A 116,656-nucleotide genomic window follows, 5' to 3' on the forward strand; every position below is an offset into this window, starting at 1 on the left:
AATTCCTAAAAATTGGTGCTTAAATCCCAAAAATGGTATTTTTTACAATTTTACCCATAGGGTCCACATTTCCTTCGGGCTGGGAAATACTTTGGGTATAAATATGGAACACCTGAAGGCTTTGGCTGCTTTTGGATTTTGGAACGTGCTGTTCAAAGTTGAAATTTTTATAAAAAAAATAGGTAAAATTTTGAAATAGGTAACATTTTGAAGGGCGTAGGGGCAAACATATTCGAAAAATGTTACATGTTTTTTATACCAAAATCTTCTACGTAAAGATAACATAAAATTGTTACATGTTCCTAAAGAAAGTTTTTTTTTTCGCCCAAAAACAGGAAAAACTACAATTTTTTGAATTTTTATATTGAAAATCGTTTATTTTTGGATAATTGATATTGCTCTGAAATTTTTTTTATATTAATAGTAATTTAGTTGTCTAACTAACACAAACAATTCAAGTCCATTCAGTTAAAAATGCGGACTAAAGTATGGCAAAATTTTTAAATTTCAATTTTCAAATGCCTATAACTCGGAAATTATAAGAGATAAATATTACACACCTAGCCTAAGGCTGTCCAAACATATAAAAATCTTTGAAATAGAATGGGAAACAAATAAATTGTACGTGTTTAAAAATGTTACATGTCGAATGAACCCTACTTTAAGCCCCAATAGCGCCTCCCCTGGAGCCCATTTTAATAACATAAACTCGAAAACTTCTTGGCTACGCCCACGTCAATTTTTTTTACCGATCGGACGATTTAGAAATGCTAGACTTATTTCAAAAAATTTTGATTCTGCCTCAATGTGTTCTGTTATACAAAAACCTAATAATAAAAACAAATTAAAATATTAAATTTATTATATATATAAAAATAGTTGTTGAACAATATGTACATATCGCACATCCAGTTCAAAAGTGTCACAACACAAGATTTTAATTTTTCAGAAATCATAAAAAATTATATACCAATTGAAACATAATGTAAGACATAACTGTTTTTTTTAGCAACAGTTAACAACAATAAAATACACTGATATTTTTTTGTATAGATAAATTGGGCATAGTTTAACCATATAAAACCGAAAAATTAATTTTGAGTTGTGTCACTTTTGAACTTGATGTGCGATATGTACATATCCATACATATTTTTATTAATAACTCTACTCAAATATTCAAAGTTTGTCGCTTAGCTGGCTCGATGTTAAATTATATTTACAAAAACAAATTAAAAGTTCAGTTAGTCTGAAATGAATACTGCATAACTAAAAATATGTATTCAAATATGAAGCTTTGGTTAAAAAAATAATTAAATTTGATTGGGACCTATGTGCAATACATCAATTAAATTCAGACACATTTATGCAAAATAGTACTGAAAGGTTTTGACAAAAAGTGGAGGGCATTTGACCGATTTAATATTCTGTGTTGTCAACAGAGATATGTTCAATTCATACACATTTTGCAAAATCTGAGTTTTTCCCGAAATCTACTGATTTCAAATCGATGCCACCACTTCAGCTCTTAACAATTCACTACACATATAAGACTATGACAACCTAACTATCAACCTATCAATAATGCCAAATGTATTGCTCTCAACACTCTCTTTTAACGATTTTGTTGCACCATGTTTTTCTATTTCTCCAGCAACTTAATGAGTGACCAACGATGTCCAAATGACAATCAAATTAAGCAACAAATTGTAATTATAATGCCCGCACAAGGAAACACATCATATGGCGCTGTCTCAATATGCAGGCAGGCAAAAATACTGCTGATGTCATTAAACATGAACTGGACCATAGAGTGTTTGTGGTACAACCACAAGATGACAATACTGCAACAAACTTTTACAGCCACAGTGTCGATTGCTAACATTAATGGCCAGTTCTTTGTGTTACTTGGATTTAAGTTTCTTTGATATTGTCCATGGTTTTTTCCACAACATTATAAGCGAATTTCCACGAATGGACATACTAATCAACAATGTCGGTGTCATATGCGAGGCAACTTTACAATCGATGGCTTTGAACAGCACTTTCAAGTCAATTACACATCACATTGCTTGATGTCCCACCTGCTGATGGGTCATTTGCGAAAGTTGACAAATGGACGCATTATAAATGTGTCAGTCAGCTCACGCTCGAGCTGCAACTAAAATGGATTTTTGATGATCCACTAAATGTGGGCAGGCATGAAACTTTATTTGTCGATAGAGTTTCATGCCTGCCATGCTTTTTCACATTCAATGTTGGCTGTAGTTTTGGCAACATATTGACTGGCCTCAGAATTGGAGGCAGAATAAACGAAACTTATTTGTTAGAATAAACACATTTGTTATATACATTTTCATAAGAGAGAATTTACGAATTCTTACACTGTGTTTTGTAAAATTTTATAGGATTTACTAAAATAAACTTAAAATCTTACAAAGTGTTGTACATATTACATACATACATTCACGTACACTTTGTTATACCTACAAATATTACAAAGTTATTACAAAATTCATTATTAATAACTTTCAAAAATTGTGTGCTGAATAAAGCAAGGTTTTCAGTAAATTTAGTATCTGTATAGCAGTGCGTGTAAATTATTTAAATATTTGAATATAAAAAGAACTCCAATTTCAACAATGTGTATTGTAAGTAATTGAATTGTTAACAAGAAAAAATTTAAACAACTTTTCAGATTTAAATAAATTTTCTTTATTTTTGTTACTTTCTTTCACTCTACTTTTTTGCAACTTTTTCTTTTATGCAGAAACTTCAATCACCGTAAAGTGCTGTACACCTGGTTTAGTACGTGGCACCTCACATTTGAGTAAGTTTTTCTTATTATTTTTGTGTTTTTTTTTTTTGAATTTGTTTGTTCTTTTATTGTTACTAATGTTTTTATTGTTATTGTTACATTTGCATACAAGTATATTTTTATACCCTACCATCGTAGTGGATAGGGTATTAAGCTTAAAGTACAACGATCGACTCAGAATCATTACAAATCTCCTCCCAAAATAGGACTTTATAGGCCATAAATGTAAATAAAGCATTTATGGCCGATATACACAAATACACAAATAAGTTTTATATACAAATAAAGAATACCTAAGAATTTTAAGCGGATGGATTCATAATTGACCATAGCTCCCATGTAGGACCCTCTTCCGAAAATAACTTTAACGAGCATAAAACTATTAAAACCTTTGGGTAAGCTAAAAAAAATTCCACACAAACAACTTTAATATTGAAAGAAATCATGTGGCCAAATTTGATGGACATCGTTCAAGCTCCAATACAAGGCCCGGCCCACTTCCGGCAATCACTTTAACTAGCATGAATCTCAGAAAATATGTTGGTATGCTAATAAAATTTAACAGAATTTTATGGATATTTGCCTTTGGTGTCGATTCAGCTGGTTGGCAGGATTTCACATACGATCTCGCATGTTTCAGGTTATCGTAATTTTTCATCACAATTGATGATTCGGTGCAAAAACTATTTTTTTTATAGCGATCAAGCATCATTTTGGCCAAAAAAAATCGTCTTTCAAGGTCTCTCGTATGGTGCCCAATTTCCCTGCTTTTGAATGAATCCTGCTGCTCGCAAACTTTTTGAAATTGCTGCTTGAGTAGCTCTCAATGATTTTGTAAGTTTTTGTTGAGTTTTACAACAATTTGCATGTTTTTTTGACTGGCCTGGGCGGTATTTGTCTTCTGTGTCAAATTTTAAATTCCTTATTCTATAAATGGATGGTTGTAAGCTTGTTGACATATACATTTGAATCCCAACAACTTCATGAAAATAAACCCAATGGTGCACCAGGCGTTAAATTACACGATCTTGGGGCCAATTCTGAATACTGAAACGTGAGGATCTCAAGCAGTTCACGGCATGGCATATGGATCCATCCTGTCCACATCAATATCATCCAATTTAAATAAAAATAACTATGATATCATTTCGCAATATCAAGCATCTATTACGATTACCACAGTCTCATTTTCGAAGAAGTATTGGTCCAATGATGCCTCCAGCCCAAAATAGCCAGCAAACTGTGACACATTGTGGATCCATTAGTGAGTACTCTGAACCTGATAAGCGTCAATTTTAACGATTTAGTACTGGTTCACACTCGTAAAGTTTATTTGAGCAAGTCTTAAGTTTGTAGATGAGAGTGAAAAGATTTTCTTCCTCTCTTTTGTATAAACTCAAGAAGTGCTCAAGTAAACTTGACGTTTGTGACATTTCAACGGCTTGTTTTTGGACGACCAGGGTATTTAGCCTCACCTATCGATCTAATTTCAATTACTCTCTTCATAATTGATGAATTTTAATCTTGACAAAATTTTGGCTTTTTGCCACTTCAGGAGCTACTTGGAACGATTGGACCTAAAATCTGACTGTATAAAGACCTATAAGGACTTAAACTTGAAGCTAAAATCTAACTGTACAATGACCTTTAAATTAATCTGAATGAAATTAATGAAATCTGAAACTTTAAAGACCTACGATTGAAGCTAAAATCTGTCTGTATAAAGACCTACATTTGATGCTTAAATCTGACTATATAAAGACCAACGATTGAAGCTAAAATCTGACTCCATAAGGACCTTCAAATAAATCTAAACTCTGACTGCATAAAGACATACGATTGAAACGATTGAACATGAAATCTGAATCTATAAGGACCTTCAAATGAAGTCAAAATGTCTGAAAATGTCTCGCATTACAGCGACCCTACTGTTAACCGTTTATCGGTTAATCGATTAATTTTGGACGATTAACTGTTCGATTAACCGATTAATTTTTGTCGATCAACCGAAATTCCTTTTTTTTTTTTTGCACTTTAAACAATTTTTTTGTATTTATTTTTCCGTTTCAATTCTAATACAAATTAAAATTAGATATTTTTTGAACATCCAATAAACATGATTAGTGAGTATGTATGTATAACAACTGACATATTTAATTTTCATGTATTTGAAACTTTGTTTGTATTTACATGTATAGACGAAACTTTTTTTGAAATGAGTCTTTTATCATAACTAAACGAAACTATTAAATTAATCAAAATCTAAAACAATCCAAAAAGGAATATTCCTAATCACGCTTTTGATTTCTCCAACATATACAATCAGCGAGAGAGTTTTTTCCAAGTAATGTTTTATTAACTCTAATGAAAACAATCATTTAAAAGGAAAACATTTAAATTATATTCTTTTTATGAAAGATTATTTCTGAAGATCTCACTAAAACCCTAAAAAACTCACACATCGCTTATTTGCTGCAACAACGTCATAATTAAAAAAAAAAACCGTTTTGAGAAAAACGTCTTTGAATGTTTTATGGCATTTTACTATTTCTTAAATAAATTTCAACAAATCATGCGATTTCAGAAATATAAATAGTAGATATGAACATCTTTATAATCTGTATTTAACCCAAATTTGTACTTATCAAATATACGAGAAAATATGAATTTTAACCCAGATATGCCGACTGTACTACATGTAGTACATATAGTTTTTGTTTACAGGATTCGTCACATTTATCAAAATACCATTTTTTGTTGTTCACATACTTAGCACTCACCAATACCTCATGGGAGATTGTGTGGTCGCATTATTTTTTACTACTATTTTTGACTTATTGAATTTTTAATTTGTGATATTTTCATAATACCCATATTCGTTTGTACGGAAAGTAAAATTTTGTACATTTACAAGTGAATAAATACAATATTTTTTTTGGAATTTATATTTATGAAGAGTAGCTTGATTGTTATATGCATAAATGTTTCATTATTGCGTTTTAGTTTTGTTGTTGTGACCCCAATGTCCTATATATAGGACGACTTAAAAAAACACTTTTTTCAATAAATTTTTAAAAAACTATAATTGCACTGATTTTTAATTCTCATTTGCTTCCAAAATAATATAAAAGTACTTTTAAAATGATCAACCTCTAGCGATCGGCATATCTGGGTTAATTTTGATGTTTACAATAAAAAAACACTCTCACACAAAAAATAATTGAATTTTTTGAAAACTGATAAAACTATATGAAACGTATATTTTGTATTAATCAGTTCAAAAAACACGGATTTTGAGTTATGACGTTGTTGCAGCAAATAGGCGATATGTTTACAAAAATACCTTATTTGCTGTTTTTTATGTTTTTGTATACAACATTCGTTGTTGTATTTTCAATTTAAAATGAAAATAGAAATTATTCGGTTAATCGAATAATTTTAAATTAACCGATTTTTAATCGAATAAATCTAAACCTCGATTAATTATTTGCTTAATTAACCGATTAAACCAGAAACCCGATTAAGTGAATACCCTATCATTTACTATGTATAGGGTAACATATAGTCGGACTTGATGAACTATATTTTCTTACTTGTTATTTATACTTCATTTAAATTTTATTCATTCGCGTGAGCGCGTACATGCTAATATATAAAATTGGTATCGCCGTATCCTCGTAACAAATGCTGTGTTTGTTTAAGAACACGTACATTAAGGTGGACCTATTTGGCGGAACCAAAGTTTATTACATTTGAATATATGTAACTTTAGTTGGCGAGCCAAAAATTATGTTTCTAGGCTTTTCTCGTATTTCTTTCAAAGTAATAGCAAATTAATAGCTTTGTAAAAGATACGTTCTAATTCCAAATCAAGCTGAACAAAATTATAAAAATGTGTGTCATCAGAATAAAGTGAGTTACCAACTTGATACACCAAAAATATGCATTTTTTTTTTGTTTTTCGCGATCACTTCGTTTAGTATTTTAGATATGACCATTTTGGCTGACAATATTTCTGGACTCCAAGAGCTGATAAATGGACTGACAACTCGCAGCGAGAAGATTAAATTAAATTATTAGAGAAATCCAAATAAGCTTAGAAAACTTGTGTAACAAAATACAATTAAAAATAAAGGACATATACATACGTGGAAAAAGTGCAGAGCTTTATATATCTCGGCGTCACGATCAATGAGAAATAGAATGTTTCCAGCGAATTAAGATGCCGACTTGAAATGGCAAGAGATGCGTTTATCAAGTACAAAATTATTATGTAAAAAAATAAATAATAAATTATTCACTCTTTAAAAAAAAACGTATACACACTATTCCAGGACCAGCTATATCCTTGGTCCAATAAATTGTTATTTTTTTTTTAATCTCGTTAGCTTTTAAAAATATGCTTTTCATTCATTTACATCTGTTATTTCAAAATGAACACCGCAAAAAGGACGTGAAAAAATAATTAAAACTTTTCAAACAAATCCAATATGGACTTTCAAAAAAAAAATGCAAAAGAATTGAATGTTCACCGTTACACTCTTTCAAAAGCCATTAAACAGTATAAGGAAGACAAGAGCATTGGAATAAATCCTGGATCTGGAAGTACAAAAGGTCTAAAAGATATTGGTAAGGCAAATGAAGTCGAACAACTCTTTCGAAGAGCACCGAACATTTCTATCAGAAAAGCAGCTCGTAAAGTTAAAAACACCTGTTGTGTGAAGGATGATAAAACGACTGAATTTTGGAACGCATCATTGAATCATAAAAAAAATATAAATGAGAATTAATTTCGCTTTTTAACGGGCATTTTAAATATTAAAGCGTTTAAAGTTTTTATATTATTTTCTCTTTTTAAAACAGTTTTTTTTTTGCCAAGTTACATGGAGTTTTGAATCAACTAGACTAGTGAATTTAAACAATTCTAGTACATACACTCACACACAGGCAAAATTAACTTTGTTAACAAACTATTAACAGTATAACTCCACAGCGTATGAGTAACGAGAAACAAGTTAATAATTCATGTGTTACTTATACGCACCCATACGAATGCACAGTATCATTCATATAACAAGTAAGAAAGTATGGTCGGTCAAGCCCGACCATATAATACCCTACACCAAGTAAATGAGTAAAAATATTTTTCTTTTAAAATATCAATAATTTATATTTTTGAGTGATTTTCGGAAGTGGGCCTTATATGGGGGCTATGACCAATTATGGACCCATCACCATAAAATTAGGTCGTGTGATTTATGTCTATATTAAAGTTAACTATGTTGAATTTTGTGTGTATACCAACATTTTTAAGCGATTTATGCACGTTAAAGTGATTTTCGGAAGCGGGTCTATATGGAAGCTATGACTAATTATGTACCGAATTTTGTATATATAAAACTTATTTGGAGCGAAATTTGTGTAGATACATAGATAAATTAAACATTTATGACCGATAAAGTCCAATTTCGAGGGGACATTTGTATGGGGGCTTGGTGAAATAATGGACCGATTTCAGCCAGTTTCAATAGGCTTGGTCCTTGGGCCGAAAAAGTAATATGTACCAAATTTGATCGAAATATCTTCAAAATTGCGACCTGTACTCTGCGCACAAGGTTTACATGGACAGCCAGCCAGCCAACCAAACTCAGAAAGTGATTCTAAGTCTATCGGTATACTTTAAGGTGGGTGTTAGACTAATATTTTTGGGCGTTACAAACATGTGCACAAACGCATAATACCCTCCCCACTATGGTGGTGTAGGGTATAATTAACCAGGGTTTAACATGGAGAATGTAGATACTAGGGTATTCATTCGAGTAACAATCGTTCGATTAATTGAATAATTTTTTACGAATAATTATTCGAACAATTTCAAAAAATCACCATTTTCGAATAACGAATAATTCGAAGAATTGTATGTAGAATAATCGAATAAAACGAATAAAAGTACATATATATTTAAATATATTAAATTGCTTAAAATTTATTAGCTCGATTTGGTTGTGTTTTAAACACACAGGCAGAGGGACGGACATAGCTAGATCTTCTTAGAATCTTATACGGGTATGCGACAAATATTTCGATATGTTACAAACGGAATGACAAAACCAATACATGTTCATCTTTTTTGATGGTGGGTATAAAAATCGTGAACAAAATTTACTCAACTTTTAACAAAATTGTGTTTTTTTTTTTTGTCCATATACAAAAATTAAACTGTAAACTTTTGTAATTTAACATGTTCCCCCAATTATAAACAATGTAGTAGATATCCATATATAAATATATATGTATACTCGTAGTAGGGTGTGAGTGGGTTTGCTTATTTTGTTGTGTATATTTCTAGCACTTACACAAGAAAACTTTAGCTGTTAGAAAACTTATTGAAACAATAAATATTTGAACTAAAGTTGGCTAAATATGTCCGCCAAAAAAAAATGTACAAACTACAATAGAGATAAATACATCTTTGCTACTGTTAAAATGAAATTTGATATGAAATTATATTTCTGCTTAATTCAAAACTATAGTTTAAAATACTTAAAAATATGTTATATAAATAAATTATTTTTCAAAATTCAGAAACTAAGTACTTAGTTTAATTTTTCGTTCAATAGGTTCTTTCAGTTGAGTCGATTAGACAGATGAGAGAGAAAAATTTCAAAAAATAAAAGTGTGCTTTTAGCCCATTGTACAGCCTCCATGTAGCTACTCACCGAAAAAAACAAGTACTTAATGTGTCCACAACAACATTTCTAAAACTGCATAAAAATGAATCAAAATTATTAAGTGTTTTAAAACAACAGCAACTATAAGAGAAACAACAAAAAGGATGAACAAACAATTCATAACATAACACATCCATTAACATGCTCGCTCGCTTCCCACCGAAACCGGTTTTGTTAGGCCCAAATAGAACCGAACCGAAACTAATATTCGGCCAAATCCGATTTCGAAAATCTTAAACAGAAATGTTGTTTTTAGTAAACTGGATGCTTAGACATGTTACAATAAAATGTTTACTATATTCTATGGCCCATAATCATAGTCAAAAATAAATTACATTTTAAGAGAATTAAACTCGACTTTACTTAAGAGTGGACTTTAGGTCTATCATAGACAAGTTAAAGTATACTTCTGACGCTGAAGTCGACTCTAAATATAAAACTAGCTGAAGTTGTTTTTAACTCGTTTAACAACAGCATCAGCTGTTCTTCGCCGAGTAAAAAGTTCGTCACAAAGTAAAAAATGTTTAAGTTACAAGATATTGGTAGAGATTTTGCAATTATTGAACAGTTATCAATAAAATTAGTACCAAAATATCGTAATTATGATATTAATCTTATCTTTTCCATTTTTCCACAACAAACAACTTTATTTCTTTAGATGTCCCGGTTACTTTTATTGTTTACGTTTTTTGGATTTTTTTTTTAATTTTGAATGTCAGCTGTTCAACGTTGCCACTTGTCTGTTTTTTGTTGTATATTGTATGAAAACATTTTCTACATTTGCGGTGGCACCCAGTTAAAGTCGGTTCAATTTAAAACATACTTTAATTTTGACTATGGTTGCAAATTAATAAAAAGCTGGTATTTATTTTAAAGTTGTTTTTAAAAAGAACCGACATTAGTGTTTGACAATGATTATGGGCCTATGTCTCTCTTTATAAAAGTTTCGGTTTTTGTCCGAATAACGAATACTGCAATTAGGCCGATTTTTGGCCTTAACCGAAACCAAATATTAGGTCGGACTCTAATGAATGCATGTGTGTGTAAGAGTTTAACAACAAAACCATACATTGAATGAATGAATGTGTTTTCATATTTCCATAACAAATATTCTATTTTCATACACAACACCAAGAGCCATTGAAAAGATACATACATATTTTTGAAAGGGATACTGTTACAATTTTTAACAGTTCACAGCGGCAGTAAATACTTTACTGTAAAAAGATAGCTAAAAATTAAAAACTTGTTGTTTTAAAGACCATTTGAATAATGTTTAAGCTTGTTATTATAATTTGTGTTAATTGCTTTAAACGTATTAGTGCATTAGCAATTTATGAAATTTAATGAAAAAAATTCTCAGTTTATTTTAAATTATTTTTCTGATAATTATAATAGCTAAATACTAGGGTATTCAAATTATACGATTTTCGAATAAAACGAATAATTCGAATAAGAGATTTTAACTTGTTCGAATAATACGATCACACGTTTAAAATTAACCGAATTATTCGAATAATTTAAAGTTTTTTAAAGAAGTAATGAATGAAGTTTTGTTGTAGGTTTTTTTAATATTTTATTGTTAAAGAAAAACAAAAAATAATTTTAAAGTATTCATAAAAAACATTCGAAAACAAAATCCATCATTAAATTTTCATCAGAAATATTCTGATCAGATTCCCTCCCGAACAATCTACAAAACAATATGAGCTAGTTGGACATGATCCTGAAATTCAAGTACAATATGAACGTATTAAGATCTTTTTTATGACGTTCATTAATTCTGGCTTTAAAATGAGTAACTAATTCTTTAGTAAATGAATTATTACTTTTACTAATTTATTTATAACAAATTGTATTATACCTTCAAGCTTTATCAACGTTGCCGAATCATTGCTTAATCAAGCTTAATTACACAAATCTGTCCAAAGTTTGATGTGTCCGTCAGTGAACGTGGCTAATTTGAAGTCAGACAGTGCATGATTGACCTTTTATTCAACCTTTTTTTAATTAATAACAAATATTTTATTTCGTACCTTTTATTTTTATTAGGTCAAGTCCTAAATTAAACATTTTGAAAGACTTGTTTTTAGAATTGTAACTTCTTGAAGTATTATTTATATATTTATAGATCGTACCACTCATCTATAGTGGTAGAATGACTCCATTTATCTTTAGTTATTTGTCGAATTTCAGAAACAATACAATTTTTGTAAGTCATTATTAATTATTTAAATTTGGAATTATGAAACATTTTAAGCAATTTAATATATTTTTTAACAAATTTTTAAATAAATCAAACTTGGAATTCTTAATTGTAATATTAGACTTGATATGTATGTATATTATATTTTATATATAAACAAAATGCATTTTGATGGTCATTCATACAGAAATTATTATCAAATCCAACACTAGGTCAGATATCTTAATTTTATACAAAAAAATTTAATTTTTTAATGTGTTTTTATAATTACTGAAATGTTAACAAGATGGTTCAATTGACAGCTATATTTTTGACCATTCAATTTAAATACAAATGAATTTTCAGTAATTGCACTTTGAATGGAATTTTTCGCAACTTCTCACGGAAAAGGAGATAATTTTCTAGCATCTGGATAATTTGTAACGAGCGTCACGTAACGTGCGTAACAAAATGTTCTCTGCTTTTTATTAAAACGGCAAATGATTGTTCATGCAAATAAGTTATATTAGAATTCTCTTTCATTCATCTTTCTTTTAGGAATAAGATTTTGTGTGCTTTATTATGCCAAATTCGCTAAAATTACGAATAAACACTTCCACTTTTTGTAACGTGCGTCACATAATTTTGCGATCAATTATTTCGCAAGAAATGGCAATTAAAAGGAAATGTCTTATGCCATTTGGAATTGCACTTAAATCTCACTATAGCGTATAGTATACGTTGGAAGTATGTTATTTGAAAAACCAAAAAATGTTCATATTTAAATATGAAAACGTGTATGTACTTTTATTCGTTTTATTCGATTATTCTACATAAAATTGTTCGAATTATTCGTTATTCGAAAATGGTGATTTTGAAATTGTTCGAATAATTATTCGTAATAAATTATTCAATTAATCGAACGATCAGTACTCGAATGAATACCCTACTAAATATAATTAGGATATTATAAGAGATAAATAGCACATGCGAGCAATAGCACGTGTTTAAAAATTTTACATGTCTAAGGTACCCTACTTTGAGCCTCCATAGCGCCGCCCTTGGAGCATTTGTAGGGTTCATTTTAATAACATTAACTCCATTACTCCTTTTATCCCGATCGGACCAGCAGTTAAGAAATGCCAAATTTATTTCCAAAAAATTTTGATTCTGCCCCACTGTGCAGTGTTTAAAAGATGTCAATTTACCCCTTCTAGACCAACAGTATATTAAAGTGACATATCGTTTTCATGTAGAGTATAAGCACTTGAACCCGTCCCTATTATACAAAAACAAGTCCAATAACAGGTCCGCGAGAAATAAATTTTTGTGAAATACTTTTTTCGGTGAAAAAAAATCGTTTCTAAGAAATCTTTTTAAAGAAAACATACATATTGTTTTATATTTTTTTAGGGAAGAAAGCTTCTTTTTATAGCATTTTATTCTTTAGTGCTGGTTCACACACGTCAAGTTTACTGAAGCAAGTATTGAGTTTATAGAAGAGATAGGAAGAAAAAGAGGAAAATCTTTCCAATATCCTTGCGCAAGTAAACTTGACGTGTGTGAACCAGCACTAAGGAATATCTGAAAAAATATCTTTAAAAATACTGTTTCTTTCCTAAAAATTATAAAACAATCTGTAAGTTTTTTTTTTTTAAATAACTTTATTAGAAATTATTTTTCTCACCAAAAAGTGTATTACAAAAAAAGCTTTTCCTTACTTATTTCCATGAATGTCTTGTAGATTTACATGCTTTTTTGGATGAAAAAAACTTTTTTATGGAAATGTTGTTATTTTAAACAAAAAAAACTTTTTTAGGGTAATTATGACTGACTTCAAATATCTTGTAAAAAATTTTTTCCGATTTTTCGTTTTCCAAGAAAAGCCAGTTCAAAATTTCGAACAGTTAAGTTTACATATGTGATGTCCCGCATTTGCATGTAAATTAATTTAAAAAATCTCTATTTTTAGAAAAATTTTTTAATTTAATGTAATTGCAGAAATTTGACCCTAACAACGAAGGGGAGGGGGATGGACACGTTGGGATATAGTTTTTTATTAGCTAAAATATGTGACTTAACATTCATACCAAAATCTTTCAGTAATCGAACAGCGGAGCGAAATGGGTTAATTTGGAAAAAAGGCATTTGATGATAAACTTTTTTCTGTGAAAAATATGTTTTCATATAAAACTTTCAGACTATTTTGAATTTTTTTTAAAAAAAAAATTTCTTCTTAAATGGATTTAAGCTGTCATTATGAAAAAATATTTGTTTGTAAAAAAAATCTACATATGTATCGACCTGATATATTTATTTAGGGCAAAAGTATAAAATTATTTCCCATTTTTAGGGTGGCGTTTTACACTTTTTCATAATCAACAAACAGACCTTAACACTTTAGTAATCACATAAAAAATGCTAAATAATAAGGTTTGGTATTCAAAAGTGATCAAAATTAAAAAAAACTGAATTTAGAATTTATAAGCAAAAGAAACTAGAAAAAAATTCCTTAGAGGGTTTCTGACAACAGACTTATGTTTTTGACAATTATGTCTCGTCTCTATGTTAGATATGACTTCGATTAATTTTTACACTTAATTAACTTTTTTCATCCAATGAAAAAACAGATCGGTAAAAATAACTTAAGATTTCTTTAAATTTTTTAAATTGTATTACTATAATTGCTTCAGATGATGTAGCAGGCTAAATAAAGAATGACACAAACTCATTTAAAAATTTGATCATACGAGTATTTCCTCACTATTAAACTTCAAATGACTGTTTATTTATATAATTTAAAAAAAAAATAATGCAAAATTTTTGTAACAAAGACTTTGTTATTTTCAAATATCTGATCAAATATCTAGCTAACCCGGTGCGGTTCGCCACCCCAATTGGAAGACAGAAATAATACTATTAAGTCTTCCTTAGTGAATTAATACCAATTCAGCATAACATGTCTCTAGTTTCATGTTTATTGATTCATTGTATTGTGGATTCTAGCTCATTCGGAACGAATTATTAGAATAAAAAAGTAGCATAAAGACCCACATTTTGTATTCCTAATTAGCATCTATTATTATAGAAAATGCTAAAGAAATGTACCACTAAAGTTTCCTTTTGTGAATTCTAACTTATTTTGAAGAATGAAAAAGTACTCCTTAGTTTGAATTTGAAATTTGTATAGCATTTCCTATATTATCAAATTATCTCAAACCCGAAATAAAACCGAAACCAATCGGTTTTCTATTTTTTAAAACCGAAACCGCAGTTTTGAAATTTTTCGGTTTTTTGGAAACTCTAGTTACAATTAAGTATTTATCTATCTGTGGCATGTAAAAACACAGATTTATTGCCTACTTTGCTATGCTGTGTACAACGAGCATCGATAGTTGTTATAATTTACAATCATATTCTATACGTTTATTTTGTTATTTCTCTCGTTTTTTTGCTTAACTTAAATGCAACAATATAAACATAAACTTCAGAGTCTAATAAAGGACAGTTACCTCCTAAAATGAGTCAAAACTAATTTCGTTCAAATAACTTTATCAAGTGTTTGGTTGTTACTACTTTTGGCCCATATTCATTTCACCCTGATAATGTTATAAAATATTTGATTTTCTTGTGTTGTTTTGTTTTGTTTCCAAAATATTTTAGTAATAAATTTCGTTACAACACAACGAACGTACAAAATTTTTAACTTTGTGGTAATTAAATTTTGTGAAAAAAAAAACTTGCTAAACACATGTCGTAATATAAATGGATGTTTGCCAAAAACTTTGCCCAAACAACAACAGCATAATAAACAAAAATAAAAAACAAGTAGAGAGCTAAAATGGAAAACAAGTTGTAGGAAATGAAATGGTTTTCAACTACTTTAACACACTTTTATGCATTTGTTTAAGAGAAAACTGACACAAACTTGCAGATTTAAGAAGGGAATGTGGAATCAGTGAAAAATATGCAGGAAAGATGGTGCTACACAGATTTATACTTCCCAAAAGCGATAATTGAGGATTATATATCCTCAATTATTGCCAAGTTTGCCATTTCGTGTGTAACATTGAGACTCATATATGGTCAATTCACAAGGTCTCCTATCAGTCATACTGTCATAATGTCCTAATATTTTACAACTCTGCGGCTCGGCTTAACCGACTCTTAGACGTTCGGCGAAGTTCTCTGCTGGTTGGTTACGATAACACAATAATCATAGCATACATAGTGGTATTATTTTAGGGCATTTTTTGCTTGTGAAATATTAGGACATTATGACAATATGACATGATAGGAGGCCTTGTGAATTGACCAATAGTATATATAGTATATTTTTGATTCTTAGGAAATTCTAAGTCAATTGAACTATGTCCGTCTGTCTATGTAAAACACTACCCAACAAAATTACCAGGATTTTCAAAAAATATTTACCATTGTCCTAAGCAGTTTGATATTGAAAATCAGTACCAGAGTTATGAACTAAAATGTGAGACAGAATGATGGTGACTAGGGTTTTTATTCCGAGAATTCCCGGTACAAATTTCCCGGGAATTTTGCCAATTTTTCACTACCCGATTTCAGGGATTTTTAGTCGGGATTCCCTGGAATTAAAAACTGACGAAACTGCAAAGAAAACAATCTAGAACTCAATTTTTTTTTTTTTTAAAAAAGGAAAGAGTTTTTGTTTTTACAGTTTTTAGTTCATATCTCGGCAATAATAGACCGCTTATTATTATTATTATTTATATATTTGGGGTTTTTCGAATGAACATTTAAAAAAGCATTTGGAAAACTGCACGATCTAGAAATAAAGATGCCAAGATGGACCGATGCGAATAATTCCTGAAAATACTAGTAGAACAAAGGCCCCTACTTTGATGACGACACACCATTTGGTATTTTCAAGTATAGAATTGATTTTGGACATTTTGGTAACAATGACAGCTTTATAATGAGTGTGTTTCGCAGATGTTGTATTATAAAAATTCACCTTTGAATCCAATCATTTAGAAATTTTCGAGATCAACATAAATTTTATATCTTAACTCTGTTCAGTTAATTGTATTGAATTCATTCCTTTTACAAAAAGGCTTAAGAAGTTTTTTTCAATTCATTTTGAAAATGATTAAAAGCTAAATAAAACTGAATGAATAAAAAGTTTAACTTCAAAATTAATTCAATTTAAATGAAGCTTTTGAAGGAAGCTAAAGAATTAGATATTGGGAATGGATTTATGAAATGAAAGGCTGACATTTTTTTAATTACGGATTAAGATTTTAGTGAATTAAGCTCAATTTGAATTTATTAATACGAAGCTCTATATATAATGATTATAACACTAAGTTTTTATATGAAATTTTGTTATAATATTCATAGTTTACAGTATTATTATACATTTCGGGAATGTAGAGAAAAATTTTACCGATTCCCGGGAATCAAAAAAGTTCGGGAAATTAAAAACCCTAATGGTGACCTTTAAAAAAGTTGATATTTCCATATTTATTTTTTTTGTTTTTGCTTAAATGTATTTTAGATAATTGCACACTTTATTCTCATGATAAAAGGACACACCTTGATGAAAATATTAAGAATCGGTTCATGATTTCTCCTAGCCCTCATAAAAATTTCTTCCCGAAATACGGCTCAGTGGTACATAGAAGTTTATCAAATGGCAATATCCATCCGAATGCTCCAAAATCTTCGCCAGTTTTCTACACAACTTTTTTAAATCACAAATTTTAAATTTAATTCCCTCCCTTGAAAAACAAACTACAAAAAAATATAACTTAAACTAACTAATATTTCCCTACACAATGAGTCTGCCTGTATGTTTCAAAATTGCCTCGGAGTTTATGTGGTTTCACAGTGAATAAATGAATTTACACTCTCAAATACTCGCACAGTAGTTGATGTTGCGGCGGAAACCTAAAAATGAAAACTTTCATTTTAAGTATCCTGTTGAATTGCGCAAACAAATGAAGAAACAAACAGTAAATATATAAAAAAGGGAGTGAGTAAAAACTCAAACGGACATTGTAAGACATGTTTAGCCATGTTACTTTGTTGGTCTGGCGGCTGATTTAGAATTTTATTCTTAAATTGAGGGAAATAGAATTTCGTTCTTAGATTTCTTGTTTTCTATAAAGTTGTGGTGTGACTATGTAGGAAGTTTGCTTTGTATTTCTTGTACAAAACAGTTGTGTTCCATTTCCATCACAGAACTAATTATTTAGCTATGGACACTTCACATAAGGTTAAAAAGTTATAATCAGGGCAAGTTCTTCAAGCTTTTTGCTTGAAAAAATAAGTTTTTTATATTTGAGACCTTTTTATACAATTTTATACTGAAACTTTCATAAATACATATGCACATTGCACGCTTATAGTTTCTAATGTTATTTTTTTAATAATTTATAATAATCAAACTAGAGTTATGAAATTAGATGATACGCATGACTCTGAATGAGTACCTACAAATGGGGACTTGTAGGTACTTTTTTCCCAATAAAACAGCTTTTTGAATATTTTATAAGATTTTCTGCAGAAACATGAGTTTGGGATATGTTATCCTAAAGGAGTGATAGTTCACAAAGGGAAATACATAGTATATTTTCTTTCATCTAATGGTATATTTAATAATACCTGTGTTATCATTTGTAATAATATTTCCTAGCTATGAAGCTAAAAAAAACAACTAACTGCTAAAATAGCAAAAAGGGGTGGAGATAAATAAAGACGTGCAATTTACTTTCGCGAAGTCTAGCAACGCATATTATTTATATATGGGCAATTCAACGAGAATCTGTACCATTACTGAAAACATAAAAGCCCTTGAAACTTTTTTTCAAGATGATTTGAAGAGAAGAAGATAATAAAATGTTACTACATACATGAAATAATTTAGATCATATTACAATATTTTAAAGACAAAAATAATAGTTTAAACTGGTTATATTTAATTTTTTAATGTTTTAGGTATGTTTTAGGCTAAAATTGCGGCGAAAACTAGGCTCCCAATTAGCTTATAGTATGAAATGAATATGACTCTGATTGTTTTTTTGCTATTGTCAAATTTTTTATTGAAACCGAATGTATATTTTCTATTTACTTTTTTAGTTTTTGTATACATATATTTACAGAATATATGTATATTTTTTTATTATAAGAGAAAAATCTGTCACGTACGGTATGTCACGTACGATATTATATTTTATTTATTATAAAATCATCGAAAGATTGTTTTTATTTAAATATGACGGATTGTAAAGGAAAAATATTTCATTTAGTGTAAGAAATTAAAAGAAAACATAACGCCTATCACGATTCGAATATTTTCGCATATTTCTACATGTACCTAAAAATTAGTTCCGTTTTATGTCACGTACGATATACCCTTATTTCGCTCAATATTTTGGACAACAATATTTCGAAAGAACTTTTTATTATTTTAAAATATAGTATCCTCTGAATGGAACATAAAGACCAAATTATTTTTCAGTTACTCTTATTTTTGCAAAATCTATTCCACTCTATAGGCGTACAAATGTAACGTACGATGATATGGAATTGCCCATATTATTTTGTTTAATACAATTACGTACTACATATTCTCTATTCCACTGTTTTAATTTTAAACATCTTTTAAAACAAAAACGTTATATTTAAATTAACAAACCAATGTGAACAAACTTTAACAGATAGATGTCCGAAAACATATCGATTAAAAACCAAGTAAGAGGCTGTACCGAATTTACTTTTTATTAAATATTTTTAGGTAAACAAAAGTAAAAGTTTTTTTTATTTTTTTAAAATATAAATTTTAAATACTGTAAATAACGGTTATCTCATTTGAGGAGTTTTATTTTTTCCATCTTAAAATAGAAGTACTTTTAGGAGTTTTATTTTTCCCGTCAGAAAATAAAACTCTTTTCATTTAGTTTCTACTTTTTTCAGTATCATTCTTTATTGAGTCTATGTGATATAATGTTTATAGTAATTTATTTGTTTAAGAAAAAAAAAACAACAACAATTTGATAAAAGGAATCAAATAATAACAAACTAACATACCACTTCTTTTTATTTTAATGACAATTTATTCAATTGCAAGGCATGGTGCTTTACAAATTATAATTATCTGACCAGCGGCGAGCTTTAGGTGCCAATTTACATAAAATGAGTTTTATTTTCAGACAGGACAAATAAAACTCCTCAATTGAGTTTTTTTTTCAGACGGGAAAAATAAAACTCCTCAAATGAGTTTTTTATGACGGCTCTTAACTTTTTTAAGAGTTTTTTTTTTAAGAGTTCCATGCGATCTTTTATTTTTACATTGAATAATATCTGTTTTAGATGGATTTTTATTTTAAAAGTCTCAAAATAACTTTTATAAAATAACTTTTTTGATATCACGTATAAACGTTAGGGTCCCTGATTAAAAACAATTGACCCATTGTAGACCAAAAATAGGTCAAAAATCGAGGTTTTTTCCTCAGCCATTTGTCGATTTTCTCAATTTTAAATAGCAACTGAACCGCGTCTATAGCGGATATATTCATGTATGAATCATGTATATATATATTGATGTATGAATCATATATAATTTGTGGGGTCAGCAGTTCATTTCATCATTTCCTTGAAGTATTCTCCCTTAATTCTAATGCATAAATTACTGCAATCCAGTCTCTGCCAAATAAAAGTAGTGTTGTGCCATCACAAAACTTTTGTTCCCGTATGAAGCATTAACTCTGTTAATTAGGAAAATTAAGGTCTTTTGAATAAAATCTTCATTTGCAATTGCACTTGTTCTTAACTATTAATAATTTATATCATTTATACACATATATTTTTCAAATGCAAATCTAACTAAAAACAAAAATATTCTATGGATGAAACTAAAAAAGTAAAAGTTTGAAACAAAAAAAATATGCTAAAAATGAACTGCAACATGAATATATGCATCTTTGTGAATTGGATACCATAAGAAGAAGATGATGATGAAGTTGCTCTCGAAAACACATGCTGCAAATGCCATAATTACCACTTATAAAATGTTAGTTTTTTGTTTATTTTTTTTTATGATGAAAGATGAAACTTTTTGTTTTCTATTCATACCAGTATTCCTTGTTCATTCTCTAAAGAATATTATTTTTATTTTATTTTAATCTATTCTATTTCATTTTTTTAATAATACTATAAAGATGTTAACAAGTTTTCGGTTTTTCAAAAAAACACCATATAGGAGTATCTTTCTTTTCATACAAGTTGTTTGTATTTTTTAACATACATACATATATTTCGTATGTATGTTTTGTAGTTAAATTTGTAGTTTTTCCAAGGTTTGTTATAAGAACTTATGTTACAGTTCAAGGTCATTAAATGAATTGAATTTGAGGTTTTTTCTATTGTACCCTAAACTGTACACTCACAGTATTAGATGGTCATATTTCTACAAAAAAAAAGTACAACTAAATATTTAAAATTAAACAATTTTGTAAGCACAAGGATCTTAAACGAAATCATTTGTTTAATCCATTAAGAGCACAATATCAGATTCAGTTAATAACTGAGCCACCTCTATTAAATACATATGTGCAGTATTTCTATTTGAGTTCTTTTTTGCATTTTTGGAAGTTATTTTTTATTCTCTGCTGTTGTTTAGTAATTTGTAGGGCTTTCAATGAGTTTTCTGACAAACATTCACTCATTAACAAATTCTGTTTAATTTTTTTTTTAAATAATGATAATGCAAGAAAACATTTGCAATTTCTTGCATTTTTTTTTTGTTTTCTTTTGATAACACATAATTTCTATATCATTACCACACAATTCACAATATTGTGCACACTGTTTCCTTATCATAAAAGATAAACATGATTTAAAGTAAAAAGCAAAAAACAGTTTAGTTTTCTTCAGATTGCCATATTTTTATTTACAATCACAAGGTTATATTGTCATAATGTCCTAATATTTCACAATGGTTTAAAAATGTTGTTATTGCCTTTCAAGCAAAAACTTTCATAAAATAATACCACTCTGTATGCTATATTTATTGTGTTATCGTAACCAACCAGCAGAGACCTGCGCGGAACGACTAAGATTCGGTTAAGCCCAGCCGCAGAGTTGTCAAATATTAGGACATTATGCCAATATGACATTATAGGAGACCTTGGAAATTGACCAACTATGTATATCGTACATCGGATTGATATGGCTGAATGTCATCGAGGCAGTTGGGCAGAATCGAAATTTTTTGGAAATAAATCTGGCATTTCTAAACGGCTGGTCCGATCGGGATAAAATTTGTGTAGCCAAGGAGTATTCGAGTTTAAGTTATTTAAATGCGCCCTACAAATAATCCAGGGGCGGCGCTATTGGGGCTCAAAGTAGGGTTTATTCGACATGTAAAATTTTTAAACACGTGCCATTTTTTTGTTTCCCATCCGATTTCAAAGGTTTTCCATCCGATTTTTGGAAAGCGCTCGACTAGATCTTGAAAAAACATGCTTGCGTGTGCTATTTATCTCTTATAATTTTCTAAAAATTTAAATTTTAAAATTTTGCCATACCTTGGTCCGCTTTTTTAAAAATATAGGGCGCACTTTTGGACCGAATGGACTCGAATTTGTTTGTTAGTTAGACAACTAAATTACCAACAACATACAAAAGATTTCAGAGGAATGACAATTACGAATCCAAAAATAACAGATTTTCAATTTAAAAATTCAAAAAATAGTATATTTTTGCTGTTTTTGGAAAAAAAGGTGACATAACTCTTTTTTTATTAAAAAACAACTTTCTTTAAGAACATATAACAATTTTATGTTTTTCTATAAAGCTTCTTTGCGGAGAACATTTTGGTATAAAAAACATGTCCTATTTTTCGAACATGTCGGCCCTACGCCCTTTGGAAATTTACCTATTTTTTATAAAAATTTGAACTTTGGACCACATGTTCTAAAATCCCAAAGCTGGGATCAGAAAACGGAAAGCAGTTTTGGAAACCCTGATGTGTTTCCTATTTATCCCTAAAGTATTTTCCCAGACCCGAAGGAAATGTGGACCCTATAGACAAAATTGTAAAAAATACCATTTTTGGGATTTTCGCTCCAATTTTTTGGAATTGCGGGATTCCCTTTGATTTTTTGACAAGTTTTTTTACACCTTGTTATTTAGAATGAGAAACTTAAAAAACGCTGAAATTTTCATTGAGTTTCGTTAATAAATAAAGATTTTATTACATATTACATATTCATTGAGTTTCTAAAACTAAAATTTATATCAACATTTTAATAGGATTGCAAATATTAGGAACAATTTGATACATATTTTTTCCGAGCTATATTTTTATACCCTTCACCATGAGTGGCAAGGGTATATATAAGTTTGTCATTCCGTTTGTAATTTATACATTTTTCATTTGCGACCCCATAAAGTATATATATTCTGGATCGTTATAGATAGCGGAATCGATATAGCCATGTCCGTCTGTCCGTCTGTGTGTTGAAATCAACTTTCCGAAGCCCCCGAATAACTTACATACATGATTCATACGTCAATATCTCCGAAATTCTTCCGGCTTGGTCGCTATTTAAAATCGAGAAAATCGGTCCACAAATGGCTGAGATATAAGGAAAAAAACTAGGACAACCTCGATTTTTGACATATTTTTGACCTATATCTGGATTACTAAGTCATTAATATAGACAATATGGATATCCAATGATAGATATTTCAAAGACCTTTGCATCGACGTATATAAGACCATAGTAAGTTGGACATACAATGGGTCAAAATCGGAAATAAATATTTTTTAACCCGAATTTTTTTTCATCAAAAATTTTTTTGTCATAAATTCTTTTTCCAAAAAAAATTAATTAAAGAAATTTAAAAAAAAATTTTTGAAAAAACTTTTTTTAAAAAAATTTTGAAAAAACTTTTTTTTAAAAAAAAATTTTTTAAATTTGGTGAAGGGTATATAAGATTCGGCACAGCCTAATATAGCTCTCTTACTTGTTTTGTTTAAATAAGTTAATTTTTGGCATTACAAAAAAAATTTCAAGTCAATATCTCAATTAGATTCAAAATATGCCACTTTAAAGTTTTAAATGCTGTTGAAGCAGATACAGCCGTAAAAATGAAGCATTATTTGAGAATGTATTGGCCATAGACAACAACTAGATAGGTAACTGAGAGCCAAAAACCTAAGTCTGTTGTCAAAAACCTAATTTATGAAAATGTATTGCATGTATTTTGTTATTATATCACCCGTATGTGTGGAAAGAGAGTAATTTTTCAATATATATTACTCTCTCCTTCCGTTCTATGTGTTTATTCTATGGTATTCAATCCAAGGGTTGCGGGTTCAATTCCTGCCAGAGACTCTGGGTGTTTCTGCAGACAAGCAAAACGCTTCGCAGGTTGTGTTTGTTTTAAAAAAAAATAATTCGCTATAGCTGCTAAAGTGGTAGATAATGGTTATCATTTACACAATATTTTATTCCCAAATACCGAAATTCCTAAAACGGGGAAAATGTGTTCCAAAAACTGAGTTTTTTTTGTAGAAAAGTGCCTACTGTGACGTTATTTAACGTGTGATAGTAAAACTACTTAGTAGGTATTTAAAAAACATATGGAGTTATACAAATATGGAGCTTTTTCGTGGATCGGTGCTTTGCCTTTTTAGAATTTTTTACTCAAACCTATTTTTTTTTTAACTTGGCCAAGTTTGGATAGGACTGGGGGTGGTATGTCCGCTTAAGTGAGCCAATTTTTTCTTTACACGATATTGCATTAATTTAGAATTTTATGGCCAATATAGCTAATATTTTAAAAAAAAATTTTGACCCTCCGTACGCCCGCCATATCTAAAAAACCATAAAAAGATCGAGCAAAATAAATCAATACAACGTATTTTTTGTACACCATCTCAAGGACTATTTATATTCAAAATTTCAGCTCATTCGGATCATAAATGGATTTTTGACGATTTTTTTTAAAAAAAAATTGAGACCCGAGGTTACAAACTTTGAGGGGCTACGTACTGGCCCCATTAGAGCTAGGAAGCTGAACAAACGTAAATCAACTCAAAACATCTCAAACCATGTGAAATTTCGCAACAATATCTGCAATAGTTCCCAAGATACCGAATTATTTCCTAAAAAAAATGTTTTAACCACTGTGTGATGATGCATAAAATACAAACATTGAGAGTAGAGATAAAGTACAAATACGACTCTGAGACTTAGCGATTAGCGCGTTTAACTATAAACGAGAGGTATTTGACTATAAACAATTTATTTTTTTTTTCTCAAATGCTGAAGTATTTGTTCCATTGAATTTAATAGTGAAGTGTTATGTAGACTGTGCCAATCATATACCTGCAAGGACATCCCTGTGTTAAATTCACCAGTCAACAATTTTGCGGGTGGCTTGAAAATTCACTAGTAGTTGTTCTCTGTGTCTAAATAATTCGACGTGACGAAACTAGTTCAATGTACTGCAGAGAGTATTGACTGAAAGAAATATTACCCAGCAGTTAGGAGTCTGTCCTGAACTAGTGATTTCACCTAAAAAATCTTAACACACGTTTTTTATTAAAACTTTTACTCCAAGTATTATTTGATTATTTTTTTTTTTGATCAAGTTACCTTTGAAAAGTATGTCAGTTATAATGTTTAATGTCAATTATGTTCACTTGTTGTTAACCTGATAGGTCAAACAATCAAAGGTCTGCCATCAAACTGGTTCCAATGTTATTAAACAGTATTGGAAGATTTTGTCCGTTGATAGAAAAACTGTTTCAGGTAGAAGGAATGGTCCACATGATGTTTTTAAAAGCAATGAATAGAAACTATTTTCCCAACACATCCGGTACTAAAGCAGTCCGGCTAGCTCAGTACTCGGACTGAAACTCTGTTAAAATTTAGAGGCCAAATACAGAGTATGGAAATTGAAATCAAATTTAATAAAAAAATATACCTGCAGCATAATGGATGACGTATGGACATTTTTTTTCGCAGTTTCCAGGTCAATATTTTTATATTGCGGATGCTCGAGGGAATATTGTAGAAAGGTTTACGACCCAAAAGCAGACAATTTTCTCGTGTTCATAGTATGGCAAGCAATAGGCTGTAGCGACAAAAGAAGCCCAACATTTGTTACAAAAAGGACTCTATAAATACCGAAATTTACATCAAGGAATGTTTACAAAAAAGGATGCTATCATTCATAAGACTTCTTAATATGTCCATTTATTTTTGGCCTGATTTGGCATTCTGTCATTATGGTAAGCAAGGTCTTGAGTGGTACAAGAACAATAATGTGGTATTTGTACCAAGAGAGGCAAATCCTAGAAACTGCCCGGAGCTAAGGCCAGCGGAGATATTGGGCTCTTGTTAAAAAAGAATTGAAGAGCACAAAAAAAGAGTCCAAAAGTGTTGTAGAATACCAAATATTCCGAGTAATAAGCTAACTGGACTGCTTTCCTAACGGATGTGTTGGCAGCTCTTTTGAAAATGCTTTCTATTTATTGGCTTTAGAAACATCATGTGGACAATTCATTCTCCCTGAAACAGGTTTTTTATCAACGGACAAAATCACCTAATACTGTTTGTTTGGCTAACTTTTTGTAGGACCTTGTTGGGTTTTGTTGAAAATATGTATTTAATAATTTTAGTAGTCACTCATTTCAACCAGATTAACAACAAATGAAAATAATTGACATTAAACATAAAAACTGACATACTTTTTAAAGGTAACTAGATCAAACAAAAAAAAATCAAATAATACTTGGCTTAAAAGTTTTAAGGAAAAACGTGTTTTAAGGTTTTTTTATTTAACTCCTTATATGGTCTTTCTTAAATTTGTTTTGAAGTATGCATCGATTATTCCATGTTTAAAAATTACTGTTGCACGGTGTTATGCTTTGCAAATAAACTTATTTAATAATAGTAAGAATACTTAAACGAAAAAAAAGAACAACTAATATAACTTACCCAATTAGTGAAGTGAAAAATGACACAACTACGGAAAATGGTGTCAATTATGGCAATTTATATAGAAATGTAACTGAAAAAGAAGAAATTATTTATATAGAAAAATAAGTATTTGCAGCAAAGTATGTATGTATCTATGTATACAGTATCATTAACAACTTATAACTATGCACTACAAGTATTTTGTAATTCATATAGAAACAAGTAAAAACATAATATTATTTTCTTTTTTGCCATTATCTATCATTTTTATACCCTTCAGCTTCGTGAGAAGGGTATATATAAGTTTGTCATTCCGTTTGTAATTTCTACATTTTTCATTTCCGACCCTATAAAGTATATATATTCTGGATCCTTATAGATAGCGGAGTCGATTAAGCCATGTCCGTCTGTCTGTCTGTCTGTCTGTCTGTCTGTCTGTCTGTCTGTTGAAATCAATTTTCTGAAGGCCCCAGATATCTCCGGGATCCAAATCTTCAACAATTCTGTCAGACATACTTTCGAGAATTTTGCTATTTAAAATCAGCAAAATCCGTCCATAAATAACGGAGATATGAGCAAAAATCCGAGACAACCTCTGAAAATTTCATCAAAAAACACAATGTATTGCATGCTTTGACAAAAAAGCAACAAAACGTATGGTTGGATGTGCAGCTTTTCGTAGTTTGTTTTTTTTTTGTGTTTTGTTTCTTTTGGCGTTGTTGTTGTTTTTTATACAACTAAACTTTTTTTGGTTGTGTGTTGGTTTTTTTTGACAAAAAATCAACAAATCGTATGTTTGAATGTGCATGCTTTGCGTATTTTGTTTTTCTTTTGTGTGTTGTTTCTTTTGGCGTTGTTGTTTTTTATTCAATTAAACGTAAGTTTGGATGTGTGTTGGTTTCATTGCCTTGCGTATTTTGTTTTTGTTTTTTATTTCGGTGTTCTGTTTCGTTTGGCGTTGTTGTTGTTTTTTGTGTTCTTGATAAATTTAGGATGCTGTACGCTGAAAGTGGGCAATGTACATACATACCTATATACTAATTATAAAAAATAATAATGCATCCACAACAAAGGTGAAGGGTATATAAGATTCGGCATAGCCGAATATAGCACTCTTACTTGTTTTCCCTTATTTTCTAACGTACTTTAGTTATAATTATGCATTCATGGCATATTGACTTTTTTCTAGGAACAAACTTAATTCATACATACTCATACATAAAATCATACATAGACATTAGGGTACCAAAGGGATGTATGAGAAACATTTTATTTTTGGAGGTTTATTGTACCACCGTGCTACACTAGGGACGAAAGTTAATTTTGAAGTTTTCGGGAAAAATTTTAACTTTAATTGACAAAAATATATAATAGGTGATTCAAGTAGAGATACTTTTTTCAGTATCCTTTTTTTGACAGATCACGCGTGAGTCGTGTCATGCTATCATGTTATTTTTGTTTAGTATTGTTTGGCATTTCATAATGGAAAGACTTACGCCTGAACAACGTTTACAAATTGTTCAACTTTATTAAGAAATTTCACGTTCTGTGAGCAATGTGTTTCGTGCACTTCGCTTAATTTATGGTCAACATAATCGGCCTACTGAGCATACTATTCGCAACACCATCACCCATTTTGAGACCCAGCATTCATTATTGGATAATATTCGACAGAATAGACCACGTCCAGCACGCTGTGAAGTTTGTGGGCCGGTGGAATCATCGGTCCATATTTCTTTAAAAATGATGCCGGTGCGACCGCTATCGTGCCATGATAACCGACTATTTGATGCCAGAAATTGAAGCTCGTGATCTCGGCGACATTTGGTTTCAGCAAGACGGCGCCACTTCCCACACATCGCATCAATCAATGGATTTATTTTATTTTTTTTTTATTTCATATTTTATTTATTGTATCTTCACAAAGTAATGTGAACAATCAATAATTTGTTCAAATCTTAAATCTAAATATTATTTTTTGTTTACGTCCCACCACAGTTGGACGAAAAGTTATGTTTAATTTATAGATCCTATCATCAGCGCAGGTCTGTTGGATTCCTTCTTCTTAGTCGGATGTAGCCATTACTTCTCATTAATGTTCGTGCAAGTGGGTTTGGGTGAACTTCTAACTTTTTCAAATATGACTCCGCTTGTTTTTTTATTTCATTTTTCACCAGGGAGACACCTAGGTCCTTATGAATATTAATATTTCTCACATACCAAGGCGCTGCTGTTAACATTCGTAATATTTTATTTTGGAATCTTTGAATTTTTTCATTATTAGAAGCTGAGGCCGTGCCCCATAATTGAATTCCATAGCACCATATGGGTTTTATTATTGAGCTGTACAGCAAAAGTTTGCAATCTAAACTCAATCTCGAGTTTTTACCAATTAGCCAGTAAATGTGTAGTAATTTTAACTTAATTTGAGTCAATTTCGTATCTATATGCTTTTTCCAGGTAAGACGTCGGTCTAGATGCAGACCTAGATACATATTTAACTTCAGTTTGTTGAGGTATTATATGATTATTTATTAGGATTGGAGGGCACGATTCTCTACGCAATGTGAATGTAAGATGTATACATTTTTGCTCGTTTACTTTTATTATCCATTGTTTTAACCACCTTTCTATGTCGAGTATATGGTCTTGTAAAAGTACAGATGCTTCTTGGGGGTTTTCCTGAATGGCTAGTATAGCTGTGTCTGTTTGTAGGCATATCACAAGTATATAGCAAATATAGGAAGGGACCCAGTATACTTCCTTGGGGTACACCTGCTTCAATAGGCTGTGGTGAACTTATGAATGGATTTATTGCGAGAACACTTCGGTGAGCACATAATTTCACGTTTTGGGTCGGTCGATTGACCACCAAGATCGTGTGATATCATACCGTTAGACTTTTTCCTGTGGGGATATGTAAAGTCTAAAGTTTATGCGGACAAAACCCGCTTCGATTCAGGCCTTGGAGGAAAACATCACGCGTGTCATTCGACAGTTACCAGTCGAAATGCTCGAACGAGTCATCGAAAATTGGACTCAACGGATGGACCATCAGCGACACAGCAACGCCCATTATTTGATAGACATAATGTTCAAAAAATAAATGTCAAAGAATGTTCTTTCAAATGATAATAAACACTCCCCATTAAATTTGAATTTTCTGTGTGTTTTTCTTTAAAAAAGTAGGGAACCTCGAAATGGATCACGCTTTATTTATGCTCACCCCTTACTCAATAATTTCAAATATAATTTACCTAAAAGAATATTTTTTATTTTATTTAGTTCACTTAAGTATCACAACTCGATATTCCGAATATCTTGAGAAGAGTTTTGAGTTATTAATTTCATAATTTCGGGTTACTGGTCTCTAAGAGGGACCTTGAAAAGTATTCTGTATTATTATTTTTATACCCAACATCACTATAGTGGAGAGGGCTTATTTCAGAATCACTTTATGAGTCGATTTACAGATTTCAGTCTGGCTGACTGTTCAAGTAAACCTTGTGCACTAATTTAAACAATACTATTTAACACATAATTAGAATCGATGATTAAGCCAATATCGGATTATAAAAAATTTTAACTTAAATCTCACTGTTACAAGCCTAAGGGCTATTATTACAACTTGCCGTTATAGTTATAGGTAACTTTAAGCAATAGAAAAAGGTACCCTTAAAGGTAACTTTAACTATAACGGCAAGTTGTAATAATGGCCTAAGAGTAAACTGAAAAGGTTAAAAATACTTTGAAACAAATAACATTATTTTTAACCAGTTTATTCAACATATGGAAAAAACAAGCAAGAAAGTATTGTCTCGACTATATAATACCCTACACTGAGTAAATAAACAAAAATATTTTTCCTTTAAAATTTCAATAATTTATTTGCATGAGCGATTTTCGGAAGTGTGCCTTATATTGTAGCTATGAGCAATTTTGGACCGATAATCATTAGATTAGGTCGTGTGATTTATTTCTATAAAAACTTAATATTGTTAAATTAAGGACTGAAATCGAAAAAATCTTAACACACTTAAATGTTAATTAAAATGAAACCACTAAGCTTACAGTTTAGATTTATTTTTATTGGATTGAAATTATTATTACAATTTACAAAAAAATATATTAAGGGTCCTCATGTAAACGCTTAAAAACAATTTGCAAAAAAAAAAAAATATTAAAGTTTTTGTTGAATTTATTTGTATTTGACATTTTTATGAAATATAAATTTTCTGCATAAACTTGAACAAAATTAAAAAGGTGTGTTCATGATACACGTCGCGTTTAAATGAGTACCCTTATTATTTTTATAGTTCTAAGCAATATTGATGAATTTATGAACCTTTTCCGGAACCGCTTCCATTAAGGTTTTTATTGAGCTTTCTGTCACTTTGTTCTTAAAATCTACCACACTTTCGGTCACCTTTTTTGTGCTCTTCAATTCTCTTTTTACAAGATCCCAATATCTCTCCAGGCAGTTTGGAGGATTTGCCTCTCTTGATACAAATATCACATTATTGTTCTTGTACCACTCCAAACCTTGCTTACCATAATGACAGGATGCCAAATCAGGTCAAAAATAAGTGGACACATTAAGAAGTCTTAAGAATAGAAGCATCCTCTTTTGTAAACATTCCTTGATGTAAATTTCGGTATTTATAGAGGCCTTTGTAACAAATTTTTGGCTTCTTTTGCCACAACTGCATACAAAATTTTCTGCTTTTGGGTCCTAAACTATTCTACAACATTCCCTCAAGCATCGGCAACATAAAAATATTGACCCGGAAGCTGCGAAACATTTTCCAGAACATACGTTTCGGCATCCATTATGCAGCAGGTATATTATTTTATAAAATTTGACTTCAATTTCCGTGCTCTGTCTTTGGCTTCTAAATTTTTTAGCAGAGTTCCTGTCATTGGCTTTAACTTTTCGTACCAAATAGTCCGAGTACTGTTCTAACCGGACTGCTTTCCTACCGGATGTGTTGGGAGCTCTTTTGAAAATGATTTCTATTTATTGGCTTTACAAACATCATGTTCAACATGAACCAGGTTTTCTATCAACGGACAAAATCTCTCAATACTGTTTAATAACATTGGAATCAGTTTGACGGAAGCACTTTGATTGTTTGGCCAACTTTTTGTAGGACCAAGTTGGGTTTTGTTGAAAATATTTAATAACTTCAGTACTCAGTTTTTTCTCGTTACTCATTTTAATCTGCTTAACATGAAATAAACATGACATGCTGTACAAAGGCAACTTGATCAAAACAAAAAAATCAAATAATACTTGGGTTAAAAGTTTTAATGAAAAACGTGTGTCAAGGTTTTTTTGATCTCAGTCCTTATATTTGGATTCCAACATTTTTAGGAGATTTATACTCGTTAAATTGATTTTCGGATTTCAGCCAGTTTCTATAGGCTTTTTCATTAAAAATTGTGACCTGTACTATGCGCACAAGGTTTACATGGACTGCCAGTTAGACGGACGGAAGGATCGACATAGTTTAATCGACTCCGAAAGTGATTCAGAGTAGAACGACCTAGTTTATGGTGGTGTAGGTTATAAAAACAATAATTTTAAGCTAATTTTAGGTAAATATACAGAATTTGCCAATATTTGAAATTGGAACTCATTGCTGTACTTTAATTGATTTTGCTCTAATTTTCAGCATGTGAGTTATAGATCAATTGGCAAAATAAACTGACCAAATATGTTGAAACAAATTAAAGTTGACTTTTCATTGCAACCCTAATACGAATGTGTGTATAACAGAGATCCATAAATATGTGAATATATTAATAATAATTGTATTATAAATAGTTTTGGTTTTATTTCTATAGATGATGATGATGATACAGGATTATAAATATTATTTATATGTGAAACATACATGCATACACGAATACCCGGTGCGTATGATTTATAGTTATAAATATTCGTTCGTATTGCAACAAAATATTGCTCATACGCATGATGAACTTTTAAAATGAAAACTATATTAAAAACAGAAACTTCATAAATTTCTCACAATTTCAGTGTAATCAATTCAATTTCACAAGATAATTTCTGCACTTGTGGAAGCCAATACAACGGCATTATAAATGACAGTTTGTGGAATTAGAAATTTAAAAGAGAAACAATTATGAAAGTATAGTCGGTCAAGCCCGACCATATGATATCATAAATATAGTATATGATTATAAACAGTTTTCCATAGAATAATATATCCATAGAAGCGTTACTGAGAGGGAAAAAACCTAAGTCTGTTGTCAAAAACCTAAGTCGTGAGAATGTATTAGTACAAAGTTTTGAGAATGTGTTGGTGCCTTTTTAATTTTCACCAGACACACTGAGTTGTATAAACATGTTTAAATTAAAATTTATGTAAATTTGTATTCTGTAAATTTATGTAAATTCTGCCGCTTTTGTCGAGAAAACGAAATGTCCAATTGAAAAACCCATTTGTATTGGAGATAGGGTTTTTAATTTCCCGGACTTTTTTGATTCCCGAGAATCGTGGAATTTTTATCTACATCCCCGGGTACCTGGCTATTCCCGAAATATATAATGATACTGTAAATTAGGAATATTATAGCCAAATTTCATATAAAAACTTAGTGTTATAATTATTAAATATCAGAGCTTCGACTTAATTAATAAAATTTGAGCTTAATTCACTAAAATCTTAATACGTAATTTAAAAATGTCAGCCTTTCATTCCATAAATCTATTCCTAATATTTAATTTTTTAGATTCATTCCAAAGCCTTTGTTTAACCTGAATTAATTTTAAAGTTAATTAATAACGGAATTTATTCAAAATTTGAATTATTAAATTTTTGTTAAATCAAATCATTTACAAAATTAATTGAAAAAATTGTCTTAATCCTTTTTGTACTAGATTTTAATTGAAGAAAAATTTAATCAATTTCTGAAGCTATTTTGTTATGGATTTGAAGAAGAAATTTAAAGAAATTGGAATGATTCAATAAGAAATAAATTCTATAAATAATGAATTCTCTTTTTAAAATGTCATACGAAAAACCACAAATAAATAATAATAAGCGGTCTATTATTGCCAAGAGAGTGAAAAAAAACTGAGTTCTAACAGTTTTCTATGTTTTTTCGTCAGTTTTTAATTCCCGGGATTCCCGACTAAAAATCCAAGGAATCCGCTAGTGAAAAATTGGCAAAATTCCCGGGAAATTTGTACCGGGAATTCCCGGGATAAAACCCCTAATTGGAGGAGAGCAGATTGCCAGCTTCCGAAAAAACTTAGTTTTTCCAAATTCTGAAGATACCGATTTTCATAATCTTGTTCACCTAGATTTTGATTTGGAACCACAGTGCGTATGGGTATTTTGATGCTCTACGACTACTTTTCAATTGTTATGGTTTGCAGAGGGAGAAAAAAAAACAATTTTCAATAGGTAACAACCATAACCATTTTGACATATATACATGTAGTAGCATTTTAGTAGCATTACATTTTAAAATAAGTGCTTTTGTATATTTTACCGATTTTTATAGAAAACTGCATCTTTTGCTGAACCTTGCATAAATGTGAATATTACGTAGACTATAATTTCTTTTAAGAAATAAGTCCGTGACTTTTTGAATGAAACACAGGTTTTTGTTCAAAATAATATTTAAATTTTTGAGCTCTGTGCACTTTGTCCAATGTTTCTCCAATTTGTTTATGCCTTCAAAAAATAAGATTTATCGAGATCATCCAAATAGGTATTTGTTTGTGAGACTATGTCATCATCGTTGGACTCAAATCTCTTTCCGCGCACCCATTTCTTCAGGTTAGGAAACAATAAATAGTCACTGGGTGCTAAATCCGGAAAGTAGGGGGAATGAGGGAGCTATTCGTAGCCTAATTCATGAATTTTTGTCATGTATGTAATAGGGTGGACCTTAATAAACAAAAGTTGGATTGGATTGACCAGGCCCACCCTAGTTTTTGTGAACATTGGTAAAAAAAAAATCATCCTGCAAAAATTTTAGGTAAATCGATTGGGGTTTACAAAGTGAAAAATGCAATTTTTTCAGTTTTTGTAAAAATTTTGCCATTAAAAAATTACTTTTGCAATTTAATTTAAAAGAATAGAAATGTGTACGTAATTTTCGTTCTAATGAGACATAAAAAACAGAAATTGGTTAAAAAAATATTAAAGTTAAAGTGAGCCAATGCGGCATCCATCTTGCGGACAGCTTTCTCATACCCAAGTGATCATTCAAAATTGAAACCACTGAGCTATGTGAGATTCCTATAGCTTCCACAAGCCCTCACAAATTATCGACACAAAATGGCAAATAAATGAACTTACATTTAAATTTAATTGTCTAAGAATTTGCGCCAGTAAAACTACATTAAACCAACTCATCAATCACAATAAATCAACTGCGAAACTACCTGGAACGAATGAAACAAAATAAAATACCTGACTGACAAAATACTTAAATTAATCAGTTTAATTGTTTCTTTTTTATTTGGCAGCTAAATGGAAAACAAAATTAAATAAAACCTCTTTTGTTCGAAAGTTATTGTAATGTGCATATTAAGGTTGACCTAATCCTTTTATTTTCGATATTTCAAAAACGAAGGGCAGTTTTTTGTTAGGTTAGGATAAAAAAAAATGTTGAGAAAATTTTGAGCTCATTACTTTTGCAATTATATATAAATGAATGAAATGTGTACTTAATTGGCATTGTAATGAGATATAAAAGACAAAAATTGGTTAAAAAATGTTAAAGTTATTAAAAATTTCCCAGGCAAAATGTCTCAGGCCACTGGAACAAGAAATGTATGAACAAAATTAACATATTTTGATAAATATTAAAATAAAAGCTAATTTTTACTTAAAATATGTCCATATTTACTTGTATATGAGTTTTTGTCATCGTTGGATAACGTTAACCTATTTGCAGGTATGACAAAACAAATTAAATTTTTTAAACGGCAGTTTCAAAAATCCATTTTTAAAAGTTTAAAAATTTTGTTAAACAAATTTCAGAATTATTTGATCATCACATAGGGATTAATTGATAATATAATAGGGAATAAAAATATGTCCATACCTCCTAGAATTTTTCCGTACCTGTGACTTAAATTTTGCGATTTTCGGGAAAAATCTATATTTTTGGCCATATTTTGGCGAATGATGCCAATTTCCTTAATGTTATGAATTTAAAGTAAATCCTATACAGAATATTATAGGCCAGATAATTGTAAATATACTCTGACAGTTTTAGTAAATTCGGACAACGTTAACCCATTAAGTACGACAATTAAGTACACATTTCGATTATTTTATATTAAATTGCAAAAGTAATTATTTAATGGAACATTTTTTACAAAAACTGAAAAAATAGCATTTTTCCCCCTGTAAAAGTTCTCACGAAGTTTAACCCTCGTGCGGCATGCAAATTTTTAACCTATCGAGCTCAAACTTTTTTCAAAATTTGTATTATCCTAACCTAACACAAAACTGCGCTTCGTTTTTGAAACAGATGAGTTTTCAATTTTTCCATACATTGAAATTCCTCCTTAGTGCATATAAAATCTAGCAAACATTTAGAAGAGAAATTTACAAAAGTTAAGAAATATTATATAAAACCTTTATAAAATAGCAGAATAGAGAATAGACATAGAGCGGAAACTCTTCTTTCAAAGACCTAACTCAGTTGTCAGAAACCTAAGATGTGAGAATGTATCATAGCTGTAACTTGTGAATAAAATACAAAATATAAATATTTTTTATATAATTTTAGTTTTTGTTTCTAATTATAAATATTTATTTTCCAAATTATTTATTAGTTAAATAAAGTATTTGTCTAATTTATTAATAATATTTACAGTTAAATGTATCCATATTTATATATTTTAAAACCAATTAAATTATAAATATAATCATTTTATATTAGTTTAATTAAATTATATTGATATTTTTTTAGAAAATAGTAAAATTTTATATATTCAAATAAAACAAAATTTAAATTTATTTCATTTAGATACAAAAAAATCAACTAATTTCTTTGGAATATTTATTCAAACAAAACACAAAAAACTAAAATTATTCAAACAAAAAATGATTGAATAGAAATAATTCTAATAAAACTTTAGAAATATTTTTATTTCTCACAAATTGGAAACAAATAAATTTATTTTTCCAAAAATTACTGAATAGAAATAATTCTAATAAATGTTAAAGAATATTTTTATTTCACAATAATACTGATGTAAAATGTCTTCTGATTGCATTCTGAGTTGAAAAAGTTATTTTCAAAACGAATTACAAATTTTTTTCAGACCCTAATTCTCTGGTATCTAATATTCTATTTTTAAAAACTACTACTTAATCATTGATTATCACTAGAATATGAACACAGATTTATGGTTTCAATTGGAGGTTTATTATTAATTTAAATTGTGAAGAACAAAATTCATGAATTATTTTTGAAAACTGTTTTTAAAGTAACTAGTTGATCAAAATGATCGTCTGACATGGCATTACTCCTAGGGCTATTTATCGTTGAATTATTTTTGAGCATTGTTTTTTCATAGCAAACGAAGGATCTTTTTCATAATCATCGGATGAAAAATCTCATTTTCACACACAAAAATATTTTTTTATAAAATTGTTCAAAAATTTGTTGTTAAAATATTTGACTTTATTTTCACAAATAAAATTAATCAAAGAAAATTTCTATGAATAAAAGTGTTCTAAATTTTTTTGTTGAATATTTAAATATTTTTATTTTTTTTGGAGAAATAAAATTATTCAAAGAAAATTGCTTTGAATAAAATCTATCAACAAATTTTCGAATAAGTAAAATAATATTTCATTTATAACTAGTTGAATAAACTAAATTAATATTTAATTTTTACTATAAAAATATAATTTGAAAATAATTACATGTTTTCATATTGATTAAAATATTTTAAAATCTATTCATTATATATTGAATAAAATACAACTTATTGTTACTAAAATACAAATAATATTAGTATAATTTTATGAATGTTTATTCAAAACTTTTAAGTAAAATATATTAATATCGTATTCTATTTAAATCAAATAATATTTATTGCTTTATATTCTAAATAGATATATATTAATTAGTATCCTATTTTGAATAATATAGAATGATTTCAATATAAATTTATTTTTTCAAATATAACTAAAATTCAAAAATAATTAAGTTTTTGGAAATATTTTGAATAAAAATATTCACAATTTACAGCTATGGAATGTATGTATTAGGAGAAAAAACTATGTGAAGACAAAAACAACACTCGTATGTGTAATTATTTTGAGTAATTTTTTTTGTTTGAGTTTTTTCTGGTTTCCGCTCTATGTTTCTCTGTTATTTAAAAAATGTATAGTATTTAAAAAATTAAAAAAAAATAAGTTTTTAAAATGCAATACAAGTTTTCTTTATGAATCTTTTTTAATGAAATTTAATGAAAAACCTACCCACAAGCTAATTCTACTTTAAAAACAAAATGTATGAATGTTATTTTTTACTGGAATACATGTTTGCATGTATGTATATTAGAGTGCTCCAAGATTGTATGGACGAAAAAAACTTTCTAGGTACAGGCCGTCCCCCCCCCTCTAGAATTGTTCTATGTATTGTAGAAACACATTGTGTAAAATATTAGGATGATAGGATAATGTTAACTGGTGGCGCAACGACGCTGAAGTTTTGAGGTGCATTTACAAGGGGAAAATATGCAATTTTTTCAGTTTATATAAAAATTTTGCCATTAAATAATGACTTTTACAATTTAATTTAAAAGAATCGAAATGTGTACGTAATTGTCGTTATAATAAGATATAAAAGACAAAAATTGGTGAAAAAATGTTGAAGTTATTAAAAAATCGCCAGGCCATTAACGAGTCTCAGGCCACTAGAACAAGAAATTTATGAACAAAATTAACATATTTTGAGAAATATTAAAATAAAAGCTTATTTTTACTTAAAATATATCCATATTTACTTGTATATGAGTTTTTGTCCTCGTAGGATACCGTTAACCTATTCGCAGGTATGACCAAAAAAATTAAATTTTTTTAACGGCAGTTTCAAAACTCCAATTTCAAATTTTTAAAAATTTTGTTAAACAAATTTCAGAATTTGTTGATCATCACATGGGGATTTATTGACAACATAATAGGGAATAAAAATGTGAAAAAAGTATGTCAATACCTCCTATAGTTTTTCCGTACCTGCGATATAAATTTTGCGATTTTCGAGAAAAACTAATTTTTTGGCCATATTTTGGGGAATGACCAGAATTTCCTTACTGTAATGATTTTTAAGTAAAAGCTATTCAGAATAATATAGTCCAGGTAATTTTAAATATAGTCTGAAAGTTTTACTAAAATCGGAAAACTTTAACCCTTAAATCGTGAAGGTCAAAGGTCAATTTTTTCAATATTTGGAATTTCTCATGGAAAGATAGCGAAATATTATATATTTTTGGGCCGATTTTGATGAAACTTAAGAAAAATATAAAATGAAGTCTAGTATTCACAATAACAGTACAAAAATGGAAATTAACCCTTAAGAGTACTTGGGGTCAAAATGAATGGGTTTTTTCGTGATTTTAAAAGTTGACGGTCATTTGGACCCCAAGTACTATTAAGGGTTAATTTCCATTTTTGTACTGTTATTGTGAATACTAGACTTCATTTTATATTTTTCTTAAGTTTCATCAAAATCGGCCCAAAAATATATAATATTTCGCTATCTTTCCATGAGAAATTCCAAATATTGAAAAAATTGACCTTTAACCTTCACGATTTAAGGGTTAAAGTTTTCCGATTTTAGTAAAACTTTCAGACTATATTTAAAATTACCTGGACTATATTATTCTGAATAGCTTTTACTTAAAAATCATTACAGTAAGGAAATTCTGGTCATTCCCCAAAATATGGCCAAAAAATTAGTTTTTCTCGAAAATCGCAAAATGTATATCGCAGGTACGGAAAAACTATAGGAGGTATTGACATACTTTTTTCACATTTTTATTCCCTATTATGTTGTCAATAAATCCCCATGTGATGATCAAACAATTCTGAAATTTGTTTAACAAAATTTTTAAAAATTTGAAATTGGAGTTTTGAAACTGCCGTTAAAAAAATTTAATTTTTTTGGTCATACCTGCGAGTAGGTTAACGGTATCCTACGAGGACAAAAACTCATATACAAGTAAATATGGATATATTTTAAGTAAAAATAAGCTTTTATTTTAATATTTCACAAAATATGTTAATTTTGTTCATAAATTTCTTGTTCTAGTGGCCTGAGACACGTTAATGGCCTGGCGATTTTTTAATAACTTCAACATTTTTTCACCAATTTTTGTCTTTTATATCTTATTATAACGACAATTACGTACACATTTCGATTCTTTTAAATTAAATTGTAAAAGTCTTTATTTAATGGCAAAATTTTTATATAAACTGAAAAAATTGCATATTTTCCCCTTGTAAATGCACCTCAAAATTTCAGCGTCGTTGCGCCACCAGTTAACGTTATCCTATCATCCTAATATTTTACACAATGTGTTTCTACAATACATAGAACAATTCTAGAGGGGGGGACGGTCAAAATTCGCAATTTTATTTTTTTGGAGCACTCTAATGTATATCCCCTGTAAGTCAAAGTACATTAAAAACAATAATGTAAGATTTATTTAAACCCTTTAATGAGGTTGAATATTTTTCAAATTTCAAACAACAAACAAAAAATTAGTTTACAAAAAGCATTGAGGGTTGTCATATACATACATTAAGGTGGTTCTTATTTAGCTATTTTTGGATTTTTAATGCTCCCAAAGTCTAAAATTGCTTTCCGTCATCTAAAAACCAAATGCTGAACATTTGAGTAAAATCGAATAACGTTTAGAGTTTGGAAATTTTTTTTTAAGTTTTAGGTCAAAGTAGCAATATTTACTAAAAAAAATTAAAAATGAACGGTGATATTCAGAAAAAAAACTTATGTGCTGTTTTTCTATAGCGAACGAGTACTTTGAGTGGAAATTTAACATGTGTTTTGTTATTGTAACAAAAACAAAATACACGTAAAAAGTCCATTCAAAACGCTCATTCGCTATAGAAAAATAGCACATTATTGTCGATTTAAAATACAAATTTGTTAACAAACACTTTAGCTTTAAAAACCATGCATGCAATATATGAAAAAACGCAAACATTTTTTCAAATGGGGCAAGGTTTGTGGAACTTCTGAGGAGTAGGTACAATACAAAGGTGTTTTATATAAGTATTTGATATTGGTGTAAAGTTTAGGACTTGAAGATTGATATTTAAAAAAAAAAATAATAATATGGTGATTTTCCATAAAGAAAAATATAAAATTTTAACGCTTGAAGATATCATAACAAAATTTGGAACTAATATATGTATGTTGACTGAAATGTATGTCCTTAAATCAATGGCATTAAAATTGATAATATTTTATTCCTAAAACGAGGAAAATGTGTTCCAAAAACGGAGTTTTTTTTAGAAAAGTGCCTACTGTGACGTTGTTTATTGTGATAGTAAAATAACCTTGTAAGTAATTAAGAAACGTATAGGTTTTATATAAATTTAGAGCTTTTTCGAGGATTGGTGCTTTGACTTTTTTTAATTTTTTACTCAAACTTAATTTTTTTTTTTAATTGCCCAACTTTGGATTGTTCTGGGGTATATTGTGTCCGCTATAGTGAGCCAAATTTTACTTTACAAGATTTGGCATTAACTTTTCTTTCCGGATCATATAAAGAGTCTCGAAGAAAATTTTGTTCTACGAAAGAAACTGCTTTTTTGGGAAACTACTTTTTATATGTTCCAACTTTGGATGCGTCTAACTTTTTTTACGGACTAGATAACTGTTATCAAGTATTTTTTATTTAATTTAGAATTTTATCACCAATGTAGCTGATATTTTAAAAATAAATTTCATAAAAAGAGCGAGAAAATAAACAAAAAAAATAAATAAACCAAAATATCTCTTAAAACTATAACACATAAGCGTATTTTTTTGTAGATCTTATCAAGGACTATTTATATTTTAAATTTCAGGTCATTCGGACCATAAATGGATTTTTGGCGATTTTTTTAAAAAAATTTAGACCCGAGGTTACCAACTTTAAAGGACAACGCACTGCCACCCATTAACGCTAGGCAGCTGAACAAACGAAATCAACTCGGAAACACCTCAGCTCGTACCATGTGAAATTTCGTAACAATATCTCCAATATCACTATGCGCTATCTGTGGAAAGTCTGCAATAAGACCAGTTTTGTCGTTACTTTTTGAAATTGAAATTTCCAAAAAAAAATATTTTTTTGAAATAGAAATTTTGGATATTTAGTTTAACAATCTTTTTTTTTTACAAAATATGTTTTTTATGTCAATAGCGTTGGGCGTGGCAAAATTGATTTTGCCACGCACCACAGAGGGATGGCTTCATTACTTTTTTGTGCAAAAAATATAAGGAGTGGTCGTTAGAGTGTCCTTTAGAATTAAATGTTTGGAATGTTGAAACGGTACCCACTGAAAACTTTCGTAATGGCCTAAAATACCACCAAAAAAAGTTTTAGCTTGTTCTAAGAAAGACAACCCGTGCCGACTTTCGATTTAGTTTTGAGGTGCATTTACAAGGGGAAAAATGCATTTTTTTTCAGTTTTTTTAGAAATTTTGCCATTAAATAATTACTTTTGCAATTGAATTTAAAAGAATCGAAATGTGTACGTAATTGTCGTTCTACTAAGATATAAAAGACAAAAATTGGTTAAAAAATTTTAAAGTTATTAAAAAATGTGTCTCAGTCCACTAGAACAAGAAATGTAGGAACAAAATTAACATATTTTGAGAAATATTAAAACAAAAGTTTATTTTTACTTAGAATATATCCATATTTACTTGTATATGAGTTTTTATCTTTATAGAATACAGTTAACCTATTCGCAAGTATAACCAAAAAAAAATATTTTTTTAACGGCAGTTTCAAAACTACAATTTAAAATTTTTAAAAATTTAGTTAAATTAATTTCAGAATTTTTTGATCATCAGATTGGGATTTAATGAGAACATAATAGGGAATAAAAAAAAATAAAAAAATAATAAAACATTTCATCTTTTAACATTTCTCTACAAAACTGCATCATTTGATTTTTGAAATTCAGTGGTCGAAAAATAGGGTTTTTGACACAAAAATCCCTCTGTGCGCCCCTCCGTTCACAGGCCAAAATTCAAAAATCTGACTCCCGCTAGGCAATTATGAAAATTTCATCAAAATCGGTACAGCCGTTTTTGAGTCCATACGGAACATACACTTCCGTTTTTACATATATAGATTTTGTTTTGGTAATAATTTAGCAAACAACAATAAATTTCAATGAATTTATCAATAATATTTTAATTGAGAATTTATCACAATAAAACTAAAGACTATTACAATTAAATTTTGTATTCCTAAAAATAACTTTGTTGATTTCATTGGGTCATAAATATGATTACGTTGGGTCATAATAAATATATTGCACAATCATGTTTTTTCCTCTGCCTTAAACTCGAAATTTAAAATAAAATATGGAGGAGCCTCTAAAATAAAATGGTTTTGCTCAATTTTTAAGAACTAAGAGCCGCCCTAATACACATGTGCATATTCATATGAGTAAAAAAATGGATAAAACACACTTTTCGTATAAGCAAAAAAAAAAAAGTGATTTGTTTGCTTCACCTGAGTCTTAAACACACCACTAAGGATTATTTCCAGCACAATAGAAAAGTGAGATTAATTAAAATTTTAATATAAAACCTAGCAACTGCTTTAAAATATTAAGATAAATAATGAAAATACAGTAAATTTTATTATTCAGACTTCAAAGAATACATACGTCTATGGAAAAAGTAATTTAGACACTTAACATACTGAAAAGCATTTTCTGTTACGCTACATTCTGCCTGAGCCATATTCAGTTGTAACATACCTCCTGTACACATTCAATTGAAATCTAGACAATTTATGGAAGTTTATATTCGCAGAATATATTTAATAACTTAAGAACAAAATGTTATATTTGGATTTTTCTAAGTTTTTTTTTAGCATTATGGTTATAAATTTGAGATAATCCCTTGAAAAGTGAACTAAATTTCAAACATCATACGAGCACAAATGTTAAAAGGATGATGTGTATGATAAGCACGTCAACACTTGAACTGTTAAATAGAAAACAACTTCATATATGGTATATACAGCTATGTTGGAATTTAAATACCCTTCACCCAAAATTAAAGTTTACAAATTCCACTCGTCGTATGATTGATGACCATTTGCACACAACAGCATAGTTAAAAAAATATAAAATCCCAGCAGTTCTGGTTGACTGTCCCGAACTGGTGATTTTATCTATATATTATGGACAGAATTAGCAATCTGATTCGAAATTAGTTGATCCCACGTAGATTACTAAAAGACTGAAGGACAAAATGAAGGCCCATTTTAAAAAAAATTCAAAAAAGTTTTTGATTTCGGAAAAAAAATATTAAAAATTGTTTATTTTTTTTTTTAATATTTTTTTTCGAAAGATTGAAGAAAGAGCTATCTAAACTATTTGGGACACATTTTGCTAAGAACAATAGGTAATAAGTTACATGGATAAGAAAAAACACCTGCTTGACCAAAATGTCAAATTTTGACCCCCTCTAACTCGGAGAGTTCTCGACCGATCTTGTTCAAAAATTGTGTCTGAGTTACTATCCAATAAAACTAACCTTGGTGCAAGACATCGATTTAATTTATGTTTTTCCTTTAGAAAACATTCGGTATTCGGCCGGGTATTAGGCTGATTTTTGACTTAATCCGAAACCTATAAGAATACGAAGTTATATCGATATATAATTAAAAAAAAAATCTAAATATCTTTAGATTTAAACAAGAAATAGAACTTCATGTCAATTGCAATCATTGATGGTTGGTTGGGGGTACATTCTATGTGTTATTCATACATTCAAATTTTTTATCACAATAAAAAACCAAAATACAAACCCCCAAACAAGAAATGGAGAGCTGGATTGTTTGGGCACGTGACCAAGGCAACAATAATAAAAATAGAAATAATATTGAAACACCAAGAACTTGATTCGCTTTAGACATTTGTAATGAATTAAAAATATTTATGTTGTATTTCTGAAGGGCAACTTGAAAATTTATTTAACGTTTCCTGTTTTTCTACAATAGTAATTTAAAATTATTTTTACAGCTGTATATTTTCAACTTACACACACACTTACAACCACATGTGTGTCAGGGTAAGTGGGTGTGAAACATTACAAATATCCCAGCAGTTCTAGGAGAGTGTCCCGAATTAGTGATTTTAACTATCATTTAGGGTGACAGTCCAATAACCGAGTGCTTCCACAACTCTCCAATAGATTGCTTCTGGTGGTAAACGTTTAAATTGACTACACTCTAGGTTACATGGGATGTCAGTGTACTTAATTAAAAAGAATATAAACTGCGTGAGAATTGTATCAATGCAATTTGTATAAAACCAGTTTGAACGAAGTACTCACAAAAAAATACAGTACAAAATAAACGTTTAAAGTGACTACACTCTAGATTACTTACAGACACTTAAGTGACAATTGTCTTCACGATAGATTACATGGGATGTATAAAGTAACAAATTGACTTCTCTATGAACTACAAAGAACACAAATGTGTAAATGACCTAAAATATATAAATTGGAGTCAGTGGTCTGAAATTAGTGAAAATTATTGTTTATAAGGGATACATTGACCACTTGCGTAATTACTGGGATGTAACTGAATATTAGGGTAGTACAAAAAAAAATTCATTCATTTAATAATAACTTTTCTTAACATTGTTGTGCTTTGAAAGGCGTGGCGAATGGGATGTATATACATATTTCACAACATATTATACATACAGCAGCCCAATAAAGTCTACATACGGGAATTCTAATTAAATTTCTTTCATTGAAAGCTGTATTTGTAAGTTAAAAGTAATAAAATATACTAAAAAAAAATTAAAAGAACATCACTTAAGTAGGGCTTAACAACATTTAATATCACGTCCAAAATTCCCGTGATAATACCCTACCATGTTAATACCTAATACCCGACCATATAATACCCTACACAAAGTAAAAGGGCAAAAAACATTTTTCTTTTAAAATATCAATAATTTATATTCGTGACGGATTTTCGGAAGTGGGCCTAATGTGGGAGCTATGACCAATTATGGACCGATCACCATGAAATTAGGTCGTGTGATTTATGTCTATATGAAAGTTATTTATGTTGAATTTTGTGTGTATACCAACATTTTTAAGAGATTTGTGCACGTTAAAGTTATTTTTGGAAGCGGGTCTATATGGGAGCTATGACTAATTATGGACCGATCGTAACATAATTTGGTGATATGAATTTTGTATATATAAAACTTATTTGGAGCGAAATTTGTGTAGATACATAGATAAATTAAACATTTATGACCGATAAAGTCCAATTTCGAGGGGACATTTGTATGGGGGCTAGGTGAAATAATGGACCGATTTCAGCCAGTTTCAATAGGCTTGGTCCTTGGGGCGAAAAAGTAATATGTACCAAATTTGATTGAAATATCTTCAAAATTGCGACCTGTACTCTGCGCACAAGGTTTACATGGACAGCCAGCCAACCAGACGGACGGACATCGTTTAATCGACTCAGAAAGTGATTCTAAGTCGATCGGTATACTTTAAGGTGGGTGTTAGACTAATATTTTTGGGCGTTACAAACATCTGCACAAACGCATAATACCCTGCCCACTATGGTGGTGTAGGGTATAAATATATTTTATATTTTGCAGGTGGAACCCTTTCAGGCTGTTGTGTAGTGTAATTGATATGTTAAAAATAATAAAAAAAATTATATCTTTGGTTTTGTTAAAAAAAAATTTAAAAATTTGTTTTACTTTTGTTTGGAAAATGAGAGTGTCTCGCCTCTAAGTAAAATTGCCCATGTTGCAAAGTATAAGGATGTCTAATAATGTTTAGTTTCACATGAAGAAAACATATTGTGGCTTAATTCCTTTAAATAAACCATATTATTTTTATTGCAAATGAAGTGCTTTACAATTTGTAGAAACTCTTTATTTATCTAAATTTAAACAACAATTAAATAGTCACTCTCTTATAATACACACACTTATATTACACACTGGTAGGTAATACAGTTAATGTTAAGTCTAACAGCGCCTACAACACACTGAATCTCTGCTGTTGTCATTTATATACACAGTGCCATCTTGTAGTAGTTTCATTAATTATCTATTCGAAAACAATGAATGTTGCAAGCAGTTCCTATAATGATTTCATTTGGAACAAATTGTTGGTTGACCCACATTTTTGTGGTTCTACCGGATTGATTTTTCTAATTTTTAATACCAAATTATTTAGGACAATGGTAAAATATTTCCGTGTAAATCTTGTTGATTTTGGATGTTAGTGTGTTTTATAATTAGAAAAATTAGAAAATCTGAAAAAATCCTGCCATCTGGAAAAAAAAAAGGAAACTTTCATTTCATTTGGGAATGTGAACAATTAGTTGACTCCATAAAAACGGTCCGACCCTAATAATAAGATCTTAACTTTATAAAATTAAATTCAAATAAACAAGTTGAACATTTTTAAATAAAATTAAGTGTTTATTATGATGACACGTTTCATTTTCTTATAGATAATTAAAATACAATTTCTGTGCTCAAGTAAAATTTTGGTTACCTAGGATTTATCTTCAAATTAAGTGTGTCATAGAATTCAATAACCTGTAGGTTAAAGGACAAATATTTAGTCTTGCTAACGGCTGTAGCAATTTTAATGACTGTATATTGTACTCGGTTTTATAAGAGTATATTTACGTCTCACCAATTGTTACACACCGCTTTAGAAATTCTTTTGAATTTTGTTAAACATTTATTTGTTTGTCTGCCAAAAACAAGCATTACATAATAATATACTTTGTAACTGCTGCTACATATTGTATGCATTACTTTGAAATAGTTTAGTAATGACTGTCCTTTAATATGTTTTAAAAGTACTTGTTTATTGCTTAATAAATAAGTAATTTACATTCAACCCTTCTTCAGTCAAGTCAAGGCATTTTCCTGATAACCCTCGTTTTCCATTTACATTTAAAAAGCTTTATATTGTTCCTCACTTTACAAGCATTTACCACAAAGGAAATTATTATATTTTCTTTTGTTTTCAAATAAAAACCTCTTTCATCATTAATATACCTAAAAAACTAACTAAGTATACATTTATTTCAATTTCCCCCTGGCATTCAGTCGTTTTCAATATTCAACTAAAATACTTAAAGGAAAACATGATGCTTAAGATTTAGCAAACAAAAATGAAAAAAAAAATCTGTATTAATATTAAAGCACTTGTTGTCAGGACGATGAAAATGAGAAACTATTAATTTTATTTAAGAGACATAAAACTGGACTGAAACTAATGGTGGTTTACGGAAGTAAACCAGGGTCAGCACACTTGACAACCCACACAGAAAATCTGTAAAAAAAAAATTAAAAAAACTTGAAAAAACTCGTAAATTCCCAGCACATTAATCTTTAAGTACTTGCTTGAAATAAAGGTCTATGTTGACAGTAAAAAAGCAAAACGTTTTATTTCTAGATTACATCGCCATATAAAAAATAATAATGAATGTGAATGTATTTAATAATTACAATACCAGCAAACGCTGTCATTACATAGTAAAGGCTTAAAATTGCAATATAATGACTCTTCGGTATTAATATATTGGCATTTAAACTCAATAAATGTGTAGGCAACTATTTAGCCAGCAAGACGAATTTATACATGGTGACCTCAATCAAACAGCTGTTCAAACCAGTTTTCTATAGCTTCATCGCATGTCAAACTCCATATACTATAAACAAGTAAGAGAGCTATATTCGACTGTGCCGAAGTAGGGAGAGGCAAAACTTCCAAACCACTTCCTTCTAAAAGTAGGGTACCTTCGACATATAATTTTTTTTTTTAATTTTTAAACACGTGACATTTTTTTTTTGTTTCCCATCTGATTTCAAATATGGATCCAAAAGTAAAAGATTTTAAATTTAAAAATTCCAATAATATGTAGTAGATTTTTGCTGTTTTTTGGGCGAAAAGGCGACTTAGTACTTTTTTTATTCAAAAAAAAAACATTCTTTAAGATCATATAACAATTTTATGTTTTTCTGTAAGGTATCTTTACGTAGAATATTTTGGTATAAAAAAAACATGTCATATTTTTCGACTATGTCGCCCCTACGCCCTTCGGAATTTTACCTATTTTTTATTATTTATTTTTTATTAATTTCAACTTTGGGCCACATGTTCTAAAATCCCAAAGCTGGAATCAAAAAAGGAAAGCAACTTTAGAAACCTTGATGTGTTCCCTATTTATCCCTAAAGTATTTTCCCAGCCCCGAAGGAAATTTATGGGATTTTCGGTCCAATTTTTAGGAATTGCGGGATTCCCTTTCATCTTTTGACAAGGTTTTTTACAATTTGTTATTAAAAATGACAAATTTAAAAAACGTTGAAAATTTTGTTAAGTTTTGTTAATAAATAAAGATTTTATTACGTATTACATACATATTGAGTTTCTGAAACTAAAATTTATATAAATTTTCTTAATTAGACTCAAAACTATATTGTACTTTTTCACACGCTTTCCAAAAATATAAAAATCTTTGAAATCGGCTGGCAAATAATGGCACATGTTTAAAAATGTTACATGTCGGGTACCCTACTTTGATTCCCGATACCGCCGCCCCTATAGCAATTGTGGGACCCATTTTATTTCCAAACAATTTTGATTCTGCCGCACTCTGCATTGTCATGATGGAATATTACGGTTTCATGTCTGGCCGCATATTCTGGGCGTACTATTTTAATATTATTTTCATACCGAACAAAAATTCATTTTCCAATCCTGTTTCAGATCTTTCATAATTCGTTAAAACAAAAATGAAAAGTCCAGCCACTTTTAAACTCCGGAAAATTACGAAAATATAACTACTTATGCGATAAATAATCTTAACTAAATGAGAATTATTGATTGTTTGCTATTGCACGTTACAATTGAAATACATATGTTATTGTATTACTGTGAGTTGGTAATAGAATATACTCATGCAAATGTTTACTAAAAGTGTAATTGTATGCAACTGCAAAAGTAAAGTATGCAACTGCAAAAAATAAGAGAGAAATATCTATAAATAAATTTACTCATTATTAATGTGTAATGCAAAGTTTTATCCATTTTTGCATTACAACAAATATCAGAAAGATCATAATAACTACACGCAGAGAAAAAACATGATTCGACATGGTTACGACAACTATACTATGTTCTTTGTAACAATATATTGTTGTCGTAAACATATAATTGTTGTTTTAATTTAATTTCAACCATATTTTAGTTAATGTAAACGTTTATATTTTATCACAATTATAAATATGAATATGGTTTTCGGACAACTAAATAATGATAAATAGTTAAACATATCATTATTATGCACAACCATTAAATGTCAAGTTGTTATATTGTTTTTTCCCACCATTTGTGAGTGTTGGTTTTTGTCTAAGCTGTCTTATTTATACCCTACACCACCATAATGCGTTTGTGCAGATGTTTGTAACGCCCAAAAATATTAGTCTAACACCCACCTTAAAGTATACCGATCAACTTAGAATCACTTTCTGAGTCGATTAAACGATGTCCGTCCATCCGTCTGGTTGGCTGGCTGTCCATGTAAACCTTGTGCGCAGAGTACAGGTCGCAATTTTGAAGATATTTCGATCAAATTTGGTACATAATATTTTTTGGCCCAAGGACCAAGCCTATTGAAAATGGCTGAAATCGGTCCATTATTTCACCTAGCCCCCATACAAATGTCCTTCCGAAATTGGACTTTATCGGTCATAAATGTTTAATTTATAAATGTATCTCCACAAATTGCGCTCCAAATAAGTTTTATATATACAAAATTCATGTCACCAAATTTTGTTACGATCGGTCTATAATTAGTCATAGCTCCCATATAGACCCGCTTCCGAAAATCACTTTAACGTGCATAAATCGCTTAAAAATATTGGTATACTCCCAAAATTCAACATAGTAATCTTTCATATAGACATAAATCACACGACCTAATTTCATGGTGATCGGTCCATAATTGGTCATAGCCCCCATATAAGGCCGACTTCCGAAAATCACTCAAAAATATAAATTATTGAAATTTTAAAAGAAAAATGTTTTTGCACTTTTACTTAGTGTAGGGTATTATATGGTCGATCTTGACCGACCATACTTTCTTACTTGTTTTACAAGTAAATTTTGAGTGTCCCATTCGCTCTATAGTTTTATCTGTATATTATGTTTAACTTTCCTAGAGCGAATAACAATAAATTTCAGTGAATTTAATAATAATATTTTAATTGGGAATTTAGTACCTTAAAACTAAAACCTATTAAAATAAAATTTGTATTTCTAAAAATAAATTTTAATAATAATATGATTACTTTGGATCATAATATGATTTCATTGGATCATAATATGATTTAATTGGGTCATATAAATGATTACTTTGAGTCATAATATGATTGATTTATATCATAATATGATTATTTCAGAAAATGTTATGATTGATTTGTATCATAATTTGATTATTTCAAAACCTATTATGATATATAATGATACTAATAATGATCATAATATATTTTGGACTACGAGCATAAATCTGATCATAATATGGTGCTCTTAGTTTATGGTTACCACAACCATGTTTTTTTCTCTGCGTGTAGACAGCCACTGCTTGAACTTATCACCTAAGAATGATCACAGTTTCTGTTTACCCAACATCCTTTTAAATTTACACAAATTTTGCATATTTGCATTAATTTATGTGTTCGTTTGTAGTTATGTCTGCGAGATTGTATGTGGCGTTTTATCCTCATTGGTGCATAGAATACCGGAGTATTCATCTAGTTAAATGGTATGTATGTTTGTTTTATTTGTTGCTGTACTTTTAAGGCCCTACAGGTGATGATAAGTATATTAGAAACGTCCATTGATTTGATTATTTCGATGCAAACTAAACTTTATTATAATTAAAGCACGCTAGCAATCCAGTAAAATCGATAATAAGCTATTCTATAATAAGATTATGCCACTTTTTTTAGAGATTAAGATGCCATATCAAAATTATTATATTAAGAGTATCTCATAAAGTCATTCAATATTGCTGTTGAATATTGAATATGAGGAAAATCGAAAATTTTGGAAGAATTCCTCTAAATATATTTTTCACGCCATTTTGTAGTTGTATACGCTGATACTAGACATACTAAAACTGTTCTAGTTATTCATTATTCTCATTGCACGCAAAATTCATGTTGGTTTGATGTTGAACATTTTAAAAAAATCTTAAAAATTAAGCTTTTGCTTAGGTGAAATTTAAATGATACCAATTCTTAGAACTCTCTCAGAACTATAAGCGTATGCAAAGCAATGAATACAAACAACAAACAATTGATTTTAATATCAAGGTGGACAACAGATTATACCAACTTGGGGCTTGACTTCTCCTAGAGGCAGACAATTTCTGTTTCCAATTCAGATATATAATCCATTTGCCGATATTTTCAGAAACGCCTAAAACCACTACATTCCGATGACTGGCAATAATTAGCATATTGCTGGAAGGGCATTTCAATTTCGTTGTAACTATTATTTACTTATATATGTTATTATGTGTATTCTTACATACATATGTTTGTTGTAGTTGTTTATAGTTGTGTTGTATATTGCTCTTTCACAGCTGTCAACCTCATCTATTCATTATCATGTCGTTGTTTTTTTAGTTTCTTTCTTTATATTCCTTCTTTCAACTCGTTGCTAACACAGTGCATGTTTATATTAGACTGCAGCAAAAACATTTTTCTTAATTTTGAAAAATGGGGAATTATGAGCAGACCTCATAATTCCCCAGCAGCCATTGGTATTTTCGTTTTCACTGATGATACAGAAAATGCAAAAACTGAGAGTAGACTCACATATAATTATTAATAACAATTAGATAGCAGTACAAATAATAGCTATGTGGCTTAGGGTAAAAAGCATTTGACTAGAAAACGAGAGTTTGTGAGTTCAACTCCGCTCTCTGATAAAATTATTTGTTCTTTTTTTTTCTTAAATGCAGTAGAATTAGTACTATTGAATTTAATAGTGAAGTGTAATGCAGAGTATGCCAATGATATCCAAAGGTTAAATTTACACGTCATTTAAGTTGCGCGTGAGTTAAAAATTCACTAGTAGTAGTTCTCAGTGGCTAACTAATTCGACATGGCGGAACTAGTTCTATGAACTGCATGGTTGTGTTTCAGATACAAAAAAAAAACGGTTAAAAACTGTAAAAGTAAGATTATCAGATACTCCTGTCTCATCAGATACAAGATGAAATATTGACAACTTCAAGAAATCATAAGTAAGTATGTTGTTTTGCAATTGATTTTAAAATAGTTGTGTGTTATTTAAAATATATGTACAATAGAATACTGAATACTTTCGCAATGACCTAGAATACAACCAACATTTTTTTAGCTTGTTCTAAGAAAAGAAAACCGTGCCATTCGTCGCTCAAAATTTCTTATGCCGATTAACAATAAGAATGTGCCAGAGTTGGGAAACATTAACCCCCCCTCAAATGAAATTCAGATGTAAACTTTCAAAACGCCGATACATGTGTCTTTTTTATGTCTCCTCTATCAAAATTTATTGATCGTGTAATTTTGGAAAAAATTTGAAAATTAACCCATAATAGCACTTGGGGTTAAAATGATCCCAAAAATAGTCAATTTCAATAGTGCTGATCAAAATTTGATTTTTATAGGAAACAAACCTTAAAATATTGTATCGTGTATTAAAAAATAGTATTACCAAGCCGTTTTGAAAAATCTTCACAATTTTGTTTAATTTTGACCACACATTTATCAAACAGCAAAATATTGTATTTATACCAGATTTTTGCTACAATAAAGTAATTAATATTTTATTGAGGATTTTTGTATAATAAAATTGATTTTAACCCTTTAGTGTAATTTTGATCTATTAAATTTAAAAAATAACTTGAATGATTGAGTTTATTTAACTCTGAAAAACATTAAAGTTATCACCATTCATATTAAATGTGTTTTTCGTGATTTTAAAAGTTGAGGGTCATTTTAACCCCAAGTGCTATTAAGGGTAAATTTTAATTTTTGTCCTGTTATTATAATTACTAGACTTCATGTTATATTTTTCATAAGTTTCATCAAAATTGGCCCAAAAATATATAGCATTTCGCTAGCTTTCCATGAGAAATTCCAAATATTGAAAAAGTTGACCTTTGACCTTCACGATTTAAGGGTTAACGTTTTCCGATTTTAATAAAACTTTCTCATTTTATTAGATTAGAACGACAATTACGTACACATTTCGATTCTTTTAAATTAATTTTCAAAAGTAATTATTTAATATCAAAATTTTTACAAAAACTGAAATAAATGCATTTTTCTCCTTGTAAATTCACCTCAAAACTTCAGCATCGTTGCGGCACCAGTTAAAGTTATCCTATCATACTAATATTTTACATAACGTGTTTCTACAATATATAGAACAATTCTAGTGGGGGGGACGGCCTGTACCTAGTAAATTTTTTTCGTTAATACAATCTTGGAACACTAATGTATATATAGATAAATTACACCTAAAACTTTATTATTGGTAAATTTACGTTCTCCACACAATTTTGAAGCAGTCTAATTAGCTAAAGTGTGTGATTGTGAAAGACCCTGCCACTGTGTTATTTTTATGAACAAAAAAAGACAGTTTTTTTTATGAAAGTCATTTGTGCAAAAGAATAGAATATTAAAAGAGCACAAAAATATATCAGACACTTTCACACACTCATAGATACATACATACATATGTACATAAATACAAATATACATACATGAAATTAAAAGAAAAAAATAGGAAAACAAAGGAAAAATGGCAAAAGGTACGTGAACTTTGTTTTAAACAAATCAACTCATAGAAAACCAAAAAAATAAATAATGATTGAAAGGAACCACATTAAAAGGCAAAAAATAACAACATAAAAAAATCAAAGCCAGTAGTAATGATGGCAACGGCGTTATTTTCTTTTTTTTAATTAAAAGAAATTGTTTTGTAGTAAAAAAAAGAAACCCTTTCCAAATTTACTTTATCTTCTTTAAAAATCAAAAACAATTATAGAAAAACTTAAAAGCAATTGGTATTCTACAATGAAACTTCAAAAAGCTGAAAAATTTAAAGTTTTAATTCACAAGATTTAGCTGCACGGCCCGCTAACCCATTTCATTGAAAGCTCTCCCCATTTTCCCTTCATATTCTTATATATTGTATGAATAAAATATGCTGGATTTACAATTGATGGCGTATCTTTTAAATGCGGTTTTTGTTTTTAAGGGTGGGTCGATTTTGCAATCGATATTTTGTCATCGATTTTCGCATGAGGAAATAAAATTTCCACTACGACATACCAAAAAAATAATTTTCTAGGAAGCCAAATTTCAGAAAAAGTAAAAATTTTGATTTTTTCTCAACTTTTATTTTTAAAATAAAAATATTTTTTTTTTGATTTTTTCTGAAATTTGAGCGCCTCGAAAATGAAAGCTATCAAAAATTCATGGCACAATATCAAACAACTTTGGCCTTACAAATCGACCCACTCTAGGGTAAATATCTGTAATTTATTCTCACTTTGTTATAGTGTAAAAAACAAGGGTTTCCTGAGTTCTTCTGGAATTTTTATAAGGACTCCATTTAAGAAAAAATAAAATTTGACATTAAAAAAAAAATACGATGTTCTAAAAAATGTAGGTTGGATAGAGAATCGTAATAAATTCATAGTTTCGAATTTAATTCCAAATAAGTTGGATAAAAAGTACTGCCTCGAAATATTGCATACTGGAATGAGTTCAATAGGCCGCTGTGTTTTTCAAATACGGCAAAATGAAAAATTAAATTTTAACGAGCGACTTTATGCAAAAATAAGCAACGCTATTATTTTTCAATATTAATCATTTTTACAAAAAACCATTCCTCATTATGTTTTATAAGACACAGAGGCTGAAACTACAAAAAAAAAAACAGAATAATGATTATACAGTCAGAAGCAGGGTAAATAATTGCCATTAGCTAGCATCATACCTCTGTCCTTCGAAACACAAAATACACATGTACATATAAACCTACACCAAAATAAGACATACCCTACAGGCCGTGGAACTAGTACCACACTATCGAATGTGGTAGCGTAAATAAAACGGCTTCGCCCGTATGAATGAGTAGGTCCAATATCAAGCCACATAAGATCCAAGAGTGGAGTGTTGGCTGGCGGCGCCTTCGAACAATATTTCTTTGAGAACAACGTTGGTCGGCCGTCACAGTCAACGAAGAGCATTCTGCAAAAGCAATTTGAGGCATGGTCGTCTCACGTAGAGGTGAGATGACCGTGATCGATAGGCCTATCAAACGAATAAAAAGTTAGATGATATCTCACACACAATTTGTTTTAATTAAATGTAAAGGCTTAATGAAAGTCCTTCTAGGTTTTGAACAAATAGTTCAAACTTGACAATTGCTACTTTTAAAACTGCGGGGCAGAAACCATTCGTTACCATTCAATCATCCAAACACAACTACCCACACATTTATACGTATGACTAAGCAGCTTCATTAAATTTCATTAATTATTAATTTATCGCCTAATTCAAGGGGTAAAATATCGCTGAACTTTTAGTTTGCTTCATTTTTTATTTGCTTTTTTACAGTTTTGTTCGCTGTTCACTGCAGTTTTTTTTTTTTTTTTGTTGGTTATTAAACTTTACACCGATTAGTAGGTAACCATACTGCAGCATTAGATTAGTAAACTTTTGTTTAATGTTTGTTTAGAAATATTGTACGTGTTACTACAGATATGAGCATAAATATTTGTAATTAGAATAAGGCTGAGATGTCCAATACTAGGTGGAGGAGTAACAAAGGCAAAGAGTGTCCTGCTTAAACATATTTCAAAATTTTATTTAGCTTTTATTTTCAAACATTTGTACAACATAAATTTATTCAAAGTATTTGCCATCGTTTTCCCATCTTTCTGGCCACATATGGATTCCGAGCCTAAAGAACTGATTATCTTTTGAGGCCAAGAACGAATCACTCCAATATTGGATATTCTGTTCCAAATTGAAGCGTATCCCAGAAAGGGCGTTCTGCATCGATATAAACAAATAGCAGTCGGACAGGGCAAGCTCTGGATTATAAAGTGCGGTAAGCAAAACTTTTCAACCACTTCATTCTAAATATGTATGTATGTTGTCATTACGTAATATTATGGCTTCATGTCTGAGATTTTTACTCCCACACACAGAAAACAGATTCGAGATAGCAACCGAATTTGTTGCCAATCGAATGATTCGGTTGTACACATAGAATTGTTCGGTTCTATCAACTGAAAGTCAGTTGATAAAGAAGAATTTCAGTTGAAGAAACCAATCGTTGGTTATCCCTTCTAAAATTTTGTAGACACAACTGTAAAATTCGATCACTAAGGCAGAATCATTCGATTGGCAACAAATTCGGTTGCTACCACGAATCTGTTTTCTCTGTGCAATGCTAGCTTCAAATGAATCAGTTATGTTTGGTTAAGGACCTTATTTTTTTATTGTCGATTTTCAAAAAACGAAGGGCAATTTTGAGTGAGGTTAGGATAGAAAAAAATCTGACAAAAATTTGAGCTCGATCGTGCCGCACGAGGGTTAAAGTTCGTGAGAACATTTACAAGGGGAAAAAATTCTATTATTTCAGTTTTTGTAAAAATTTTGCAATTTAATATAAAAGACAAAAATTAGTTAAAAAATTTTAAAGTTATTAAAAATTCCCCAGGCCATGAACGTGTCTCAGACCACAAAATTAACATATTTAAGGAAATATTAAAATAAAAGCACATTTTTACTTAAAATATATCATTATTTATTTGTATATGAGTTTTTGGCTTCGTAGGATACCGCTAACCTATTCGCAGGTATGACCAAACAAATTTAATTTTTTTAACGGCAGTTTCAAAACTCCATTATCAAATTTTTAAAAATTTGATAATGGAGCGAAAAATATACCTTAAGGTCTTAAATTTACAATAACAGTGCAAAAATTTAATCAACTTTTAAAATCACGAAAAACACAGTCAAATTGAGGTTCATTTTGACCCCTAGTACTATTAAGGGTTAATTACCATTTTTCACCTTTATTGTAAATCTAACATCTTAAGGTATATTTTTAGTAACTTTCATTAAAATCGGCACAAAAATATATAATAATTCTCTATCATTCATTTAGAAATTCCAAATATTGTAAAATTTTACCTTTGACCTTCACGATTTAAGGATTAACGTAGCCCGGTTTTAGTAAAACTTCCAGAGTATATTTAGAATTATCTGGCCTATAATATTCTGTATAAGTTTTACTTAAAATTCATAACAGTAAGGGATTTGGTATCATTCTCCAAAATATTTTCCCGAAAATCGCAAAATTTAAGTCGCAGGTACGGAAAAACTGTAGGAGGTATGGACATATCTTTTGCATATTTTTATTCCCTATTATATTCTTAATAAATCCCTGTATGACGAACAAAAAATTCTAAAATTTGTTTAATAAAATTTTTAAAAATCTGAAAATGGAGTTTTGAAACTGCCGTTAAAAAAATTAATCTGTTTGGTCATACCTGCGAAGAGGTTAGCGGTATCCTACGAAGCCAAAAACTCATATACAAATAAATATGGATATATTTTAAGTAAAAGTGTGCTTTTATTTTAATATTTCTCAAAATATGTTAATTTTGTTTATACATTTCTTGTTCCAGTGTGCTGAGACTCGTTAATGCCCTGGGGAATTTTTAATAACTTCAACATTTTTCAACCAATTTTTGTGTTTTATATCTCATTACAACGTCAATTATGTACACATTTCGATTCTTGTATATTAAATTGCAAAAGTAATAATTTTATGGGAAAATTTTTACAAAAACTGAAGAAATAGAATTTTTTCCAATTTTTAACCGATCTAGCTCAAACTTTTGTCAACATTTTTTTTATACTAACCTAACACAAAACTGCCCTTTGTTTTTAATGCAGATGAGTTTTCAATGTTTCCATACATTGAAGGTCCACCTTAATGTTTGGTACAGGATCCCTGTGATGGTATGACCAGATTTCAGCAGCTTTTGTTCCCACCAAATACAGAGCATTACCTTAACGTCATGGATATTTGGCTTTGGTGTCGATTCGGTTGGTTGGCCGGGCTTCACGCACGATCTCTTACACTTTGGTGCAAAATCGATTCTCTTTTATAGCGTTCAAGCATTATTTCGGGCATACAAAATCGTGTTTCATGGTCTCTCGGCTTCACTTCGTATGGCACCCAATTTCCCCGCTTTTGGATGAATCCTGCTGCTCAAACCCTAACGATTTGAAATTGCAGCTTGAATAGCTCTCATTGATTTTGAAAGTTCCTGTTGAGTTTGACAATAATCGTCAAGGATTCTTGATCTTCAAACATTTTTGGCTGGCATGGGCGATGTTGGTCTTCCGTGTTAAATTCACCACTTCTGAACCGCATAAACCATCTCTCGCACGTTGAAACCAAAGGAAAATATTCACATAAGCATTGGTGAGGAATCGGTGTGCTTCAGCGGAACTTTTTTTATACCCTTCACCTTTGTGAGAAGGGTATATATAAGTTTGTCATTCCGTTTGTAATTTCTACATTACAACCATACCGACCCTATAAAGTATATATATTTTGGATCCTTATAGATAGCGCAGTCGATTAAGCCATGTCCGTCTGTCTGTCTGTTGAAATCAATTTTCTGAAGACCCCAGATATTTTAAAGATCCAAATCTTTAATAATTCTGTCAGACATGCTTTCGAGAAGTTTGCTATTTAAAATCGGCAAAATCGGTCCACAAATGGCTGAGATATGAGCAAAAAACCAGGACAACCTCGATTTTTGACCTATATCTGGATTACTAAGTCACTAATAATATAGACAATATGGATATCTAATGATAGATATTTCAATGACGTATATAAAACTTTGAAATTACGTATATAAAACCATAGTAAGTTGAACCTACAATCGGTCAAAATCGTAAAAAAAATATTTTTTAACCTGATTTTTTTTTTCACCAAAAGTTTTTTTTCGCTAAATATTAAAAAAAATTAAAAAACAAAAAAAAAATTTAAAATTTAAAAAAAAAAATTTAAATTTTTAAAAAAAAAAAAAAAAACAATTCGAAAAATATTTTTCTTATTTTGAAGTATAATTTGGTGAAGGGTATATAAGATTCGGTACAGCGAATATAGCTCTCTTACTTGTTCTGATTAAATAAGTAAAGCAAAACTTCCCGCATTTGACGCATTTTTGTAACAAAATTTGACATTTGCGAAGCAAAAAAAAAACTTTATTGTTTACACTATAATGTTCAATAACAAAGTGAGAATAAATGATATATAAGTTATTAAAAATAAAAATTATTTTTAAATCAACAATATTTTTTTTAGAGCTCTAAAAAATATTGTTGTTTTAAAATTAATATGTATTATTTGAAAAAAAAATTCTGTTTTACTATCCTGGCCTTAAAAATTTTTCACAACGTTAGCCACAAAACAACATTTAACTTCCTGTTAATAAAAACAGTTTATAAATTAAAACCAAAGACTTATTGTACATTTAAATAGCAGGAATGTTCTTTAAAGCTTTTATAAATATTGACATGTTTTTCCTACATTTAATTACTTTGTTCGTTTAGTGTTCAGACAAAACAGTACATTGCCCTCTTACAACATCATGATTACAACATTTAATGTTTCACTACACGCTTGACTACCACAAATTGGTCATCACTGTCTAAGGACATGGCTAAAATACTCCTACTTGTATTTATAATGTGTGTGTGTGTGTGTTTGTTAGTATCTACGTTTACATGTTTTTAAAGGTTGGCCAACAATTTCTATTATTTTCTTCCTGTGTCTTGTTGTTTTTTCATTTCGTTTTCATATCCTCGTCATCTATCCTTGGGCGTACATACAAATCTCTTTATATAAATGGAAACTCTTAGTACTTACGCACAGGGTGACGAGGAATAGAAGATACAGAGAGAAAATTAATTAGCAATCGGTAAAAACGAAAATGTTAGTTACTACAGTATGATGTAAGATGTCGTGCTGGGTTCGTAACCCGGAAAAGTGACGGACTGGTGACTAAATATGTTCTTAAGTCTTACTGAACTACTTCCAAGTAATGCAGACTGTATGAAGAAATCAGTCCAAAGTGTATTAATCAGTAATGTTCTGTCAAGAGTTTGTATAGAATTTTTCAAAACTCGTTAAATTCATTAAAACTAAAGACAAACAACCTCCCATAATCATCAACAGTTTTTATATTTATGCAAGCTTTATAAAACTAATTTTCTAAATAGAAGTGTTAGTTAATTTTAATGGAAGTCACAGTAAAGTTGTCTCCAAAATTTAAAAAAAAACTGAATTTTAGACAAAAATTGTGAAATTGGAGAATTCATAACTGTATAATATTCAATAAATAGTTTGTTCTTTGGACATGTTCCAATTTTGTATGCGTGTAACTGTTTATACCGACGAGTCAACTTTCAGCCTCCGTAGGCCCACCATATCAAAAAAAACGAAAAAAAACGAGCACCGTAAAAAAAAATAAACCTAAATATCTCTTGAACTAAAAGAGATAACTTACATATATATGCATGTTTTTGTAGATCTTCTTAAGGACTATTTATATTTTAAATTTGAAACCCAAAGGTAATTTTGCTAATTGCGCGTAAAGAGCTTTATTCACAACTTTCCATATCTATCTTTGGTGACCCCCACTGAAATTTTCCGGCAAAAATTTTCATGGAATATCTTAGTTCTTAAATGTCATTTTTGACAGGACTTTTTTTGATTTTCTCGAAAAAGGGGTCAAATTGACCCCTAAAGAGAGGAGCTAGAGGGTTAAAATCTTCCACAAAAATGATCCCCATAAAATTCCACAATATAACTCTGACAATAAGAATTCTCTTATTGTTAACTTACAAAATTTTTTTCATTAAGTATAATGCTCCCTTCCATCACTAAAACTTTGTTGCTCTGTAAAAAACTCAGACAAGCTGGACTATAAGTTTATTCTACAAAAATGATTTACTCAAGATGTCCTTTCAGAATTATAGGGTCGCTATTCAGTTTTGAATCAAAAAGTCTAAGTTTGTTGGACAGTGTTATTTCTGAAAAAATGTTTTTGCTCAGTGTAGGGTATTATATGGTCGGTATTGACCATCTATGCTTGCTTACTTGTTTTTATACCCTTCACCTTCGTGAGACGGGTATATAAGTTTGTCATTCCATTTGTAACTTCCACAATATAATTTTCCGACCCAATAAAGTATGTCCGTCTGTCTGTTGAAATCAATTTTCTGAAGACTCCAGATATCTTCGGGAACCAAATCTTCAATAATTCTGTCAGACATGCTTTCGAGAAGTTTCCTATTTAAAATCAGGAAAAAACCAGGACAACCTCGATTTTTTACCTATTTTTAACCTATATCTGGATTACTAAGTCATTAATATAGACAATATGGATATCTAATGATAGATATTTTAAAGACCTTTGCAAACACCGTATATAAGACCATAGTAAGTTGGACCTACAATGGGTCAAAATCGGAAAAAATATTTGTTAACCCGAATTTTTTTTTTTTACAAAAAATTATTTTTTTTTAAATTTAAAAAATTTAATAAAAAAAAAAATTAAAATAAAAATAAACAACTTTGGAAAAAAAACTTTTTTTGTTTATCTAAAAATATGGGGGATTTCATGTCAAGTGAACCAACTTTTGAAATCGATGTCTTCCGATCGGGATGAAATTTGCACCAAGGTTAGCTCTATTGGATAGTAACTCAGACACAATTTTTCAACAACATCGGTCGAGAACTCTCTGAGTTATAGGGGGTAAAATTTTGACAATTTGGTCAAAAAATAAAAAATTTTTAATATTTTTTTTCCGAAATCAAAAACTTTTTTGACTTTTTTTTAAAATACGCTATTTTTTTTTATTTTTTTTTTTTTCTTAAAATAAAGTTTAGATATTTTCCTTGAACACCTACTTGGTCGCTTAGTGGGATGCGAGTGGGATATCTATCAAAATAAATATTTTGTAACTCAAAACATCAAATTTTTGACTTTTTTTGCAAAATCAAAAACTTTGTTGACTTTTTTTTTTCAAAATGGACCCTTTTTTAATTTTTTTTTTTAGGTCAAACAAAAGCTTAGATATTATCCTTGAAGACCCTTTTGGTCGCTTAGTGGGATGCGAGTGGGATATCTATCAAAATAAATATTTTTTAACTCAAGACTTACAATTTTTGACTTTTTTTTGCAAATACGATTTTTTTCCAAATGGGCCCTTTTTTTAAAATTTTTTTTGTAGTCAAAAGAAAGCTTAGGTCCATTCCTTTAAGATATTTTTAGTCCCTTAGTGGGATGCGAGTGGGATATCTATCAAAATAAATATTTTGTAACGCAAGACATAAAATTTTTTAATTTTTTTTTGCAAAATCAAAATTTTTTTCCAATATGGGCCCTTTTTTAATTTTTTTTTTGCTCAAAAGAAAGCCTAGGTCCATTCCTTTAAGATATTTTTAGTCCCTTAGTGGGATGCGAGTGGGATATCTATCAAAATAAATGTTTTAACACAAAAATTGTATGTCTTGAGTTACAAAACATTTATTTTGATACATATCCCACTCGCATCCCACTAAGCGATCAAAACCATCTTAAAGGAATAGGCCTAAGCTTTCTTTATAGCAAAAAAAAAAATTACAAAAAGGGCCCATTTTAAAAAAAAGTCAAAAAAGTTTTTGATTTTGCCAAAAAATCAAAAATTGTATATCTTGAGTTACAAAATATTTATTTTGATAGATATCCCACTCGTATCCCACTAAGGGACCTAAAATATCTTAAAGGAATGGACCTAAGCTTTCTTTTGACTAAAAAAAAATTTTTAAAAAAGGGCCCATTTTGAAAAAAAATTCGAATTTGCAAAAAAAAAGTCAATAATTGAATGTCTTGAGTTACAACATTTTTATTTTAATAGATATCCTACTCACATCTTCCTAAGTGACAAAATAGGTCTTAAAGGAAAAGACCTAAGCTTTCTTTTGAGCAAAAAAAATTTTAAAAAAAAGTCCCATATTGGAAAAAAATTTCGATTTTGCAAAAAAAAATTAAAAAATTGTATGTCTTGCGTTACAAAATATTTATTTTGATAGATATCCCACTCGCATCCCACTAAGGGACTAAAAATATCTTAAAGGAATGGACCTAGGCTTTCTTTTGAGCAAAAAAAAAAAATTAAAAAAGGGCCCATATTGGAAAAAAATTTTGATTTTGCAAAAAAAAATTAAAAAATTGTATGTCTTGCGTTACAAAATATTTATTTTGATAGATATCCTACTCGCATCCCACTAAGGGACTAAAAATATCTTAAAGGAATGGACCTAAGCTTTCTTTTGACTACAAAAAAAATTTTAAAAAAAGGGCCCATTTGGAAAAAAAAATCGTATTTGCAAAAAAAAAAGTCAAAAATTGTAAGTCTTGAGTTAAAAAATATTTATTTTGATAGATATCCCACTCGCATCCCACTAAGCGACCAAAAGGGTCTTCAAGGATAATATCTAAGCTTTTGTTTGACCTAAAAAAAAAGATTAAAAAAGGGTCCATTTTGAAAAAAAAAGTCAACAAAGTTTTTGATTTTGCAAAAAAAGTCAAAAATTTTATGTTTTGAGTTACAAAATATTTATTTTGATAGATATCCCACTCGCATCCCACTAAGCGACCAAGTAGGTGTTCAAGGAAAATATCTAAACTTTATTTTAAGAAAAAAAAAAAAATAAAAAAAAATAGCGTATTTTAAAAAAAAGTCAAAAAAGTTTTTGATTTCGGAAAAAAAATATTAAAAATTTTTTATTTTTTTTTTTAAATATTTTTTTTCGAAAGATCGAAGAAATAGCTATCTATACTATTTGGAACACATTTTGCTAAGAACAATAGGTAATAAGTTACATGGATAAGAAAAAACCCCTGTTTGACCAAATTGTCAAAATTTTACCCCCTATAACTCAGAGAGTTCTCGACCGATGTTGTTGAAAAATTGTGTCTGAGTTACTATCCAATAGAGCTAACCTTGGTGCAAATTTCATCCCGATCGGAAGACATCGATTTCAAAAGTTGGTTCACTTGACATGAAATCCCCCATATGTATTTAAAATTTGTATTTTGAAGTATAATGGAGAAAAAAAATCGAGTTATTGTATTCGAGATATTGAAATCTTTGATTTTAAACAAACCACAAACAAATTCGCAAGCGTTTAAAAATTGTACATTTCTGAGATGCCCTACTTTGAAACCACACATCACCGCTGATCAGTGGTTCAGTGTCTATAGTTAAAAATGTAATCTGGAATACTCCGCTGTTATGTCCATGTGAAATTTCATGCCAATCGAAACAGCCAGTTAGAAAAGCCAGATTTATTTTCAAAATATGTTGATTCTGCCTCTCTGTACCAATGAAATTCTTATCTCTTCTATTAATTTTCCCAGTTTTTCCAAATAAATAAGTTTTAGTTCATAATTTCCAGTTTCATTACAATAGATTTTAGTATCAGCTACGCTGTGTAGGTGTCTCTTTTCAGAAATATATTATTATTCCCTCCATAATCACAAGACACTCACAGTGAATAGGTGAGTACTTAAACCAATATTTTAGAATTAATTATGCCCGGTTACTCTCTATACCGCTAGTGGAGCACGAAATTGTGCATCACCCAAACACACATAGGCATTCTCCAACATTTGTACATAAATATTTGAGTTATCGTAACCCAAATATCCGCTTACATTACCCAATGAGCCATTTAATACGTTAGTTAAACACATAAATAGACACATGTGTATATCTCATCTCATATGGATACTAGCATGGCCCCGTTTGTATGGAGGAAAAATAAGGTGTCGATGTTCCCGGCTAACATGAAAGTTCAGTTTGTTTGTAGAGTCCATTTCTCAAAACTGTTGTCCTGGCAACAGTATTTAGCTGAATCAAAGGATAAAAAGATTTTCATATTTCTTGCAAAGAAAGCATATGAAATATTGGCACACAGAAAAAACAAAAATTCAAATCCAATTACAAAATTCATAAATTCAATTGAATATTTTATTGAAATGGGACCTATCACAAAAATCACAAAATCAAACAACAAAATTTGTAAATATTTTATTGAAAAAAAATTTTTTTTTTTCTTATTGAAATATTTTAACTATCAATGAAACATATTATTTGAAATTCCACATAACATCAAACAATATTTTTAATAAAACCATACAAACAAATAATTGGTTTTGAATAGATATTCAAACAATATTTTTTATTAAATCAATTAAAATATTAATAACATTTGAATTCAAAATCAATAAATGTTTTAATTAAATATTATAAATAACATTTTCTATAGAAACTACTGAATACTGTTATACACAATAGTTTCTATATAAAATACTGTTATACACAATATTTTCTATAGAAAAACACTGTTATACACAATAGTTTCTAAAGAAAATACTGTCATACAAAATATGAACTAGTTTCTTCCAAACTTACGGACTTTCCAGCAAACGGGAATCCAATTTATATGGATATTGTTCACCTGTAGGAAGATAAACCAATTTTCACATTAATTTTAATGAAATCAATCGCCTTACCATTTACATATGTCGTATTCTCCCAAATTTCTGTCATAGGAAGCTAACAACTTCTGCAATTATACCGGAAGGTTTAACAATAATATAATAAAGAATTTTAAGTTCATACATACTTACAAATCTTGAAACGTGAGGAGTTATTGAGCCCTTGAACTCCTAGTCTGTTTCATGAAGACCAAAACTTAAAATTTGTTTACATATGGGCAAGACCCAGAAACAGTCTACCAACAAACAAATTTTAAATGAATCAAACTTGGAATTCTTAATTGTAATATTAGACTAGATATGTATATTATCTTTATATATATAATTCATCTGTACGTGTTAGTAACTAAACTCCACCTTAACGGCTGGGCCGATTTCGATGAAATTTGTTGTGTGTATTTGAGTGGGTACCTGAATGGTTTAGATTCACAATTGACCAATATAGAAACAATGGTCATGGCAACTCCCATACAAAGTAAAAATTTATTATTGCATATGTGGAGTACTATTATAGTGGGGTCTTCAAACTTTGTATGAGCTATGGCAGAACAACGTTTGCCGGGACAGCTAGTATTTTATATATATACAAAATGTATTTCGATGGTCATTCATACAAAAATGATTACCAAATCCAACACTAGCACAAAAAAATTTTAATTTTTTAATGTGTTTTTATCATTACTTAAATGTTAACAAGATGGTTCGATTGACAGCAATCTTTTTGATCATTCAATTTAAATACAAATTAATTTTGAGTAATTTCACTTTGAATGGAATTTTTCGCAACTTCTCACGGAAAAGGAGATAATTTTCTAGCATCTGGATAATTTGTAACCAGCGTCACGTAACGTGCGTCACAAAATGTTCTCGGCTTTTTATGAAAACGGCAAATGTTTTTTCATGCAAATAAGTTATATTAGAATTCTCTTTCATTCCTCTTCCTTTTAGGAATAAGATTTTGTGTGCTTTATTATGCCAAATTCGCTAAAATTACGAATAAAAACTTCAACTTTTAATGTTACTTCCAGTTTTAGTAACGTGCGTCACAAAATTTTGCGATCAATTATTTCGCAAGAAATGGCAATTAAAAGGAAATGTCTTATGCCATTTGGAATTGCACTTAAATCTCACTATAGCGTAGTATACGTTGGAAGTATGTTATTTGAAATACCAAAAATGTTCATATTTAAATATGAAAACGTGTACGAATGAAACGTTCGTCACGCAGGATTTGCCCATATGTAAATAATTTTTTTCAAAATACATATATGGGGGATTTCATGTCAAGTGAACCAACTTTTGAAATCGATGTCTTCCGATCGGGATGAAATTTGCACCAAGGTTAGCTCTATTGGATAGTAACTCAGACACAATTTTTCAACAACATCGGTCGAGAACTCTCTGAGTTATAGGGGGTAAAATTTTGACAATTTGGTCAAACAGGGGTTTTTTCTTATCCATGTAACTTATTACCTATTGTTCTTAGCAAAATGTGTTCCAAATAGTATAGATAGCTATTTCTTCGATCTTTCGAAAAAAAATATTTAAAAAAAAAAATAAAAAATTTTTAATATTTTTTTTCCGAAATCAAAAACTTTTTTGACTTTTTTTTAAAATACGCTATTTTTTTTTATTTTTTTTTTTTTTCTTAAAATAAAGTTTAGATATTTTCCTTGAACACCTACTTGGTCGCTTAGTGGGATGCGAGTGGGATATCTATCAAAATAAATATTTTGTAATTCAAAACATAAAATTTTTGACTTTTTTTGCAAAATCAAAAACTTTGTTGACTTTTTTTTTCAAAATGGACCCTTTTTTAATCTTTTTTTTTAGGTCAAACAAAAGCTTAGATATTATCCTTGAAGACCCTTTTGGTCGCTTAGTGGGATGCGAGTGGGATATCTATCAAAATAAATATTTTTTAACTCAAGACTTACAATTTTTGACTTTTTTTTTTGCAAATACGATTTTTTTTCCAAATGGGCCCTTTTTTTTAAATTTTTTTTGTAGTCAAAAGAAAGCTTAGGTCCATTCCTTTAAGATATTTTTAGTCCCTTAGTGGGATGCGAGTAGGATATCTATCAAAATAAATATTTTGTAACGCAAGACATACAATTTTTTAATTTTTTTTTGCAAAATCAAAATTTTTTTCCAATATGGGCCCTTTTTTAATTTTTTTTTTTGCTCAAAAGAAAGCCTAGGTCCATTCCTTTAAGATATTTTTAGTCCCTTAGTGGGATGCGAGTGGGATATCTATCAAAATAAATGTTTTAACACAAAAATTGTATGTCTTGAGTTACAAAACATTTATTTTGATATATATCCCACTCGCATCCCACTAAGCGATCAAAACCATCTTAAAGGAATAGGCCTAAGCTTTCTTTATAGCAAAAAAAAAAATTACAAAAAGGGCCCATTTTAAAAAAAAGTCAAAAAAGTTTTTGATTTTGCCAAAAAATCAAAAATTGTATATCTTGAGTTACAAAATATTTATTTTGATAGATATCCCACTCGTATCCCACTAAGGGACCTAAAATATCTTAAAGGAATGGACCTAAGCTTTGTTTTGACTAAAAAAAAATTTTTAAAAAAGGGCCCATTTTGAAAAAAAATTCGAATTTGCAAAAAAAAGTCAATAATTGAATGTCTTGAGTTACAACATTTTTATTTTAATAGATATCCTACTCACATCTTAATAAGTGACAAAATAGGTCTTAAAGGAAAAGACCTAAGCTTTCTTTTGAGCAAAAAAAATTTTTAAAAAAAAGTCCCATATTGGAAAAAAATTTCGATTTTGCAAAAAAAAATTAAAAAATTGTATGTCTTGCGTTACAAAATATTTATTTTGATAGATATCCCACTCGCATCCCACTAAGGGACTAAAAATATCTTAAAGGAATGGACCTAGGCTTTCTTTTGAGCAAAAAAAAAAAATTAAAAAAGGGCCCATATTGGAAAAAAATTTTGATTTTGCAAAAAAAAATTAAAAAATTTTATGTCTTGCGTTACAAAATATTTATTTTGATAGATATCCTACTCGCATCCCACTAAGGGACTAAAAATATCTCAAAGGAATGGACCTAAGCTTTCTTTTGACTACAAAAAAAATTTTAAAAAAAGGGCCCATTTGGAAAAAAAAATCGTATTTGCAAAAAAAAAAGTCAAAAATTGTAAGTCTTGAGTTAAAAAATATTTATTTTGATAGATATCCCACTCGCATCCCACTAAGCGACCAAAAGGGTCTTCAAGGATAATATCTAAGCTTTTGTTTGACCTAAAAAAAAAGATTAAAAAAGGGTCCATTTTGAAAAAAAAAAGTCAACAAAGTTTTTGATTTTGCAAAAAAAGTCAAAAATTTTATGTTTTGAGTTACAAAATATTTATTTTGATAGATATCCCACTCGCATCCCACTAAGCGACCAAGTAGGTGTTCAAGGAAAATATCTAAACTTTATTTTAAGAAAAAAAAAAAAATAAAAAAAAATAGCGTATTTTAAAAAAAAGTCAAAAAAGTTTTTGATTTCGGAAAAAAAATATTAAAAATTTTTTATTTTTTTTTTTAAATATTTTTTTTCGAAAGATCGAAGAAATAGCTATCTATACTATTTGGAACACATTTTGCTAAGAACAATAGGTAATAAGTTACATGGATAAGAAAAAACCCCTGTTTGACCAAATTGTCAAAATTTTACCCCCTATAACTCAGAGAGTTCTCGACCGATGTTGTTGAAAAATTGTGTCTGAGTTACTATCCAATAGAGCTAACCTTGGTGCAAATTTCATCCCGATCGGAAGACATCGATTTCAAAAGTTGGTTCACTTGACATGAAATCCCCCATATGTATAATTTATTATACCCTACACCACCATAGTGGGGAGTGTATTATGCGTTTGTGCAGATGTTTGTAACGCCCAAAAAATATTAGTCTAACACCCACCTTAAAGTATACCGATCGACTAAGAATCACTTTCTGAGTCGATTAAACGATGTCCGTCCGTCCGTCTGGTTGGCTGGGTGGCTGTCCATGTAAACCTTGTGCGCAGAGTACAGGTCGCAATTTTGAAGATATTTCAATCAAATTTGGTACATATTATTTTTTCGGCCCAAGGACCAAGCCTATTGAAACTGGTCGAAATCGGTCCATTATTTCACCTAGCCCCCATACAAATGTCCTTCCGAAATTGGACTTTATGGTAAAAAATGTTTAATTTATAAATGTATCTCCACAAATTGCGCTCCAAATAAGATTTATATATATAAAATTCATGTCACCAAATTTTGTTACGATCGGTCCATAATTAGTCATAGCTCCCATATAGACCCGCTTCCGAAAATCACTTTAACGTGCATAAATCGCTTAAAAATGTTGGTATACTCACAAAATTCAACAGAGTAAACTTTCATATAGACATAAATCACACGACCTAATTTCATGGTGATCGGTCCATAATTGGCCATAGACCCCATATAAGGCCCACTTCCGAAAATCACTCAAAAATATAAATTATTGAAATTTTAAAAGAAAAATGTTTTTGCTCCTTTACATAGTGTAGGGTATTATATGGTCGGGCTTGACCGACCATACTTTCTTACTTGTTTTTATTTTACAGCTGTTTGTCAAAATTCACTATAAATTTGTTTTTGTTTCAAAGTAAACAAACATTTTTTCAATAATTTAAAAAATTGTTTGATTTTATAAAAAAATTCAAACAAAATTTTAATAAAGAAAATATTTTGTAAAGTACAAGTGTTTTCTATTATTTTTAATATTATAAAAATGTATCACAAAATGCAAACGTACTTGATTTTAAGTACATTATGTTAAAAGATTTACAAAACAAGTAGACGTTTCTCATTATTAAAAAAAGTTTTTAGCATTGTTAACCATAAAATTTAAAACCAATTCAAATATTTATAAAACCAAATAAAATACAAATCTGATTTCAAACATGCGTACGATGACATGGAATAGCCCATATGTCATTTAAAGTTTTAAACAATTTATCACTCTATAAAATTCTGTACAAATCGGACCATAACTGATTCAAGTCTCCATAGAAAGCAAAATCTTCATATTAATGGTGGGTATGTAAGATTCGGCACAGCACAGAATATAACACTCTTACTTGTTATTTTTTTTTTGGGCCACCCTAATGTATACACATCTAATACTGTGGCAAAACCCGTAACAAAATACATATAAAAAACATGATGGACGTCACATGTTACATGCATATGCTTGTTAAGAAGAGAGAGAGAGGACATGGTGGCTTTAGAATGGCCAACTTAATGGCTGGCGGAAACTGTGAAACTCCGTGTAATACAGAGCCAGATATAATACCAGAAAATGTACACGTATGTATCCGATTTTGTGTACTTTTCCACTTAGTAATGCCTGAAAAAAGCACACATTTTTTGTTGGTTTTTTTTTGGTTCTTAAATTAATGAATTTAAATTAAACCAAGTGCTGGTTAAAAAAAACGGATAAAAGTAACAGTGTCCAATAAATACATTTTACAAAAACACGGAAAAAATATAAATGAGAAACCATTTTACAATTTCGCTTCCTTTTAATACCAAAAAAAAAAGGCTCACACAAAACAAAAATTCCGGCAAACCTTAAAACCTGTCTGCTGTTACCAGAATTAAATTTACTACAAAATTATTAAGGGTCTATTTTAAGCAGTAAAATATTTCTACCAAAAATAGTTGGTTTTGAAAAATATTCCCAAAAAAAAAAACAGGAACAGGAAAAGAATGGCAAGATAAATGAATAAAATTTTAAAAATTGTTTATGGAAATGACAATTATAAAGGTTACAGCTCCTTTTTCATTTTTGTTTTATTCTTGCCTTTTTTCTCGATCTCCCCGGGCTAAATTCCAGGATTTATGGTAAAACATTAAATGATAAAGATATGAATTAAACAACAATGAAATTTGTGAAACAAAAAATATTAAAAAGTTAACAAAGGTCTCACAGAATTAAGCATTCATGTAGAAACTCATAACGAACTAAATAATGCTACCACAGTTAGAAAAAATGGAATTTAAGGATTGGAAATAATCAAATGGATTTTGTTTCCGGCACTGATTTTGATTTGTTAGAATGGGAAAAAAAATGACATAAAACGAAAAAGAAAAGTAAATAACGCGCTGATTGATTAAAATAAATGCCAAATATTGAACTGAAATAAACTATGCTTAATGGTTGTAGATTTAAAGAACAGTAGGTTAATGTGAATGATGACTCAAAATTCGCACTCGATTTGCATTTTGCTAACAGTTTAGCGTTAGTAAAAATGGAGCATTACAAGGGAGAACAATGCTTATTCATTGTTGAGCAATCTATAGGTGTGTTCGCGTACTTTCCAGTAAAAAATATCCAGTAACTTTATTTTAGAGAGTAAAAATAAATTACTCTCAATCTGAAAAGTAACAGAAAAAAGTACGCGAACAACAATTTGTAAAAATAAGTTGTATTTTATTATTAATTAATTTAAAACGTTTGTTTTGGGCTATTTTACTTCTTTTCTTTGCAAAACTTGTTAATTGTATTAATTTTCAACTTTCTAGTTTTGTTTGCATTTGCAGCCATATGTTTTAAACGTTTTTTATGTTGATATTTTTTACTGGACAAAAAATGTCCAGTAAAAAATATCATGTTCTCTATCTACGAACTGTCACTTTTAACACTCTCTTGCTCTCTCGTTACAAGTTTTTAAAAGTAAACGAACGGAATCCCGTAACTTCCAGTGATAATTTGTAGAAATTATTACAAATTATCAAGTACGCGAACACAACTTATATAAATAAAAATTAAATGTCGTTCGTTGGTAATTGCATCAGTTGAGAACGGCTGGACCGATTTAGAGTTTTTTTTTCAAATGTTGGTCATAGTCCAACTTAAATTTTTACGGAATGAAAAATTGACCACGTCCACATTTTTCGATTTATCTAAAATCGGAAAACGGCTTCACCGATTTGGCTAATTTTTTGTTTAAAAGTTCGTAGTTATCCAATTTAAGTTTTTACTGAAGGAAATATTGACCACGCCCACTTTTTTCGATTTATCTAAAATCGGAAAACGGCTACACCGATTTGGCTAATTTGTTTTTAAATATTCATAGTAAAATTCGTAAATAAAATAACTTTTTATAAAAACTTAAACAATTTTTTGGAAAATAAATTTTATGAAAGCTTTATTCTTTGCCTATCCATAATTGTTTACAATTTTTAAATCGCTATAAAAATGTGTGAGTTAGAGGCACTAAAGTACTCCGACAGTTTTTTCAAAATAACTTTCAAAATTGTTAGGGTGTTTCAAAATCTTTGAAAATGGGTTTACCTAGGCCTACAACCCCAATTCGGAAGCTTTTCAAGCTATGACAAAAAATGCAATTTTGTAGCAGAGTGTTATTAATTAAAATTCGAAAACGAGATCACGATAAAATATAACTTGAAATAAAATTACAAAACAAATAAAATTACTCATTTGTTGTCATACAAAAAAAAATAAATTTAGAGGATGCAAACACATTTTTTATATAAGGGGATTTCCTTAACTTTAAAAATCTAATTAAAAGTATGTATTTCAGTGTTGTCTACATTCTAAATTCGCTAATAACTTGGTCAATAAGCTAATAACTTGGCGATCTGTGATCACTCATATTTCAGAACAAAATCTTTTTTTTTATATAAAAACTCAAAATATCTAAAATCGTTAATAACTTGGCTCCTTGGTAACTCGAAAAGGAGCTCGATCTCAAAATATCTTAATTCGCTAATAATTTGGCCAATAAGTGTTTAATCAAGAAAAACAGCTCGATCTGTGATCACTCATATTTCTGAACAAAAATCTATTTATTTTTTTGACAACAGACTCAGGTTCTTTGTCTCTCATTAACGGTTCTATGTATATTTTATTCTATGGCCATAAGATTCATTGTACATATTTTAAAATCAAATGTAAATCAAACATAACCCAAACCTATGTACATATATGAATACGTTTATATGAATACGCAATACGTTTTGTTTTTATACCCTACACCACCATAGCGGAGAGGGTATTATGCGTTTGTGCAGATGTTTGTAACGCCCAAAAATATTAGTTTAACACCCACCTTAAAGTGTACCGATTGACTTAGAATCACTTTCTGAGTCGATTAAACGATGTCCGTCCGTCCGGCTGGCTGGCTGTCCATGTAAACCTTGTGCGCAGAGTACAGGTCGCAATCTGGAAGATATTTCGATCAAATTTAGTACATATTGAAACTGGCTTAAATCGGTCCATTATTTCACCTAGCCCCCATACAAATGTCCTTCCGAAATTGGACTTTATCGGTCATAAATGTTTAATTTATAAATGTATCTCCATAAATTGCGCTCCAAATAAGTATGTATATACACAAAATTCATGTCACCAAATTTTGTTACGATCGGTCCATAATTAGTCATAGCTCCCATATAGACCCGCTTCCGAAAATCACATTAAAGTGCTTAAATCACTTAAAAATGTTGGTATATACACAAAATTCAACATAAATAACTTTCATATGGACATAAATCACACGACCTAATGTTATGGTGATCGGTCCATAATTGGTCATAGCCCCCATAACAGGCCCACTTCCGAAAATCACTCAAAAATATAAATTATTGAAATTTTAAAAGAAAAATGTTTTTGCTCTTTTACTTAGTGTAGGGTATTATATGGTCGGGCTTGACCGATCATACTTTCTTACTTGTTTTTTTAAAGATTATGCCTTATTAAGTAAAAAAAAATAGAAACAATTTTATAAAAAAAATTTTAATAAATGAAAAAATGTTGATGTTCATTGAAAAAATTTTTAAAACTGATGTCTTCCGACGAAATTTCCACCAAAGATAGTCCTATCCGATAGTAATTTATACACAATTTTCCAACAAGATCGGTCAAGAACTCTCTGAAAAGTACTATAAATTTGGAAAAAAGAAAATAAAAATACTTTTCCAAAAAAAATCTAAATAAAAGATTCTTATTCATATACTCAAATATCTGAAGTTGATGGTTCCATCATAAAAAGTTAGCTTTTAAATGTTTTAAACATAAAAAAATTATTTTAATTGTGTTTAATTTAAATTTTTATTACTTTATCTAAAAATACGAAAAATTTATCCACTTTTACAGTAAACTGCAGAAAAAGTATGCAACCTAGAATAACGATTTTAGCTATTAGTGATGAAGAATCTACTTTTAGCCGGTACCAAATTTAATAAATAAATATTAATTCTAAAAAATCAATTAAGCGCCACTTAGACCATGATTCAATCCAACATGCGGCGTCTTTCGGAATGCGTAAGAGTAAACATGTTGCGAAAACGTTCCATAGTTTATCATATTAATTGCTCTGATGAACGATTATGATCACCATAAAAACACCATTTATATATACACCCTTTATGAATACTAGAAATACTTGCAGAACTATTCAATACTGGTACATCCTTTTATATATAATTACGTTAAATTATTATAATTATGTTCAGTGAAACTTTATAATTAAATACTAAATGAATAATTTCAATTTCCTTTCAAACATTCAACTTGTTAAAAGAATTTTTCCTGCAATTTCAAAATTTAATAAGAATAATTTAGTTCAAACTTTTCTTGTGCACAAATTAGAAACTTTAATTTTCATAAAGTTTTTTCTTTGTTTGTGTTTTGTAGCTCACGTAAACGTAAATAACTTTAAATCTTTTTTGGGACACAAAAACAGTTTTTTTTCTTTCAGTCGTTTCATTTTAAGCTGTACAAGATTAATGAATACGGATTAAAAAGCAAAAACAGCAAAAAATAAAGGAGCGAAGAAAAGTATTTATGTTAACAACACCATGTAGAAGACGATTTTCTTTAATTTTATTTATTAACAATCCTTTGCCAAAAAAAAAAAAAAAAAAAACAGAAGATGTAGAAAAGTTTTCAAAACTTTGAAGGCAGACTGAAAAATATTTTAGATTTCAAAAACTGCATTAAAACGGCTTAAAGCTTATTCTATGAGTTCATTTGAAAAGTTTAACATACCTTGGGGGAAGGAAACTAACACAGAACTAGTTATATGGTTAAATCCCAGGAAATTGTCACATCAATGAAACCGACTTATGTTCGTAACTTAAACAACTAAATATCTACGGTGTAAAATACCCAACAGATAAATTTACTTAAAAAGTAACTCGACATTAATTTCAAATCAATATCTACGGGTAAAATTTTCCAAATATTTTGACTTTATAAGTAACTAAGCACCGATAGATATCCACTTGTTGAAATTACGGACATTATACTAGTACCTGACTCAAAACTACAAATCTCAACTTAAAGTCTTGAAAATTCGCAACATGATCTGTTGGCTATCAATATGGGTCAATAAGTCAACAACTTTTTGAATTTCCCGTCTCTTAACTGAAAGTCAACACTGCTCCTGTCGACACGCATCTGTCAGTTGACTCCTGTCAAAATTTGTTTGACAGCTATTGATAGCAGACTACTTCGTGACTTGAATTTCGTCTGAACATTGCGCAAGAAAACTCAAAATCACTCAAATAAAGGCTAAGCTTAATAAAAAACTGTCAGTGTCTTTGAATGTAGGCAAATTGATGGAAAAAGGTTTTCTAGGACGCCCTTTTCGTTCTGCCCTCATAAATTGAAACAAACCAATTAAAGTTTATGAAGACATCGACTGGCCGGCTACTGGTTTAAAGCCAGCATAATTTTTCACTAAGAATTTATGCCTTAAAATCTGCCCCACAAACCTAAATCTTTACAAACGGATATTTAATAAAGAGATTCACACAAATATAGATACGAACACACACAAACACTCTAACATACACTAACTTTAGGAAATGGCATTTGTAATCAACAATGAACGAATGCTCTCTAATGCGCACACAAATCCTTACCATCATATTAGACACACACGTACAGCCACATTCACACAGATACAAAGATAATAATGATGAATGAGTGGGAACTTTTAAGAAGCAATAAACCCCTAATTACGTCCACTTTTTAATTGAGAATTTATTTCAATGTTTTCCGTTGGTACTTAACAACTTTAAAAGGAATACCTTGCCCCTGCCACACCAACAAACAGGCCAACAATAATAGTGAAGCCCCCTGCACCACCACCCACGAGAGCACTCAACCATTCCTGCTGCTGCTGCTGCTCATGTTACAATTACACTTAACGTCCTTACGGAAACAATAAACCCAGAGGATCACTGCTGGAGTACGCAAAAACAAAATTGTTTATAAACTGAAAATCTGGTGCTGAGTTGTTGTCTTTTTTGAAAAACTCACAAAAACAACAATAACAAAAAGTGCAAACATTACATTTTCAAAAATAAACACAAGAACAACAATGACAACAGCAAGCTTGAATGAACAATAAATTCAATTCTACAATATCTTTCCACCAGATGAGGTGGGTAAGAGAGCATTGGAAAGATGAATAAAAAATAAAAAAAACAAACTTAATGAATTTAATTATCCCTGCATGATGCTGCTGCTGTCGTGTCTTTGTGTCTTTGTTTGCACAAAAAATAAACGGCTGGAATATAAAGTTTAAGTAGCCATTTGTTGTTGTGATTAAGGACACTTGTTTTATGTTTCAAAGGACAATAGATTATTTTTAATATTCTTTTTTTAAATGCCTTTCGTATTCCACACACATCAGTTCAAAGTTTTTGTAACTATTCAAAAACTTATATCTAACCTTAGAATTTCTGAAAAATTGTCGCAATTTCTTTTATTAACTGTCCATGTTTGTTTAGAAAATGTTCGATATCTTTTTTTCCGTTTAAATACTTATTTATAAAGTTATTGGCGATTATAAATATGACCTATTTGGTTGCTTAGTGGGATGCGAGTGGGATATATAGCAAAATAAATGTTTTATAACTCAAGATCTACATCCCACTATATATCCCACTCGCATCCCACTACTAAGCAACCAAATAGGTATCAAAGGCATAAACCCAAGCTTTCTTTTGAGCAAAAACAAATTAAAAAAGGGCCCATTTTAAAAAAGTTAGATTTTGCAAAAAAAAGTCAAAAATTGCATATTTTGAGTTACAAAACATTTATTTTGATAGATATCCCACTCGCATCCCACTAAACGACTAAATAGGTCTTCAAGGAAAATATCTGAGCTTTCTGTTGAGCAAAAAAAAAAAATAAATAAAAAGAGGGCCCATTTCAAAAAAAAAGTCAACAACGTTTTTGATTTTGCAAAAAAAAGTCAATAATGGCATGTTTTGAGTTACAAAACATTCTCGTTTTATGCGGATTTTTTTACGCGGATTCTAATTTATGCGATTTTTAAATTAAATTTTTTTTTTTAATTTTAAAAGATTTTGAAATTTTAGATGGTTTTTAAAGCTTTTTTTTAATTCTTCATTTACATAACCGAGCCCTTAAGGGCTTTACCATTTCACCATTTTTCAGTTAAACCAATATTGCATCACTGATATAATGGTTATAGTTTGTTTTTTACAAAATCAAATTCTTAAATAGATTCAGATACGGAAAGAGAATTAATGATTCATCGCGGACTGACTGATCTGTTTTCCGGATATCAAGAGTTGCATAAGCAACTTAAAAATTCAAAATCGCAAAGTTTAATGACAAATTATTTTCAAGAAAAGCAGCAATTGAAGCTCCTAAAAATTCTTCGATTTCGTCCCCTATTCACTAGATTAATTCTAGTGATGAAAATTATATTTTAACATATGATGGCAATATGATTATATCATCTAGTGATAAAAGTGACGTTGAACCAATTCCAAAACGATGCAGACAATTATTCAGTGATTCAGATTAATCATGCATATTTACAGAATTAAAAAATGTGTTAGCTCATTTTCACTTTTTCTGTAATTAATGAATTAATATTATATTTTAGTTTATTTTTTTTAACGTATTTTGTTTTTATTGTTTAGGTATATTAAATAAATATATTTTTGTTGATTTTTTTATGCGATTTTGTTCTGATTTTTTAATTAAAATCTAAATTTATGCGGTTTTTCAGAATTTTGGAACGAATCATTAGTTTCTATATGCAGCTAGAGTATCGTTTTATGCGAATTCAATTTATGCGATTTTTTTTGGAACGCGTCTATCGCATAAAACGAGACCTGAGTGTATTTGGGACACATTTTGCTAAGAACAATAGGTAATAAGTTATATGGATGAGAAAAATCACATCTTTGGCCAAAATTGTCAAATTTTGACCCCCTCTAACTCCGAGAGTTCTTGACCGATCTTGTTGAAAAATTGGGTCCGACCTTGGTGCAAATTTCATCCCGATCGGAAGACATCGATTTTAAAAGTTGGTTCACTTGTCGTGAAATCCTCCATATGTAGATTGTCAAAATCGACCACCTCTGGTACAGCTGAAGGGAAATTATTTAACAAAGTTATTTTTTATAATTTAAATTATAAAATTATTTAATTTTACTAAAATATTAAGGTTTTCACCAATACCAAACACTTACATATATAAAAAGCTTATATTTACTCTTCAGAAGCTCCACAAACCATGCCCCCTTTCACAAATTTTAACGTGTTTTCATATATTGCATCAAGCTGGTCTTGAGTGATCAAGATTGGGTAACGTGATGGGCCTGATCGTACTCACAATTAAGTGTGCATTTGATCATACTTTTTCAAACAACGAACCAGTGATATCAAAAAAATTAATTTATAACAGTTGTTTTGTGACTTTAATAATAAAAATCCATCTAAAACAGTTATTTTTCAACGTAAAAATGAAAGTTCGCATGAAACTCTTAAAAAAATAGTTTTAAATAGCTGTCATAAAAAAAACTCATTTGAGGAGTATTTTTTTCCTTCAAAAAAAAAAAAAAACTCATTTGAGGAATTTTATTTTTGTTATCATAAAATAAAAGTTATTTGAAGAGTTTTATTTTTCCCGTCTGAAAATAAAACCCATTTTATGTAAATTGACACTGGTAAGATCATTACAATTTGTAAAGCCCTTGCATTGCAATTGAATAATTTTTTATTAAAATAAAATCAAGTGGGATTTTAATTTGTTAGTGGTTGATTCCTATTATCAAATTGTTGTGGTTTTTTTTTTCTTAAACAAATAAATTACTACAAACATTATATATCAGATAGACTCAATAAAGAAAGATACTGAAAAAAGTAGAAAATAAACGAAAAGAGTTTTCTGACGGAAAAAATAAAACTCCTCAAAGACTTTTATTTTATAACGGAAAAAATAAAAGTTCTCAAATGAGTTTTTTTCTGTCGGAAAAAATAAAAGTTCTCAAATAAGTTTTTTTATGACGGCTACTTTCAATTTTACGTTGAAAAATATTTTTTTTAATATCACCATAGATTCTGAAAGAACACGTTAACACAAATCTATTGGTATAAAACAGTATAGGTCTCCGTTGACATAGAGATTTTCTGGATAACCGTTATTTACGGTCCCTGGTAAAAACTGATCTTTATGAGCTATTTAGAGTACGACACGACACGTTCAGATTTTACCGTAGCTACAATTTTGCTAAATATTGTTAGTGAAAAATTACAAGACCCTGTAAGTTATTCTAAAAAAAGTGAAAAAAATGTTCTTCCCATATTTTTTCCAAACAATTTAAACAAAATTTGTTTGATGGACTCTTAGCTATATTATTGCCAGATATAGTTAAACGGTATCACCAAGTCTGAATTATCTTTTGGCCAAAAACTGATATCACCTTTTTCTGAGGGCCCACTGATTTTCAAAATTTTTGGAGTCCCAAAAAAAAAAAATTAGTCACCAAAATCGCTAAACTGACTATAGGGTTTTACTTTGCTGAATTAGATAAGATAAAAAATACTATAATATAAATTAAAAAATACGTTGTCCGATACCGATAACTAACACTGAATATGGATATTTTAGTGTTTATACCAATGTGCTATCTATAATTCTCCTCATATTTAGATGGAGGGTATTTAAGATTCGGCATAGCCGAATATAGTACTCTAACATGCTTTCAAATACATTGGACAGTAAAAGAAATTCCTCGTCTTCGCCAAAAAATAGACATCTCCTTGTTGAAAAAAATTCGACTTTTCTAAGTATTTGCTTTTTTAATGACAGAATTAATGAATTGAAAATGGAGTATTTCCTTCTGCTCCTGCTCCTGCTTAACAACAATTATGAATATCAAAGTACAAACAATTGTTTAAACAGTTGTTTAGTTGTTATTTTGTGTTTAGCTTGATGCTGTTGTCGATGTTGAAGTCTTTGTTGTTAAGAGATTATCCCAATTTAATTAGTTGCCAAACCATTGAAATTCTTAATTGCCAAACTTTAATATTATACTCAGTCGGTCAGTCACTTCTTCACAGCTTGTACTCATCTGTATTCCCTATAAGACCAATCTTCTTCTGGCCCTCACTCTAATACACTTTTCCTTTTATTTTTTATTTGTTGGGCCCCAAGCAAGGAAGAGAAAGTTATTTGTGTTAGTGAGTGAATGTAAGTGCGAGTGTGTGTCTGTTGTAGAGTTTTAACAGCAGCATTCATTTCAAAACCCAGTTGTCCAAATCGTGGTAGACGTTGATCTAAAAGACATGTTTGCTAAGGTGGACCTTATTTTTTTTATTTTCGATTTTTCAAAAATTTGGACAAAAGTTTGAGCTCGGTCGGTTAAATATTGGAGTGGCACACGAGGGTTAAAGTTCGTCAGAACATTTATAAGAGGGAAAAATGCAGTTTTTTCAGTTTTTGTAAAAATTGTGCCATTATATAATTATATTTGCAATTTAATATAAAAGAATCGAAATGTGTACGTAATTGTCGTTGTAATGAGATATAAAACACAAAAATTGGTTAAATAGTTTTAAAGTTGTTAAAAATTCCTCAGGCCATTAATGTGTCTCAGGCCACTGGATCAGGAAATGTATGAACAAAATTAACATATTTTGAGAAATATTAAAATAAAAGCTAATTTTTACTTAAAATATATCCATATTTACTTGTATATGAGTTTTTGTCATCGTAAGATAATGTTACCCCCTGTCTATACTTGACAAATTTTTATCATGATAAACGTCAAAATGGTTGTCAAGATAAAAAATTATCAGGTATAGTCCCCATTTATTAGTATTATTGCTTCGTTATGACAAAATTGTTAGTGCTTTTGCTAAGACAACTTTGTCTTGACAACAAATGGCATTTATTGTTATGATAAATATTTGTCAAGTATAGACCGGGGTTAACCTATTCGAAGGTATGACCAAACAAATTTATTTTTTTTAGTTAATGTTTCAAAACTCCATTTACAAAATTTTAAAAATTTTGTTAAACAAATTTCAGAATTTTTTGATCATCACATAGGGATTTATTGAGAATATATGTAAAAGGGAATAAAAATATGAAACAAAGATGTGCATACCTCCTACAGCTTTTCCGTACCTGCGACTTAAATTTTGCGATTTTCGGGAAAAACTAATTTTTTGGCCATATTTTGGTGAATGAGCCCAATTTCCTTACTGTTATTAATTTTAAGTAAAATCTGTTCTGAATATTATAGGCCAGATATAATATTTTTTAACCGATCGAGCTCAAACTTTTGACAAAATTTTTTTTATCCTAACCTAACACAAAACTGTCTTTCGTTTTTGAAACAGATGAGTTTTAAATTTTTCCATACATTGAACTCATTATGTCCCTCAGGAGATATTTTAGAAGGACTTTGCGTCTCCTTCTTAAAACCTTCATACACATTCAAAATTGCAAACAAACATTTACATATTTAAAATCCAAACATGCTTGGTTTTGCAATTATTCCTATATGCTGTCTCTTATAATATCATTTATTTTGCTGTCTTTATTATAAACCGTTACATGAAACCAGAAGAAGGAACAAAATTTCTAAAAAAAATTTAGTGTTTTATAACATTTGATGTTGTGACGCTCGCGTAAAATAGTGTTTTATATATAAAACTACAAACCTGATACTGTAAAGTCTATTCTTTAGTTTTTATACTGAATTCATTAACATTTTCCCTAATAGCCTTCTTTAAAGTCTTGCGTCAGCAGACCCTCCTATATAGACATTCTGTAAGGCATTGCGCGGAAGGTCTCCTTACAGACCTTCAATGGAGGCAGCACCTTCTAATATTACCTTCTATTAGTGCTGTAACAGAAGCGAGTATGCAAGATCTTGGCTCTCAATGTCACGCTGTGTGAAATTATAACGATTTTGCAATGCGGCTGTGTGTCCTTGTGATTGCAAAATAAGGCCTTTAGGAAGGCCCCTTTTCTGCATCTTTTTCCCGCTTAGTGGTCTTCCACGATTTATGGCTGGCATGTATTATATCAATTGATGAACAGATGAAAGACAATGTATGGAATGTTGTCATATATCTAACATTATTAAGGACTAGATGAGCAACACTGTCTTCAATGTGGTCTTCTGTCAACCTTTAGCAGAACTTTTCATTGTTAATGTGTGAACGACAAACTGATCGTCATTGTCACTCTTTAAGTCGTCCACGATTTTTCCGACATTTGTAAGAAAATGTCGCAGAATAGACTTTGTTGGGCACTTATCATTGTTGATGTCTTGAAGGCGTGACCAACTGGGTAATTTTACCCTGACCTCAATTGTGTGTGTGTGTGTGTTTGGGCATGAGAATGTATGTGTTCATGTCCTTGTTCACTTTGTTGTAGCGCAATCTACTTACAATTTATATTGTGTTAAGTAAGTGAAACGAGAAAATATTTGTAGCATCAATACGACCAAGTACTTGCTGCTGTTGTACGTGCATGTATTTCAACAGATGGGAACAAACGGTGGTGCTACTTATGTAACCTAATTTTTATTTCATTTCTTTTGAAAGATCACATGATGATTTTTATTGGATTTATATCTTAAAAAGTGTTGGTCATTGTTCCCATCTTTCTGGCAACATTTGGATTCCTAGCCAAACGAACTGCTCATCTTTTGAGGTCAAGAACGAATCAAGACAATAACGGATACTCTGTTCCAAAGTGAAGCGTATCCCAAAGAGGCCGTTCTGCATCGATCGAAACAAATAGTAGTCGGACGGGACACGCTCTGCACTATAAAGCGGGTGAGACTAAACATCACAACCACTTTTTTTAAATACTTTTTAGCATGTGGTCGAGCATTGTCATGATGGAATATTACGGTTTTATGTCTGGCCGCTTCAAACGAAAAAGTTGCCTTCGGTCTGGCCATATTTCAGCAACTCATGATAGGCCCACCAAATACAGAGCATTACCTTAGCGTCATGAATATTTGGCTTTTTCTTTTATAGTGTTAAAGCAGCATTTCGGGCATGCAAAATCGTGTTTCAAGGTCTCTGGGCTTCAATACGTAAGCTCCGATACGTAAGCTACCTGCGCCATCTAAGTTTCACGGCGGCGGGTGACTCCGAAAAAGGTCGGCGGCTGCGGCTAGCCAGCTGTCAGCCGACTAAAGAGTAAATACTCTAATTCTAAATAATTAAAAATTTAAAAAGTGAAATTCTGAAACTTTTATGAAATTACTAAGGAACTTTTATGATAAAAGGTCCTTAGTAATTTCATAAAAGTAGTAATCGTTCGGCCTAAGTCGGCTATTTGCAAACCGACTTAGGCCGAACAAATTCGACGGCGGCGGCTTTGAAAATTTATCGGCGTCTCGGCTCAGCCGGCTTACAGCCGTTCGGCGCAGGTCTCTGGTAAGCTCTCTGCTTTTGCAAGCACCTGTTGAGTTTGACAACAATCTTCATGGATAAAATCACCACTTCGGAACCGCACAAACCTTTTCTCGCACTTTACAACCGATGGAACACATTCTCCATAAGCTTTGGTGAGCAATCAGTGTGCTTCAGCACAACTTCCCGCATATGACGAATTTTTTGAAACAAAATTCCACATTTTCGAAGCATAAAAATACTTTGTTGTTTACTCTATAAATTTCACTAACTAAGTGAGAATTGAAGACAAAAACCTCCTTCAAAGTATAAAAATGAATCCCGAATTTTTAAGTTACACACCCAATATATTTTATTTGAAAAATATAACACCCAATGCCTGATTTCTATTTTTTTAAAATCATTTTCAGATTTTTTCTGAAAGAAATAAAAAATAAAAATCTGAAATATTTTATTTTTCTAAGCAATAAAATAAAAGTGAAATTTAATTTTTTTAATTTTGATTTATAATTACATAAAACTCGTGACAGTTACGGTGTCTGTCATAGAGACGAGACGTAATTGTAATCAAAAACCTAACTCTAGCCACAAAAAAATACATGCTAGACAATGTATTTTGTTATTGTATCGAACTGTTCTATTTTCTTGTGGTATTAAAAAAAACAGAAGTTCTATTTTGGACTTTAAATTTAAGCTTTAAAATTTCTTTTGTGGTTAGGCTGATTTTTTTTTGTTAAATTTCTGAATATTTTTTTCGAATTTAATAGAAGAAGTATTTGACCATTCAATACATTATTAAACTTATTTTGTAATGGATTTGAATTAAAGAAAATTTTAATGATTCAATAAGGAATTAATTCTATAAAGAATTCATTTTCAGAAGAATGAGTTCAATACATTTGACAAAGAATTATGCCTATGAATTAATGCATAATGAATGGATTAAATGTTTTTGAGATTCATAATTTGATTTTATGATTTTTTTGTTATCAAGTTATAATGGGTTATAAATTAAGTCAGGCAAAAAAAAACGGAAATAATCCAAATTAGCGTAACCGTTTCGAATCTGCAGATAATCTCGTAAATTCGTTTGGCAAATATTAAGATATTTGCCTTCATTAAATCGCTTGTGCCTTAGTTTGGCCATCTCTAACTAAATGTGCCACATATAACGCTATTCGTTGTTGCTCCGACTGGCTGGCTGACAGTCTAACTGCTGTTTTTTGGTACAACAAAAAGAAATACCGCATTTCCTTATTTAACCTAAAAATGTTCCTACATTTCCGTTTAAACATTTATGCAACATTCTACTTTATTACTTACTATTGCTACTGCTGTTGCTGTACGAATATTTAAACTAAAATATCCGAAATTGTGTTCTTTCTCTGCAAATCTCTGGCTGTTCGATGACTCTTCTTCCATTCATCCTTCCGCTGTTCAACAAATAAAACACCACCAACAACAACAACAAAAGTAATAACATCTACAACAATAGTTCACCACTTATGTCGGCCATTTGTGTTAAATTGATGACTTATCCATGGTTGTGGCTGTTCATGAAAAATCCCTACGAGGGTGCACAATGTGCCTAACATACGTTTGGCAACGGATCCACAATTGAAACATGTAACCGGCGAATATTTCAAGTGAGTTTTTATCCCCTTTCCTTTTTTTTTTTTTTTTGATTTATTAATTTTCATTTTCTATGCTGTTTTACTTTCTATTTGTTCTTAATTCTTTGGCTCTACACTGAGTTAGGCAAAGAGTGCACAAAGTGGCTTCAATAACTTTTTTAGTGGCACATTCTTCACAAATCGTTTGGTTGAATGTACGAGTAAGTGTATTTGCACTTACACACGTTCGTACATGTTGGCCCAAAGTTTTTGCCCAAAAACCATATTTCATAATTTTCTCTTTATTTCATTGTCTGTAACCCACCACCCCTTTAACTCAACTTTGTTTTTCCTCAATATTTCTTGCTAAACTTCGCTGTGATTGCGAAATGGCTGCCACTTCAGAATTAGGCCAGGACAATGAATTGTTTAAGAAATTATACATGCAAACCATACATTTTCTCTAAAAAGAAAAATTTAACAAAATTGGAAATTGATAAAGAGCCACACACTCCAGATGACGAGGTAGAGCTGTAGAAGTGGATGTTACAATTAAAAATAAATTACAATAGAACAACTGGAGTGTTGAGGATGGGGGAAATTGGTTTCGCTGAATAACTAACTGTTTGGCAGATTTCATTTGATTTGCCATTTGCCAGCCATAAACCAACAAAAAAAACTTTGAATTTAATTAAAATAATCATCTTTAAAGATTTTATAAACTGTGTTTTTTACTTTTTGTATTGCAAACATTTTATGGAAATAATAAATTATTCACAGAAAATTTATTGTTTTATGTTGTAAGTGTTTTTTCAATTAGCCTGATATCTGTAGTAGTAACTGGGGGAAACTTTAACATTTTTACCCCCAGTAACACGAAGTCTGGTTATGTTTTAACTAATAGTTATACTGACAGTTTTCATACAAAAATAATTTTAACCGACTGTATAACTATTAATTAAGGCATAACCAGGCTTCGTGTTAATGGGGGTTAATGAGAAAAACTTATAAATCATTTAATATCCCATTCCACCATGCTCTAATTGATACATGTAACTTGCAGCCCCAGTTGCATATCCGAGATATTAAGTTCGATCACGTTTAATAAAGAGATCACAAATTGTCATTTCAGAAGTTTCTTAATAAGTACAATAAAGTTCGTATAAACTTTATTTTCGATGATTGGAAAATCCTCGTGACATGGAAAACCATATCTTGGTTTTCTAGCATGTCATGCTAGAATGCTTACTCTCTGACTTCTGGCAATGCAACAAAGATCAATAAATTTTATGTAATCTCTTTAAAGTACTGCTGTAAAAACTGTTCGTTGATACTGCGATGATCGGTGTTAAAAAAGTCATATGGGAAACGTATTTTTTAGCTTATTTGTATACCCTTAGAGTGGTCAAACCGGTTTTCGAATTATTCGAAAAACCGCTTTTTCCAATTTTCCGGTTTTTTCAAAATGCCGGTTTTCGAGTTATTCGACAAACCGGGTTTTTTGTCTCGAATTATTCAAAATCGAATAATTTGTTAGTGTTATATTTAAATTAAAAAACCAATGTAAAAAAACTTTGGCAGATAGAAGTCAGAAAATATATCGATCTAAAAATAATCCGCTAGTTTTTTAACTGTAATGAATTCACCTTATTATACAGTATGCAGAAAAACTTTTTAATAGAGTTTTTGAAAATTTTAAACAGTCAGAACTAAATGAAAGTTCATCTGATTTGGAATATGTTGAAAGTGACTCGAAAAATTTAGAAGCTCAGCTCAGTTTAACATTAAGATGTTTAAAATACATGAAAGATCTAATATTGTAACAACTAGCTACTTAAAAAAAGATTTTGATTATTTGGAAAAATTTTCAAAAAGTTAAACAGTTAATCCCACTTATACTGAACGTGTTATTTCTGTTTATTTTTTAATCAAAAATAAATTTAAAGTTATGTTAAATAAATTAAGGTTATGTTAACTTAATTTTTAAAAGACTGAATGAACGATTTTTTAATTAGTTTTAATAAATAAAGGTATTTAAGCTTAATTTATACTTGAATTCATAATTTGAGAGAAAAAACCGAAAACCGGTTTTTAAAATTTGCGCTTTTTCGAATTATTCGAAAGCCGGTTTTTTGTATATGTCGAATATTTGATCACTCTATATACCCTACACCACTATATTGTGAATAATAATGCATTTGTGCTGCTGATAGGAACACCCAAAAATATTAGTCTAACACCCAGTTAGACTTTCACTTTCTGAGTCGATTAAACAATGTCCGTCCGTCTGGCTGTCCGTGTAAACCATGCGATCAAATTTGGAACATGCTCTTTTTTCGGCCAAAGCCAAACTTTAAAAAGCTAAAAAAAAAAGTTGTCGAGTAATTATGACCCAATAAACTCAGAACAGCCATCAAAAACTAATTTGCAAATTAAGTTTAGGAACCAGGTGCAAAAAGGTGAAGAGTGTCTCAGGGCATTGTTGCCGGTTTAGGTGTAAAAAAACAATAATTAGGATACGATTTTATTGAAAAACTAATTAAAAAGAACTAATAAAAAATATTTCGAATAGATCGGGCGACTAAAAGTTAGTAAAACTTTGATTTTTTTTTAAAAAATGATACACAAAATTTCACGTGCTAAAATTATGACATCACTCACAAAACAATAGACAGAACAAAAACTAAAAGTCAGAATGCATTTCGACATTCGAGGGAAATGTTAACAAATCTGTAACTACACGGAAAAAATTATATTTCAATTCAAACATTTATCCCATATTGAACTGGTTGCAATTATTTCATATTAAATCAAGTATTCATTTGCTCAAAAACAAAATTTCTTGATATTTTCTATTGAATTTTTGAGTTTTGAATTTGATTATTTTGACAATTGAATATACAATTTTCGTTATTGGTTGAATTTCAAATACAAAACTTTTGTAATTGAAACACAAAAAATAACAAAAATGTGTTTTCAATTACGAAAATTATCTATGCAATAATTTTTGTATTTGAAATTCAACCAATAGCGAAAATTGTATATTCAATTGTCAAAATAATCAAATTCAAAACTCAAAATTCAATAGAAAATATCAGGGCACACTTAGAAAGGTGACTGCGATGAAACAGCTGATTATTTTTTTTATCCAGTTTGAATTGTCAATTCACTTGTGGTTGTTGTGGCGAAAAATACAACAAACCCAAAAGCAAAAAACAACAACAGGCAACTACTTACCTACTTTTTAACAAAAACAAAATACCTGTTGTTTTTGTATTGTTGTAGTGATGCAGTCACCTTTCTAAGTGTGCCCTGGAAAATATCAAGAAATTTTGTTTCTGAGCAAATGAATACTTGATTTAATTATGAAATAATTGAAACCAGTTCAATATGTGACAAATATTTGAATTGAAACGGTTTAAGAAATAGTTTTTTCTGTGTAAAGTCACAGTTAAATTTAAAAAAAAATATAATTACTTTTTGAGATAATTGGTGTTTTGTAATGCATGCCTTGAGGCGCTCTTGCGGGTTAGAGGGTTAACGAGCATAAAATTCATATAGACATAAATCTAGAGATGCCAAACGGGGAATCCCGTTACCGAAAATTCCGGGGTTTTTTAATTTTAAATCCCGGGATTTTCCAAATCCCATTTTTATAAATAAATAGGGGAAATTGACATTTTTGTGTGCCTTTTCATGCCCGAATATCGCAGAGTGATGATGTTCAGCAAAGTTATTAAGCTCAACACCTGCTGCAACATAGTTAATAAAGGAAAGCGGTATTTTTTTGGTTTTCCTTGAGTGGGGCTCTGGAAAATCAATTCTTCACCTTTTTTTTTGTAAGTTATCTAACAAAACTCAATTTAAATCCTCTTCAAACGACGATTTGCAATAGATTTGAATTGAAGAAAAATCTAATCATTCAATACATTTTTAAAGCTATTTCTAGTGGATTTGAATTAAAGAAAATTTCAATGATTCCATAAGAAATTTATTCTAAAAAGAATGAATTCTTAAAGGAATGAATTTAATACATTGGAAGCAGAGATCGAAAATAACTCGTCCATATATCAAAAAACCCAAATTGTGATTTATATTTTTGTGATAAAAATAAATCACTGAAAATAACAGTTATAACATAATTTCTATTTAAATGTTTTGGAATGACCTTTATTTGTTTTTGTTGTTTTTTAATTCGTTCTTTTCTTAATAACTGTTACTTTCTCTTTTATTTACATACAATAACATATTATTAGTAATTGTTAACAAATTATGGAAATAATATGATAAGTATGAAGTTATGAAGTCTGAGTAACAGAAATGAGATTTTTTTTTGGAAATTGTTATTAATCTTTTGTCACAAGCTGACCTTTACGAAAAAAATTAATTATAAATCACTCATCCAGATTATTTGTGTTTGTTTCTTTTCTGTTTCTCTCAACCCCAAACCTAAAATGTTCTCGAATAAATCACTCTCTCAGTGATATATCACAAAAAATTACTTTTAAATGGCTGCGAATGAGAATTTACCATTGAAATAAAAGTGAACCCGTTATTTTCGGTCTCTGATTGGAAGTACAAAGGAATTCAGCCTATGAATTAATTCATAATGAATTCACTGACAGAATATTTAAGAGCTAAAATTTATTTTAATTTCGAAAATGGAATTAACAATTAATTCTTTCTTAAATTTGTATCAAAGAAACATACATTTAAAACTGTTTTGCAAGTGATTTCTTTTTTAAACATTATTTTTCTAACTGAAAATAAGTGGCAATATTTAATACTAGGATTTGTGGACAAGTTTTTTTTAGACTTTCTTTGTAGAATTTCTTATTAAATTATAAAATTTTCATCATCGTTTTCAATAAATTAAATGAAGTTAATTACAATTAGGGTTATTGCAGATCGATTTGTAATTTGTACAGTGCAAAATAATTTCATAGTGAAAACAATTTATAAGTTAACTTAAATATTTAGAAAACTTCACTGGCTTCAAAGGTAAGTTAAAGAATCAAGTTGATTACCAAATTTCTCAATTGTACCTTAGTTTTGATGTGCGGTAATAAGCCAATAGTAAAAGGACTAAACATTCAAAGTTTGCATTGCTCAAAAAGCCACTTGATTAAGCCGACCTGTGAATACCACCAATTGGTATTGCTGGATAATAAGTTTTTCATTGCCATTTATTATTATGATTCTTTAAATGAAACTTCTTTATCAGGCCAAAAACTAATAATGATTAGAAATTTCTTGCCAAAAAACATATAAAAACTAATTTTAATTGCATTAAATTCAATATTGTTGCAACAAACAATTCACAATCTCTTCAAAATTCAAAAAAGAAAAGCTGCCAAGATAAGCATACAAATTTAAAGTAGATAAAAAATCCGTAATATTTTGTAATACATATTGTAATGATTGATTGGCACATTAATACACGTACAAGAACATTTTGCTCATTTTTTGGAAAAACTGTAATAACTGCAAAAACTAATAAAACGATCTTTACAAAATTTGGTTTTGTAATATTTACTTATACATACTAGCATAACCCGGTGCACTTCGCTACCCTAGTAAAATTAAAAACGTAAGAATGGATTTCTGATAAAACCTAACTACACATACATACAATATATTGAGAATCTCTCAATTACAGTTCACTTGATATTCGAAAATAACTAACTAATTCGGTATGGGAGATACCACTCCACTGCTCTGATCCCACCCATTTTTTTTTAATTTCAAGCTTTAGAGGGAGGGGTCATTCCTACTAAGCCGATCATGCTTAGCTAAACTTCGAACAGGAATCAGAAATAAATTCGTTTTTAGCTAACCTCCGTAGAATGGTAATAAATTGATTGATACAGAGTTTAAATACTTTAATATCTATTAATATTATGATATAAAACTAGGGTTTGGCGTCCGGGAATTCCCGCCCGGGAAATCCCTGGATTTCCCGTAAAATTATTGTCGGGAATTCCCGGGAAATTTAAATTTTTTTCCCGGGAAAAACGGGAAATTTAAAATACTTTAATATATTTAAATATGACATCTCTGCTTGATGAATGGCTTGTTCCAAATATTAGTGGAGGTTTTAAACACCATTAAGAATACAGTAGAAGCATTAAGCCGAAATGAAACCATTTTTCTGATAGGTGATGCTATAATGAACACACTTTATGAACAGCAATTATCTAAAAATTCTACGATTTCTCAAAAAAAGGTTCATTCAATTAAATTAAACCTAAAAACTTCAACATTATAAGATAAATTATAATATAAAAACACAATGTTAAAAATTTATGGACAGCAAATGTATGAACGTCTATTTGACCACAATGTTCCCTCATCTGTTCAAAGCGTTGATGATGAGGTTTCCGAAATACAAATGGAGCAACCAATTAGGATATTCAATCAATATTGAAAAGGAAAGCCCTAAACATTTAAAATCAAATGCTGAAAGTTTCAAGCGGGAATTAGATTTATTTGAAGCAAGTAACAATCGGAGAATACATTTTGATTGTCTTTATAATGCTTTAATAACGATAAAGCCAACACATGTTAAAAGCGAAAGAGTTTTCTTGTCGAATAACTTATTGAATGCATTAGTAATTTTGACAAATAAATTTTTTAAAAAATTAGTTCTATGACGGACATATAACATTATTTTTATGATATAATATCGGTATTCAAAATGTAGAGTACTTTCTATAGCAAAGTAGCAAAAGAGTTTAGCAGAAAACAAAATACATTAGAACTACTGTTTTACTGCTTTACTCTTTTTAAACTATATGAGGTAATTTTGAATTTCATATTTTTGTTTTGAAATGAATTTAATTTTATTTTAAAATATATATATTTTATATAAAAAAAAATATTACAGAAAAATCAAAAGAAAGAATCTAAAAAGTGCATTAAAAATCCCATAAACATATTAATCGACATCGAATTATAAAGATACGTTCACAATTTATAAAATTTTGTGACACTTAATTGCTCTTTTACTCTACTATATCATGAATACCTCTAATATTTAATTTTATAGTAACAAGTGATCTCCAAATATTTTAACAAACTTATTTTGGTTTTATGTGGGTACAATTGAATTGTAATGTATTGTTTTTCTTTTTTTTTAATAAAATGACACAATTTTATAAAATAATTTTCTTCTTTATTTATTTTTCTAGTTTTCCCGTTTCCCGGGAAATTAAATTATCCGGGAAACCCCAAACCCTATATAAAACTTATTTCCGTTGAATTTTATATGAATAACGACATATTTAAGAGATTTATCAGGGCTACACCTTTACTCAGGGTCTGTGTGAAATCATGGAACGATTTTGAATGCAAACGGTAATTTGCACACAAGGTTAACATGGAAAGCACAGACCACACAGACGGACAAACGGACATCGCTAAATCGAATCAGAAAGCTATTCGGAGTAAAAAGGTATAACCACTTTAGGGTGTTATACTTATGTGGGTGTTTGACTTATATTTTTAAGCATTAGAAGGGGGACCATAAGCCATAGGGACATTTCAGCCAACAGAGTAATCGATTTTGTTACATTACCCATTTTTGTTTTCCTTTATCGATCCCTCAAAGTTTGTCAGTTTAATTTTACATATTTTTCGTGAAATCCGTGAAAATATTGTTTGTGCGAAATTTTTGAAAAATTTTGTGATTCAAAAAATATATTGGTTGATGTCATAACATCACAGTGAACAATAAGGGACAATATTATTTATTTTTATAAATTAATTGGGCCTAATTAGCCATAATATTCCTGGTGGGTTGGTATTGTTGTATGATGGCCAAAACTAACTGATCTTCCAGGAACTTCCTAACTAACTTTTTATACTCTACACCACCATAATATGAGGGTATAATGAGTATGTGCTGATGTTTTTAACGCCCAAAAATATTAGTCTAACATACCTATCGACTAGGGTATTCATTCGACTAATGATCGTTCGATTAATCGAATAATTTCTTACGAATAATTATTCGAACAATTTAAAAATGGCCATTTTCGAATAACGAATAATTCGAACAATTTTATGTAGAATAATCGAATAAAACGAATAAATGTTCGTATATATTTAAATTTATTAAATTGCTTAAAGTTTTTCATAATTTCAAATTTAAATAAGTAATAATGACTCACAAAAATTGTATTGTTTCGGAAATTCGACAAATAACTAAAGCAAAGGGACTTTCGATCACTGTAGATGAGTGCTCCGATAGTTCCTTCTATAAATATATAAATATTACTGCAAGAAGTTACAATTCTAAAAACAAATCTTTCAAAATGTTTAACTTAGGACTTGAACCAATGAAAATAAAAGGTACGGAATAAAATATTTGTTATTTAGCTGGCGAAATATTGGAAGAATCGCAATTAATAATCAAAATATTAACTTAGATTAAAGTGAAGTTGAATGTGATGGATAATGTGATTTTGAAACGGTCGTCGAAAGTGATATTGAGGTGACATTTATAATGATTACATTGAAATAGATAAAGGCCATGATCTTAAAATGTATACATATAGTGATGTTATTAACCGCGTACGTAAGTGTTGCAAAATATTTAATAAAACGAATGATAAACACAAATATTGCAAACTAACGTTTTGTTGCAAGAAAAGCATGGAGTTCGTCTTATACATGATTTTGAACATCTTTGCCATGCTGACAATGATATCAAACATTGGACAGATTCCCTTTATTGTGTAATTCCCCAAGACCACTTTATTAAGCAAAGATTCGGCATCGTTGATAGAGCTTGATGTATAATACAGTTTGTTATTAATAATTTAGAAATAGTGAATAATTAATTTACTAAAGAATTAGTTACTCAAATTAAAAGTCGAATTAATGAACGACATAAAAAAGTTTTTAATACAATTATATTGTATTTGAATTCAGGATCATGTCCATCTAGCTCAATTTTTTAAAGCATACCTCCAAAACGGAAAGTTAAAGGTTTGCTAGTCAATTGTTTTGCAGATTGTTCGGGAGTTAATCTGATCAGAATATTTCGGTTGAAAATTTAATGATGGACTTTGTTTTCGAATGATGCAAAAACGATTTGAAAACGACAAAAGGTGTGATGTGTTTGTTTGAATCATTTTGTCATATTAGTTTCAAATTCGAATTTGTTTAAAAGGAAATTTATCGAAATTAAATTTTCACACTTATTAAGGTTAACAAATGGAGAGTTGCTTATTTTGTTGTTTTTTTGTTATAAAACTGATACGGAATGAAACAAAAATTTAATATGAAATCAATAGAAATTCATCACACCTAAATCGTTTTTGAAATTGATTTCAGTTTTGAAAACGATCGTTTTTCATCACATGCCTGATTATCAATACTTGAATTGTTAATTATAACGTTACTTTTTGGTTTTCTTTAACAAAAAAATATTAAAAAACCGACATCAAAACTTCATTCTTTACTTTTTTTAAAAAAATTAAATTATTCGAATAATTCGATTAATTTTAAACGTGTGATCGAATTATTCGAACAAGTTAAAATCTCTTATTCGAATTATTCGTTTTATTCGAACAAGAGAAAAGTCAAATAATTCGAATACCCTACTATCGACTCAGAATCGCATACTGAGTTGATTAAACGATGTTCGTCCGTGCGCCCGTCTAGCAATTTTGAAGATATTTCGATCAAATTTGATACATACATTTGTTTCAGCCCATGGACGAAACCTATACGAAATTGTAAGATGATCGGCACATAATTAATCATAGCTCCCATATAAAGAACTCTTCCGAAAATCACTTTAACGAGCATAAATCTCTTAAAAATGTTGGTATCCACAACATAATTTCATAGCCATCGTTCCATAACTGTTTATATCTCTCATATACAATTCTGCAGGGAGGGGTGGCACAGATTTTGGTGTAAAAAAGTAAGTTTTTCAAACACTTAATTTCAAAAATCAAATGATGCAGTTTTGTAGAGAAATGTTTAAAGATGAAATGAACACTTATAGTTTTAAGAAAAATGTTATTTAATTTTTAAAAAATTTAAAAAGGGTGTTAAGCAAAAATTTACTTATATTTTCACGCAATTCAGTGGTTTATATATGTATAATTTTCCTAATAATACCATTTACCTTTAACATCAATAAAAAAAAATTATGGGGATATCATAAACCGTTAAGAAGATATGCCCAAATCTATAAGTCTCTAAAAATTATTTTAGTTTTGATTTTGAATGGGGAAAAAAATGTAGCCCCACTTTCCCCCAAGCTGTTTTATTTAATAAAATGGAGTGCCTTGTGGGAGTGTCTTGTTTCGAATAAAAAAAATAGTTTTCGGAACAGGATGAAAACTTAAAACTTTTTGTCGATTTTATTGAAACTCGGCATGTGTTCCTTTTTTGTTGCAATAAATGTATGTACCAAATTTCTAGACTTTTACTTGGATAGGAAAAATTGTATGCGAAAAAATCGATTTGGATTGTATGGGCAGTGGGCGTGGTCGATTTTGATAAAATTTTATTTTTTGTTCTTAGTTTGGTCCATATAATTCTCGGTGCCAAATTTCAGCGCTCTACGACCACTCCTTATAATTTTTGCAAACAAATGTCTGAAGCCATCCCTCTGTGGGTGGGAAATGTTGAGTATAATAAGAAGAGTTAGGCAAGATGGAAATAAGTAAAACTAAAGCCTACATAGCTAAGTATTTGAAACGAGAACAATTTTAAGAATATCTTTTGTGGTTTTCGAAAGAGAGCCTATCGAAAATAGAGATAAATGGTCGCCTTCTATCCTGCGTACAAAACCAAATGTGGACTTAGCTAAGATACGAATATATCTTAAATCAAGAATCGGTATTTGTTAGTCTAGCATTTTTCTCACTACATGCTGTCACCATCTTAATAATATGAAGAAGAAAAATTAACTGACTCAGTTGAGGTTTGAACTAAGTCAAGAAGCTGCAATAACATCGATGATAGGCAATTGCTGTACTATTGCATCCATTCATTCATTATTTTTTTTTTTTGAGATATGACGGTTTTCTCGCCAATAAGCATTATATACATATACGAGCGTGTATGTGAAAATTCAGCTCACTTCCATTGACTCACTATACTTGCTTGAATATCTGAATGATGAGCATGATGATTGAGCAAATCAAATGAACAAGTGCATGATGTAAACAGTTTTACAGCTTTTTAGTTCTACGATTTATTCGTAGAAGTATAACTGTGTGTACTACCAATTAATAGCAGGTGTATTTGATTTATAATCATGTTTGTAACTCATGCAGTCATTTGTTCTCAGATAGAGAGTATTTTGCTTTAACACAAAATAAATGTCATGACGAAGCTTACAAAATATTCGTTAAAGCTGTAAATGTACAAGTACTATGTAACTATGTATATCATTCTAAGTGGTTTTATTGGAAACTAAGAATTTTATTTTTTAAGTTTTTATGATTTTTCATGTAACAATCTGTTGATTGGTTTGATGATGATGCTACTGCTCCTCTCGATGATGATGAAGATGTTGTTGATGTTTGTTGATGTTTGCCATAACATGCACATTGAACATTGACTCAATTACTTAAATGCTAGTACTTTCATTTTATATTTCTAGTCTGCATCATTTTAATACTATTGCTGAATTCACAAAACCCCTTGTATCATTGTATCGAGTGTATTATTGAATTCAAATACAATAGTGTAAGCTTGTTGTTGGAAATTTTCATACACAAATTAAATACACTTATACACTTTTATTTTATATGTTTTTTAAAAATTTTTATTGGTTTACAGTTATAAATTTGTTTACATTTCTCTGAGCTCACATATTACCCGTATATGTGAGAGAGTAATTTGAAAAAAATTGAGAGTCGGACTACTCTTTCAAAAACATTGATACAATATACAATGGGTGTTCACAAACTAATACACAAAAAGTGTATTTAATACAAGATACACAATACAAAATGTTGTGAATTCAGCAAACATTATTGTGAGATTTGTTGCTATAGTATTTTTATTTGGTTTCATGTGTGTTTTGAAAATGTATTCTTTTGTATTGGAAACAAAAATTTCAATGATCGGCTAATCTTGTTGCATAATTTTGTTAAAACGAATAATGAGATATTTGGGAGATTTTTTTTTCAAAATATTACTTTATAACATTTTATGCCAATCAAAAAGCATGAACAGATTTAAAAATAGGCATGTATCGTATTTTTTCTAAATCAATTAATATTAATCATACGTACTGTTGTCCACATAATATTTCAGCATTTTCTTGTTGTACACTAAATGTCAGGGAGAGCGTTCGTTCTATCGAAACAACTAATTCTAAATACATACTTATTAACAGGTATTGAAACATGTGGCCGAGCGTTTTCATGATGGAATATTACGTTCGCATATTCTGAGAGTTTTTCGGCCAATGCTCAATTCAAACGAATCAGTTGAGTTCGGTACAGGTTCCCTGTAATGGTTTGGCCAAATCATAATAGATAGAACCCTTTTGCTCCCGCCAAATACAGAGAATCACCTTAACGCCATGGATATTTGGCTTTTGTCGAAATTTCACCTGAACCTTTTACATAAATATGACTGAATTTCGTTGGTTGAGGGTTTGTTGGCATTGAACTTTGACCAGATATAAACTCATACAAAAAATCACTTAAAACAAATCACATGATCTCGAGGGCCAATTCTGATCAACAAAATTAGATAGTAAACGGGCAGCATAGTTGGGGGTAGTGCACTAAATGTTGATTGAAATCAGCATTGCACTATCACTCATTAAAATTGCAAAAAATTTAGTTTGCACTATTTTTTATCAGCTTTAGTGATAATGCATAATTCTTAACTAGCACTAAAAAAAATAGTGATAGTGATAGTGATAATTTTTTAACTATCACTAAACGAAGATTTAGTGCAAAAATCTGCACTACAATTAATTAGTGCAAAATTTTAACCTGCAATCAAAAAAGGCTGCATTAAACATACTATCACTAAATTTTCAAAAATGAGTAGTCATGAAATTGTTGAATCCAAATTCGAAAAATACAAATTTTAAATATTTTTTGTTATTTTTAACGAAATATTAGTCTTAAGTTTTAAATTAGTGTTCTGAAATAAACTTAAACCATTTTGAACTTAAAACTTTAGTGCACAATTTGAAGTTGCACTCAAATTAGTACATACAAAAAAGTTGCAATAAACTGATGATTGCATTTTTTTAAATCAACTAATTTAATTTTGAGTGCAAAATTTTTTAACTCACTATCACTAATGCTTAGTGAGGCTGCTAATTTTCAACTCATCACTAAATATGAACAAAATGATTGCACTAATTTTGCACTATCACTAAGTATTAGTGCAAACTGCAAAATTAGTGCACTACCCCCATCTATGACGGGCAGAAAATGTCTCATGCTGTACTTGAATTTGTTGTCGATTTCGTTGAATGGCCGGGCTTTACACACGATCTATTACTCTTCGGGTTATCGTAATGGATCCATTTTTCATCACAAGTAATGATTTGGTACAAAAATGATTTTCTTTTATAGCGTTCAAGCATATAATACCGAAAAGGGTACATGTAGCCCAAAGTTGAAAAAATAGGTCAAATTCCGAAGGGCGCACAGTGGGTTCGATGGTACCCAAAGTGGCGATTAATTCATAGAAGCCGTAGTTTAATATATAATATTTTATTATTGATGAGTTATTATAAGTACATAAAAAACAGCATTTCAGAAAAAAAGGTTAAAAAAATTTTTTTTTAACCCTTTAAGCGCATTATTGTTTTTTGGAAAAAAAAGACCTTTGTTCACAATTTATGCTGTAACTTTGGAATGGAAAGCGATAAAATATTGAATAAAATTGGAAATTAAAGCATACTTAATGTGCTATTAAAAGATTCAAATAATAAATTCAAAAAATAAATATATATTAGTATAAATTTAATTTAAAATCCAATTTTTATTTTCCACGAAATTTTATAAAAATAAAATTTTTTTAAAAAAAGTCACAAAAGAGAATATTATAATTTTTTAGTAATGACAATCATAAATCCATTTTAAATTTTAATTTTTGTTTTTCACAAATTTTTATATACATATGTAAAATTTTTTTCAAAAAAATCACAAACGATTCTCTTTTATAAATTATAAATTTTTGTAATGAATAACCATAAATACATAAAAACACAGATTTAAAAAAATGAGAAAAAAGAAATTTAATCTTTTCTGTTTCGGAAATATATAATTTTCGCAGTAACTTTGAAATCAAAATTAATTTAAAGAATAAGTTAATATGTAATATGTATTCCTATTAGTATAAATTTGTATCCAGTTTTTCTTTCACTAAATTCAGTAAATGTAAAAATTAAAATTTAAAAGTTTTGCGGGAATCTTTGGTTTCGATTTAACTTCTTAATAAAAAAATATATTAAAATACTTGTATTATTCTGCATTCTCAAATTCACCACAAATATCCCAATTATCATAAGCTTCATTATAATCATTATCTTCATCATCATTATTTTAATCTTCTTCATCATTATCATCATCAATATCTTCATCGTTGTTATCATTTACTGGTCTTGTTAAATAAATGACAACCAGAGTTTTTACACAAAAATGAAATAAAAAAAGGGCCGGGCATTGACTTTTTTTCTTAAATATAAGCTGATATCCTATACTATTCTAAAATCTATAAAACTAATTTCAGCTATTATTAACTTAATACTTGTGGCCCATTAAATGCAGAAATTATCCCAATTTTGGATCTTTTTTAAAAACAATTATTAAAAATATATACACATACACCCTAACTATGAAAGAAATTTTAAAGTTAATTTTTGTTAAAGTCGACTTTATTTTAAAATAGAACTTTTGTTTTTATTTGAAAAAAGCTTCAAAACTTTTTCCAACATATATGTACATTCAAATAATTGAAAATATTTTTCAATGAATGTAAATAAAAAGAAGAAATTTCAAAAAATTAAAAAAACAAAATGTACATAAAATTTCAAAACAAAAAGCTTTTCTTTTAAATTAAAAAAACAACATTTTAAATTATATTTGAAATTTGTTTTATGGTACGAAATTTAAAATAATAGTCAACTTTATGGACTTAAAATCGATTTTAAGGCTTTCGTAGTTAGGCTGATAATTTTTATAAAAAAAAAATACTATATACTTTAATAACTGATAATACCATTATAAAATATTTACTTTTAATAGATTTAATACTAACAATAATCGCTTGAATTGTAAAAATTTCCAATTTTTTTCACTTTTTTTTTAAAAACAGCAATAATTTGCTAACTTTGACCGCTCACTGAAAAGAAAGTAAAGAACTTAGTTGATTTATTTTTACAGCTAGTGATGTAAAATTTTATCTACTTTTACCTTATACCAAAATTTATTATAAAAACTTTATTTCTAAATGTCAATTATATACCATTTGAACCCAACCCAGAGGGATGGCTTCATACATTTTTTGGCCAAAATTTTAAGGAGTGATCGTAGAGCACTGAAATTTGGCACCGAGAATTATATGGACCAAACTAAGAAAATAAATAAAATTTTATCAAAATCGACCACGCCCAACGCCCACTGCCACTACAATCCAAATAGATTTTTTCGCATAAAATTTTTCCTATCCAAGTAAAAGTCTAGAAATTTGGTACATATATTTTCTGAAACAAAAGAAGAACGCATGCCGAGTTTCAATGATCGGTCACGCCCACCGCCCACCGCCCACGAAACCCATACATAGATAAAATTTTTTTGGATATTTCGTTTATTATTCGACAAAAAATTTTAAGTTTTCATCCTGTTCCGAAAATTATTTTTTTAATCGAAACAAGACACTCCCAACTTTCATTTTATTAAAAAAACAACTACATTTTTTTTTCATGAAAAATCAAAAATAAAATAATTTTAGAGACTTATAGATTTGGGCATATCTTTTTAACGGTTTATCATATCCCCTTATTTTTTTTTATTTATTTATGGAGAAATGTTATATTTTTCAAATATGTTAAATGTAAGTGGTATTATTAGGAAAATTATACATATATAAACCACAGAATTGCGTGAAAATATAATGGCGTTTTCTTTTCTGGCATAAATGATGCCTTTATTCTACCTTTAACCCTTTTCTGTGTTCTTTTCTAAAAAAAATGTAGTTTGGTAAGGGTATAACGTGTTCTTTTCAAATAATGTTGCCCTAAAACCCCGAAGATATGCTACACGTTTCACCCTCAATTTTATCAAAGGGTTAGAAATGCAGCACTTTTTAAACAGCAAAATGTATATTTTTACAACATTTAGAAGGTACATAAAAGAAAACTGCATAAATGGTAATGGTTTTTGTTCTATTGTGATCGTTAAAAATGTAAAACATTATGAGGGTATGGGTAATCTTTAATAAATGGTACAAAATATGTTGGCAACAGTTTGTGTCAGAAAAGAAAACGCCATAAGTCTGCTTTTACACACAGCAAGTTTACTTGAAGCAAGTCTCTTCGATTCCCTTTTAAACTTGCTCGACTGTTTAGACACAGCAAGTCTTAACTTGCTTAACACCCTTGCATGAACTTTACTTCAATTTTTTAAAAATAAAATAAAATTTGTCTTAAAACTATAAGTGTATATTTCATCTCTAAACATTTCTCTACAAAACTGCATCATTTGATTTTTGAAATTGAGTATTTGAAAAATTGACTTTTTGACACCAAAATCGATCTGTGCAACGTGGGGCGTAGGGGCGACATATTCGAAAAACAGGAAATTTTTTTATACCAAAATGTTCTACCTAAAGATTACTTACAGAAAAACATAAAATTGTTATATATTCCTAAAGAAAGTTTTTTTGTTTTAAATAAAAAAAGAGTTAAGTCGTATTTTCGCCCAAGAAACAGCAAAAATCTACTATTTTTTTGATTTTTAAATTGAAAATCATTTATTTTTGGATCCGTATTTGATATTGCTTAGAAATCTCTTGTATATTATTGGTAATTTAGTTGTCTAACTAACAACAAAATTCGAGTCCATTCGGTCCACAAATTTCCACATATATTTAAAAAAAAAACGAAGGCAAAATTTAAGAAATCACTTAGAAATAGTAAGAAATAAATAGCTTACACAAGCATGTTTTTCAAGACTTAAAGCACTTTCCAAAAATATAAAAGTCTTTGAAATCGGATGAGAAACAAAAAAATGGCACGTATTTAAAAATGTAGTTTGAGCCCCCATAGCGCAGGGGCTACGCCCGCGTCGAAATTTATACCGATTTATACCGGACCAGCCATTCTGAAATGTCAGATTTATTTCCAAAAGATTTTGATTCTGCCCAATTGGACTACTTTTGTTGCTATGGTCTAGAATTAAATGCAGATAATACTTCGTATTCTGGAAAAAAAAATGTTTTTGATATTCCTGATACTATTTTCATTGAAAACTTCTGTTAATTTAAAAACATTTATGTATACTAAAAAAGCAACAGAAACTCATGAATATCATGATGAATAAAAATGTCCTCATTTTTGGATAAAATCAAAACCATTTTTAAGAGACATCAATGCACAACATACTAAAATTAGTCACATTGAAATATTGGCTCTGGTTTCGCTGAATCCCGTGCTAGGCATTCAAATACAAAATATCGATTTATTTTGACTTTTTTTTAATTAAATTAAATGTATACGACGCACGGTGGCTCATATCTCAATTTCATGGGTCAAAAGTCCAACTTTTTGTTAACTCCGATTTCAAACATTTTAACACCATTCAATAGTAAACACATTGAATCTAATCTAGCCAAAAAATTAGATAAAAATATTTACAATTGTGTGCGTGGCATGCTGTTAAAGTCATATATTTTATGTCATTTTATAAAAAATGTGATTTTTGTAAATTTGATCAGAAGTAAATTATCAGTATTCGCAAAACTATTATCGATAATTTGATGATTTTATTGTTATGTTGGCAGGATAATATTCTTTAAGAACCGGTAGGATTTGTACCTGTTGTGTTATTAAATTTTTTCTCAGGTACTATAATTTAGTCAAATTTGAATTTCAGTGGAATAAAAATGCTAAGGGTCAAAAGGGTTTAAACAAATTTTACTACCAGGAGAAAAGCCAAAGTGTCCTCTTTAACCCATATATACTTGTTGACATGTTTTGACCTGTTTGTTGAACACTTTTGTCATTTGAATGAAATTACTCCCAAATTTTTTTTCTGTTTTTATTTTACCTGTTCATATGACTGGCACAAATTAAAAGTCGAAAATTTTAAGATATTGCGATAAAATTTTGTATATACATATTTTTCGGCCCGAGGACGAAGCCTATTGAAAGTGACTGAAATCGGTCCATTATTTCACCTAGCACCCATACAAATGTTCTCCCAAAATTATACTTTATGGGTCGTAAATGTTTAATTTATATAGACATCTACACAAATTTTGCTCGAAATAAGTCTTATATAAATTGAATTGATGTCACCTAATTTTATGATGATCGGTCCATAATCAGTCATAGCTCCCATATAATGCCCGCTTCCAAAAATCACTTTAACGAGCATAAATCTCTCAAAACTACAGGTATAAACATAAAATTCAACAGAAATAAACTTAATATGGACATCACATCAGCTAGTTTCATTGCGATCGGTCCACAATAAGTCATAGCTCCCATACAAGGCCCGCTTCCAAAAATCACTTTAACGAGTATAAATCTCTTAAAAATTATGGTATAAATATAAAATTCAACAGAAATAAACTTAATATGGACATAGATCACACAGCCTAGTTTCATTGCGATCGGTCCATAAGTCATAGCTCCCATATAACGCCCTCTTCCGAAAATCTCTTTAAATGGCATAAATCTCTTCAAAATGTTGGTATAAATTTAAAATTCAACAGAAATAACATTAATATAGACATAAATCACATGACCTAATTTCATGGCGATCGGTCCATAATTAGTCATAGCTCCCATATAAGACCCGCTTCCGAAAATCACTTTAACGAGCATAAATCTCTTAAAAATGTTGGTATATACACAAAACTCAACAAAAATAACTTTCATATAGACATAAATCACAAAACCTAATTTCATGGCGATAGGTCCATAATTAGTCATAGCTCCCATATAATGCCCTCTTCTGAAAATCATTCACGAAAATAAATTATAGTGTAGGGTATTATATGGTCGAGCTTGACTGATCATACTTCCTTAGGTGTTTTTATCTGCCTACAACTTTTTTATAAGTAAAGATGATGCAAAAAATAAAAAAAAATCCGCATTTTCATACTAAATTAGTGTTTATAAAAAACCGGTTTGTCGGTTAACCGAAAATTGGCCTTTTTTAGAAAACCGGTTTTTCGGTTAACCGACATCGAAAAAACCGGTTAACCGTCATATATATGTAGAAAACATAAAATGTCCAATAAAGTATATTCAGTTTTAAAATTTTTAGTTTTTAGTAGCCAGGAATAATGGTTAATATTAAATAACTATAAATATACAAAAGTGCAAAGTCCATTATATTTTGTAAAAATTTCAAAATTATTATCTCAGTCAAATTGAATTGAGTATAAATATGTTACTAAATATATAATACTTGTTTTAATTATTGTTTTTTTCATTAAATTTCAACCAAAAAATGTAAAATTAATTAAATATTTGATAATTTTGAAATTTATTATCACCTCGATTTTTTGATATGAAACAGAAAATATTACAAGTCCCAAAAAAGGACCTATAAGATGCAAACGCGCTTCTTCTTAGTTGTGATTATTTGTTATTATAAATCATACGAAATAACTAATAAAAATCCATTATCAGATTTCAAATCATGGATTTCAATATTTCCGAAAAGGACTTTGTACACTAAGCTAACGAAATGATTAATAAATTAAAATTTTAAAAAAAAACACACGACTGAAGTCAAATTTATTGAAAGAAGGTATGTACATCAAATTCAATTTAACGTTTCGTAAAATCATCACAAAATGTATAATGAATCATTATTAAAATTTAGTTTAACTTCTAGAATTATGCGGAATTAAATTTTTAATAGTTTCAATATGTGCAATTTATTCTGAAAAAGTTTTTCAGTAAACTCATCATCCTCTACTATTTAGAATAATTGTAATTCTTAAAAATATTAATCTAAAGAGGTATGTATTGTAAATCAGCAATATAGGTTTCAAAAAACATTAGGTTTATTCATTTAAGTCCCAAATTTTAAAAACCGGTTAACCGAGTGATAAAAACCGGATAAACCGGTTAACCGAAAATCAACATTTTAAATTAAACCGGATAAACCGGTTAACCGAAAATCAACATTTTAAATTAACCGGTTCGCAAAAAACCGAGATTTCAAAGAAAAACCGGTTTTCCGGTTCAAATTTGACCTTAAATTGCTCAACAACTGCTAAACCAATTTTAAAGAAATTAAAACTGGAGAAAAACTCAAGAAGTTGTCTGTCCATCAAAAAAAAATTTCTAAAATATCTCTATCGGTTCAAAAGTTACGGAGTTTTGGCCGACAAAAAACGATAATGAGGCACTGTGCGACGGTCACGTTCATCATAATGGAATTGCCCATATGCGTTTTTAATCATTTTCATTTTTAACAAAACACGTTCATAAAACTAGTTTGGGTATAAGTATTTAACAGAAGTCTAAATTTCTCAGCACAAACTTACTCTAATTCACATCCTTAGAGAATTTAAAACACTTCATGCTAAATCATTCCATTTTACACATTTTTGCACACATAACTATTTTGCAGCTGTTTTTATTTTTTTCTAAAAAATTAAGTTGGTCTTTTAATTTCCTTCTTTATTGAATGTAAAAAAAATACATACTCAAACACATAAATAAACTTTTATTATGACATATTCTTCTTCTTATAAAAAAAATGCTTTTACCCGCTCATACATTCAATCATATGGGCAATTCCACGAGAATGAAAACCACGACTGAAAAAACAACAACAACCCTTCAAACTTTTTTTCAATATGTTTTAAATAGGAGAAAACACTAGAATGTTACTATGACAAAGTATTTAGAGCTTATTACAACATTTTAAGAGCAAAAATAATAGTTTAAACTGACTACATTTAGTTTTTAATTTAATTGGTATGTTTTAGGCTAAGATTGCGGCGAAAACTAAGCTCCCAATTAGCATGTAGTATGAAATGAATTTGACTCTGATGGTTTTTTTTTTTTTTTTTGATATTATCAAATTGTTTATTGAAACCGAATATATGTATGTATATTTTCTATTTATTGTTTTACTATAAGAGAAAAATCTGTCACGTACGGTATGTCACATACGATATTAAATTTTATTTATTATAAAATCATCCAATTAATGTTTTTCGAAAGAACTTTTTATTAATTTCAAACATAGTACACTCTGAATGGAATATGAAGACCAAATTATTTTTCATTTTTCATTTCTCTATAGGCGTACAAATGTTGCGTACGTGACATGGAATTGCCCATATGCAAGTATGTGTGTGTGTGTTTTTTTTTTGTATCCAATTCCACTAAAATTAAAAAAGGAAACAAAACTCATAAAAATACCTCCACTTGCTGTTTTATAACTATTATTTTCATTTACTTTTCTTTATTTTTTTCATCTCTGCTCATTTTGCTGGTTACTGGTCTTTTATGAACTGCTGTTAAAATCCTCATAGATGTTTTTCGCGTATGTATGTTTGTAAACTTACTCATGCTTACCACCTACATACTCATACATATGTATGTATGTATATACTTACACATATGGAAATTTAATGCGAGTATTTAATGGTGAAAGATTTAAGCAAAAACCAAAAAAAAAAAATAGGTCGAGTAGGAATTGCATTTTTACCTTCAACTTTATTTATTTTCCTTTATGGAAGTTTTTTTTTTATTGTTTTTCGTTTTGTAGTTGTAGTTTTTTGTTTTCCTTATTCTCGCATGGAACTAAAAGAAAAAGTTTCCTGTTTCGTTAAATCGTTTTTTTTTTTGCTTGTTACAAATTTGTTTCATATGCCGTGTCACAGTGGGATTAAACAAATCTTGTGAGGTCTATTGGGGTCATGTAGAAAACAAGAACAGTTTAACGCAGATTAGAATGAATAAAATGGCGCACCGTGTGGGAATTTCGAAAAAAGTGGAAATAAATCGATAAATTCTAAACGAATAGTCCGATTTTAATAAAATTTTCCATGTCAGTGGTAGCAGTGCATTTGAGTTTGAGTAAGCTAAACTTTAGTTCTAACACATTTTTAAACGATTTTATTGGTTGTATGATTTAAAAATGCGGAATTTTGTACAATTTTTGTACCTTTTCCCATCTTACTGGCAACACACAGCGTCAGATTTCATTGTTTTAGCGGGATTTAGTTAAAATAAACAACAAAACCGATATTTACAAAAACAAAAAATTTAAACGACAACAATTTAATAGTTCTTTATCAAAATAATCAATGTTTGAATACGTTGAATTTTGTTGTTTTTTGATATTTTTTTTAAATTCTTTTTGAATATTATGCATTGAACACATTGAAGACAGCAGGCTACGCGACTACACGAACACAAATTCTGCTGGCTAAAGTTGTAGTCGTGTGGCAGCTACTGAATTATTTTAAAGACGACAGCTACAAAGTAAACAGCTGATTTATAATTCAGTGGTGCCACTTCAATAAAAAATAACCAAAGTAATTAAGATTTAAACAATTATTTTGAGTAAACATACATATATATATGGTTATAATTAATTATGTACCTGTTATTAATTTACATCAATATGGTTATCAAAAACTTCTCTTAATTAAGTAAAAAAAATATATTTTTTTTAATCACTCATTTGATTTACATTTTTTATTATATTATCAACACTATTTCTGCTTTGTAGTTGACAGAAATAGAAATTAGTTTAATTCGGCTACATCGGCATGAGTAGTCGTGTGGTCGTGTAGCTGTGCTGTCGTCAAAAGAATCGTCTTCATATAAACGTGTGTATTCTAATTTTGACAGATTGCAGTTGGTAGCCTGCTGTCTTCAATGTGTTCCATGCATTAGACTACAATATTTTTACTAAATAACAGTTTCATTGCATTTTAAAATAAAGTTACTAAATTAGTTTGGCAGTAATATTTAAGACATCAATTTTAGGTAAGATTTTTTTTAATTTTATTTTTTCAAGAGAAAAGAAGTAAGAAATATGGTCGGCAAGCCCGACCATATAATACCCTACACTAAGTCAAAGAGCAGAAACATTTTTCCTTTAAAATTTCAATAATTTATATTTTCGGAAGTGGGCCTTATATGGGAGCTATGACCAATTATGGACCGATCACCATGAAATTTGGTTGTGTGATTTATATCTATAAGAAAGTTAACTATGTTGAATTTTGTGTGTATACCAACATTTTTAAGAGATTTATGCACGTTAAAGTGATTTTCGGAAGCGGATTATTTGGAGAAAAATTTGTGGAGATACATAAATAAATTAAACATTTATGACCGATAAAGTCCAATTTCGGAAGGGCATTTGTAGGGGGCTAGGTGAAATAATGGACCGATTTCAGCCAGTTTCAATAGGCTTGGTCCTTGGGCCGAACAAATAATATGTACCAAATTTGATCGAAATATCTTCAAAATTGCGACCTGTACTCTGCGCACAAGGTTTACATGGACAGCCAGCCAGACGGACGGACATCGTTTAATCGACTCAGAAAGTGATCCCACTTTAAGGTGGGTGTTAGACTAATATTTTTGGGCGTTACAAACATCTGCAAAAACGCATTATACCCCCCCCCCCCCTATGCTGGTGATGGTTATAAAAAGTTACAGAGTTCCGTTGAGTTCAGTGAAATTTTTTTTACTGTAGCGTTTACCATCATTTCTATTTCTAGAAACAAACACGAAAATCCTCCCCAATTCACCCCCGGAAAATGTTGACAAAAGCATCATTACCAAACAAGTTGTTTGTAATGAAATTTTCGAAATTTGGCTTTCATAAAAGCAAAATGACATGTTTTTGATTTTATATATGGAAATATATGTACTGGAAACGACAAAGTTGTAAACTTTTGTTTATGAATTTTAGAAAGTCCATAAAGTCTGGGAGCCGTTGCTGCTGATTTTCGGAAGTCGGCTTCATATGGGAGCAATGACCAATTATGGGCCGATCGTTATAAAATTTGGTGAAATGACTTTTATATATAACTTATTTGTGTTAAATTTTATTGCAATACCAATATTTTTAAGAAATTTATGCTAGTAAAAGTGATTTTCGGAAGTGTACCTTATATGGGAGCTATGACTAATTATGGACCGATCGTAACAAAAATTGGTGGTGCGAGTTTGGCTTATATAAAACTTATTTGTGCTGAATTTGGGTTGGATATCTATATAACTATTTTCAGATAGGGCAATCGTATGGAGGCTAGGAGAAATAATGAACCCATTCTAACCAAATTCAATAAGCTTCGTCCTTGGGGCAATATATAAGTTTGTACCAAATTTTGTCCAATTATCTTTGAAATTGCGACCTGTAGTTTGATTACAAGGTTTATATGGACGGACAGACGGACGGACGGACATCGCTAAATACACTCTAAGGTGGCTGTTGGGACAATACTTTTTTACATTGCAAACATCAGCAAACATAACCCACTATACCCTCCCCACTATGGTGGTGTATGGTATACAGATTAAAATTCAGATTTTAACATTTGTATGAGAGGTAGGCGTAATTCTCCGAAAATGTATCAAATCGTAGGAAAATTGTGTTTCAAAAATCATTGAATTATTTTTACCTGTTCTTCAAATACAGACTTTAGTCCCTCTAGATTACTCAAATCTGACACATATGGATTCCGAGCCAAAAGAACTGCTCATCTTTTGAGGCCAAGAACGAATCAAGCTTTTCGGATACTCTATTCCAAAGTGAATCGTATCGCAGAGAGAGTGTTCTGCATCGATCAAAACAAATAGTAGGACGTGACACGGTCTAGAGTCTAGACCATTGTTAACCAAACTCTCACAACAATAGATTTGCTTCGTATTCTAATGTTACGATGTGAGTACACTGAACCAAATTTCTTATGAAAATATCCTTTACTGGCAACACTTGTAAAATAACTCATGTTCGTTTTTTAATTTCGGTTTCACATATATAAGAAACTCATACATAGACGGTGCCCGCGGGCTTACTGCTGGAGACCAATGGTCTAGACTATATTCATTCTAAGTACTTTTTAGCAGGTATTGCAAGATGTGGCCGAATGTTGTCATGAGGAATATTACGGTTTCATGTCTGGACGCATATTCTGGGCGTTTTTCGGCGAATGCTTGCTTCAAACGAACCATTTGCGTCGATTCGGCTAGTGGACTGGGCTTCTCGTACGATTTCGTACGCTTCGGGTTATCGTAATTGATTAATTTTTCAATTTCTATTTTGAAATGCTTATAACTCGGGAAAATTATAAAAATCTTTGAAATCGGATATGAAACAAAAAATTGGCACGTGTTTAACGTGGAGCATTTGTAGGGTCCACGACAAATTTTATGCCGATCGGACCAGCCGTTTAGAAATGCCAGATTTATTTCCAAAAAATTTTGATTCTGCCCCACTGTGCGCTGTTCAAATTATTTAAATCTATCAACACCACAAAAACAAAAGTTTTTAAATCTGCAATCGCCAGACGGCTCCATAGAGTATGTGAAAAAATATTATGAAAATTGAGAGGCTACAAGTAAAAAAAAACTACCATCTTTCAAATAAGACCTAGAACAAATGTATGTCATCTTTTTAAATGCCCACTTTGAGGAAATTTGACTAAAATCGGTAATTACCAATATAAGAAAGGAAAACTTTATGGACATTAAATATGTAATGTTTACAAATTATTTATCTAATATGGACTACTGTACCATATAACATTTTTTTCGCACCACTTTGCGTGTATAAATGAGCTTGTTCTTACTTTCATTTGCACTTAATTTTGATTATGTAAGCTTTTTCATTTAAAGTTTTTATTTGAAACAAAAATTAAGAGCTTTCTCAATGAATCCAGTTTATGTTCATTTCTGTGTGTTAAAGCTCTAATAGCAAATGTTAAACAATTTTTATCTTTAGAATTGGTACACTTCATTACAAATCATCTAACCTATAGATAATCATTATCGTTTTTTAACAACATTTTGCCATTTTGACTGCTAATGCCAAAAAAAAATGGATAAAGAGTTTGACCGGGCCTTCAACTCGGTTCGGCATGGTTTTTACAACTACTTTGCAACAAATGGTATTCATGGTCTGCTGTTAGTCATATTGTCAGGTTTATTACTTTATCGCAAAGCCACATACAGTGACCGACAAAAGTCTACATACGACCATTATTTTCGTAACTCGCGGACTTCTAAACCATAATAAGTAAAAGTACTGATGCAGTTTTATTTCAAATGCATTTTTAGTAATGTAACAAAAAAATATCGCTAAATTTATAATTAATTTAAACTATTATTCACAAAAAATTAAAAAAATATGTTGACAAAAGTCTACATACGATCTGTACACTAAATAAACATTTTTCAGCGAATAAAAATTTTCATTAAATTCAATATTTCGTTGGGCTACCACGGACATCTACAAGCATCTGGGCATCGAAGCAACTAAATTTTCCAGTTCTGCGGACGTTATATTTTGCCATTCTTCTGGAAGGTTCTCCTTTAAAATTGGTGCACAAGTAATAAGATGTTTTCGGATCTTCCGTTTTAGAATATCCCACACGTGCTCAATAATATTTAAGTCCGGGCTTTGAGGTGGTATGTACAATTGTCGTGGGGCATGGTAGAGTAGCCAATCTTTGAAAATTTGAGACCAATGTTTCGGATCGTTATCTTCAAGGCGAATTTATACAAGGTGGTGTCAGTTCTACAAAAACAAAAATTGGTCTTAACAAATGTCAAAAAACAAAAAACAAATATGTATTAAAACTTAATATACTGTAGATAATTGAATAGTGAGGGCTTTACTTATTTATGTAAAAAATAAATATTTTGTTAATAAGCTTAGAATATGTTACAACCAAAAAGCGAAATAAAGAGTAATCAGCTGATTGACTGACTCCACCTTGTATAAATTCGCCTTGGTTATCTGCTGAAAATTCCAACTTTAACCAAGAGTTAAAATATCAACGGATGCTCTCAAATTTTGTTTCAAAATGGATTTGTACTGATAACGATCCATATTATCCTCAATAAACACTAACTTTCCCACTCCATAAGCAGCGACAGTACCCCAAACCATCACACTGCTTAACTTTAGCGAGTAAGTTTTTCGGATCTCCCATCACTTCCAAATATATTATACTTCAACTCATCAGTGAACAAAACTTGCTTCAGAATTCCATGTCCTTTTCAAAGTGCTTTTGGGCGAATTCCAAACGAAGTTTGCGATCCGTTCGCTAATTTACGAGGAGTTCTGCTTTAATTACCATTATTATTTAAGGTTCTTTGAATTGTTCGTGGATGATCAATAACTTCTGATCTTGTTGCGAGTTTTTTGGCCAATTTTGTGGTATTTACTTTTGAGTTTTTGTTGACTTCTTTTAAAATGTAGTTTCTTTGGGCGACCACTTAGCAGCTTGTTTTTAACTGTACCAGTGTTTTAATAAATCGCATGCTTAAATGTTAGTATTCAAAAAAAACCAGGACATGCTGTGGTCGTATGTAGACTTTTGTCAATGTTTTTTTATTGTTCTTTATGAATAATTTTGCAAGTTTACATAGCAACAACATTTTTTTTGGTGCATAGCAATAAAAAAAGATTTCAAACAAAACTGCATTATTTTTTTATTTACCGGGTTTTCTCTAATAAAGTGGCAAAAATTGTGGTCGTACGTAGACTTATGTCGACCTCTGTATAATAGCAACAAAATGATATATCGGTCATAAAAATCTATTGATTCTTTTCGAAGTTATTCTCAATTAAGTGAATGAAGTTTTTAGTTTGATATACATACATAAAATAGAGTAGTTAATGTTCTTCTTTTGAACGATAGACCAGTCGTTAGTGTGCTGAACTTCCCGCCAGAGACTCTGGGTGTATCTTTAGAGAAGCAAAACGTTTCGCAGTTTGTGTTTGTTTTTAAAAAAAAAAAACAATCTTCCAAAGCATCACGAAAAATTCACTCTTTGGTGTGGACTTTGGACTGGCAACGTCATCGGTGCAAACTTCATTAAGAAATACATTGGCCAGGCCATCATCGTCAATGGTGAGCGTTATAGGTCGATGATTACCAACTTCTATTGACCTGATTCGGAAGATATGAACACCAACGACAAGTGGCTTCACAGTTCATGCTACATTGGACATCCTGCACGAGCGATTTGAGGGCATGGTCATATCACGTGGAAGTGATGTGAAGATCGTGCGATTTGACCCCGTTAGACTTCTTGTGAGGTTTTCTTAAATCGCAGATCTATGCGAATAAGCCACAGCGGCTCTTAATGTAAATATAACCCATGCCATCGGTCTAATTCAGCTGGATTTATGCGCCAGAGTCATAGAAAATCGGACATTATTATATTCCATACATAATGACATCGATAATCATTTCAAAAAATGTTGGATAAAAAATTATTTTATTTTTCAACAAAGTCTGCTTTGAGCTCTATGCACTTTATCCAAGATTTTTCCAATTTTGTTATACCTTCCAAAATATAAGACTTGTCGACGTGATCTTTTCAAATGTTACTGGTGTAGACATCTCAACTGGGCGTCCAGAACGTTCATCATCTTCCGTGCTTGTACAGCCACAATTCACTATTCTACCATTGAAATTGATGGAGCAGAGTTCCCAGCAAGCTTAGCTTTTATTTCCGTGAAATAATGTTAAATGAGCAGACGAAATTCACTTTTTCCAATTTCTCCTCAATTCACTAGGTCTATCTGCTATCAATGACTGTCAAATGACGCAGCTTGTTTAAATTTGCCCTTTCAGTTAAGGGTAGGGAAATTCAAAAAGTAGTGGATTTATTGACCCAACCTCGTATTTAAAGATCCTTTATATGTACATATGTAATTTTGTTGGATTATAAAGTTACAAATTAATACATTTATATTTCTAGGACATTGTTAACCCTAGAAATCTGAAAATGTTCAAAACCGAAAATTTAGCACTCAATAGATGAAATTTATGTATTACCCAGCAAAAACTTCGCTTAAAAAGGCTACAATGTCTTTTTAATAATGTCTTTTTTAATAACTTACTTTTTAAGTAGTAAAGTATAAAAAAACAAACAAAACAAAAAAACTGTTACTTTTTTCAATTTGCCCATTTTTTTTATTGCATGTTTATTTTTAGAAAAACAGAAAAGAATATTGCATTACTGTGTGAAAACCATTATTTGATGGACAATGAAATAACTAAGCAGTGGTGTAGTGAGCACAACGGCAGACTACCAAACAGAAGGTTGCAGGTTCGAATCGGGTCTGCGACTTATTTTTTTTTATTTTTATTTTTTTGTGTAAATAAAAATTCTATAAATAACTCTACTAACAAAACAACTTATTT

General features: G+C 29.8%; 1 protein-coding gene across 1 annotated transcript; it reads left to right on the forward strand.

Moving 5' to 3' along the window:
• The first annotated feature begins 1,632 nt into the window (after positions 1-1,632).
• On the forward strand, positions 1,633-87,586 carry naz (nazgul). Its single transcript, XM_065502546.1, is given in 10 exon segments — positions 1,633-1,767; positions 1,862-2,015; positions 2,018-2,157; positions 2,160-2,207; positions 2,209-2,300; positions 2,767-2,832; positions 86,932-87,025; positions 87,027-87,082; positions 87,429-87,513; positions 87,515-87,586. Coding segments are annotated over 10 exon segments (942 nt in total).
• The last annotated feature ends 29,070 nt before the right edge of the window (positions 87,587-116,656 follow it).

Source organism: Calliphora vicina, chromosome 1 (assembly GCF_958450345.1).
Source record: "Calliphora vicina chromosome 1, idCalVici1.1, whole genome shotgun sequence".
Classification (NCBI taxonomy): Eukaryota; Metazoa; Arthropoda; class Insecta; order Diptera; family Calliphoridae; genus Calliphora; species Calliphora vicina.